The sequence below is a fragment of the Drosophila pseudoobscura genome, chromosome X, assembly GCF_009870125.1.
Source record: "Drosophila pseudoobscura strain MV-25-SWS-2005 chromosome X, UCI_Dpse_MV25, whole genome shotgun sequence".
Lineage (NCBI taxonomy): Eukaryota > Metazoa > Arthropoda > Insecta > Diptera > Drosophilidae > Drosophila > Drosophila pseudoobscura.
Window position 1 is genome coordinate 45,729,408 of NC_046683.1, and position 109,664 is coordinate 45,839,071.

Consider the following 109,664-nt stretch of genomic DNA (forward strand, 5'->3'; position numbering starts at 1 on the left):
CCCAATCCCAGACCAAAAACCAAGCCCTGTGCCTGGGCCTGTGCCGTTGCCGTGCATATTTGTGGTAGCCACGCTTCCTGTTTTTGTTTGTTTGCCCCTCTGCTGTCCGTTTGTCCGTCTGCTGTGTCCGCTGTCCGGCTGAAAATATTCCAAACAATGTAGACAAGAAGTGCCCCAGGGCGGAGTTTTTGTGCCTACAGTTAGCGACGCGGTGGTGTTTACCCACATGTAGGCATATGCATATGCTGATTTCCACCGCGGAGTAGGAGGCCTTCCCATTGCCATGGGAGTGGGATTGGGATTGGGACTGGGACTGGGATTGCGATTGGGAGTGGGCATAGGCCGACCTACCACTTGGTGAACCGTAAAAAATAAACGTCGGAGCAGTAATGGCCCCAACCCCCACCCCACCACACCCCCGCGCCGAAACCCACAAAAGAGAAGAGCGGCCATCGGAATTTCTGAATGCCAGTAAACAAATAGAAAATAGCTTTCTGGCACGGCCCTCTTCATGGCGCTTCCTCCAGGAGACATTCGTACGAGTGTGTAGCCCCTTGGTGTCCCCCCGCTTGGGTCTTGGCCGGACGGCGGAAATACGCTCTAGTTTCTGTTTTTGTAGATCGGAAATGTTTAGCGCTTGCCCAGAATGATTAAGGTGTCGCTTTTTGTCTGGCGGCTCCAGCAACATGTTCCATTTGCATACAAATAGATACTCGTATTCTCCAGATTTTGCAGAGTAATGCCGGAAGCCTCCTCTGAGTCGCGCTCCGACACATTGCGAACGGAGCAGATCGATTATTCCATTACTCCACTCCATTGTAGCCTCAGTTGAAGCTATTCTATTGTATCGCATGGCACTTCCCTCACAGCTACTTTTAAAGTACACCAGATCTCGAAATGTATATGATTCCGCCTCTGCAGTAGGAAGAATGGTATAGCATCTAAACCATGAAAGATAACAAATTAACTGCAGCTCCAAGTCAACCTCGTATTCAAGAATTATATGTTACTAACTAATAGTATTTAGATGTACCCAGCGGAATCTGTTTTGTAATCGGTAATCCACGATGTACCTTACCTAAGTTTGTAATCAGCTTATCAGAATATTTAATACATATGAATAATAGCATTCAAACATTTTAAGAAGAATTTGTGTGTTTTTGTGGGTTATTTATACGGATAAAACTATGGAAAAGTATGGTAGAGTCCTACCTTTGTTCCATAGATTGGCTTAGAATATATTTTCCCTTTAGGTCCATATCTGTAGAGAGATAGAAAGTCAATATCTCAGAGACTATAAGAGCTAGAGCAACCAAATTTGGTATCCACACTCCTGTGATATCGGACCTTGACAAGTTAGTTTCAAAATTTCGACGCACCCCCTTCCGCCCCCGCAAAGGACGAAAATCTGGGGCATCCACAAATCTCAGAGAATATTAAGGCTAGAGTAACCAAATTTGGTATCCACACTCCTGTTAGATCTCACTATAAAATGTATATTTCAAAATTTCGTTCAAATCAAAAATAATAATTAAACAATAAGAATCCAAAATAATAATTACTCATTAAAAAAAAAAAATAATCATTATTCAATAAAAATCAAAAATAATAATTATAATGACAATTATTCAATAAAAATCAAAAATAACAATTATTCAATAAAAATGAAAAATAATAATTATTCAATAAAAATCAAGAATAATAATTATAATAATAATAATTTAATAAAAATCAAAAATAATAATTATACAATAAAAATCAAGAATAATAATTATTCAATAAAAATAAAAAAAAATAATAATTATTATTATTCCCTCAGTATTCGTACAAATTTATAAAACCTTAAATTTTTTAATTTATTTTAAGTTTATTTGGTATGTTTCTCACACCCAAACGTACATTCATATGAATGTGTCCAAAGTAACTCCAGAGTCTTTTATACCTGCTGCCAATCTTTGACAAATGCAGTCGGACAGGCACAACTTCACGACTACTTATAGTCACTTTCTAATCGATCAGTATTCATCTGTCATTCGAGTGAAGCTACCGAAAGTGGGGTTATGTTTGCGCATACCTGGATCGAGAATCAGATCAAGAGACGGACAGGGAGAGGGAGCGAGAGCGAGAGGGTGAGCTCATGTCCATCAATATCGCAGCGAGCACGCACTCATCAGAGGACCCCAACCAGTCCCCTCCGCCTCCGCCTCCTTTGGGCGAAATGCAATGATTAACTTCTCGCCGCAGCTAAATTAAGTAAGTTTTTACTGGTCTGCCGATGGGGCACTGAGGAGTGTCAACCGTCGCCGTAGCGGCTCCTACTGCTGCTGCTGCTGCTGCACGCTGCACCGCCGACAAGAGCAAATTTGCAGCTGAACAGGGGACGCTACCAGAGATCGGAGCAGGGAGGTGGCTGGGGCTGAGGCTGGAGCTGGGGCTGGAGCTGGGGACGGGGACGGGCCATTGCGTGTCTGGGACTGGGGCCAGAAATGATTTCCACATACCACAGCAGTTAAAGCCCTTAAGTCAGGGAGAAAATCCAATTAAATTCGGTAGCGAAAGAAATAAGTCCGAACTGTCGGCAAAATGATTCTACATACACGTATTTGCGTCAACATTGATTTTGCAGAAGCAGCAACAGAAACACATCCAAGAGGCCACGACGGGGCCCGATCTTCGCCAGACGGACAGCAATGTAGTCCATGTGCATGGCGATGGCGTGATTGAGGACGAAGTTGAGGACAGCACAGCACTGGCTGCAGTGCAGCAGCAGCAGCGGCGGCAGAGGCAGAATCAGGAGTTGCATTCGGGCGATGCAGAAGAAGTAGCAGTTTGCTGAGGCGTGATGCGGGTTTAAGCGTCTGCTTGGATTTGGTCTCTGAGTGAGGCAGGGCCGGGCCTGGGCCTGGTCTTTGGGCCGCAGAACCGTCCAAAAGTTGCGTGCCCATAGGTCTTCTGTGTAATTGCGCAACAATTGTCAGGAGCGGTGCCCGGATCCACTCCACTCCTGCTGACCCTCTTTAAGTAGCAGTTGGCGCTGGCTGCGCAGTTGCTGCACTGCTTCTGCTTCTGCCACTGCCACCACTGCTGCCACTCTAAGGGCGCACTGCAGTGGCAGAAAAAACCGCAATCAAGACACGGACACGTCATGGGGCACAACAAAAACTCCTCCAGCCAAGGCAACGACTGACTACCTTCGTGTCTGCGTCAAACTTGCGGAAATCTGATTTTAAAATTATTAACAACATGCAACGACTAAATAGTTTTGCATTCGATAACAAAGCCGCTCCTGCTCCACTGTCCCTCCACTCCACTCCACTCCTCTTCACTTCAGTCCAGTCCAGTCCACCGATTGACTGCCGCCGTCTCTCTACTCAGAAACATGTCCCCGGGAACGGAACGGAACGGGAACGGGAATGGGGGCAACCATTATTTGGATGTCCATTTTCTTGAAAGCAACTCCGATTCCGTGGTGTTCTGTGGTCCTCTGGAGCGGCCGCGCAGCGCCATGTCCAGTGACCGCAACGTATAATTCACAAATTCAAATTCAAACGATCGAATGGCACTTTTGGCTAGCGAACCGTTATAGGGTTAATTAAATGCAGTTCCAGTAGCTATCGGGGCCTCTGCCTCTGCCTCCAACTCTGCCCCCAACTCTGCCTCTTGTGCTACTCGTCGTTGCATGGCAGCTACGCTTTCATTTCCACGCCAGTTTCTCCAAGCAGCCAGCTCCAAGCCCCACAACTCCATCGCCAACTACATCCAGCCATCGCCATCGTCATAGCCATCTCCATCTCCAACTCCATCTGCAACTTCAGCTCCCGCGCTCCACTGCAGCTGCAATTAGAAGTTGCACAAAAAGCGCAGCAAGAAAAACGAGCCAAGCTCCCGTAAAAACATGAAAAACAAAATGGCGATAACTACCGCAATTTGCATATAAATGGACGTAGAAACGTCTTTAGTCACCCGAATCTTGAGCAAACCATAGGAGCGATTAACATTGTTGTCGACTGCCTGACGAGCCGCGGCGCGGCACAGTGCACAGTGCACAGTGCAACGTGCAGCGTGGGCGAGCGAGGGCCTGGCGGGGGCGAGTGCACTTGCCACCGTCAGGCCAGCGTCAGCCCACGGAAAGCGCAACAAAATGGCGGCACAGCCGTCAGAGCGTGGCACCAACACCGCGGCCCCAGTCAGCTCGAGTCGCAGCACCAACCTCAACACCAGCCTAAAGCCAACCAACACCCCACGCCGCCTGGTAGCGTCCGTCCGTCCGTCCGTCCGTCGCGTCGGCAGGGCAATGGAGAGGCGATGCCATCAAGCGTGTTGGGTCGGTGGGCAACGGTAGCGGCAACAGCAGGCACAGCCACAGGGACAGGCACAGGGACAGGGACAGGGACAACGAAGCGGTTGGCCTCCCAGTACACTGCGCGACATTTCGAAGCGTAGTATCGTATTTATGTGCACATGAGTAGAAGAAGGTCGACATTTTAGAGAAGGCCAAGATGTGCCCGAGGCTGAGACCATGCATTGTGGAGGCAATAGGATGAAAGCTTTGCTGACGAAATATATCCCTGAGGACTGTGCAATATATCTCAAAGAACATGACACCCTAATCTACCTATCTTCTAGTTCTCTTATCGGCCTTGTTGAAAAACTTTCGAGTAATTGATACAAAATTTGATAATAGGTATGTTTACTTTTACTTTAGCGAATGCAGAAATAAAGCTACTTTAAAAAACTATGATGACTTCAAAATTAATGAAAATCATCACAGCCAAGTGTCCTTGTTATGTAATATGTCTCCCACTTTTTGGGTCTTCCAGCTTTAGGTTTTACCTGCCTTACCGCAACGTACATACATGGGATCATGCTCCGGTTATCACAAATCATAAAAAGCTTCGAATTAACTCTCAAATCGCAAAAGTGCGTGCTCCGGTTTTGCAAATCGTAAAATTCGTACGATTTAGGACCGGTTGCTAATTAGCACGTAGCACACATTTGGTAAAAATTGCTATTATTTGGTATTGCTTTAATTTAATATTTATATAATTCCTATGTTCAAACGCTTACGTTTCGTTTCTCATTGTATATTAATATCGTAGTGTATGCAGCCCTTAGAATTCTTGATGAGTGGAGCCACCTAATGGTGCGACGCGCAGTGTACTTCTCGACCCCCTCTGTGGCTTGTAGCCTGGTAATTGCGATTGTTTTTGCTCGAGTGGCGGGGCATTTGCCTGCAGAAACGCGACCGTTGCAGCCACCCGCGTCCACTCCCCAATCCCCAATCGCACTCCTACCCCCCCATTGATATCGCCCATTGTACCGGCGGTACGGCTGTTATTATGCAAATGCCATTCACAGGTAATTACCACGCTGCACCGTTATAATTGCACTCGAAGCCCAGCTAGGAGTCGCGGCCGCAGTTCGCGGCTGTGGCAGCGACGGCGGCGGTGGCTGGCTCCCATCTCGGCTTTTTGCGCGGCCAAAAACGGCCACGGAGCTGGAAAATCGAAACTGGCAACAAGATGTGGCTGCCATTAATTACCGTAGCGGCAACACTGAGCTTCTCCAGCCCGTAAGTGGGGGATTCCCACTCGGGCATTGTTTGAGTCTGTTGAAAATTTACCAAACAAAATGTAGAAATAACCAACGCAATAATTGCAAAAGTTCTACTTTTGTAATTGTGATTTGGAGAAACAAATATTCGTAAAATCAGAACTATTTTCGTAAGAATTCTGCCCGGACGATAATATATTTCCTGTCTTGTTTTTAGGCTGCTCGTTCCTATGGATCGTATGATATGTGCCCGGGATAGGAAAGAAGACTATATCTGTTACATAGATGTTTAATCCATTCAAGTATTTCCCATCAGGACGATTTGTGACTTCTTATACATATGTCCCAAAGAAACCCGAATCTGGCGTTCCTACAAAGTAATTATATGTCGGTTCTTCCAATAAATACTCTCACAACTAATTCCAATCCAATATAACAGTGCCTGTCGCATTGTAGCGCCGATCCCGAGATCTTTATCTGGACCTTGACCTGTGGCTGTGGTGGAAGCCCTTATCCGACATTGGCGGCGACAATGCGACATTCGTGAGCAGCAGAAGCGGAGCATCTCCGCTGATGCTGATGCCGATGCTGACACCTTTGCTGCTCTCGGGAAGAGGAGTCATGAGAACGCAGACGCAGACGCGGGCAAATTAGAATAACTTAAATACACGGCGGCACGCATTAAGCGGCACCGGGTTCCGGGGCAGCGATATTATCATCTGAATCGGCATCGCCAGCGAGCCGCTGCGAATCCTTTTTCACTCTTCTCTCGCCCGCTATCAAAAAGTAATAAATCTGCCGCTGATCCATCGTAAATCTTTGCGTTCCCTTCATGATTTACCCACATAAATCAAAATTATCGACCCGTCGCTCCGCGTTCTGGCTTCTCAGAGTGTGACTCGGCGGACCTCAGCTTTGGCATGGGGATGGGGATCTGGACCTGAAGCTGGAGCTGGAGCTGGACTTGCAGTCAGGCAAGGGAGGGCAGTACAGGAAAGGAAACGACAGGACCGGACAGGACAGGCGTCAGAACTGGCCCTGTTAACTGCTCGAAAGTGTTAAATGCATTCAATCTGCAGACTTGTCCCGACCGATTGGGATTGGGATTGGGCAGACTGAATTAAGTCTGCGTTGCCGCTCATCTCTCCATTAGCCCTATCGCCAATGGGATATTGGGAAATTCAAACTTCGGACTGTTCGGAATCTGTCGCAAATGGTTTGGGTTCGTTACTCCATTCGGTACCATTCGAACGTTTTGGTTAGTTCATTTAGCGCTCCAATTATCGCCTGCAGCTATAGGAAGGGGCAGGGCCCGGGCTAAGGCCAGGGGAAGAACGGCCAGGAAGTGAGTGGCAGTTCCAGCTGTCGGTTCAATCAAACGGATCACCCACCAGCAACCCGTCAACCTGGCAACCCGGCAACCCGGCAATCAGCAGCAGCCTAAGAACTACGTTACCACAAGTCAGTCAGTGGCTTGGGATCTGCTCACGCACCTTTTCCTCCACGTCGACTTGGGAGATTGGGAAAATTCGTCACATGCAAAGTGAAATTACCTGGTCGGCTAATTTCATTTAATTTTCGGGCACTGTCAGCCACTCAGCCAAGAAGAAGCGACCGCTACAATTACGGAATATTTTCCCCAATTAATAATTAATAATTTGTTTGGGTCACGGAACGCTCTATCCCGCCGCTTTCCCGCCGCTGTCCATGGCCTGTGTTTTGTTTGTGTGTGTGAATTGGAGGGCAACAATTTGTAGATACAGCGACAGTTTTTGTTTTTTGCTTTTCGTTTTTGGGGGATAGAAGCTAGAGAGAAAGGCGCTGTGTGACCCTTATCTGCTCCCTTCCACCCTGGCCCAACCGGCTGACTGAGACGGTTAATTGCTGTCACAAAGTCGAGGTCGAGATGGAGAGATGGAAATGGAAGTAGAAGTCAGGAGTGGAGAGGAGAGGAGGAGTGTGGAGGATGGAGGTGCCTCTGCAAGTGAAAATCTTTTGTACGCCACCACAAAGACACGCAAAGGCAGTCAGAGGTGCAGAACACATTTTGTGTGTTCCTTCCTGCCCTGCCTCTTCCTTTTGTCCGACAACCAGTTGGCTGATGCCCAACCAACCTGATGGACTTCAAGCCATACTCATACGAGTATCTACTACGAGTACTATGCCCAGATTTCCGACTTCTGTCATCTGTTCGAAGGCACAGAAATGGGGATAGGCCATGGCCATAGCCTTAGCCATAGCCATAGCCATAGCCTTCCATCCAGCTGGAGTTTGCTCTAATTCAGCCTCAATTTGTGCTCGAAATGGGACGATAAATTAATTGAGAGCCCCGGACAGAATCACACTTGATACCCTGGCAAGCTAGCTGAGGCCGAGGCTGAGGCTGAGTGATAACCATCGCTCCACACTCTGCCGCTGCCTCTGCCTCTGCCTCTGCCTTGCAACAGTCCCATTTCCATTCCCGATCCTGTTCGGGGCTCGCATTCCCTATCCATCCCATCCCATCCCAGTTCGCACTTCTCCTGGGGGCAACAGCGAAAATTGTGCCCAGCTTTTCTCTCCTCTCTTATATTTTGCAGCCAATAGAGACATCAAGATCGGCCTAAGCCAAGCCCTGCCCGTGCCAGTGCCCGTGCCACTGCCTTGTGCCCCACTCTCTGTCCAGAGTAGAGTCGATGCAACAACTTGAATTATGTATGTCTGGGGCTGTGAATGAAGCGATGTGCGACCAGGATTGGCTAATGTACGGGCTATGTCCGCTCCGTGGCTGCCACTGCCCACTCATTCCGCGCCAGTCCCCGCCTGCACCCGCGACGCAGGTCCGGTGCCGTATCATCAAAATTGTCGTTGGCTCGCAGTTAAATTAAGTCATAAATTCAGTATTTATCTGCTGAATGTAGTTTGTTGTCCGGTCATCACTTCAGCGTCAGCCTTTGTCACCGCAGCCCAGCCGAGCCGGTCGCCCCTCAAAACAGTGGGCAAAAAACGGCTTTTCAGCATCAAAATGCATCCGATTTTTGGGATAAATAATAAATTGTATAGTAGAACCTTGAACTGAAGAGAACAGACATCCTGTAGATCTCCCCAATAGTCTTTAGAGCTCTCAGTTTTTTCCCAACTGCGTTTCTAGATGTCATCTATGGATTGACTATCATTAGCCTTCTATAGATATAAGACATGGAATGACAGATATTTAGAAATGAAAAATGAGTGATTTTTAACCACTTTAATGTCGCATCTTTCCACGGTTGGAGTTCCGTGAAAGCTGCTTTTATCCGCGTTGCTGTGGCTGCTTTTATGGCAACAGATAGCCAGCATGTGTCACCCGGCACGGCGCCCCCTTAGCCCCATCCTCATTCTCATTCTCGGACGGGACGGGACGAGACGGGACGGGATGGGCCGAGATGCGACGGGACGGGATGGGAAGGCAACATCCTCGAACGTGTTGGATGTGGTGGAGTTGGTTCCGGGGCTGCTGCGGATTAGCCCCACTTAACCAGGCTCTTGGGGCGGTGCAAGTAATTGGAGTGTGAGTGTTGGCTCCTTCGCGGCTCCATTCGCACTGACTGCCAAAATACTGTTCTCGAATTCTGCTCCACCGCAAGGCAGAGTCCCACACAGTCTGTACGACTCTCACTTGCCAACTTTCAGATTCAGATTTATTGGTGCACATCAATTAGCTGCCATTGAGGAGGGTACTCAGATGCCAGATCCATGGCATCATTGATATAGCAATGCAGATCAATACAAGAGCCCGTAGTGCTCTGAGCGTTGGCCAATTAGTCACTCTTTGTCATCCCGACGCACTGCACTGCTCACGAAATCTTTATCAGTATTCCGAGCCCTAGGACCAAGACACCTCGGGCCAGTGCAGAGACTGTTTACTATTTCGGCTTTGTCCTCCCGACCATTTATTGAAATATCGCATAACGCGCCATGGGTATTTTTTAATGTCAACTGCGGCCGTGACCAATGCTAGATTAGATCTGGATCTGTGCTCTCACCTGACTGGGAGTCGCACAGTGGCAGGTAACCGAGTGGCCAGCAATTGTCATTGTCGCAGTGGCTGTTCCCGTCGGTATCGCTCTTCTGTCGAGCTGCTGCTGCTGCTGCTGCCGCTGCTGCCGTGTGACAGACAATCTGACGACGCTGATGGCGATGATGACACTAAGTGTCCCCACCTCTCGATCACGTGCGCCTGGCCCTGTCCCAGTCCCAGTCCCAGTCCCAGTCCCTGGGTCTTGGTCTCGGTCTCAGTCTCAGTCTCGTTCGTTGTTCTTGTCAGTTCGACGGCGTGAAATATTTTGACAAATCGCAGCCACTTAATCAAAAATCATCATCAAAAAGGGATCGATGTTTTGTATTGAGGTATCAGCGCGCATAAAGGACGAGCCGCGTTCCCTGTGCTGTGCCACTGGCTGCTGTGTGCCTGTCCCTGTCCCTGTGGCTGTGTGGGTTGAACAAGAGATTTCCGCCGAAGCCGATAAAAGGTTATAAGAGACGGCCCGCTGGGGCTGGCCGACTGGGTGGGGAAGGCAAAGGGAAAGGGACGGGGAAGGGGAAGGGCTAATCGCCTCATAGAGCCTGTCGCACTTGTCGCCCTGCCAAGAATGGGAGGAAGAATTATGGAAGATGCATATGTGTATAGTAATGACACGTTATTAGGCCTCATATCAATCTTTATAATGACTTTGCCTATGAACAACGTGACAAACAGGTGACTGCCGGTACGGGAGGGAATCGGTGTGTTAACTAACCGATTGCCGCGTTGATTGCCGCGTTGGGTCGCGCGACTCCGAGTGCCCTGCCCCAGTCCCCCTTTGCCTCTGCCTGTGCCGCTTCTCGATCAGCCTAATAAATCGCCCAACATTTATCACCCGCTTAGGACGTGACGAATTAGCAGTTTCTCGAGTCAATAAGAGTCAATAAAATGCATTATCCGAATGCTTGCAGACAAGATAAGTCTTCACACAAACACGACGCAACACATGTGCCACCAATCATCCAATAAACTCCAAGTGTGGAGACAATCCCAGTGCAAATAGTGTTTCAAACAGCTTTTATACTCGAAAATAGTTGACAAATAAACTCGTCATATCGTGGGAAATATGAGAGGAAGCTGCACATGTTTTCAAAACATTCAAGCAGATCCTTAGAACCATATTTTTATGAACAAAACGATCTCAAGATCTAGGTCTGTTTACAGGTTCTACGATAGATCACCTTAAGATCACAATAAAGGGAAAATTGAAATGATATTCTATTTAGTTCCCAAATTAATAATAATTTTCTGTATATCAAAAGCAACCTTCGAATAATGTAAAAGAGAAGCAAAAGGAAGAAGAGCGGATCGGATCCCTATTCATTGAACCCGATTCGGAAGGCATACAGCCAGATGCTGGGGCGATCGGCAGGGAGCGAGTGAGTCCGTAATTAAAGTTCATCAGGAAACAAATGCTAAAATCACGCAACCAACCAACTCCGCCGACTGAACTAAATGATGTGCAGAGACAGCAGGAGAAGAGCGGGATGGAGCACCAGCAAAGGTCGATTGCGATTCGATTGCTTCATCCGACAGGCAGGTGATGAGCCGTCATGCAAGCCCAGAAAGATCATGGCAGAGAGGCTGGATAGATTGCTTATTAGAGCATTGATGAGAACTCCGTTTTCAAGCTGGAACTGGAGCTGAAACTGAGGCTGAGGCCGGAGCTGGTGTGCGCGCACGCGATTGATTACGAGCCACCGCGGAGTCCGAGTTGGAGTTGGAGTTGGAGTCCGTCGGGTCGAAGTGTGGACTAATCTTCATAGACAGCGCATGCTGGACACGCGCACGATACGCATCTCAAGAGCCACCGCCACTCTACCTCCGCTACTCTATCTGGGCTCCTCCTGAAAGTCACCTGTCCGTCGAGGTATTTCCGCCGGCTACCAAAAAAGACGAACACACAAAAAACCTCAAATGTTGCGTCATTATCGAGAACATTGCCCATTTTTTTGTGGCTGCTGTCCAGGCGTGCTCCAAAATTTATTCCATATTCACCTCGTCCTTGTCCACATTGCTCTAATTTTTTCCACTGGTTATCGTCCTTTTTGTTTTAATCAGCAGAGGTCCGAAGTAGCCGCAGCCGCAGCTACAGCCCCCATCCCCAGAACCTGCCCCTGCCCCGATCGCCTTCACCGTCGCCTTCGCCTTCGCTATCCCATTCCAATGTGGATGTGGATGTGGAGCGCGCATGTGTTTTGATGAATTGATGATGGGGTCTGCTCCGATGGGTCTCCGATGGAAAAACGCCTGCCTGGTGAACCCTTTGCCCCTAGTCGGTTTTCAGTTTTTCTTAATTTGGAATTTATTTAAATCCACAATGCGAGCAAGGGTAAGGGTGCCGTCAGTCAGTCAGTCACATCGAGGCGGTTCGTCGCCCCCGTTTTGGCAGGTGCAGTTCCTCTTCTTCCATCTTCCATCCAGTAGCATCGCATATGACCCTTCCACGCCGCCGCTAATGCATAAATAACACGTTTGGGTTCGCAGCCCTTTCGCTCTGTGTTCTGTTCTGCTCTGTTCTGTCCATGTCCGTGTCGGTATCCGTGTCTGTGGGGAAACATTACAGCCGCGGCAGCCACTCACCGAATTTTAAAAGGCGTTTAGCTTGTTACCTTTTAATAATACCATTTAATTCCCCGTTGCGTTGCCCGGCGTAGGCGCGGAACCATCAATCAGCGTGCAGATAGCGCCGCAACACACCAGAACACACTCACACACACACACACACACAGAATGCTCCAAAGTGCAATTCATAATTTATTTGAGTTTTTGTCGATCACCCTGGCTTCATTTTTTATACTCGTACCAGCACTTCCACGGACAGGGACATGGACATGGACATGTCCAGCTGGAGATGGCACCGCATCCTGATGATCTGTTGTCAGAGTTCCTAGTCCCTCCGCTCAACGACTGTGTGGCAGTGGCAGTGGCTGTGTCCACTTGCCAGAGATCACAATCTGTTGAAGACTTTATCAAGCACATTTCTTTCTGCAGATACAGTCGTATATTGAAGTATTTTTGTGGGTATCCGACTACTTATTTGAACAAATGTATCCCAAATAATAATGTTATATATTATAATTTATTAGGCAAAGATTCGGTTTTTATGGTTCATTTGGTTAGACTTTTATCTGATCAACAGATTTGTGTTTTTTAACAGAACCTCGACTTTTCCTCTTTTATGCCAGGCCTTCTTCATTAAAACCAACATCGATTCATCCATACTCAGTCGAGTGTCATATGGAACTGGTCAAAATAATACTTATGTCGGTATCATGCTAATTTCCTAGAGGGTTTTCCAATACATGGCTGCCAATTGTTATTATTTGAAGAGATTAAAGTCCTGCAAAACATTTCAATCAAACAAGAAAGTGGGGAGCCCGTTTTATTAATTTCTTAGTTAACATTCCTACTGGATATGGCTTTCTTTAAGTACACTGGGGTTATTTATAAATTTTAAAAGATTTGATCAGGATTAGGTCAAAGGTTTGTTGGTTCTTATAGGCTCATTGCATAAAAAAATGTTTCAAGACGTTATAGATCTTCAAAAAGTAGTGAAAAGTCTTCGACGCGAGGTATGTTTTGCCTGGAAATCGAGGACGGAAGATGAGACTTCACAGTCTAGCAATAAGGGAGCCATTTCCGCTTAAATTGGCTCAAATATCATCTTGGATGGTTCGTCGCATGCTTCGATGTACAGTATGTCCCGAAAATAGGTTTCCAACAGCAGTCAAATCCGATCTTCTTTTCAGATCTTTCTAGATTAAAAACTGAATAATACATCGCATAACATAGTTTATTGTACGCACTTTTCATTAGCTTGCATTGAGATTGTTTCACATTGAAGCCGCCACCCTTAAATGTTGGTAAAAGGTAATCATTAGTTTTTTAAGAGTGAACAGCATAAACATTATGCATAAAGTATGAAACTTTGGAGGAGTTGGCTCTAACTTTGGACTGCGTTCAGCCCTTTATGGGCTGGTGGCAGACATTCCAGCGGATAATGCAACGGCAACATGAACATGGCCGACGCACGCTAATGGGCGGCACCCCAGACCGCCCCGCACCGCACCCACTCCCCATGCGTCCGAGACCGAGTGCGAGTCCTCATCCGCACCCCGACGACCAGAGCAGACCAGGCCAGGCCAGACCAGACCACTGTGGGGTGAGTGGGTGCTAAGTGGCTACTGGCTAGGCCAGTGGGGGTGTTCGTGCCTGGCCTCTGCTGTTGTGACGTGGCTGGCAGGCCAGCTGGTCGACTAGTCGACTGGTCGGCTAATTTACGAATAAATAATGTGGCACACTCTCCTCCAGAGCTAAGGGAGGGCGAGGGATGGCAATCGCCGGGGCGGGGATCAGTGCTGTGCTGCCGCCATTAAAAGTTGACGGCGCCGGTAGTCGATGCCGCAATTTGTGGCCCGAAATCGCAGTTGCAGCCCAGTTGCAGCCCGCAGAGGCGGTGAAAGGCGGCGGCTGAGCATCGCCGAGGAACAACGGATCGAAAAGTGAGTAATGCTTGGAGCTTGCAGGAAACCGGAGACGCAAATTGCAGGGTAGCGTCATTTCGGGGGAAAGATCAACTCTGACCGACTACGATCTGGTACAGCAGGGGCATAGCAGGGGGCTACCGACAATTGTCTTTCGATCGTATGACTGCAGACTGGGAGCTGTTCCTGTGACTGTGAATGTGCCTGTGCCTGTGCCAGGGCCCGGGCTCTCCAGAGGCTGGGTTTATGAAGTTGTGGATTTTTCGCCGGTTTAATTTTCGATCTGACTGCAATTACAAGCCGTAAATTTGTCATGGCGCGATAAATGTGTAGCGACGGTGGCAGGAGCAGCCTCCATCTCGGGGGAGGAGGGCGCCGGGGCACAGCCTAATGCATGTAATCTGCCACTCAACACCCTGCCAGGTCGTCCGGCTCTCGAGTCTGAGTCGAGGATCGAGCTGGGTTTTTGTTTTGGCTTTGGCTCTGGTTTTGGTTTTGGGGCTTGTTAAGCAATTTGGCACGCCTGCGCAATGCAGGATCGGATCCCCGTTGGGAGTCAGAGACAGAGTCAGAGACCGGCCATTTTACGGGCCATAATCAGCAACAAACTAAATAGGATTCCGGCGCGGATGGCATCGAAGGATGTAATCGCCGCTGGCCAATTCATGCTCACATTTTGGGCTGGTTAATTAAATACGGATCTCGTTTTAATGGTCGGTAAAACTTGATGAGGAACTTTAATGGCCAGGGCACCTCGCATCACATCAGTCACTGGGTGAGGAGCAGCCTCAGCAGCCCCAGCAGCGGCAGCAGCAGCCGGCGGGGCCAACTGCGGATCGCTAAATCACCGTTAAAGCGATAAGATGGCCACTAACCGACGTTGCAGCCATGCAGCCATGGGGCAGGCAGCAATAGTCAAAACAGCAACAGCGAGCAAAATCCACATTTTACGAGCCAATTGGCAACGCAATCCCAATCGGACTCCTCCAACTCCTTTGGGGCATACATTGTTGCCGGCTCTGATGAGTGGCCCCGGGCACCTCGACCGACCCTCGGTCGTCGCAGTAGATGGCTCGGATGCAGACGACAAGGCAACTGGAGCTCTGGTTCAAAGTCACCGAGTCACTGACAAAAATGTTGTAAGCCTCGGCTCTCGTCTCTGGCCAGTCATTGCCGCCCGCTGGCGACTTTTAGTGCCTCCACCCGCTCTTGCTTGCGGCTTACAAGCTGCCTCCTCGGGCCTACCCTGCAACCAATCCGGCGGACGGGGCATAAAATTAAAATGTTGCACGAGGCAGCCCCCGTCCGCACACCCCCTTGGATTGGGTATTCTTCGACCCCCCCCCCCCCCCCCCTGCCACTGCCACAGCCACAGCCGCAGCCCCAGTTCGAGGCGCGCTCATTAAAAACGCCATAAATGCAATAAAACGTAGAGCAAACATCGATTAAACAATATTTATGGGGCTTCACTTGCACATTGTTCGCTGGGTTCTGCGCCTGGGGCTGGGTTCTGGGTTCTGGGTTCTAGCCGGGGCCCCAGGCCTGGCCGCAATTCCGCACCACCCGCCACTGCCACAACCTCGGGGGCCAGGCCACCAAATCCGCCCCAAGTTGGTCGTGTTCTCGGCATGTTTCTCTGTCTTTTCATTTGTCCACCCATATCATATTGGTCGCCACACTTGTCTCCATGGCAGCATTTGCCACTCGACTCGTACATTGCTGACAAATTTCCGCACACTGCCAATTATATCCGATTAGCTGACAGACCCAGATCTCTGGGTTCTGAGTGGGATATCTGCTAAAATGATTGCTGATGTTATAGATTCCGATCCTGGAACGATAAACATCCATAATATTGTCTCCTCAGAGCTATTAAGTCGCAGATGTGTCATTGACAGCTTCATTTCGAGCATCCAGGGTGCGGGATTATAGAAATTATCGCAAATTAAATAAACATTGGGGAACATATTAATTGCGGATCGGAAATGGGAACGGAGAGGCTGGCAAAAAGCGTTTTGCAGGCCGTTTTGCAGGGTCTTGCGGTCAAAGGCTGGAGTGCAGCTGTTGGGACCCCGTTCAAGTGTTGAGACAATGGCAGTGCACGGCGCTCAATGAATAACAATTACAGCTATTAATCTTGGCCCAAACTGCTGGTCCGATCCGATCCGATCCGTCCTGGAGTGTGGTTAGACGCTTCGCTCTGCTCCGTTTTTTGCCCGGCAATTTGCGGCCCATTTATATATTTGTTAAGTGGCCGTAAAAGCGGTCACGGCACCAGAAACAGCACGAGCACCAGCACCAGTACCAGCCCCGGCAATGGCAATGGCAACTGCAAACTGCAATGGCCTTTTCTTTTTATTAATTTATACATTTTGTATAAGTAATAATTGTGCGGAAAACGGAAACAATGGAGGTTGTGTAATGCGGCCAGACAAGGCGGCAGCGGCAGCGGCCAGGCGACGGCAAGCGGCAGGCGGCAGGACAGTGCCACACGGATAGGCCATCTGGTGCTGCACAAGTCAGTCAGCCATCCAGTCAGCTATCCAGTCAGCCTGTGGCTGTATCTGTGTGAATGGAAAGGAGTGAAAATTGCAGGTAATTACCCAGTCGCACACACACACTCACACACAGACAGGGAGCACTCTGTGAATGCAAATGGTAAGTACGGTCATTATCTGCTCCAAATTCGAGCGCCAAGCAACCACTAACCGCCGCGAAACGCCTTCATAGTGGAGCTGCAGCCAATGCTCGACTCCACACACACTGGGACTGCGTCCGAATCCGCCATTCTAGTTGTCTGTCAGACTGTCTGATGTCTGTCCAATGGTGGCCCTCTCTGGAGCCCGGGAGCTCTGAAGCTCTGAAGCCCTGAAGCCCTGGAGCCCTCCTGCAGTGCACACAGGAAGCAGTCGCGATGGCGATCAGCGCACTTACGAACACTGCTTACGGCCATAACCATCCGGAGTCGATTCAAGCTCTCAGCCACTGCAGAAGCCACTGCCGCCGTGCCACTGTGGGTAGTCATGCGGCGGCTTATGGACAGAACGGCTCGACTATCTTTATTTATTGGGGTATTTTACCATTCAAAGAGTGGCCAGAGTCCGCGAGGATTGTCTGCGAGAGCGAAGCTCCCGACTTTCTACTGTGACTAATGATTGGTAATTTGGCCAGCAATTCGGTTGGATATTGGCTGTACTTCTAGATTAAAATATAAACAGAATAAGTACTGTATACAGGTATGTATATTTCATGGGTGTGATGGCTGGCAATTAGTTGTTGGAGTTGGAGCTGAGAGAATTTCAGGAGGTGTAGCCCAGGACAGAAACAGAAAGGGTCGACGTCGACCAACATCTGACCGAGTTCCGGCCAGCCTAACCTTCGGGGACTCTGCTGGGAGTCCCAGCCAACCCCTTCCGAATTCAAGCGTATAATTGAGGTAATGTCGATGGCGATGGCGGTGATGAGAGTGAGAAATGGACTCCAAAGGTAGCCACAGCCACAGGCCACAGGCCGCAGGGCAGGGGGTGACCGCAGAACGAAACATTTCTGTGTTTGGTCTTTCGGATTCGATCAATGGTAATGCTAGAGAACTTACCACAACTCAAATGTTACGATAATTTGCATTTTGAATTCAATAATTTGCATTCTGGAAATCAGACCTGCGTGGCATAGCACGATAGGGTGCATTAAATATTCAGAGAGCTCCCCCGATTCCACTATTTTGAGTGTGGTTTTTTCGGAAGAGGGACAATGACCCAGTGGCGTTTTGGGCAAGACCAAATAATACAAATTATACGTATATGTACCTATCATATTATGAAGAAGTCGTGGACGTAACTGTCTACGCGGCCTCAAATTGCGGGTTACCTTCTTGGGAGGGACGGGACGGGACACACTCAGGTGGGTTTCGTATTTGTCTGTGTGGAGGGGCTCTGCACTTGCCTTCCGACTTCTCCACTACATCATAATTATCATTAAATGGTTTCAAGTGCCATTTGAATTTGACTAGAACCATAACTACCATGGAATCGAAGATGAGTCAGAGCCAGCCGCCCAAAAAAAAGATATCAAATATATACCAACCGATCCGATCCGATCCCATCCAGTAGGGCGCGCATTTTCCCATGGATATCAGCATTACGAGGACGTCATAGATTTCGACATCGTTGATCCGCTCAAATGAACAATTTCATGCTTCCAAGTAAAACCCATGGGTGCCCCATGGATGTCCCATGGATGGTCCAGCAACCAGCGACTGGGAAACGACAAACATGATTCGCATATACTCAAAAGACAGAGCTTTGATTTTGTTTTCGATTCCATTGGAGTCGCCTAATCCAATTAGGATAGCCAGCCGCCAGGCTGTTGGGCGCTCCAGTGGATAAAGACCTAATAATTCCCAAATTATGGGAAGGCTTTGTTCGGTGATCTTCCCCTTCCCACCTCCCCTTTCCAGCACGGTGAGCCTATCAAGGGCGAACCGCCGACCGCTGCACATATTTAATAAGCGTCGCTCATCATCATTCCCAATCCCAATCCCGATTCCGATCCCCTTTCCCATTCCCATTGACTCCCGTCCCTGTACTGTACTGTCCTGTCTGTCGGAGTCACTCGGACGCACATATATCAGTCGCATGAAGACATCAGAAAGCGGATCTGGGGGTCAGCTGGGTCAGCTGCTGCTGTCTTCCAACTGGTTGATTGCTGGGGCAACAACTGGCAGGTCACTTGAGGAATTGCACCACAGTACGCATTTAATTGAATTAAATTCCGAATCGATTCCGTTCTCCATCTCCACTGTCGCCACCGTCTTTCACCGTCTCTCACCGCCGCGACTCTACCCGAACTATCGCTTTGATCAGTCAATCCAATTATTTGCAGAATTTTGTCACATAAATAACTAGGCTGCGGCCTGGAGGGGGGCCGGGCAGAGGAAGCCGCGCACTCGTACTTCCTTTCGCATATCACCTGTCCTCGGAGCAGAGCGATCGCAGCCACTGGGCGCCCGCCTTCGTGGTGGTTCGCAGCGCTCTTGGCCGGCCATTGGTACCCGTTGGCGTGGCGATTACCACAAATTCTGGGCCAGCAATGGGCTCACCCGCTGAGCCTCGCTCGCCGGCTCTCCCTGTGGTCACATGTGGTCCCTGCTTCCGACAGGGGTGACGAAAGGAGGGTAACGAGTCCTGCGTGCCCTGCTACCGTGCACAGCAGCAGCAGCAGCGACAGCAGCAATCGGCAGAGTCCAATGTTTTGTGCTGAGGTGTTAATTGAATTCGTTTTGCATAAGTGGCTAGTGGCAGGGGAGCAGCAGCAGCAGCAGCAGGACCACCTGCGCACACCATCTCAGCTCAGTGTCGAGGGTAGACAGGGACGGAGACAGAGACAGAGACGGAGACAGAGACGGACGGAACCCTGTCCTGGCAGGCATTGTGTGTTAATTGTTGCAACAATACTCGAACTGTCGTACTGTCGTACAGTCGCAAAACAAAGCGAGCAACCAATTGTCAACATGACAGCAACAACGATCGTTATAGTAGTACTAGTTGCTGTTTCTGTAATACCCTTTGCAGAGGGTATTATGATTTCGACAAAAATCTATCTAAAAGAACTTTTTATAACTGAATTTTTTCGTGGACTGTTGTATAAGTTGCTTCAAAAGTAACAGTAACCAATATATTGAATTTTTTTCCTTGTCTGTGATCATTTATTCTAAAATACATGTATCTAAAAGAGCATTACCTTTTGATCAGTATATCATGGATATATGTAGCTGATATGTAAGTCTGTAAGAAAACCTTTTCGTTTTAAAGATACTAATAGAAGGAATATGGCATGCAGATGGCTTCGCTAAACCATACATCAATCTCATCTTCAATAAAAGAAACTTTCCATATTACTTCTTCAAATAAAAATAAAAAATTTATAAAATAATTATAGTTAATCATGATCCAGTAACAATTCTTGATAATAAAGAAACTCCACCTAAATATCGTACAAAATCGACTATATCATAGTTTATGATTTAAGTTTAGAAACTTTTAGTCTGCAAGTGTATCCCGTGCTTCGACTTAAGAAGCTTGGTTTTCTTTCTGGTTTTTTGTTTGTGTTGCAGTTGCAGTTGCATTTGATGTTGCCACTTGGCGCTTTCCGCTGTGCCTCAGTGTTTCTCGATTGTTTGGCATGATCTTTATCGGCGAACAGTATTTGCATATTCCACTGTCGTGGGTCCCTGACGCATCTGCATTGTTGTCGTTGTCGTTGCTCCGTTGTCGTTGCCCCGTTGTCGTTGTCGGCTTTATTATGTCATTGCGTCATTATCATCATGCATGTTTATGGGGCATGTTTATCGCCATCCGTCATGCACATTGTGTAGAAATTAGCACATAGCCCAAATGTGTAAAATAGCGGCGTGTAAATTAATTGCCAGCAATTAGCGGTGCGGGGAGAGCGGCAACCCCATACCACCGCCACCTAATCAGCATTGGCGCCTTGGCTTTGAGCACGCCGCTAATAGAGCCATCCGATCAGGAGAGCAGCAGTCCAGGAGAGGAGTAGAGATGGAGCTGGATCGCTGGATGGCTGGATGGCTGAATGGCTGGAGCCTGAGCCTCCTCACAGGTGTCAACTCCCCGACAGCTGAGGCTGGGAATGCGCAACGGTGCTGACAGCAGAATGCCCTTTAATGTCGCAAGTGGCGACCCATGCAAATGTCACGTTATCCGTGTCGCGCATTGTCACGCTGCAAATAAAACATAAAACGGGCCGTCACGGCGATAAATCATCAGGATGCGAATTGGAATTGGAGCTGGAATCGGATTCGGATTCGCGATTCGCGATTGAAATTGGGAAAATCGGAAGAGCCTGGAGTTGCAGACCTGCCAGCAGCTGTCGCAACAGATTGCTCCTCACCGTTAGCTCTGACTCTGACTCTGACTGGACTCGTACTCCGGTTCCAACTGGGACTGGGACTTGGACTCGCCGCCGGGCAAGGCTGATCGCATAAATTAGCAATCTAATTACGTCTCCGACGACGATCGGTCGCTCGCCAATCCCGCGAAATCTCGCCGGAATCACGAAGCGCAACCGGCACTGAGCACAACCACGAGCATTCAGCATTTGTATGCAAATTTCCCCGATCCGTACCCCCATCAGCATCCAGTATCCAGCATCTCCATCTTCGAAGCTCCGAAGTCGATGCCGATGCCAATGCCGATGCCGATGCGTCGCTGCCATCGCTTAGGTGCAATCATAATCGCCGTCATATAGTGGATGGGCGCTATCGTTATCACCTGGCCGCTGCGAGAGAGCTATCGGCGGACAGTGGGCAACGGCAGAAACAAATTTGCATATAAATTGCCGCACAGCCTCCGCTCCAAGACCCGCTCGGTCGTGGGGGCGGGCGGGGGGCGCGCGGACGGACCCATTTAAATCGATGCGCACCGCAAGCAATTTTGGAATTTATGTAAGCATTTCGTTCGCAGGTTTAATTGACAGACTCTTGGTCTTGGCCAGTCTTGGCCAGTCTCTGCTCCCACTGCAGCGTACAGCCGGCCAGTAATCCAATTAGCCCAGCAGACATTTCGTACAAGAAAAAGCACTTGTCGCTGGCCAGAGAATTCCATACCAGAGTACCAGCCAGCCACAGAGTTCCGTTCCTAATGAAGATGTCTTCGCGTGGCCCACGGCCAGGGCCAGGGCCAGGCCTGCTCAGGCGCAGGCGCAGGCGCAGCCGCAATCTGGTTAACATTGACGTCACTGCTGATCGAGCGAGCAATAAAAAATCTATAAATTACGGGGACATAAATAAGGACTTCATACACACCCATCCAGAGGGATCCCATCGAGGGGATCCATTAACTAGTAAAGCGAAAAGAGCTTCGTCTCGCATCCAATTGTGTCTCCGTCCCATTTGCGGCTATTCTCATATTCTATTTAATTCACTTTGTTCGATGAGCATTATCAGCAGATAGCAGATAAATCGGGGATCACTTCACGCTCCTAATGGGAACAGTAGAAGGAGTAGCCGGCCAGGCATTGACTCGGCTACAGGTGATGCTGATGCCCTGATGCCCCTGATGCCCCTGATGAAGATGGTGATGGAGATGCTGGTGGGTTCGACTCCAAACTGTCACGGGAACGAATGAGCGGTCAAAGAGGTGAGCACAAACAACATCGCATGGGCACAATCTAAGCCAGGGCCAGAGAGGGCGAGGGAGAGGGAGAGCAGCTGGTCGATCCCCAAGGTGTCGACAGGGGGACAACAACAAGACAACATCCCATCCAGGGACCAGAGGCCCAGTGACTGAGGATGAGAATGGGACTGATTCCGATTCTGCTTCTGCTGCTGCTGCTTCTGCCGATGCCGATGCCCGTTTGCCCAAAGAGATATCACAATAAATTAGGAAACGAAATCTTTACTAAATAAAGACATAAATTACACCCCGAATCGCTCTATGGGCACAACCGTGCCCCGGAGACCCAGCCAGAGCGAGCCTCGCGATCAAACTCGAACTCGATATCGAACGACCCCAACCAAGCCGCATCCCCAGCTCCATCCCCAGCTCCAGCTCCAGCTACAGCCCGAGGTCTGACTCCAAATAAAAAGCAGCCATCTATGTTGAATGAAATAAAACGTTGGCGCACAAAAGCCGGCGATGAGCCACAATGGTGACAACAGAGCCACAGAGCATTGGCGGCACACCGGCAACAAGGCAACAAGGCAACAGAGCGACATGGACGGCAACGACAACAGCAACAGAGCCACAGAGCCACAGAGCAAAAGCCGCAACGGGAACCAGATCGAAGTGGACGCGGACGGCAGTGGAAGGCTGTGGAAGGGCTTATAAAAAGCGAGAGAAATACAAATAATCAAACGAAATGTATTTTATAGGGTGATAAGAATCAATGAAGCCACTGAAATCCTATAGAGACATATTGTTTGCATTATGGGGCACCATCGCATCGCATCGCTCTCTATCCCATCGCTGCAACCCTTTTCCCACATTAAATGGATATGTTCGGTCGGTAGGTGCACGGCTCATCAGACCAGAGACCAGAGACCAGAGGGACCTAAGCCCAAACCCAAACCCAAACCCAAACCGATGCCCACTTATCAGTGGAGTCGGTGTCGCTGGCTCAATTAGTGGGCGATGTAGGCGCATTAATACGTTAATGTTGAATTAATGCGTGCGACATACGGTGACTTCATTTATGCGTGATTTGCTCGAATGTGATCCGCCGAATCAAAACAGGGTTCCATCTGTTTCTCCGCCTCCCTCTACGACTCGGTCTCCGTTTCGATCTCTGGCTCGGTCGCTATCTCGACCGACTCGGGGCCCCGGTCTCTAAGCAGCAACGGGTATTCTGTATTCTGTGATTTTGGGACAAGCAATAAATCTTGTGGCGAGCCAAACGAAAGAGCCGTTTAACATTTTTGTAGTAGTCACCGTCAGCCGGGCCCGAAAGAACAATAGGCGTAGTTTAGAGATCATTTGAGTTTGGGCCAGTGCCGGTGCCAGAGCCACTGCCAGAGCCAGTGCCAGTGCCGGTGCAGGGGATGCATTTTAATAAGGTGCAGCGTCATAAGTTTCGGTTAATTGTTCCTCTCAGCCTCCCATTGGAATGCCGAGATTTATGCGCGAGCTAAGTGGTCTGCGCTCGGGCGATTGCTGCCGTGGCTGTAACACTGGCTGTAACTCTGACATTTCGTGTATCTTTAACACTCTGATTCTTCCAAGATAGAGCAGTGAATATAAAACACACTTCTTTATAGTTTTGCTAGGGTTTCTTTCCCACCCCTTTCAGTGGGTACCCTATACCATGAGCTTGCAATGAAATGTAGGTAGTATTTTCACCCCAAACAAGGGTACTTATATGTAACATATATTCTAGATCAGTATATATTAAACAATATACCCATCACTAATTAACATATGGGTATTCCCGCCAAAATTGCCACCATGCCAAAAATCATTGAAAGTCAGTAATAACAGATTTACATATACTTTTGCCTTTAACTAATTTATTTTTTTTTATTGAAAGTTAACTAATTTAACCAATTGGCAATTCGGAACACCTATTAAAATAAGCAAAATTTCGGTATTTCGGTATTTTTCGTATGTTTATAGTCTGGTTTTCCTTTACTATTTTCTCCTATAAGAAAAATGATTTGTAAAACAATACTCTCTAACATATTAAACTAAAAGAAAACTACGCATATTTGTTATCTCACTTTCTAGCACGGATTTTGTAACGATAGCAAAATATATAGCAAAAAAACAAAAGAAAAATTGTAATATTTTTTGTATTTTGGAAAATGAAAGCTAAATATTTCATGTACTAGCATAACAAAATATTATACAGAAAGTCTGATCCGATTCGCAGAGCTTGGCAATTTTGTAGCCCATCCTCGGAAGCCACTTCTGTGTTTGGTAACGTAACGTTATGTCATATTTTGGCTTATACGTATGTATCTGTAAAAGCCAGCATTCGACTCTTGCCATTTTGCTTGGTATAGCCCTATACCCTATATATCCCATATACTAACTACTATACAAACCAAACAAATCTATTTTCAATGATATTTTCACCATACTTTTTTACAATTTTGTCGTACAAATGAATCTTAACTCCAGAATAGAGACGCCCATATGAATGATCGGTAATGAAAGGTATTAAAGGCACAACAATTTTACTCAATTAAATGTAAGTACTTATCATTGTCATGGGAACTATTGATGTGCAAGATACATATGTAGAAATAAAATGAGTACTATCACGCTATACATAGGTCTTCCAGACAGTCATCTGCGGGGTCTTTTGTTCTCGGTCTTATATGTTTTTATAGAAAAATCAGAGGCTCAGAAAAGTTTACGACAATAATGCGAAATGAGAAACAGTTTCAGATCCAGAATCAGAAGCAGAATCAGAATCGGAGTTGGAATTGGAATCAGAATCGAAGACAGTGACAACGGGAGTTTCCGAGCCACTCATTATGGCTCGCAATCAATCAATAATTATAATTGGTCATAATTCGGTAGCCGGCCACTAATTAGATGTTTTACAATACAACCAATTTACCACGCGCCAATGCTCTGGCCCAGCCAATAAGAACAAAAAATGCGATAGCCAGAGAGCAGCAATTTAACAAAATATGAAAGCTGATTTATCATATGCAAATTGGTCAAACAGAACAATGGCCATAACCAGAGTCAGAGCCAGAGCCAGAGAAAGAATCGGAATCAGAGTCGAATTCAGAGTCAGAGTCAGGAATCAGGAATCAGAATCAGATTCCAGAGACAATACATTGTAAAAGAAAGATCTGAAAGACTTCAAAGGTTAGGGGATCCATCGATGTCGCCGTTTAACCTCGCCCCGACAGCGGCAGTTCCAGAGCCAGAGCCACATTCATTTGAGACATAAGAGACCCTCAATTATCGTTGGGACATACTAGAACAGGGCCAGAACTTCTGTGGATGCTGTGGCTCTGGCTGGCATTGTTCCTAATTAATCCACGGGAATGCATAAAGCGTCTTTCGCTTTCGGGCACTATCAACACCTCATTACTCTTTTGATCACACTCCTCGTTAAGAGAGATGTCAACCAGCGGCAGCTGCCGCCGCAGTCCGACAAATAAAAAACAAAGACATTCGAATTCAAAATTCAAATCAAAAGGCCACAATTCCACTTTGTTGTGCTGCGAACGGGCACTGTTCTGTCTCGGCCCTGTCTCTGTCTCTGGCTCTGGCTCGAACTGAGTCCCGACCTGCGAGGCGACAAAGATTAAATATAACTCTATTCCCCCGATCGCTCGTTGGGCTGCCAGCGAATCGCGTATGCCCTATCCCAGATGCAAGGCCCCGGCCAGCGACAGTTCGAATATGCCCGGCCGGGGAGTGGATTGGAAACCGAAACCTGTATCTGCATAAACTTATAAACAAAGAAAACAAATTTGTCTTATCGCCCAATTCCAAATGAGATGACAACGAGACAAAATCACTCGGTCCCCCTTCCCGCCCTGGGACCCGTTCCCGTCCCCGTCCCCGTCCCCAGCCCGTCCGCCTAGAGCTGCGCGCTAAAAGCTCGAGCTCATTTAAGGAGCGGACAAGCACAAATGCACATCTCTTAATCGCTCCGCTCATTAACAGAGGCTCTGCCGCAGCCGCAGCCCCAGCCTCAGCCCCATCGCTGCCCTGCCCTGCCCTGCCCTACCATCGTTCTGGCGGTGCCTTCAGTGCTGTGGGGATAGGGTCTTGGCCGCAGTCGCAGTCGCGGTCGTAGGGTCGGGTCATCCGAATCGCCATTGTGGACATTTCAGTTTGGGCATAAATCACTGATTTGGATGGCGACACTCACACGTTGAGACTGTACATCTATGTATACATATATGTACATATGTGCATCTGTTGTATAACACACGAATTTTATATGTTAACAAAAAAAAGCATTTAAATAATTTAAATAAGATGTTACCATAATTTCCTGTACTTTTTCTATATTTGCATTGATCTTTGTGATATCCTGACAGACTGCGCTTTACAAGGGATATATAGACTACCGATTGGATATTGGAACTTTTGAATATAACAAATCATGGATTTAGTGATCCTTATTCAGTCCTTATTTACTCAGATCACTCGAAAATTACGTTCTTTCAGAATTTGTGATTCTTCGCCCTTGGGAATAACATTTACAGGGATGCGAAAACATCCGAAAATATTGAAATATTCTTCACCTTTTTCTAGTTGAAGTGCTCCTGAGAGGAATAGTAGGTAAAATCCATCACGACCAGTGACCCTAGATACAAGTTTCGAACAACGCCGAAGGGGCAGGCAGGGTGCTGTTCCTGTTGCTGATGCTGGAACCGACAACATTGTTGTCATATTAGTAAACGTAACTAACTTTAGTTATTGCTAGTGTTGCGACTTCGCACGTTTATGGTCCATTTAGAAGGATACGATGGAAATGTTGTGTCGGGTTTGCCAACAGATTTATCACCGGCCCCTTGCTGGTGGCGCTGGCTGCCAGGAGGGCGGGCGCATGGGTATGTGTTGGAGCTGGAGTTTGAGTTGGGGATATGGGATACGGGATACCGACGCCGTCAGAGCCGTACTAAAGTTCATCGATTTCCGCCAACCCAAACAATAAAAACTGCGCAAAGCCACAAACATTTGCCAACAATGTTGCGGAAACAATCTCTGCGAGAGTCCTGAGAGTCATCAAGTGGCCAACTGATCAGCACTGCATGATGGGTCGATCGTAAAAGTGTTTGACTGTGATTATATGGCGCTCATGAGAGCGCCACTTTGCCCTGGTCCATCAAGCAGATGGTCCCTGGGGCTGCTCCTGTCCCTCCCCCGGTCCCTGTTCCCAGCATCACTCCATGCGATCCGAGATACGAGATCGGAGATCCCCAACATGCATATCACATCTTGGTATTCTAAATGAAACCACTGAATATTTTTCGAATTGTATCGGAGAGCGTGAAACCAAAGCCAAAAGCCGAATATCTCTGGATTTAGTCGAAAGGCCTGACCCAGAGCCGTAGCCGTAGCCGCAGCCGTAGCCGTGGCCGCAGCCGTGTGCCGCAGACTGTATAAATATCGTATAATGTATAATTTATGGGGCCCGAGGTGAAAATATTTTCAATAGAAGGTGATTTAAATTTATTAAAGGAATGCTCACGAGCAGCTCCGCACTAAATTAGAATAAGTCATGACTGGAGAAGGAGAAGGCCAAGGCAAAGGCAAAGGGCCAGAGAGAGGACGGACGGGATGATACGGGACCGGACCATTTGCTCATAAAAACTCAAGCAAATTGAATTTGTGTGCTCTCGGCCTCACCGAGTGCTCGCGCGCGTGGTAATGCTGATGACCGTCACCCGATCCCGATCCCGAATCCGCTCCCGATCCCGATCCCAATCCCGATCAGGCTTGTAAGTATCGACACGAACGACCGCGGAGCGCGCTCTCTCTCTCTCACACTTTCTTATCAGATGCGAATGCACAACATACGCGCTCAGCTCATTTAAATCTCGGCCAGGCACAGTCCCCAGTCAGCAGTCAGCAGTCCCCAGCTTCTAAAAAGAGTCAACGATCGAGTCTCTCCGGTGCCTGCGATTTGAGCGCGCTCAGATCGCCTTTTGTTAACACCATAATTTACATTGATTTATGTGCTTAGTTGACTCGGCATTTTTAATCGGTCAGTCGAAACCATCCAATCCCATTCCATGCCATGCCATGCCATACCATTCCACTCCATCCTATCCCATATCCATACCCATCCGCACATCTCTGCATCTCCACATCTCTGCCTGCCTGTGCATGTCCCCGCGGAGTGTGCGCGCGGCGCGGCTTCATTTGGTTATAATTAAAATGTCGATGTTATCTACCAGATTTGGACATATTGGCCATTATGTTTGAAATTTAAGCGATTTCTATGCGCGTATTTTGATTCTGATTTCGATTTCGTTTGACTTTTACCTACCATTCCATACCCATACCCATAGCCATCTCCATCCCCATCCCCATCCCCATCTAAATCCCCTTCCCTCCTCTCTTCGACAGTTGGCCACACAATGAATATTGATTATATTAATATTTAATAACGTTTTTAAGAAGCCTTTTGAGTGTTAAATGCTTATTTATGCTCGTTGCCAGAGTTTTCGGTTGTGTGTTTCGGTTTCTGGTTGTTTTTACCCGTCACTGAGTGTGTTTTGTTGATGGAATTGATTATTATGCGTGAAATCGGACGAATAAATTCTACTGTTGTCACATCGGGCATTGGAGACCCATTGAAGACCTATTGGGTTACCGATTTCAGGTTGTTCCTTAAAAGATCTTCCTAGATCTCTCAATTCCCATCCCATCCACCATCCACTATCCACCATACATATTCACTTATGTATCTTTTTCGAATGATTAATAATTCAATCCGCACCAAAAAACGAAACTTCTTGTATTTCTTGCACTTTTATTTGATACTCCCCATTTTTGGGAGACACTGCTCACACACTTATCATACAATATAGATATCAGTTCAAAAAAAAAGGTTTAAAAAAAAAATAGTGTGCTCCGAATGGGCATGCATTGTATTGTTGGAGTTTAGAGCCTAGGTTAGGACTAAGTTATAGTTATAGTTACGGCTACAGTTACGTACATACATTCATACTATATGTGTAGATATTGCATACTCTATAGCCTTAAATGGTGATGAGGTAAGTCGGCAGCCAGCGGCCAACGGCCGGCGATGAATAATATACTCGTACTAGTACACGTACTCGTAATAATTATACGTACTACATACTTGGAAGGTACGTACTTGCATTCGGATTCGGATTCGGATTCGCATTCGTAACTATCTATTATGCAGATGATGGAAATGTGCATTAAATGGGACAAGCGTGCACATACTCGTACGAGCATGTACCAGTAAGTATTAGTTACAATTTCAGTTAATCTAAAGCGTGTCCACACACAAATGCCGCCTACTATTGTTGCTCTTGCTCTTGCTCTTGCTGCTACTGCTGCTGCTGCTGCTGCTGTTTCAGTTGCAACCTAGTGTCCGGACCGGGGCAAAAGCAAGACCCCGAACCGCAGCCAAGTAGGTGAGCAGCATTTTAACTTTGGTTTTCGATTTGTTTCGTCTACGAATGTAGTCGCGTCTCATGTTTCTGTCCGCGACACGCACGGATCCGCCTGCGACCGCCCTGCGGGACCCACCATTCCACGTAGTTACATACCTACGTCGCTGTCAATCACAAACGCGCACACAACTCAGGTTTTCAATTAGACTCTGCCGCCGGATCACGGGTTTGTCCCGCTAACGGTCATGCTTTAGGAACTGCAGCGTCGCCGACCCATCGGAGGATGACAGGCGGGCCACCTTTGCCGCCGGCGATTCGATTTCAGCATCGGAATCGTCGTGCACGTTGATCTCTTCATCCGAGTCGGACGATGAGTTGTCCACGGTCATGGTTGAGCCGCCCGTCCCAGTCCCACTCCCACTGCCAGGGCCACTGCCCTCCGGCCCGGATCCCACCCCGGTGGAGTAATGCATTCGCGAGCGCTGCTCCTCGGCCACCGTCAGAGATGCTGCCACCGCATACTGCCGGGCAAGGCCCAGAAAGGCTGCCGCAGAAGGAGAGCTTACCAGACTCCGGAAGGCGCTGCGTTCTCCTCCCATCGACAGGTGGCTGGCGGCCGATCCACAGCCTCCAACTCCAGAGGGAGAAAGCTGCTGCTGCTGCTGCTGTTGTTGCTGCTGTTGTTGCTGCTGCTGCTGCTGATGGTAGTGGCTGAGCAGCTGCAGCGCCGCAGGATGCGTCGGCAAGTGCAGTGGATGGTGGTGATGGTGGCCCCCAGGTGGCCCGTGCAGTGGGTGCAGTATCACGGATGGGGGTGGTGCCTGCGGAGAGTGCTCTGAGCAGAGGGGAAGCGACTGCTGGGGCGGAGCAGGAGCTCCTCCCACAGAAGCCGCCGAGGCTGAGGCGCTGCTGTGATTACTGGGCGTGGGAGAGCTGGCCGGAGCGTCGTTTGATTGCTGCGAGTGCAGCGGATTCGCGGGACTGGACCGCTGCCGCTTGAGCAGGTTCATGCGCTGATGGCGACGCCACTTGGCCCGGCGGTTCGAGAACCAGACCTGTCAATGTACGAGAAACAAAAGTCAAGAAGGTGTATCCCTCAGGGGGCAATCCCTCCACTCACCTGAACTCGCGCCTCGCTCAGACTCGTGCGACTGGACAGCCTCTCGCGGGTGCTCACGCACGGATAGTGGCTCTTGTCGAACTCCTTCTCCAGCTCCTCCAGCTGCTCGGGGCTGAAGGTTGTCCGATTGCGTCGGAACTTGGGCTCATCGTCGTCGTCCAAATAGTCGGAGTCGATGTGGCGGTTCTCGTCCGCGGACTCGAGAGTGTCGTGGCTGCCCGAGCCCGGCGAAATGGCTCTGTTCGGGGGGGCAGCGCTGGCCATCAGGTGAGCAGAGCTCAGGGATCCACAGTTCGGGGCAGAGACCGAGCTGCCGGCACTGGGCGGCAGATTGGCCAATGTGGGAGCCGCCACAGACCAGAGAGCCGACGGCGGCGGCGGACCGGGCACCGATTGTCCACCTCCCACATTGCCGGCCGGATGCCAGGTGAAGCTGCCGTACGGATGCGGGTGGGGCGGGTACAGGCCATAGGCGGCGGTGCGAGCGAACTCGGTGGCCACCCGCTCGGCGGCCCGGTTTCGCAGGATGCGATTGATGCTGCTCACCGACGGGGCGGTGGCATTCGTACAGACACCTGCATGGCGGGAGGGCACAATTAGCGGGAAGTCGGGATAGAGATTCGAGATTGCAGATTCGAGATTGAAGATTGTGAGAGGCGGGGAGACTCAAAAGCGGCCGCCGATCAATCAGTGATCAATCAGAGCAGCTCCACTCGGATTATCGGGGGGACTTTGCCGCCAATTATCTTCGCTTCGCTCCTACTTACCTTCGGAGATCAGGCGCTCGCGTATCTCCCAGGCGAAGATCGTGGGGTTCTCCCGCTTGTATTGCTCGATTTTGGAGACGACCGTTGGCGTGGCTACCTTCGGCTTTGAGCCACCAATTAGGCCCGGTGGTCGCAGGGAGCCTGGAAAAGCGAACACGAGCAGAAAAACGCATGAGACAATGGATTTATGGATTGCAAGCGCGGATCTGATGACTTATGTGTCCTGAGTGATGCCCGGGCCCCTGGCTTATCCCTCGGTTTAATAGCTTTATCAACCATCGCCATCGACATTAACAATTGCGGAACAAGTGAGGGGAGAACATTTCTACGTACATACTGTTACTCTCCAGCAGCACGCACGTACCCCGAGCCCTGAGCCCCGAGCCGAGTCGAGTCGAGTCGAGCCGAGCCCGTACCCAAAACCAGAAATACGCCGCATTTTGATTAATGAGCCTGCGGTCTTTAGCCACCACCAGCCAGGGTTTATGCAATTTTAAGTGGCTAAATTACACACACACGGCGCGCTCTCGACTCTCGAGTCTCGCGGTAGGGGACTCGCCTCGGAATGGTAGGGCAGTGCAGGGCTGGTAGGGACATTGGATAGGGACAAGGATAATAACATGTTTATCATCAAAATTAGCAAACAAATCGAAAACAAAGTGCCTATTAGTTATCCGATTGAAAGGGGCTCGTAGAGGACGTTTAGTGAGTAGTGTCAGAGGATCTCCCAGTATTACTTACCCAACAGCTTGGAGACTGCGCCCTGCTGCGTCAGCATGTGCTGGGCGATGTCGTAGCCACGCAGGCCACCAAAGCGGGAGAACTCCAGGAGGCGGTGTTGCGACATCAATGTACCAAGCGTGCTACCCGGCCCAGCCGTTGGACCGCCACTGCTGCCGGCTGTGCCCCCGCCAGCGCCAAAGCCCGGCGGTATTTGCACAGATGGAGGCGACGTGGTCGTCGCTGCTGCTGCTGCCGCTGCTGCCGCCGCCGCCGCTGCTGCTGCCGCTACTGCAATTGAACGAATGGAATCGAGTGATAATTGGCCATTGTCATCATTATTCCGGGGCTGTTGTTGGTTGTTGTGGCCGCTGTGCTGTCTCCCGACCACAATGGTTAATTATGATAAATTAGCCGTTAATTGTGTTGACTGATCTGAACTGAACTAAACTGAAGCCGATGGATGGTGACTGACTGACTGACGGACGGATGGCAGTGCCAGTTCTAGTGCCGGTGCCAGTGCCAAGCCAATGGCGATGGCGATGGCGATGGCGATTCTCCATCGAACTAATGCCAAAATGGAGTCCACATCCCACGCAATCGCAGGGCAGGGCGGATTTATCAATTTAATTGAAATGTGCCTCGCGCGTACAATTTGCGGCCAAGACAAAGGGGAAATTAAAAATTTGGCATGTACACAGCTGCTTCAAAGTCTGTGAATTACGCTAATTCGACAGAACAGTAAGTATATAAATATTTACTGGCATACACATACCCGTAGAGCAGTCACAATACGTATCGTACCTTTCGGCTTGAGCGGCACTCCGTCCGTCAGTACTCAGGCCGGCCTATCCCCCATAATATGTATAATTGTCAATTAGCGGTTAAATGCGCGTTTCACTCTGCTTGTTTTCCGAGTAAATATTTTCAAGATACAATATGTATCGCCAGTACATACATACATTGTACATGTACATATATGCTCGCCATCAATTGTGCCGCAAATCAAATGAAACGAGTTATTTTCTCGAACAGAGATCATCCACAGGAGTGAGAGAGGATCAATAGTGAAACTAATTTCGAGCCAAATTTGGAAACCAGTACGGGAGATACGCATCTGGATTAGCCGTCGGCTAATCGTCGGACAACACTTACCACTGGAGGCATGCGGGGCCAGCGATGTCATTCGTTGGGGATGGGGCTCCATTTTCCAGTGCGCGGCTGAGAGGCCAGAATTTGCAACAGTAAGCGAGCCAAGGTCACGGTTCAATGTCGGCTCTATCAACATTTCTAAGAATCGGTCTATTCGCTTAGGTTTTTATTTGGTTTTATATTTATTGTAGTTCCGTTTCGTTCCGTTCCGTTCTGCGAATCACGTTTCACAACACAGTCACAATGTAGTCACAATCAAAAACATACATAGAAGAGGACGCGGATATCGATTATGGGACTGGATGGAGTTGGATTTGGATATGGATATGAATCCCACGGATAATGGGAGTAACGGAAAGTGCCAAGCGGAAGTGCCAATGCAGTGGGCTCTCTCTCCTGCTACTCACTTCCTTTTCGTCGTCTCACTCTTAAGTATAACCGATTTCCAATATAAATATAGAATTTAATTTAAGGAAAAAAACAACAAAAAAAAAACGTCGTCTCACTGACTCTGAAGACGGAACCCCGCACGGAACATTATTTCACTGCAAATCCGACTGTCCATGAAACAGTTAGAAATCTTGGCCTTAAAGCTTGTGTATGTCCAAACGGAACTTTTACTGAACCCAAATTTTTTTTGTTGTTTCGTTGTGCGCGGCCGAGAGCAAACTGTCGGTTCGGTAGTCTCGCTTTGGCCGCTAGACTCGGATCGTTTCGTTTTCTCTCGGCTCGAATTTCACCTGGCTGTGTTCCCCTGGCAGCCAGTTTTCCATCTCACTCAAAGTTTGAGTGGAATATCCAGCGCAGCGCCGACCGGTTTTCCGCACTGGACTTTCATAATGGCGGCCGTTGAGGCCGTCCGTCGCTAGCGTGCGAGCGGGACAACTCTACCCTGCCAATGGGTGTAGTGCTCGCTCACAAATCAAACGATTACCGACTCGTTGCCGACGCCGACACATCAGAGTGTACCGAAGGGAGCGGAGCGGGGTGCGGTGCGGTGCAGTACGTTGGGGAGGAAGGGAGGCAGCCGCGTACTTCAGCTTCAGCTTCAGTTCCCCTAATTAGCTGCATTCATGCATTGGGCGTTAGACAATTACGAGCCATTGGAACCATTTTCTAAATCTCTTGAGCTGTTGAGCAGAGTCAAAGATGTAGTTCCCCATCTTCTAACATCTAAATCCCATATCGATCGGTGTTTACATATGTATAGTCAATTTGGCATTAAATTAGCTAAATTCAACGTTTGGACAGCCCAAGTGGGATAATATAATCTGTATTGCCTTTAATAAATCACATTTTTTAAGTAATTATTCAGTATTTCTAGCGTGCGAAAACAAACCGTAGATAAGATGGTCGACGAAGTTTATACCCCGATACCATTTTAAAACGGAAGAAACTGTGTTCCAGAAGATCTCCTACTATATTTACTTTAACTTATTATACGCCAAAATAATTTTAAGTTTCCAAAATCATTTTAAGGCACTTGCAACTTGCTTCTATGTTTTTCTGGATTAATCTGACGATTTTCTAAAACACCCCCAGTTTTATGCAGCCCTAGGGCCGCCACCTCTGGAACATTTATTTACGAGCTAATAATATTATATGGAAAACAAACATATACAAAAATAATAATACAAGTATAAGTCAACGAAAAAGTCTTGATTCAGATTTTTAGCGTTTTCCGAATAGTATTTTCAAATATTTTTTTTGTAGTGCTTTAATTCAACATGGAGGGCTGTTTTTTAAGTCACATTCAGAAAAAGGGGTTGTTTATGTAACGTATATAATTAGTTTAATGTATTTATATGGAACAATTCAGTAATATGTTATCTTACCAAAAATTGATATTGCGTAAAAAAAGTTAAATTCAAATATATGTATATTCATTGATTATACGAATTTCCATCTTGGCGAAAGCTTAAAGAAAAGTTTTCCAATTTTCAATATTTACCCAGCATTTTCAGTGGAAGAATGTACTCTGTTTCACTTGGGATTCCTCTACAGGTATGCACGTATGTATATCTGAATAAAAACCCTTACATCTTCAAGTCCGTCTCTCTATGTACACAGACATCACGACTTTAGCTTTGATAAATGAAAATATGTACATGTACATATGTACATATGTACAGGTATACAAGTTTTGCAAAGATAGGTCGTTGTCTTGGGTGCGTGATGGATGATTGATGCGCTGCCTGGGCAAAGCAATCCGATGTGAATCGAAACTGCAACTAAACTACACATGGCGTGATCAGATCAACGAGCCACACAGAACACACAGTCGAGGAGGCTGCACAGAAGCCAAATCGCATCAAAGCTTACGAATTGAGTGGCTCCCGGCGGAGTGGCTAGTGGATGGGAGACGGAAGACGGAAGACGGCAGACGGGCGACCGGACTGAATGCCGATTTAAAAAGCAATTACCTGCCCGATTCCTGGACCAGCAGCAAAAGCAGAACCATCAGAAGATGGAAATAAATCTGCAAGTGAAACGGGATGCATGTACGTATAAGTGGAGAATGCATCGTCTTGAGAGAACCGTCGATAATGAGATGTCTCACTAAGCTGATCAGAACTGCTGAATACTACGAGTATTTGCTGGTACATATGAATGTACATATGTTCGGATGCAAAGTGCACATTATGGCACACATCGATTCGTATATATTGTAGTACAAATCAAATTTGTGAAAGGCGAATCATGAATGAACCAACGACGACAACGACAACAACAACGACAATGACAACGATGGGGCTGACGATGACGTTCGAGGGCTTTTGTGCCAGAGATCCAGAGCAAACGCAAACAATCGAACAGGAATAATTTACTAAGTAAATAAGACGCGAGCCCGGAGACGCTGGAGAGTAGCGTGCGCCCTCGCCCCATCGAGTGGCACTTCAACAATCAAGCATTCACACAAGCAGATGGCTCGCAGCCGTTGGCGACCACCTAAACGAAAATTTCATTTGGTTTCGGTTCGGTTTCGGCCCCGTCATCACCACCGGCGCAATCGCTGGCCGTCGTTCCTGCCGTCTTGTCCGTCTTGTCCGTCTTGTCCGTCTTGTCCGTCTTGTCCGTCTCCTATTTGCTTATGCACACATTATCAACGTACGCCCGCCTTATGGAGTGTTTGTTTACCTAATTCGATTACCGATCGCGTCCGTTCGCTCCATAGTCCACAAGACACTTGACCAGTTGGGTGGCACACATGCTGGGGTCTTTACGAGGATTGCTTAGGGCGAGTGCAATCACACCACAGATGCAGCAGATGCAGGTGAGGCACTAATTTGAGGACTTCCCTCAAGGGGGATTCAACTTATGTTGAGTTTTTAATAAATTCTGTAATTTTTAGGTACCACAAAAGTGCATACAAATCAAATTTGTACCTCCAAAGTATATTTCATTGATGTGGCAACGCCATCACTCCCATTTGAAATATAACCGACGGGTGCTAGAGATGGCACATCTTACGGATAACAGGCTCTAGAGGTGCGCAATTACCGATAGACGTATATAACTATTTGAATGTTTAACCACTAACCTAACCATACTGTATATAGATGTGCCAGATCATACACCGAACATGTCGCGAACGAACTTTCTGGATTAGATAATTGGATTGGATTGGTTATATTAATACATGCAGAACTTTGCTGGGGCTGGCTGGCTGGCATGATGACGCGCCGGTGGCTGGACGCCTCAGCCGAAAAGCGTGGGAACCCTGTTGAAAGTAATTGAAAACCGATGATCCCAGCTCCCAACAGAGATTACGAGTTGTTTATTTCTTCTGAGAGCCTATTTTATGATACCTTCTGAGCCGCTTCGGTGATATTCCCACTTTAAATCAGCGTCCTCTTTTTGAACCGGACGCCCTCCGGCGGACTTCCCCTTTTAGTTGATGCCAGATCGATACTGCATCCACTATCGCGTGCATCGCGCCAGCAACTAATATATTGTTGATTTACTTGTTTTTTGTGATCTACAACGTAGCTCTTTAAGAGAACAGCTGTCTTGAGACGGTATACCATCACATATCCATTGAAACAATAGTTCCGTAGTATTTACATCAGTAGTTCCCCACGAATGAATTACAGATATTTACTGTTCGTTTGATAGAGTTTATTTCAGTGATTCATTGCAGGATAGGATTCATGCGACTTCCGTTCAGGTTACAGGTGGGCGGGTGGCACTTCCGGTGTGATCTCTACTTCTTCAGCAGCAGGGGGGCTGTGTAAGCGGCAGCAGCGGCATAAGGGGCTGTGTAGGCGGCTGCGTAGGGGGCGGCGTAGGCAGCAGCGGTGTAGGCAGCGGTGTACGGAGAAGCGTAGGCGGCAGTGTACGGGGAGGCAACGTAGGGAGATGCCACATACGGAGACGCCACATAGGGAGACGCCGCCACGTAGGGAGAGGCAGCAACGTAGGGGGCGGAGTAGGCCAGGGGAGACACGATTCCGGGCTTGGCGGCAACGCAGGCAATCATAGCGAGGACAACGGCGGCGACGAACTTGAACATCTTGGAAGGATTGGGGTTTTTTATTGTTTTACTTGTTGAATGGAACAAATGCAACTGATGCCCAAACAGGCGGTGGGCCGTAGCTTATATAGCTATTGCCCCACACACAGTGGAGGTTGAGTGCTTGCCAAATGGCCTTGCAAGGTCTCGCGCCAGCCCAACAACCGAATTCTGAGGCCCCTCTTTGGGCACGCCAGTCACGTATGTAGTAGCCCCGTAGTGGTTCGGCACTAGCGACACAAGCGTCGTGTGCTGTGGGGAAGTCTCTTTTAACTAAGCAGCATTAAGCAGGCCAAAAATTAATACCAACTACCAGCCTTTGGTTTTTCGAACGGTCGAAGGTTGCCCTGCCGGCAGACCTGCTGTGGGATTGGTGGCTATAAAACACGTCGTTCATTCAGCAATTGTCATCAGTTCAGTTTGAAACACTCGACCGTACAACAATCCATTCAAGATGTTCAAGTTCTTCGCCCTCGCCTTCATCGCTCTGATTGCCTGCGTCTCGGCCAAGCCCGGAATTGTGGCTCCTTTCGCCTACTCTGCGCCTCTGGTGGCTGCTGGCCCAGCGGCTGCTGTCTACAGCCGGGAATATCACGGAAACTTTGCGGCACCCTACGTGGCAGCAGCATCTCCTTATGTGGCATCCCCATACCTGGCATCTCCTTACGTCGCCTCTCCGTATGTCGCTTCCCCTTATGTGGCATCTCCATATACTGCTGCCTTCAGCGCAGCTCCTGTTCTGCTGAGGAAGTGAATGCAGGATGAATGGAACCAATGAAATGAATTTTAAAAAAATATGCAAAATATAAAGCCTATATCAGAAATTAATGAATCTCGTTCGTTCTTACTATCGGCAATGATTATTTGCTTTAAGGTGTTTGGCAAAAAACAAAGTCTACAGCCCACGGGAAGTTCTCCCCCGACGTCACTGTCTTGTAAGAAGAATGCTGCAACGTTTATAAAATTGTTCTTCGGTTTTAAATTTTATTCAGAAGTTCTTTGAGAGTTCAGTTTGAGGCTGGGGCTGGAGTTTGGGCCGTCATTACGGCGGTTCAATTTTTTCGCGCAATACTGATAGTGTGTAGAAGCTTTCAATGTTCGGCTAAATTTTCAACCATCGATAAGCTTGATGGATTTTTCCAGCCCTAGTAGCAATTTCAACCGATAGACGTAAAAATATGTCCATCAGGGTGACCGTTTAAACCTAACGCGAATGCCACAGAGAGCGAATTTTGCTCTTTTTGCAGTGATACTTGTATTATTGTTTGTTTTTATTATTGTTTTTAGTTATGTCTATGCCTAATGATAAATTTATTTCATTGCTGAAAACATATGATTACTAACGATCAATACTTTTTATTAACTACACACACATCCACACAAAGATCATAAGAAACCAAATCTAAATGAAAATGGAAAAAACACAGTTAAAAATTATCGCTATCGATATCAAATACAAATCTACAAAGACAATAATTTTCATAGTAGCACCATTCCCATCACTAACATTAAAAGCTTTTGTTTTGGTGCGAGCTTTTGCTTGCGAAATAATTTTGTTGCTTTCGAGCTCCCACTAAACAATCCGTCCAGTTAAAAGGCCGTCAGTGCTTAATGCTTAGTTGTTGCATAGATATTCGTAACGATAGCATATATTGTAGAGAGAATCAAACCAACAGCAATGGAATTCGAAACAAACAATAGTGCCAGTAGTACCACCATCGACAAAATTGAGCCATCCCAAGCTCCAGTGCTGAATATATCTGGAAGACGTGAAGACACTCCTCGCATTTGGGAGATAAAGAAGACGGCTGATGCTACAGATCGACGGCAGGCACACCCCAAAATCAACGCTATGACATTTCCAGCAATCCTACGTGGAATTCTGTTGAAATGTAGCTCTCCACCACCTCCAATCGATCCGTACAATGTCGACTACACACAGAGTCTGTGTTTCCTGTGTCTAAAAAAACCACTCGAACGGAAGCGTTTATACCATATGTTCCTGTCGACGCCTACGGCCCTAGGGAAGGACTACAATCAAGTGAATTCCATGTACAGTAATAGAGCAGACTTCAAAATTGTAAACCAAATAACCGTGAACACATTCTGTGCACGATCACTGTACCGCAGAGTTCAAAAACACTTTTCCGATGCTGTGTGGAACAAGAAAGGGAATGTTTTTGAGATGGAAATGATTGCAGACACAGACGTCTGGGCGATTTCACATGATGTGTATGAGATGCACAATAAGGAAATGGAAAAACTAGTTAATTACATAAAGTACTTGAGAATTACAAAGAACTGAACCAAAACTGATTTACATTTTTATTAAAACTCTTCTTTAAACATAGCAACTAACTATGTTGGACGGCATCGATTTACTACCCAATAAATGGTGCCGTATGGATGTTGTGATGGAGACAATCTTTGTCGTTCATATTAGTGAGATTGAGCATGGTCTTCTGGACTAAACTAGAGGGTGCTATCGACATGCGTCTTCGACACATCACTGAGCACTCGTTTATTTTTTTTGGAGATGATCACCGGGATGATCTCCCAAGCCACCCATCAGTAGTGCGGACTCTACAACTTCGTATTCCGTGCTTGCGTCTTTCGGTAATTGTGTTAAACTGTTGAAAGCCACTGAATAGCCTAAAGCTCTATCAGTAAAAAAAGGCCACAAGAGGAATTTTGAAGAATTCAAAGTATTAAGGAAAATTCTTAAGGCCTTTGTTTATTTACATTTTTCAATATCCGTACACACTAAAGTAAAAACCTCGCGGTCAATGTAAACTGTTTTAATGTTTAATGCAGAATAAAATAACTTATATATATGTGTTTTGAAGTCGAATTAGCGCACAGGTGTTCTTTGTTAGTCTTCAAAGTTGCTGCCAGATCGATTTGCACAACCACAAAGAATAAACGCCATTTAACTGATCGATCAAATTATTATCTCTAGCTATTCAAAATGAGCAAAATATATCATACCCTTGGAAGAAGGATATTATAGAATTGAGGACTTGCTTGTCATTTCAACAGGTCATTCTGAGAAAACGTCATTATTAATGTATCAAATCAGCTTGGAAAGCAAAATTTTAACATGAATTAAAGGAAATAGGGTATACAATTGCCCCACTTCATAAATATGTAGTTGATATGTAACCAATGTGTAGTTACCATGTAGCTAACATGTACAAAATGTAAATTTTTCATTACCTTTTTTGTTTAAACCTTATTCTATAAACAATCCAACCGACATGAGTTCTTTTAAATAGCCAGTCTTGTACAAAAGTATTTCGTCAATCAGATAAAATTATTTGTTCAGAGCTGAAAGTCTAGCCAGTAATATCAAATCGAATATCAAAATCGGGGAATATGGTTTCCAGCCCTCGACGGAGAACGATTAACCCATTGTAGACCAATGGGTATATTAATATGCCACCGAAAATAATGAAAATTTAATCATTTTAGCGTAGTTCAGGTAAAAGATATGGTTTTTTTTAAGCTCAGATGGCATGGATCTACAAGAAGAATTTACAATTAGTAATATTTTCCGCCATATACCTCAAGTCATTGAACTGTTTTAATAAAGGGGGCTTAAGTGGGCTCTGTTCTCCAGGCTCATCTAAACGAACACTGACAACAAGATTTTAAATTCTAAATAGAAATTTAATTTAATTTATCAAGATACATTTTTACAATGCGCACACTGCTCCTAAGCAAAGCGGACGAGCACTACTTGGAGAAGTGCGCACGAGAACACCGGTTCTCGTACGGCATCATCATCGGCCATGTAAGTAACACCGCCACGTAGATTTGTTTGTTGTCCACGGCCCCGCTCGCTCAACTCTCTACCCCTCGCGCAATGCAATGGACGACGACGACAGCAAGCCGATCTGACCAAAACGTTTGTGGTCCATTTGGCCAGGAATAACGAAGAGGATGTCGACCTGGAGGACTTGACGGAAGTCGGACTGACCATAAGCTCACAGGCGTTGGCCTCCCAATGGCTGAGCGCAAGCAAAATGTGTCCCGGCTCATTTGACGTCATCGGTATGTATGCTTGCGCGCCCACTGAGGGGAGGAAGTACCATATAATGTGTTTGCTTTGCTTTGCAGGAATCTTTGTTTCCTCAGTCGATGACCAGAGTGCCGAAATAAAGACGGCCAAAAAGATATTCTCTGAAGTCTTCGAGTGAGTGTCTATTATGGAATCCAAAAAGAAAAGCGGCTGAATTTTACCCTTTCCTGCAGCATTCTATTGAAAAACAATAATTCTCTCGGCATATATACCACCGATTTGGCACAGAGCGACTACGCATTCCTCTCGTACTCCCTGGCCAACAAGCAAGTGGTGTGCAAGAGTTACACCTACGGCAAGTAAGTAACCAGCTCCGCTCCCCCCTTGAGCCCCAATCGCGGGTCAGTCGTTGAGCTACTCTGAATATTCATTGTGTATCTTTTCTTTTACCAAACGAATTGCTTACACACTATACGTATTCAAATAGACATTGCAAGAAAACGTATTTTACGGCAAACATAAAATGCATCATATGGTAAATAACATGAGAACAACTACTCGAATTTGCATCAGTCCAATCAATTTTCATATCCTTAGCAGATTATTATAAATCGTTTTCGCATCTAGTCGTGATATATGATGATTTAGTTTTCTTTCCCCTGTTCGTACAATTCTGATTTCTCTGAATGCATTTTATGTATTAGTACACCCCATAATATCGTTATATTGTATGTGTTGTATTTAGCTTTCAATTGTGCCTCGCTTGACGGACTAATGCGAACTCTATTTATCTTGTCCCTTGACAGCGGAGGTACCTTCTCCAACATGGAGTTCAAGTTTGTGGACAGGCCGTTCGAGTGGATACAGATTGAATGCTCATACGACTTGGAGGACATCTTGCCCATAGTGGAAACGGTGCGTCGGATCAACATAGAGGACCAGCTTAAAAATGTTATACTTGCATTTCGCAAAACAATTCTTGTCAGCGAGGTGTTTCTTCAGAACGAGTTCGTCGGGGACACCATCGACCTGCAGACCTACATCAAGAAGAGTAAAAGCAAAGAAGAAGAACTCAAAGCCGCAGCGGCTAACTCTGCGACAACATCAGATAGCGATGTATCCGATGCTCTGCGCCTCATGGGCTCACAAGGATTCGTTGGCGGATCTGAGATCATTCGTGCCAGCATTCTACTCCCGGTAAAGTGTCAGCTTGCCAAGCCAACAGATATTAAGGTGCGCGAGTTCAACGGCTGTCTGCGTATGAGCGGTATCATCTCTACGCGCATCTACTGCAGTGCGCGGAACAGCATCGCGGACGTGAAGCGCTACCTGCGCGATGACGTTCTGCGCTCATTGACAACGCGCATCCAAGTCTACTGCGATGGCCTTACGGACCCATATGTCACCAACGAAGCCACCTTTATAAGCGAGCCGCCACGTCGAGTATTCTTTAGCCTACCATCAGAAGGCCCGAGCACATCTACCGCCGTCGCTGTGCAGTTCTCTGAATACCTATTCCGTGGTGAGGCTCCCACCGTTGTCGTGGCACAGGCAAAGCAAATCCTTGACGTGGAACTGGACCCAGAAGCAATTACCATGGATGCCGAGGGACAGCCGGACGATATTAACTTTGCGAACGTCCTTGCAAGCGGAGACCAAGAAGACGACATACGCAGCACGACCAGCTCGATGCCAAACCCGGAGCTGTCGCGCAGCCTCTATATGCTGGGCATTGCCGTCGCCCTCCTGGTGCTGATGACGTCGGTGGCCCTTCACTACATATTGACTGACAAATAGGCAGCTGGGATGCCAATCGGATGCTCTCCTCCCCCTATATGTAGATCTTTGTACGGAATTTTTTTATATACAGATATACTATTATTTGCAAGTGTGCGCGTGTGCACACTCACCTCTCTCTTGTGATCGTTTGTTTTTATAATCCATTGTGTACTCGTAGAGGTAAAAAAATGTGTATAGGGGTCACGTTAAATAATTTTATTGTGGATAAAAAGCGTGCGCGGCATTTAACACCAATAAATATAAACTAATGCGTAATGTACATTTCTTTCGATCTTTGGTATTTCCCTTCCTGCGTTCATCTGTTTTACATCTCAGGAAATGATTTATCAGCAGAGCAGCAGAATTTGGAATTGTTGGAATTTTGATTACATATGTATGTGAATTCTGCTCAATTCTGTAGATCTCTTGAATTCCACAGCAATTCCAATAGCGCCATAAATCGTATACCCATCCGGGTATTTCGATTCAAAATAGCTCTAAACTGATCTAAACGGGTTTCGTTTCTGCCATCAGACCTGACTTAATTGACTTAATTTGCTATTCTACTCATTTTCGTTAATTGATCATTAAAATACTTATTAGACAGGGTATAAAGTCAAATACTTGCATTATTTACACATTGATTTGATTGTTGAATCTCTTAAAAATGTATAAAAATGTTCATTAAATATGTGCCGCCAACTAAACTGTGGTTAAGTACATTGGTGAATCTCAGATTTCTGCATGTTCTTAACTTAGCTTACGGGAATACGAGATATACATACATATATAACTTTTTAACATATAACATAAAGTTGGGTCGAGTAAAAAAAATTATTTACGAGTTTCTATGTACATAAGGGAGCCCAGCTAGAACGAGATTTGGAGTCGAAACATCGTTTGAATGGTTTTTTTTAAACCCTTTTCGAATAGACTTAATTACATGCATGGACTTATTTAGGGAACTTCTAGCTTTCATAAGTTTGGGCTCGTAATCTGAGGATTTACCTCACGGATCTTAAGGCACTTAAGGTATACATTAATCTTTCACAGCCTCTGCAACAGATCGGACTCAAGTCCCCAGCATCAATAAATCAATCAATCAGCAATGACTACTGCATCTTGCAGTTTCCATTGCAGTTAACCACGGACCACACCCAGTCGACGTAGTTCGGCACCCGGGCATATATTCCGAATTTGTTGCGCTTGGCGCAGCCATCGCCGAACGAAGTTATGCCAAAGATGGTCCACGGATGGTTGGGCTTGGTGGTGTCACGGCACAGTAAAGGGCCGCCCGAGTCCCCGGCACAGGTGTCGATGAGTCCACGGCGGTGACCAGCGCAAAACATGTTCTGCAATAAAGAATTCCCATATAGGATCCCGATAGAGTCTTGTATAGTGATAAGTACCTTTGTGATGGTGTAGTCGTGGTAAACGTTTCGGCAGTTATCCATTGGGATGATGGGCACATTCGCTTTGTGCAGCACGCTCGTGCCCGCCGCATCGTGGTTGCGACGCTTTCCCCATCCGATCACCGTGCAGTCCACATTTTTGGGCAGTGCCTGAAAGGGTCGTGGCAGACAAGAGTAGCCAATCCAGGTGGTGGCATTGGCTGGCTTAGGGAGCCTTTGGAGAGAGGAAGAGACTGGCAGATTGAGGAGGAGTTTCCAGGTTAGTTAGACGCATTTCTACCCACCTTAGAAGTGCCACATCGCTGTCGACCGTACGCCTATCGAAGTTCGGGTGTTTAAAGCTCTTCAGCACCCGCAGCTGCACCTCGGATCCGTCCTCGTAGTCGAGATTGTGCTCCCCTGTGGGTCATATCATATAGCTAGCTGTCCCAGGACTAATTTTTCTTGAAATACCCACCTAGGCGTACGTAGAGCACCTTCCGAACACAGTGGGCGGCTGTTAGGACCCAGCTGGGTGCAACGAGCGTGCCTCCGCAGAAGGCCTCCTTGAAGCGGTTCAGGATGGCCACCTGCCACGGCCACTCCCCCTTTCTAGCCGCCTTGCCACCAATAATCTTCAGCATGTTGTTCATGTTGCGTCGTCCGCTCCCGCTGCGCGCGATGCCGCAGTGGAGCTTGATCGGCGTGTATTCTGGCCCACGATAGCCCTTGCTGGTCATGATTACCCCAAGTTCGTTGTTCGTAAGCCTGTTCATTGCGGCGTCCGACTGCCTGCGCTGCATGGCAGGAGCTGAGCCGGGACCAGGCCTCGTCTCATAGGCGGGCGTCTTCTGAAACTGGGTCTGCAGCCACTGCTGGCAGAAGCTTCCCTCCGTGTAGCAGTAGGCGATCTCGCGGAGCACCTCGCGACCGCACTGCTCGTTGATCCGACACTTTCTGAGAGAAGGATAAAAGGAATAGCTGGGGGTTAGGGACGACTTCGTCAGGAGTGGCTCAATCTTACTTGTAGCGTCGCGTGGTGCATTTCGGAGTGCACCTGCTCCACCGGCTCCACTTGGAGTAAATACGTCTGCGGCGTGGAATGAGTCCGTCTGGCGTGTATCGTTCCTTCGGCGACTGTGGCCAGCTGTCGTTTCGGAAGTCGAGGTACTCCTCCGACTCCGGTTCGAGGTTCTCCTGCTCGAGATCAAAGTCCTCGTACTGGAAAATGTCGCCCTCTAGGCCGCTGCTGCTGTCCACGATCATGTTCCGTGGCCGCAGGGACTTTGGCTGCAAATAGTCGTCAAAATCATCATCTTCGTAGGAGTAGCTCGGCTTTTTAATCCTTTGCGGACGCTTCCTGGGGCGTTGTCGTCGCCTGTGGCGATTGTGTTTGAGCACAAAGAAGTCGCCGCGCTCTCCGGAGTACCCCGAGTCATCAGATTCCTGTTCCTGCTCCTGCTCCTCATCCTCCTCGCTGTACACCACTTTGGGACGATGCGGTGGCACCCTGTGCACGACCTCCACCGATTCGTGGGGAGGACTTGGCGGCCAATAACTGGTGGGGGGCTCTGGCGGGTGTGCTGTGGCGTAGGTAGAAGAGGGACCACTTGAAGCAGCAGCCGCTGCATTGATGATTATCGACGGCTGGCTGTGATGCTCCTGCTGGATGTGCACCGGCTCTCTGGCTATTGTCTGATGCCACTTCATAGGTGGATGTGGTGCCGGATGGCAGCTGCAATGCATAGCACACATACCGTACATAGATATATTGAACACCATAGATATTTGAATCAAGACCTAAAACTCCTCGCCACTCACCGTCGACACTTGCTCTGCTCCACGTGCTTGGTGTGACCACAACGGCGCTTCGCCTTGCAGTATCGCTCCCGTCGCTTGACGCACTCCTCGTCACAGGGCGTCCACTGGGTCCAGCGGCTGAAGGGCTGGTGATGGTTGATCGACCGTCGCCGGCCACTCCAGCGCTGGTGGGGCATACGCATCCGGTGGACCCGCTTTCCGTCGATCCAGTGGGAGCCATGGTACGACCGATGGTGGCCCAGTGCGTCTCGTATCTCTGCATTTATGGACCTTTTCGCCTCTTGGACGTGCCCACTCTGACGGGGAAAAGCATTTCAATTACCAACAGAGAAGGCTTCGGTTTCCTGTTTTATGGGACGGGACGTGTAATGCGATCTGCGACCCACAGTTTCGGACTCCCATTTCAGCAGCCGCCTTAGGCCGGTCGGAGGCCCTAAGGAGGCAGCCCCTCGACATTTGCTTCACCCAGCTTCACCCATCTGCCATAAATCAGACAATGGCACAGGCGAGATGTCGCCGCTTTTTATTTGAAGTGTCATTGCTCTCGACAGTTTCGGTGTCTGCGTTCGCATTGGGATCTCGTCTCCGAGAAAAGTACTTCGGTCCCAGCTCCAGTTCCCAATGCGACGCGCCGTCGGGCGCTATAAATAACATACGCTTTTTGCCGACACGGCAGAGCTGGCGATTGTCGTATCCCTACATCCACAGCCATAGCCACAGCCACATCCATCCCAAGTCTAAAATAGGCTTCGATGGCAGCCGCGTATCCCTATATAAATCCCCATATAACTGTTGCTTACAGAGGTAGTAATTGCATTTTGTTTGCTTTGGGATCTTTGTCGTTTCGGGATACGGCTCTCCCCAAAAGTATGCCATAAATATTTAGTAGTTATTGAAGAATAAATGAACCCAAGTATCGAACAGGGTATATTGCTCTATAACTATCGTCATATCAACTAAATTCCCACACTGAGATCCACGTTTAGTAAAATCCCCCGTAGGTCATGGCCGTCTGTCTATCAAATTTTGGGGAACACTGGAGCCGCGAAATTCTCATGAAATCATGCGGAAATACGAACCGAACCGAGCCGCATGCAATGCCCCCGGCACCACCTCAAGCTCAAGGAGACTCTGACATCGTTCCGGACCCGATTTTCAACCTACATATACATAAGTTTCGTTTCCCAATCAGCAATGACAAAAAACAAAAAAAAAAAACGAGAGTGCGACTAATTTGGACGCGGTAATTGACCTTGCAATTGTTAGTAGTACACACCACACCGTTCCGTTCCCCATGGAATGGAATTGTTTCGAGTTGACGTAATATTCAAATAGCTAGGTCAAGTGGGTGGGCGATCGGTATTTTATGTCAGCATCGATATCGGTATGGGTACCGGCATCCGAGCATTCAATAGACTCACCTGAGTTTCGACCAGCAGTTGAACAACTGACAGGAATTCAAAAATATAGCACATTACTTTCATGCTTAGTTGCTAATGATCTCGTTGTCGTTGTGTTGGATAATAGACCGTCCACCCGGGGACGTGATAAATGCACTGTACGTCTAATAGAGAAAAGAAAGAATAGTACAATACTGTATTAATGATTCGGAAAAGTATTGCCAAAATGTTCTGTATTTTAGAGTAAGAAAGAGATCCTCCTATGGCGACAGTTGCGCAACAGAAGCCAAAGAAAGGCTACTGGTTTTTGCAATAGTCCAATTATCTTATATAATGTATTGTATCTTTCATCTTGGCTGCACAAGCACAAGCACTTGTACTTGAACCTGTACTTGTACGTGTGGTTCGGTTCGGTAGGGTACTCTCAAAGGGGACTCATCCCATCCTCATGCTCATCTGACATGCTTTTAAGTGCCAATTCATTTGCCTAATTTACCCGAACTAAGCGACTCATTTGCGTCAAAGTAAAACAATCCAAGAAGTCTGCTCCGCTCCTTGTGGCACTGCACAATTAAACGATGCCAATGCCGATGTGATCCCGCTCCCGCTCCGCTCCGATCCCGCTCCCACTCCCACTACAAAGCAAAAACATTTGAACTTGTATAAGACCTTAGCCCAAAGCGATCAAAAGCGTGGGCCAGAAAGTGAAAATTAATTAGCTACATACTCATACATGTACTAATTACAAGCAGACTGGGGAATGGGGAAGGGAAAATTGAAAAAAAAAGCACAAAAACATAAAGATAAACTATGTACATACATTTTTTCAAAGGCACAGCATTGGGATGATGCTGATGCTGGTGCTGATGCTGATGCTGGGGATTGTGGGATGCGAGTGCCTTTGTCGGTTTGGGGTACGAGTGTTTGTAAGGGGGGGGTCTGGCAAACTAATACTCTCGTACTGGTACTCGTACTCGCATCCCCACCCCCACCCCCACCTCTCACCGCTTTCGAATCCCAACTGCACCGAGGAATTTTAAGTAGTCCCAGAAGCAGCAGAAGCAACCAGCAATGAGCACAGCCTGTTGGTTCACGCGTATGTACAGTACATCGATCTTACGTCAACACTGAATGTTGACCATATTCAGATGGCGACCCAAGTATCTCGTATCTGCTGCTCATACATATAAGGTCAGATGCGCTGAAACCAGCTCCCACCATTAAGGACAGCCGCAAGGCGGCAGGGCTGCTCTGGCGCTCGCTCTGGCTATGGCTATGGCTCTGGCTCTGGCTCTGTCACGATGCAGATGCAGATGCATCTCTCCAGTTAGCGGATTCTGGTTCTTCCCGCAATGACCAAAACATACCAGAAATGTATACAACAAATACATATGTTTATCAGGTTTCCATTTAAGAAAACTAAACCGATATTTGCCTTGTTTATCAATCAATCTTAGGTGTACAATTTCCACAAATAATAAACACTATTGTACTCGTACTACAAGCCTGAAATACACTCGAGAAATGTCTATGGATGTTGTGTCAGCGCTTCCATCTAATAAGCAATCCAATAAGATGATATTGGGTAACGCTTCCCGCCTGCCCGACCGGCTGTCCGCTCTCCTGCCTGCTGTGCTGTGAAGTGAAGAATGTTTTCGCCGGTTGGAAATAAAATTCCACAACAAATAAAGCGCTAGAGAACTATTCATACACCTGACGATATATGGGTATGCATTAAGGTGGACATTTCCCGCTGGAATATACATATAATAATATTATTTCGAAAAGTCTTACCATATCTTTTAAGGCTGTACTATAGCTACACTTTCTAGCAATAAAGCGACTGGTATTATAGCACAAGAACTATGTTACTCCCAGTATCAAGTGGAAGAGTCCACCCTAATTGTCATATAGTAGACGGAAATAGTACATTTGTGTGTGCGTGGAGCGACGCGGATTCTTAAATTAGAACACGATGCGTCCGCATAGCAAACAGAGCAGCAAACAGAGAAGCCGTCTCCGTCTCCGTCTCCGGCAGTCTCAGGCAGTCAGTCTCCCGAGATCTGCCTCCCTCCCGATCTGCGATCTGCGATCTGTGATCTGTCCGGGTAAACAAACCGCTAGCTGCCACTGGCGACCCGCAGCCGCCACTGGCACCGCCTCCGCCTCCACCTCCACCTCCACCTCCGCCTTCGGCAGCATCGGCAACCACAGCGCTTTGCCTTACCTTGACAAAGTGCGATTAAAAATCAACTATGACGGGGTCGACGCGTCGACTTGGCGTCATAAATACTCGCACCATAAAATTATCGCATATTACCCAGATGTTGGATTTGGAATATAAATGCCTGTGGCGGTGGCTCGGAAGCCAAATGTCCGTTTATCAAATTATCCCACCTTTTGCATACTTGCGAGTATATCTAATGGGCGAAAGAGCTCATAAATAAATATGTTTACTTGATCCCACCCAACGCCCAGCACAAACCAAACATGATCTTGCAACCCATCTTCAGGCCCTCCCACACCCACACCTTCTCGGCATGTGGTCGGTCAATAGGTTGTGTAGCTGTGGCTGTAGCTGTGGCTGTGGCGTATTTTGTTTGGAAACAGTACGCTCTGCTCTGCTCTGCTCGGCTCTTCGCTTTTTATGAATGAAATGTACAAATTTGGATCTCTGGCCAGAGATCAACAACTTCCACAGATGCGTTGGCTAAGCGGCCACTGGTGGGTCCACTAGTGGGTTGGGATGTGTGCTTATTTGCACCCAATCTCTAGCCGGCCAGCCAGCCTGCCAGCCAGCCACAGTGTCTGGTTGGACCGAGCAGCTGTCGCGCTGCGTTGCAGTGGCAGGTTCGCGGGCGCCCCCGTTTAACGAAATGCAATTTTAATGACGCACCGCACCGATTACCGAAAGATCGAGCTTCGTTAGCTTTTGTCTATCTGGTGGGCAGCGGTGGGAAGCGGTGGGCAGGCAGCCCGTGGGCAGTGGCTGTGGTGGCCGAAATCGCGTCACAGATTCGGGTTCTCTTAATTTATTAGTCGGCGGGACCCGTAGTCCGGCCGCTTGTATCGGAAACCGTTTTCGATTTCTTTTGTATTAGGCTACGCATTACACTATGTAAATGTGGTTCTGCGGCGACTAAGTTGTTGGCGGAAGTTGTTGAAAATAAATCATGCTTCGACTGGCGCACGCACACTGCCGCAGCAGATACGTCGGCAAAGATGCCTCTCCCTCGGCCTCCTCCCCCCTCCACCTCCACCTCCCCCTACTCCACCAAACACCCCAGAACAGTGCCGCCCATTTTCAACAGATGAATTAAACGCATTTTAAACACAGATGAGAGCACATATGTGCATATATGCTCATGTGCATGTACATGGATGTACATATGTATGTATGTATCAGAGTTCGCATGAATGCAGATCCGCATATAGCATAGTATATTCGAACACAGATTGTTGTCATGAATGAAACTTATATGTCGTACATACTCGTATATCAGGCGGCAACTGCACTTCGATTCGCAACTTTTCCGAATCATAGGAGATGCATTTTGAAGGTAATTTCAATTCAAGCCGATTCGATACGATTCGATTCGATTCGATTCGAGTCGAATGTCAACGTTTGCCCAATGTTTACCTGCTTTTCAATATTCTCAAAAGGCAGCTTCGCGCACTAGACAGGCACTTTATGTATTTCGTATTTGAGCAATTTTATTTTTACACAGACAAAAAATCAGCGGCACAGAGGCATAAGCCACACCACAAGAACTGCGATCCGTAGTGCGTTGCCTCTCCTCATAACTCCACACCACAGTGGCACAGTAGCACAGTAGCGAAGTAGCAGAGCACACAACGATCCGATCCGATCCAACCGACGGCTTCTCGAGAACTGAGCGGACGCCAATCCAACGTTCGCTCGGAGCTGAAAAAAACGTCCCATATGCGACGACTTTTTCCACACACATTTCGGCCGTGCACAGTGCGTTGGAATAGTGGGATAGTGGGAAAAATTTACGTATTATTTCGTATATGTAGCTTCCTCCAAGCGAAAAACCCAGGCCAGGGCACGCACATATGTCTGTCTGTCCATCCGTCCGTCTGTTTCTTTGCTGATCCAGACGCCGCCGAATCATGAGAAGGTGCCGCTGCTGGTTGTAAACCAAGTGTTACACGCCGTCGACGATGAGAAATGAACCAACTTTCCCGATGAAATACTTTACTGTTTACAATTAAATTTAATAATTTTATGATCGAAAAGTACACATATGCGTACGTAGAAACCTACACTTTGATTTGGATATTAAATGGCTAAAACGTATGCTATTTACATTGGCATGGAATTGCTTGGCTTTCATCTTGGGCTGGAGCTGGAGCTGTAGCTGGAGCGTCACTATTGATAGCAGTGCCATGCAGCCACCCGCTCGCCGGGTGGAGTCTCCCGGATAAGACGCATCTGCTCCGAGCCCGTGTCCCCAGCACGATCGCCCCCGATCAGAACTGTGCCCAGAACCAGTTTCTTGCCCATCTTCTTGGTGGCCAGCGTTACCCGTACGACAATGTTGTCCAGCTGCTCCAGACTGCGGAGCGGGATGGTTATTGTTCCCTCATTGGCGTCCGTACCATCGTCCCATTTGGTAGAGAGCGACGGGAAGAAGTTGGGCGACTTCCAGGCATCTATGTAGATGCCATGCTCAAAGGCAGTGGTCTTCACGTAGACTCCAGCACTGGCCGTGGCCTCCAGCTCATCCTTGACTTTGTTGGAGCAGCGCATGCGCGTGGTCGTCACGCGCAGAACGTATCTGCCGGACTCGATATGGCTGGCATTGCTCATGCCCATCTTCCGCTTCACCTCGGCGGTCATTCGTTGCCAATTGTTCGATGCAGGTCCTGGTGCAGGAGTTGGCGTCGGAGTCGTCTCGGGAATGCCGCCGCCTTCTGTTGGCTCCCCCTCGCCGAGATCGCGCACCTCAAGGGCCAGCTCGACAACGCCTTTGGGAGAGTTATTAAGCTGGAAATAAAGTGCGACAATTAATTTAGCTGTTGGGATTGCCATTCCAAATAATTTGTTTTCTTGTGTTGTTGTGGTTTCCCAACTGCAATCGGCGGAGTCAGCTTTCACTCTGGACAATTAAGGTACATCTCCATTACGTTGAAAAACATACACTGGGCCGCTGGGACGCTTGGGCGCCATGTCAACACAAGTTCGGGTCAGGTTATTTGGTAACAGTCATATACATATGTACGCACAAGCAGTAGTTATGTCTTTCTTTATTTCTAACTTACAGTGTTATTGTTGTTGTTGCTGCTGGACGTTGTTTTGGAGACCGTCGTCGTTATATCTTTGATGGGAAGCCATAGCTCTTCCGAGGAATAGCACCCAGTTCGTGCATTCCGCTTAAAAAGTTTGGGCTCCAGGTAGCAAGTGACGGAACCTGAGAGAACCGATCAGCGAAGTTTCGAAGAATGTGTGTGTCCCCACTTGACACTCACCTATGTTCCTCCGGGACTCGCTGATGGTCAACGGTGGCATGGCATCCCTTGGGTTCTCCGATTTTTTCTTCGTCTTTCCGTCGTTCGGCTTGCCGAGAGCTTCGGGCTTTGATTCGTTGGGAGTACCCGGCGATGAGTCAACCAAGCGCTGCACAAAATTGGAGCTCCTTTCCTTCAGCGAGCGGTATGTCTTGTTAAAGCGATTAAAACTCTGTTAAAACAGGGATGTTAGCCAACAAAGGGGCGGGCGGATCACTCACTGACTGACTCACTGCGGCAGGTAGTTCCAGGAGAGCGTACACGGTGAAGACCACAAATTGGCCGGCAAAAAGTTCGTCTGGCTCTGGGACGTGAATCGTTTGGCTTGTCTGCTGGTGGTTATTGGTGGAACGGCGGGACAGCATGTCCCGTGCGGAGCCATGTTTCAGTGAAGATCTGATTAATGAAACTTTTAATTTCACTGACAGCGGAAAAGCGGGCCATAGTTCTTACTTAATGTCTGGAACCAGTGGAAACTTGAAGTTTTCATTGAACTTTGGCCACGTGTTGGTTTGAATGCTGCTGTCCAAGCGCTTCGTTCCGGGAAATAACTTCACCTGAATAGCAGTACAAAGAGAGAGTCATTCAAACGATATGGAAAGCGAAATAAATCATCATTACCTTTATCAAATACCCCTGAACGATCTTGAACCCGAACAGGGAGGGAAGATGTCGGGCGGCTATGAGATGGACATTGAGTTCTGGCACTGACGCTGTGTTCTTGGTAGCACTCTCGCCGCCAGCGGTGTCGATGGTGATCTGAAAGCCAATCTCCGGCTCTAGTGCCACCGAGTGGCGGGAGGAGGCCTGTGAGGGCGTCTGTTGGCCCGGCAGCAGGGATCGTAGCTTATTCATGATTGTTGCTCGGAGGGGGGTTCGACTCGACTACGCACTGCATTACGCGTCGCGTTCTCCCTTCCCATTCGATTGCGCAAAGTAACGAAGCGATAATTTTTGAAAATGACTTAACACCCGCCGGCTTCTCCTTATCTGTGTGACTCGTACTTCGTGCTGATAAAAATTGGAGCTACCTTTGATGGGTGGGGGTGGCGGTGGTGGAGAGATAGAGAAATATCTCTCCGGCTGGAAAGTGCAGCCAGTGGCGGCTGTCACATGCTCAGAGAGCAATAAACCCCAAAGCTTAGTTCGTACACTGGAACAGCTGTTCGCCCAAAGCTTTCTGTTTGATTTCTTTGTGTGGGAAAGCTCGCTCTTGCTTCTCTCATTCACTTGCTAAGTAAACTGCTCATGTCAATAAATCGTGACCGTTGGAATTACACATAGATACCCGATGATTCTCCCCAATAGACAACAACACTTATAAACATTTCATAGATTTTCATCGGCTCAAATTATTGCACTCCAGGGATACATATGTATATGTATTAGGTACTAGAATACTCCGCCGTTCCAGAGACTGATCGCGTTACTACTGGAATTACTCAGCTCGTGGGTTTCTACGTACAGGTAGGTCGAGAATCACTTAAGGTCATTTAGCACAGACACAGAGCGCGAAAATTAACAACTTAAATTAAGATTGGAGCCGCGGTGCCCTCTCTCTGGATGATGCTCATGCTCGCGCGCTCCGATTCAACTGAAATGTTAACTTGAGAATTACTTCGTATTGCGGCCATATAATAAAGAGTACAATCATAATGCCGACACTCATTCTCACGTCCGCAAGTATGGATACACACAGACACACACACAGACACACAGCCAAGCACAGGCAAAAGAACTTTCGTACGGAGAGCTCTGTTCTCTTGCCGCTATAGAATGCACTAAGATTCTCTCGAGGCCGGGCCGGGGGCCGACGACTGTGTCACCGTTATCGCGCTACAAAAGAGCAACTACTTCTTCAGACACGAACTAATTACGATCGCTGGCACGGCACGCCTCGTTGTTCCCTGCCATCCCATCCGGCTTTGAGTGTGGTGTGCCCCAGAATAACCCTCCTCGTGCCGTCTGTAAATGTATTGTACCCATAATTGGATCTGTTTAACAGGGATTGCGTTCAACAACCGAATCAGTATGTCTCCAATGACACCATACACCATACACCGCACTCACGACCTCTCAACCGTTCTGTTCGGTTCGGATAAGCTGTGATACGAAATACTAGCTTATTAATTTAAAATTTACTGGTATACATTATGGTAGTGCCATGTATTAACCATTTTATGGATACACTCTCCGGTAATATCCATAAGGAAATCTATAAAGTGTCTGAATTTAAGGGCCTGATCGCAATCGTATTTTAACGTTTTTTCCAGACCCGTTTTAGGTACATTTGCGGAACTATTTTCTGAGTCCCGCCCATATGTAAAATATATAGAAACCACTCAAAGGAAATACAACGAATAAATGAAATACCTAGGATGTTTCAAATAATTCAAATTCACAAGAATATATACATATATTTAAATAGACATTTTTTTGTAACAGTACATAACGCATTGATCGAAGATACAACTCGAAAACTCAACCGCAACTTCGTCCTCTGGCGATACCCCTGTACCGCCTGGCATCGGTGTGTCCTGAGAGCGGAGGGAAGGACGAGGGAGAGAGGGAGAGATGCAGAGAGTTCCCAATTGCATTGTAGTTACAAATATAATTTAGTGTTAATGCTTTAAATAGGTACGAAAAGTGTGCATGCCCGCGCGTATTTGTCAGTTGTCTCAATGGTAATGTGACCTAATCCTAGCTTAGTCTACGATCAAGGTCCTCCGGCGGGGTTCCTAGTCCACTTCCAGCTTCCTAAAACTACCGACTACTCCGGCGTCGAGGTCTCCGATATCGTTGCCCGCGAAATTGGCCGCATCCTTGGTGATCTCGATGCGCATGTCGTCCAGGGCGAGAATGGCAGCACGGCGCTGCACCAATTTCTGTTTGAACTGGGCAATCATATCCGCCATGGGCACAGTGCCGCCATATTCCTTTGGTAAGATGGCGGGATCTATCTTCGACTTGGACAGAGCATCGACATTTTTATGGACCTAAGGAAACGAGGGAAAAACCAGAGCTTAGCGCGTCTAGGGACTGTGTAACTGAATTGAGTGTTCGTCTTACAATTATGCGCTTCTTCAGCTTGTCGCTGAGCATAGACACGCCCAGTTCTATGATTCTGTTGGCGTAGTGGGGTATATTGACGAAGTGGGTCTCCTTGTGCCGCATGGGTGTCGAGTTCTGGATGCACTTGACAATGCTGCGTAGGTCGGTCAGCGACCAGAGGCTGACAAATCCCATATTCATGCCACTCTCGTCGTTGATGTAAACGTATCCTGCCACCTGCGAGTCCTCATCGTCCAGAAGGGCCTCGCAAATGAGGCTGTGCACACGAGCCATTTGCACAGAAGTAAACTGAATCGAAAGTAAAATTATTTAACGTTATTGCATATGTTTTTGTAGTATACAATGATCGATGGTCTCGTACCTTGTAAGGATCGAACTTTGCGGCCACCGAGAAGATGACCTGGCGCCCGATGGCATCCCGCTGAGGCAGCGGCACCAGGTAACCATTCTCGAATATCTCATTTATGGCCGGATCATTGATGTCCAGATGCTGGAACCACTGCGGGAACAGCTGGCGAATGGTCAGGTAACGCTCGAGCATCTCGCAGGCCGACGGAACGGAGAACTTTTTTGTGCGTAGGAAGCGCAGCAGGAAGACGGCATCGGTGCGGCATTTCTTGATATGCGGATGCTTGTCGATCCACTCCCGGAACTGGGCGAGCGCCTGCCGACGTATATTCTCGTCCTCGTGCAGCTCCTCCTTGGCCACCACCTTCATGTCGGCACTGAGGCCGCACACATACGGGTAGTCATAGTCGCCACCGCTGGCCATGGGACCATTGAGTTTTGGTTGTTGCAGCACCTCTGTTTCGAGCACTAAGCGAAGCAAAGCAAATCAAAAAGTTGACCGGTTAAAATCGCATTGGCTATTAATTTTCTTGATCACTAATTGGCTGGTCGGCCTTGAACACACACACAGACCAAGGCACAGCCAAAGACACCGTTGCGGTGTCCGCTGAGTGCGCTTGCTCAACCCCGAAACACGCTAAAAATCATCGAACTCTCAAGGGTCACCACAGTTTAGTAGCCCACATCATCAGCGCATACCTATGCAAACACATATATCTATGACTACTACTATTGTGCAGCCAAGTCTTAGGTGTCATGGTGGCTGGTGGATGGAGGAGTGCAATGGCTCTCCAGCTGTAGATGATGCCCACATCGATTTGAATATGCATGATATCTCTTTGTTGGCTAATCTGTAGGCGGAGGCGGCGACCGCGGCTGTGGCTGTGGCGCTATCATTTCCGTAACTTTCCAGCTGTTTTGGAAGCTGGTTCCATTGACCGTGACCCAAAAACGGCCGCCAGTTTAGTTTTGCATATGAAAGCGGTATCGTCCGATCTCCGCTGTCTGCTGCTGTCCGTCGTTGGTGTTGTCATTTAATCGGTATTTAAATTTCTATCCATCCGAAACCCATCCCATCCAAAATAAAGCGAAGGTCAAAAGAGAGATGGTCGGGACTGGACTGGATTGGATTGGCTGGGTAACTGCCCTATAATTACGTGTTTGACTTGCCTTAATGAAAGCCCTCCTCGCCTGCTGCGGCTGTTGCGGCTGCTGCTTAAGTCCACAGCCACTAAATAAACACCGAAGAGACCGACTATGTATGTATTTTTGGTCAACAAACTGTTTACGAGCGAGCAACCAGACCGCCACATAGGCCATGCCATGCCATGCCATGCCATATCTAGTCGATTCCAAAATCAAGTTTTTTCCACTTTCATGGCCTTCACACAGTTTTCAACGTACAACAAACGAACTGTCCGTCAGTCCATCAGTCCGTCAGGTTAATCAGTTAAGGCTCTGTTGTAAAATTAAACGTGTAACATGCCCTGCTTTGAATACGCTCAATTTATTGCACATATCGAAATATACAATATTGTATGCATGGTACATAAGGCCATACATACATACATATGAACATATGTACATAAGTAGCCCATAGCCCATTCAGCATTCAGGGGAATGGCAATGGATTGTGGCAACTCGATCATTTATGGGGACAGCAGACCCGACCAGATGAACATGAAGATGAAGATGCGGCGATGGCTGGAAACATGCGATTCGTAACAATTCAGTTTCTTCTTTCTTTTCTTTTTTTTTGCTCTTCGGGCATCCGCTCTGCCAATTAGCCCGATGGTTACATCACAGCATAAAAGCTAGCCACAGTTATAGCCACAGCCACAGCCGAAGTACGTTTATACGCCGTCTTATAAGTCCAGCATTAAGCTTGGAGTGGAGTAGAGTGGAGTGGAGTGGAGGAGAAGAGGGGAGAGGAGTGGAAAGTGCAGGCCCCAAAAATACGCTCAAAACTGGTTTCTGACTGCTCCAGGCTTGTGCTCCCCAACCAGCACTACTATCCACACTGCTATCCATCCGTACACTCCTCCAAAGTAAGGTATTACTTGCTCAATCCCACCCCATGACCGTGCCCCATTGGCAGGCAATTCGTTCGTTGCTTTGGCTCAATTTCGATTTTACGACTCGACAAATTTGCATTTTCATTTTCCTTTCCGTATTATCGTATAGATTGCATTTGCCTCAATTACGGGGCATCAGCGACTGGACTGGTGCATTGTACAATTCGGTTCGTCTGGGCCAGAACCTTAATGTTCGGCGCATGAGTAGCGATTTGTATTCATGTGTCAAAATGATCTGACAGAATCTATTATTCGAAGTTCGAACTGTAATCAGCGGGCTTCATTAACGCATCTGGAATTACAAGCACGTTCCAAGGCTGACTATTGGATGGCCTACGACTACGACTCCATTAGATGTCTAGATAGTATCTATGGGAATCGATTCCATTCCTCGCAGATTTCTAGTCGAGGTTGACCAAAGGAAATCACGTCCATGGACATTGCACAATAAAAGTACTTGCCATGAATATTTATACGAGTACTAAGCCAACCCACGGACAGACAGCACACAACTTGCATTTTTACTATAAACCACCGCCACCACCACTACCACCACGTACATTTTCCATCCAATCCACTTTGCGCTTTATGGCGTTGGCCAACTTCGGGGGACAAGACCTTGCAGGCCTTTGGTGTTGGTTTCACAATTAAGACAGCGAACAAAGCTACAAAAGTTGGCTACACTCGTAATATAGTAATTGACTCATACTCATCGCTTGGGAAAACATCAACATCAACAGCAACAGCAACAGCAATGGGTCAATAGTTAGTTGTGCTTGTTAATGCTTCAGTGATAAGTACTCGCTTACTCGCTTTCCGTACACACTGAGTGAGTTGTCAAGGCATAACGACTTTTTTAGGGACCCAGACCATGTTTCGTAGGTCAAAGCCTCGATCTCGAACTTAATGGGATGGGCTCCCGCTCCCGCCTCCCCCTACACGCCCAAACGAATCCTAAGAGGTAGTAGGTTAAGCCAAGCAAACGACGCATGCCGCAATAGCATTGGCGCATGCGCAACTGCTGTGCCAAGAGCCAAGACCCGAGAGCCGAGAGCCCAGAGTGAAAGCGAAAGTTTTTCTTTGCAGCGCAAGTAAGCTTTTCTTTTCCCGAGCATGTGTACCTCTCAATCCTTTTACCAACTGTCTGCCCATATATGTGTCCTATGTATGGCATAATTCTGATCCCCTCAACTCACTTTTTGATTCGATTTACGCACTGGCACTGGTACTGGGTACTGGGTACTGGGGGTTCGGTACGCGAAAATGACCGAAGTTTCACAAGTAAAAAAATTGAAAAATGTAAGAAATTATATAACACTTTCTGTGTGTTATGGGATGTGTGATAGCGCGCGTTGCTTGGGGATCGGTTCAGTCAATCTCCTCCGCTTTTGGTGCGAGCTCCGCAACTGGCGTCGAGACGATGTGAACGTGGGGACGCTTTGAGCGAAACTGACGATTTTTGGTTAACTGAAAATTTATTTAAGCCACGCTCTCGGCCGTTGGTGTTTCCACTCAATTGACGCTTGAGTCGGAGTTTGAGTGGGGATTCCGAGCCGAGCCGATCCAAGCCGAACCGTTGCCGCGACGCAACGCAACGCGGCAGCATATTGCGCTTTTGGTGGAAGCAACGTCCCGTCCCGTCCTATGTAAGACCTCTTTAAAAAGCCTTTGGATGATTTTGTGCCTGAAAAACAAGACACGTTTCTATTATGGCAGAGATCTGTAAACCAAAGCTACAAAAAAAAATCAAACTTTACTACGAAATTGGGGCCAAGAACCTATCCTATCCTATGATCATCATCTTCCCCTAAAACCAAAGCCAGCCGCGAATTACCATCCAAGGGTTCAAAGGCGAAGTACCAAAAATATTCATTCAGCGCGTGTTGTTTTTCATTATCTTTTAACATCTGCGGGGTGCTGATGCGATGAGGTGACGTCACCCTAAGGTACCCCTAGGAAGTAAGTAGATTATACAGTGTACTGAATAATCCACAAATAATTAGTCATCCGTAATGGTAATGGGTGTAATAACATTTTCATGCATCATTTCGGATCTTGGCGCATCTAATAACGTGCACATGCCCATTGCCGAATATTTGGAATTTAGTTCGATCCAGCGATAACCGAAAATATCCACAATTCTAACCAAAAAAATTATAATCATTATCATATTTTCTAGCTATATCATTTCCGGTTCTACAAAGTATACATACATATATGAAAATATGTGTTCCTGGAACATCAGCCACAGATCCACAATCCGATATAGACTTGTCCCTCTCCCTGTTAATATTGTATGTAGTATGGATAGAAAGAGTATTTAGAGACACTATCTCTCCCAAGATTCAAGTTTATAGCCAACAATGAAATCTCTTCGGGACAGAGGCTATCATTTTTGTTTTTTAATATTTGTTTAAAGCAGCTTTACAACTCTATAACTTTATTTGTAACCAGTCCAAGGCTAGACTTTATCCAATCCAGCTCTTCTTTTTCGGATTACAATTATTTATAGGCTTGGATGTCGAAGGTGCTATGGCAAAGGTCTATGCTCCCATTTGGCCAATTGTCGCTGGAGAGGGGAGATGTTACTTGGGTTCTCTACACTCTAAACACCTATCGCGAGGGGTGAGTAAAGATCAGTGCAATGGTCTTAATGAATCAAGAGGGCGCGTTGATCTCTCGGATGACCTTGACAATTACGATCAGCTACAAACATACATGTAATAAAAGTAGTTGTGCCTTCAGAAAATTGTCAGTAAAACGTGAGTAAAACCAAATAATGTTTTTATAATCGTTTGTAGTTTATTTGTATTAGTTTGGCACTTGGTTTAAAACTCAATGGAAAAAGGATAGTACTTATGATTCTGGGCCTTAATTAAATTAAGTGGCACCAAACGCTCGCCGCAGTTGAATCTATCGAGCACAGCGATCTCCTCGGGAGTCAGCTCAAAATCGAAGATGTCGAAGTTCTCAGTTACGCGGTTAATATTGGACGACTTTGGGATAGGTATGGTACCCAAATCAATCTGTCACAAATGAAAATTTAATTAGTGGAAGCCGCAAGACTAAGATTCGTGAAAAGTATTACCAAGTAACGAAGAACTATCTGAGGCGTAGTCTTGCCGTACTTTTTCGCTATGGCCACAACATCTGGCGAATAGATATAGTTCGGCTTCTGAGCGTCAGGCTTCGGACGGCCCAAAGGAGAATAAGCCGTGACGGTGATGCCGTGCTGCTTGCAGAAGGCCGTCAAAGGCTTCTGGTTTAGCCCTGGGGAGCACTCCACCTGATTCGTGACAGGCTTTATCTCGCAGTTGGCCAGAATACGCGCCAACTGTTCGCTGTTGAAGTTGGACACGCCGATGCTGCGCACCAGTCCCTGCTTTACAAGCTTCTCCATGGCCTTGTACGTGTCCAAGTAGTCGACGTCGCTTAGCTGGAGATTTCCTTCGTCATCCTTGGGCAGCAGAGTCTCCTCGTTCACATACTTGTAGCCAACGGGCATGTGCATTAGGTAGAGATCGATATAGTCCAGGCCTAAGGTTCTCAGCTGCTTGCGACAAATAGGCTCAACGTACCCCGGATCATGGTGTACGTTCCATAGCTGCAACATCATTCGACGTACATATAATGCGATGATTTTCGAGTTATTTTGACTCTTTCACTACATACCTTTGTGACCAGGAAAATGTCCTCGCGCTTGACAACTCCTTCAGCAATTCTGTCCCGTATAGCTCGGCCCACTTCGACCTCGTTTTGGTAAAAGTATGCGGTATCTATATGCCGGTAGCCAATATCAATCGCATGTTTAATGGCAGCCGTCCCATCCCCGTCAATTGACTGCAAGTAAACAGCACAGATTCTTCATTTAATCAACAGGTAGCTGAAATGTGTTATGTGCGGCGCATCTGGTATGCAATAGTGGGCTTCTTTAGAAGAGGACGCGTACGTTTCAGCGTAAATACAGTGGAGCGAGCAGAGTCGCGCGAAGAGACCCATCGGGACAACATTCGAGCATATGCAGAGGAGCAAAAGCGTTTGGCCAGAGAAAGGTACAAGCAACTTTGAACAGATCGGCCATTTATTAAAAAATGAAGGTGAACCCTAGTTTTTCCCATACTTAAATTCTAAGCCTCATATGGATAGTGCTGATGATCTTTTGCTTTCGAAAACTTCCAGATTCGCAGGCCTCGATTGAGTTTCCCCAGTTGCTGGAGTTCCAGCGGCGTGAGGCAGAAATCAAAGATATCCAGGTTCTCGGAAATGTGAAACTCCTGAGCCGCCTTTGGTATGGGTATCGTGCCAATATCCAGCTGGGTACAATTATACTATTTAGCGATTAATGATCTTTTTGTAAGTTATCTGCTAATTATACCAAATATCTGAGTGCCAATTGTGCAGGCGTCTTGCCATATTTTCGTGCTAGTGCCAGCACCTCAGCATCTGCGTAGAACGAGGGCAGGGCTCTGCAGGACTTGGGACGACCCAAAGGCGAGTATGCGATAACAGCGATGTCGCGAGTCTTGCAAAACTCCATCAATGGCGTTTGAATCAATTCCGGGTGACACTCTATCTGAAGCGCCGCTGGCTTGACACGGCTGTTCTGCCACAGTCTTTCCAATTGGAGAGTATTAAAGTTGGACACGCCAAGGCTGCGGACTAGCCCCAGGTCAACAAGCTGCTCCATGCTCTTGTATGTGTCCACAAAGTCCACGGCACTACGAGGGGGAGCATCTACCAGATTAGATCAGCTCGAGGGATGAAGGGATGTAGGGCAGCAGCCTAGAACTCACTTCGTGCACAGCTTGTCGCCATCATGTGGCATCAGATCGTCGTCCGAGACATATTTTACTCCCACGGGCGAGTGCATCAGGTACAGATCGATGTAATCGACGCCGAGCAGCTTCAATTGCAGATCACAGGCGTAGCGCACCCGCTCGGGTTCGTGGTAGATGTCCCAAAGCTATGATGTAGCCATGTATACAGAGACACACATCTTCGACTGCATCCCAGACTCACTTACCTTGGTAACCAGAAACACCTCACTCCGCTTTATTTTCCTCTCACTTATCAGACCTCTTAGAACTTTTCCGATCAGCCCTTCATTGCGATAAAGGTAGGCGGTGTCTATATGCCGGTATCCCGACTCTAGAGCATAGCGCACCGCATTCTCACAACGTGCTTTCTTTAACTAAATATATGTACATACATATGTATGTAGTACATATGTACATAGGTACATATAAGAGTACAATGTCCAAGATGCATCAATAAAGATATTGTCCGCTGTACTATACGTAAAGTCCCTTCCGATTTCACAACTAGAAAAGTTAATAATTATAAGTCGGTAGCTTACCTCGTAGGTTCCCAGGCCCAATATAGGCATTTCGTAGCCATTGTTTAACTTTACAGTTGGAGCGAGCTTCATTTTAATTTTTAAAATAAAAATAAAAAAATTCCAAAAAAATATCGCGGTCGAAAAAAAAAATGTGGCAGCAAACTGCCGGCGGTAAAATACCATACTATTTCACATCCAATAAAAGTTTTGAATAAAGGTTTTTATATTGAAATCATATTAAAAATGGACGATGCGCTTATATATTTATTATTTTAGGCCATTTTTTGTTACATTATGTCATGTTTATACGCTGTTTTAATATCCAACAAAATAATGTTATGTCTGTTGCATATCACAACACTGTAAAATACATCATATGTACGTTTTATGTATGTTTTACATAAATACATAAGAAATAAACAAAGAATTATAAACAATTTGAAACTGATCAAATCTATATTGATGTGATGGACAAACTACCGAATACTTCACCCAGCAGATAATCGGAATTGAAGCTATCAATATTGCCACAGTCTACACAGCTGCAGGTGAAAAAAATCCGAAGAATCGTAATAGCACAAAGGTGATTACTACTTTAGGAGTAAATAAAATCGAATTTATTAATGTAAGCCAACAAGTAGGAAACATGAGCCACATTTACATCCAGGATCCAAACCAATCAGAAGATGCAACACCGGATCTGGAGTCCTACACGGGCTTTGGCAACTCCGCTGCCGAGGCCTTCATTCAGAACTTGGCTGGAATGGTTAATCAGGGGGATGTGGAGACGATGATACGAGCGCAGAAGCAAATGTAAGTATTGTACAATATTGATTATTAAGAGACTGTATTATCTTGAACACCCCCCTTTCAGGCTACAGCGTTTCGAGAAAACCAATGAGATGCTGCTCAATTGCAATGCCCTGTCCCAGAGCCGTTTGAAAAACGCCAATGACGATTTCAAGCGTCACGTAAAGTGTCTCAACGAAATGAAAAAGGATCTGGACCATATATTTCGGAAGATCAGAGTTATTAAACAGAAGCTGCAGCAGCAGTATCCCGCCATATACGCAGACGTCCAGCCACAACGGAGCAGTCTTGCTGAGGAGGCTGAAGACGATACCGACTCGTGCGCCAAGAATTCTGTGGAAACGGTGGCGCCGACTGTGAAGGCCTCGACATCCACCAGTGCCACGGGGCCCAAGAAAAGCGAAGCGACTATTGAGTATGTTCAGATGGAGGAGGCTGTAGACAACGGGACCGTAGAGATTGAAAACGAACTCATTAAGCGGGTCTGTTCCGTGGAGACTGCGAATCCGAATGACTCTTCCGATTGTACTTCAGAGGACACAGGCTAAACACTTTATTTTTAATAATACAATTTGAATAATACAACTTAAAATATAATCTGATACTTATACTGCTTTGGTACCTTTGAGATTATTACCCGACCATCGTAGCTCAAAGATGCAAAAATCCACGGGTCTACGTTGCTCCATTCGGCGCAGTACACCGAGTCCTCGTGTTGGTCAAAGGTCTGAAGTAGACCATCCGACAGCACTTTGTGCCGCTCCTCAGTTTCCCCGCCGCCAAAGTGCGCCCCATCTAGGCCAGCCTGGGCTTGTGTCTCTGAGCTAACAGAGCCCGCGCACGTCAGGAGGACCTTGCAATCACTGGAACTGGATAGTACCAGTTGGTCGTGGAATGTATTAAAGCGAACCGACCACACCCAGTGGGAGTGATCGCTTCGCTCAAAAACTGGCGCCTTGGGCATACGGCAGTCCCATATCCTGAGGTAGCCATCGTCCCCGCCGGTCACTAGATGGCACTGCTTGTTCGGATTGCAGTCCAAGTCACGCACCATCTGACTGTGGGCATCGCTTATGCTCCACGCGCAATGCTGTGTGTCGCGCACATCGTATGCACTTAGGCTACAGTCATGCAAGGCGAGGAACTGGTGGCCCTGGTGATGATGCGACCATTTGCCGGTGGTAAAGGGCACCGTGTGCTTGGCACTTCCTGTGCTGGTCACTGGCACATCGGCTACCACGCGGGTCGAGGCTTCTGCGCGCTGCATAACCGCCACTTTGTTGTCCACCACGCAGGCCAATGTCTGCTCCTGGCTGGGATGAAATTCGATGGTTTTGACGCGTTCGCCAAAGGCTTCGGTGTCTAAAACTTCTACTTGCCCCCAAGGAAGGTATTCCGATTTCAGTTCCTGGCCGTCTGGCAGGCTCAAATCCTCCGGTAGCGTTAAAAGTGCTGCATGAGCCTGCACCTGTGCTCCCTTTTGGACATTATAGACAGATGCCAGTAGGCGGGAGTTATGTGGGCAACTGTTTAGCTTCCAAACCTCGCCGAGTGCATGCTCAAACACCTGTGGAGTAAACATTGTTTGGATTGGTTAAATGAGATTTAAGTATGTATTTGGTTACCTTGGACTGTATGGAACCCTGCTCCTCGTCGTAGGAGATCAAATGCAACTGATTGGTGGGCTTCAAGGAGTTTGTGGCAATAAAAAAGCAAACCTCATTGCTTTCGCCGTACTGGGGCGTGAGGGCACGAGCCTGCAACTCCAGCCCGTAGATCAGGCTGTTTTCATCCATAGCCAGCAGCTAATTTTGCTGATTTGATTATATGTAAATAATACACATTGCATCTACATATGTACATATAATACGTATGTAAGCAACGAGTAGTATGTGTTGTCACAGCTGTCACTCGTCCGATTGACTGATAATACAACCCTGTGCACGCCCAAACCAACACTGTCATCTACTGTACTGTTTTAAAGTCATCTATCGCACACATATAAAAGTGAAAAAAAGGGAAAAAATATAAACTGAAATTGAAAAAAAAGCGTATACTGGGCCTGTTACTAAATTGATTTTGAAGTATAATCTGTAGAGCAAATTATTAAATACACATTGCAACGTGATGGCACAGAACATCAGCCCCGAACAGAGCGGAGGAGCTGGAGGCACCAAACACACCGATGACTCGATGCCAGTGAAAGACAATCATGCCGTGAGCAAAAGGTAAGGCGCCAACTCTTTCTATGAAAATGCAGTGATGCCACTGACCAGGCGATCTTCTCCTATGCTTCGTATAGACTGCAGAAGGAACTTATGAACCTGATGTTGGCCAGCGAGAGGGGAATTTCCGCCTTTCCGGACGGCGAGAACATCTTCAAGTGGGTCGGCACCATTGATGGACCCTCGAACACTGTCTACGCCGGACAGACGTATCGACTGTCTCTGGACTTTCCCAACTCGTATCCGTATGCGGCGCCAGTGGTGAAATTCCTGACATCGTGCTTTCATCCCAACGTCGATTTGCAAGGATCCATTTGTCTGGACATTCTGAAAGATAAGTGGTCAGCCCTGTATGATGTACGCACTATACTGTTGTCCATACAGTCGCTGCTAGGAGAGCCAAACAACGAGAGTCCACTGAATGCGCAGGCCGCGATGATGTGGAACGACCAGAAGGAGTACAAAAAATACTTGGACGGCTTCTACGAGAAACACAAGGACACCTAAACAGATATCCGTCACAATGGTTGTGGCGCCACGTAGCGGTCCAGCACTGGGCTCGCTACCTCTCATCCTATGCTCATATTGCGGCGTATTTATTTACATATAGTGCAAGCGACTCCTCCATTCATCTCCCACTCTGACCAAACGAAAATCCCAACCCCACCCCACCCCACCCCCACATCACCAAACCGCCACGCACCACACCACCTCCACATAGTTTATGATGATTTTTGGCAAATGTGCATTGTCATTGTAAGAGACAGACAGAACAAAACAGATAATCGGATAATCTTTATTATACTTTTTTTTGAAACAAATTACTGAATTATGAATGTAATGGTAATCACGTATTTTAAATCTGTCCGTTTTTTAAGCTTAAGCATAAATTTTAGTTAATTGTTTTTATACATGATTTTGAGATATGCCAGCATCATAGCAGATCAATCGATGCCACCCGACTTACATATTGTATTCGATTTGGTCTATGCGACATTGCTGCGCCGGCCATGAAGTGAATGTTAGCTAATTTTAAAGAACGACTCTCCCGAAAACACCTACTCACTCATCGAGCAAGTATTTCTCACTAATATTCTATGCAGCAGGCCTTTATATCCCATCTACCTAAATGTAATAATAAATTTATAGTAATTCGAAACATTGTAACTACTAGTTGAGTTGGCTTGAAAGATATTGAGAACCACCATAAATAAAACAACAAAATACTAACTACTTATTCCTTAGCGATCCGAGCTGAGGATTGATCCTGTTTGCGCTGTGCTGGTAGTCGTGTGCTTTTTTTGGTGTACCGCCAGGGCCGCTCGAGTACGGAAGATGCGGCCGCATTTATTGCACCGCAATAGACTCTTGCTGCTGGTATGCCGTCGCTGCAGGTGATCCACCATGTTTTGCTTCGTGTAGAAGCGTTGGCCACAGAACTGGCATACATGACGGCGCTCATCCATGCTCCTGTGCACCCATTCGTGGCGTGCAAGGTGCGCCTTTCGCGCATACGATTTCCCACACCTGTCGCACATGTGCATTGAGGCTGTCGTCGCCTGCTTCTGTACACTTTTGTGCTCCCTCTTGAAGTGGTAGTTCAGACTGCGCGAAGCACTGTATACCTTATCGCACATGGGACACGGATAGGTTATACTCTGAGCGGAGTGCTTCTCGCGGAGGTGTGATTCTAGGAGATTTGCTCGTGCGAAGCTCTTGCCGCAGTGTACGCACGTGTGAGGACTTATCCCGTCGTGCTTCTTCATGTGGGCCTCGAGCGATGAGATTTTGTAGAATCCCCGATTGCATTTACTGCAGTTGAGCGTGTATCTCAGTCCCTGCTTGCGTTGCCCGGGCACATTTTGTCGTGACGATATGGGAATCCTCTCCTTTCCCAGTGTTTTCTTTGCAGCTTCATCCTCAATAATATACACTTCCTCCTGAAATTAAAGAGATATTGTATGTATGAGTTCATTTATCCGATTCATTGAAATCTAAGTTCTTTCTTTCGCTTTCAATGACCATGACATGTCTGATGATTGTACCACTATTGTGTGCGTGCCCCCATATCGGACTTAATTAACAATTTTCACGCACTGACCCCCCTAACGGTGTGTTATCAGCAATCTTGCCTAATCTTATCATTTTTGGTGGATCGATAAAGAGACTGGGACGGAGATTTACTCATCTTAAAACCTACATACATACATATGTACAAGCTGTTCATTGCCATTTCCTTATGTAAATGATAAGCCCAAAGGTTGGTTTGGCAATAATTACAACTATCGATGTATTTAATATCACGCTCTTGAGTACCTTAACTTGTGGGAGCACATTGAACTCGGGATACAACAAGAGGTAAAGCTGTGCTTAATATTGCAGTTTCTGCTGAAGAAGTCTTTCCAAATCCAGATCTTATAGACTCCAAAACCAGGGTGCTCGATGTGTGTAGCTATTTTTGTGAAGCCTAAGTGAAAAACCTGCCCTCTTTTTGATAGTAAGTTATCTCATAGCTGATTCGCTTTCACCTACAATCAAAAATATAGTCCCTCACACGCCAGCGTTTGGATGGTGTGGTTTACGAATGCCTTCCCTGGCACTAAGCAACCAATCTACTAAGCAGTGATTGTGATTAGATTGGAGCACACGAACCCTTTAATATCGAGCACCATACATGCACATATATGCATGTCTGAATATGTATAGCCATTGATGTATACAAAACTCACAATATCTTCGATTGATTCTGTGGCTGTCAGCGTTTCCGGACCCCTAAAGACCTCGTCATTGCACGGAATGCCTTCCGAAAGGGTCTCATATTCTGGCAGAACCGAGCTGGTGTTGGCTACAGCGTGCTCCTCGATGGAGTTATGGACGGAATCCTGTGAGTTTACCACCGCCAGAAGCTTCTCAAAGTTCCTGGAGGACTCTTCGCACATGCGTTGAAAGTCGTGGAATTTCTGCACCAACTGGTAGCAACATTCACAGATACTTTTCAGCACCAGCTGCTGCGGTACCAGTTGTTCCTCTTCCTTCATCTGAAGGTCTATGTCTGGGTCGCCTCCGGTGCAGGAGAAGTATTTGGTCGCCAAGCCTTTCTCGCTGCATAGGTCGTAGGACACATCCTCGGGTCGAAGTAGCACCAGGCAGGCCCGGCATAGCTGCATCTTGCTCGAATCCGTTCCAGTTCCTGCGGCGGTAGTGGAGTCCGCAACTGCACGACGCGCGCGAAGTTTTTCTTTTGATTCAAACATCGTCGACTACGGCGCACACACGGTGCCGACGGCATGGAATAAATTGAAATCAATTATCACAATTTACAGTAATGCTGCAGTTTCGTATCCAGAGAGCGGACGGACCCACACAATAACATGACTGCCAGAGACGCAAAGACACAGACAGAGACGGAGACAGAGCCCCCACCACCACCACCTGAGCCCACGCTCTGGGGCTTTGACTATGCGGGACATTGAAAGCTGCCAGAAAAAGCTGGCTGATAGATAAGCTCTGTTCAATCTCAGTCAGTCGCGGAAGCTTCCTGCCTTTACGGTTATTTAAGAAGGCGTTGGGCGCGCTTTTTGAATTTGAGAGCAATCCACCTATCAAAACAACCAAAGACAAAACTTATCAGCGAAAAGGCTCATCATGCACACGGCATGCATATTGTTTTAGCATTCTAAGGCATTCTATTTTTCAGCTGTCGCTTGGTTGACAGCTGCCCGGGCTAAACTTTCCTATCACCTATTAGTCGAGAATGCTTTTATTTGTGTATTATCCGCACAAAATTGTTACAAATATTTAAATAAAAAAAATATTTTAAATTAAATTACGGGCAAGTCGTCCTTTCTGCAAAGTTGCCATCAAATCATGGACAGGCGTGGACCGATCATAAATGGTACTTAAAAGTATGTATGTAAGTATATTTCTGTGTGTGAGGCCCTCTTCTCTCGATTTAGATAAATAATTTTGAGTTATCCGTAAGCGTATTTATATACTATCCATTGTCATTGCCGATCCCAGTGTCACGGATGTGGCCACCGACGAAATTGTCTCCATGGACACATTCAACTTGTCTTTGAACGCCTGCAGTGTATCCAAGTGGTAGATCCTTTGTGAGCCAGTAGTACACGACTTAGCGTCAAGAGCCAGTGTGTACAGGTTTATGTCGCCACTGTTTGCCAGCAACGTAGACATGTAGTGGGGCAAGTAGACGCGCTGCAGGTCCGGTGATTCGGAGAGCTCAGAGTTAATGTCGGTGTCGGCAAGTTCCTTGCTGAAGGATCGATGGAGGCGCACAATCTGCACGCACTGGTAGTGGGATATGAAGAGAAAGGGTTCGCGGTACACAAATCCCGTCGGGGCGTAGACCCAGCTCAAGTCGTAGGGGCGCGAGCGACAGCCGAACTCATCCACGAACACGCCGCACTCGGCGAAACACAGGAGGTATTCCTGCCGTGAAATGCGCACAGCCATGAGGGGCTGGCATTTGGCGGTGTTCTGCATTGACTTATCCGCCAGGTCGACAAACTCATCGGCCGAGTAATTGTCCAGATCGATCTCGTAGAACATGTCCGAGCTGACAATGGCAGAGTGGCGCGTAAAGAAGATCGAGGTGACCGCATTGGCCGTGTCGAGAGCACGCACGGGGTTGAATTTGTGCAAATTATGTTCGTACTTCAAGATGACAATGCGAGTGGAGGTGGCCGCTATGGCCACAGAGTCCAGGGCATTCTCCGCCTCGTTGGAAATCAGAACTAGCTTCCACTTCTCATCGGCCGTTCGGTTGGCAAGCGGCAGCTCTATGGCCGAGGTTTCGAGCACGGGCCTGTGATACGCACTGGAACTCTGGCAGCGCGACTCCAGCTGTCGATAGTCGCACTGAATCATCTTCTCCGCGACCGTTCCCACTATGATGGCCTTGGCCAGGCGTTTGCAGATCGACATGCAGCTCACGGACTCGATGCCAGCAATGTGGAGCAGTCGCTGCGTGTCCACATGGTAGGCATACAGACCGGTGCTGCAGCCCAGCAGCAGTAGTTGCTGTTCCGCCACCTCAAAGGCGCAGTTTACTTCCAGATCTTTCCCGTGCTCTTGATCCCCTTGGGCATCCGAGCTGTACACTAGCGTGCCAATGTACTCCCCGCTGCCGACGTTGTTTGAACTGGTGCTATCCACGCTCTCGAGGCTGCTGCTGCCCACAGATGGGGCAACACTGATTGCGTCAGCCCCAGACGGGGCACTAGGCTTCGCGGCTCCGCATTCGCCTTGTACGTTCGTGCGGCACTTGCGATGGGCCGAGTCCTTGCACTCCTTGCAGCGCCAGTAAGGCGAGCTGGCGATAATGCTCTGCTTGCACACCACACAGTCCGGAGAACCTGTCTTTGATTCCTGTAGTGCCAGCTCGAAGCGGTGATGGGACTGCTGCTGCTGCTGCTGACCCACAGTCTGTTTTTGGTGCGAATCCTTCTCTGTCGGGGTGGTGATCTCTATCTGGCTTTTGGTACGTTTCAGGGACGACACCTGCTTGCGGGGGGAGCTTGGAGTGACGGCGATGCTGACAGGCCTCTGCTTGAGCTGATGTCCCGACGACTTGAGTGGCGAGCGAAGCGTGGCAGTTCCTACAGCGTCATCAAAAAGTAATGATTATAAGAATAAAGACTTAAGAAAGGATATAGGACCCACCATTGAACTGCTCAAGTTGCTCCTTCAACAAGGCCGAGTTCTTTTGTTCGCGGCGTAGTTCTTCGCGCAGGGCGCGATAGAGAATGGAAGATTCCACATCATTGGAGGAGATGTTCTCCTTGTTGCCATGACTCGTGCCAAACAGCTTGTCCGCCAGGGTTTTCTTCTTCTTGTTGGACAGGTCTTCTACTTTGAGCTGCAATTCAATTCAGAGATTTAGTTAGGGAAGGGTCTTTCCAGGAAGATCATACTGGGGACCCACCTGCAAGTAATCGATCAACTTCTTGTGCTGGGCCAACGTGGCCAGTGCCTTGATGTCACGCTGCACATAAAACTGTTCCTTTTCGGCCATCGTGTCCTGCAGCTCATCGATCTCCGTATGCAGCTCCGCCTGAGCGGTCTGCAGCTCGGCTATCTCGGCCTGTAGGTTGCGCACCTCCTCCTTCTTGTGGAAGAGCTCGCTGAGGATGCGTGTGTTTTCCTCCTTCAAGTTAAGCAATTCGCGCTCGCAGTCGGCGCTCTGTGCCAGGTAGTTCGAGTTCTGGCTATCCAAAATGTTCACCCGCTCTTGTGTGGCAAACAGAACGTTTGTCTGCTCGACCAGTTGGCCCTGTTGGGCGACCATCTTCTTGTGCTGCTCCATTAGATTCTGCTTCAGTTCCTCCAACTCCGAGGAGAGCACCTGGGCTCGCTGCTCGGCCAGCCGCTTGTCGGCCTCTATTCCCGACAGCTCTTGGCGCAGCTTCGTCAGCTGGTCGTTTCGCTCCCGCAGTTTCACGTGGCAAGCGTCCAGCTGGGTCTGCTGCGACTTGTTGCGATCCTGCTCGGTCTTCAGCATGGTCTCCACCTCGGTCAACTGGTTATCCGTCACGCTGCAGGCATACTTCAGCCCCTGGAAGTTGTTCGTCATCGCCTTCAGCTCTCGCTGCAGGCTGTGGCTCGATTCAGTCGCAGCAGTGCTGTTTTCACGCTCCTCTTGCAGCTGACGCTGCATGCTCTTGTGCTCCAACATGACGCCGTCGAAGCGCAGCTGCATTTGCTGTAGCTTCTGCCGCAGGCCAGTCTCCTGCTGCTCGAGTTTGTGCACGTTAGCCAGGTGCTCGATTATTTCCGACTTGCACTTCATGCGCTCCTGCTCGGCCTTCTCCCACAGGCGATGTTCCTTCATGACATCCCGCTTGGCAGCAGCCAGTTCCTGCTTCAACTCCTCGATGCGTGACTCTCGCTGGCGCGTCTCTTCCTGTGAGGATTTGAGCATGCGCTGCGACTCCTCTTGGCCACTCTGGGCCTTCTTGATGCGATCCTCTGTCAGCTCCATGCGGCGCGCCAATAGTTTCTTCTCCGCCAGGGCTTCCTCAAGCTGCTTTTCCACTTTCCACAGTGAGAGATTAGCCGCTCGCGCTGCCTGACGTTCAACAATCATATGCTCTCGTACGGCCGCCAGCTTGTCTTCAAGTTTTTCATTCTGACGTTCCAGCATGTCGCCTACTGAGCTATTTCCTATTCCCTGAGACTTTGTGGGGGAAAGGCTTTGGTTCTGCTCGTTGAAGCGCTCCAGCATCTGCTCCAGTTTGGTGACGAGAGTTTGGAGTTGATCGGCACGGACCTTCTGCTGGCTTTCGCCCTCTTTGGCGGCCACCAAGTCGGCACGCAGCTGGTCTTCAATGGCATTCAGTTCGGTTAAAGACCCAGGCGCTGTGTTATAAGGGGAAGCATTAGAGGCCAGAGAGGATTCGGCCATGTGGCAGCGGCATTCGGCGACCTGTAGTTCGCGCTCCAAGCGCTGGCACTCGGCCTTCGCTTCATGAGTTTCGTTCTCCTTCTGCCTCAGCTGCGACTCGAGTTTTGCCTTCGTCGCATGCAGCTCATTATTCGAGGCTATCTCGTGGTTGAGACGTCTCAATATGTCCTCGATGTTGCGCTCTGTGGCGTGCTTGGCCTCTTGGGTCGATTTTCCAGAGCTAATCGATTCGTCCAGCTCCGAGCGAATTCCCTGCATCTCCAATGTCAAGCGGCGGTGCGAGTCCTGCGACTCGCGTATCTTGTTGCGCAGATCCAACAGCTTCTGCTCGTAGGACTCGGCCATCTGGCTCTTTTGCTGCTCGTGCCCGGCATCGGCCTTGATGGTCTGCTCCTTCAGCTGCTTAAGCACATCCTTATAGTTCTGCAGCTTGGCGGTCAGATGCTTGCATTCGTCGCTCTTGGCAACAAACTCGAGCTCACGGGCATCCATTTTCTGCAGTGTGGAGGCCAACTCCTGGTTTTTCTCGGCCAGTTGCTTTTCGTAGCGCTGCTCCGAGGATATCTTTGCCTCTTCGTACTTTTGCCGATTCAGACGCAGCAGGTCCGTGATTGTGGACTCCTTTTTGGACCACATTTCCTCATCCACTTTGGCCGAGCTCTGGAGGGTCTTGATTTGTGTCTTGCAATTGGCCAACTCCATAGTCTTGTCCTTGATTATTTGCTGTAGCTTCTTGATTTCCATTTTGGCGTCCAGCACAACCTGCGACTTGTTGTCTGTTTTCTTGAGCGACTGCTGGGCCCGCAAGAGATCCTGCTTCAGCATTGAGATTTCAGTCTCTCGCGACTTGAGCCTTTGCTGCAGGTCCTTGAGCTTTTCCTGCAATTTGATGGCACGCGCCTCGTCGACGGAATCGCAATTTGGCGGCTTGTCCATATGCACAAAGCTGTAGCCCAAAAACGGCAGATCCTTGCCACTAAAATCATGCGATTTCATGTTCGTAGTGAGGGACTTTTTGCCTAGCTGATCCCTGCGGGACTTGTGTCGCGTGCCATCCTTAAAATTGGATGTATCATCGTCCGACTTGATGTTTGGGATAATGGGCGGCACCTGAGAGCGCATACAATTCCATTGAATATCGTCAAAGAAGGCATGTGTTTTGATGCGATCGTAGGACAGACGCTTCGATGGGTTCGTGACCAACGACTCGATCAGATCCCTGTAGTTCTTCGAGACCTTTAGCTCGCTGGGAAAGTTAATCAGCTCCTTCAGGTGGCTCTCCTCGCAGTGGGAGAGTATCTTTGAGTAGGTCTCGTGCACATTGTCCTCGTGGAACGGTGTCGTTTCGCAAAGCAACTCATAGCCAATGATGCCCATGGACCAGTAATCGCAGCTGACCTAAGGGGGGAATGGAATAGAATGTTCAAGTATGAATATCTTTGGCCAAACACTGAACACTGAAGAGCACTCTTCAGGTCTGCGAACATACAGCCGCACTCACATCATGCATCGACTTTGATAGTTTGTAAGTGGAGATGGTCTGCAGCAGCTCCGGAGCTATGTAATCCGGCGTACCCACGGGCGAAAGGCTGAGCACATGCCCGTCTCGGTCTAGGGCAGCCGCATTGCCGAAATCAGCCAGCTTAATGTGCCCAAAGCGATCAATCAGTATATTTTCCGGCTTAATATCGCGATGCACATATCCCATTTCGTGGAGTGTGTGCAGGGCCAGAGTCAGTTCAGCCAGATAGAAGCGCGCAAGGTGCTCGTCAAAGGGTCCGTGGCGAGACATCAGGCTGAGTAAATCTCCGCCAGGCATATATTCCATGATCAGATACAAATTATCGTTGTCCTGTGAATTTTTCCAGCTCGATCAAGTAATAGTTGAAGTAAAAACCAAGCAAAACTCACCTGGAAAGCGTACTGCAAATTTATCAGCCACTCAGAGTTGCGCGCCGACATAATGTCGCGCTCCTCCTTCACCTGGGAAGTGGTCACAACAGACTTTTTAATCTTCTTCATGGCGTAGATGTCGGACGTCTGACGTTCCACCACAAGATGCACATTCCCGAAATATCCCTGGCCAATAAGCGCCTTGATGGTGAAGTCGTCCGCATTGACGCGCAGTTTGCGAGTCTCTTCGACAATGGGGCGGACTAAATGTGGAATAGTAATATATATGTAGTGGAACGGCCTGCACAGCGACTCATGCAGTAGCATACGTACACTTATTAACAAACTCGGATATGTTGCGGTCGCGCTTCTTCAGGGCATCCTTGTCGCATTCATTGTATAGCAAGCAGAATGCGTCGAGCAAGCCTTCGCGGGATACCGCCTCGGCAACAGCTGCACTTGTGGTGCTCACAGGCAAAATACTTCTTCGGGAACCGCCGCTAGAGCCTGCTGGCTTCTGGGTGACGCCAACTCCTTTGCCCAGTATTAAATTATTTAGGCGCGTCGTGCGGACGCTAATGGGATCGCGCTGGGGTGGCATATTGACATAAGACACTTCACTGATTCTACACAAACTAATTGATATATTTTCACATAAATACGAAAAGAAATATCTATTTTCTTAGCATTTCCTGTGAATTTTCAGTTTGAGAAGTTTTGAATGAAAAAATGCTGTAGCGCCGCGCAGTGTGTCCGACCCTCAAAAATATACCGAAATATACCGTCTCATTTAAAAAATATACCGTAAATATACTGACGAATTCAAGTTATATTTTGCATATTCCTCGTTTTTGATATTCCGTGGAATATTCTCAGCTATATAGCACATTTAACCATGCCCACATAGTTTAATTCGATTAATTAATCAATTTTCTACTTGACCGGCACATTAAATACTTGGCTTTGCTTGTTTTTGCCTCAATTTTGGTTTCTCAACAACAATATAGCGTCTCGTATGATGAAAAAATGAACTTATCAAACGTAAGCCAGCTCTATTTAAATTGTTGAACTACTTGAGGTAAATGGCGGAAATATTAACGATTGTAAAGTTTGAATCAAAAGTAGCGCCGAGGGAAGCCAAACTCAGGGCTGCATAGCCACTCGCAGTGTTGCCTTGAAACCGATAAAAAAATTGTCCGCAGGAAATGTATACAGAAATAAATTCTAAGGGAAAAATGTTGCTATTTATTATTTGATTAGTTGTTTTGTGAATGAAATTATAAACAAAAAACTTAAATATATTTACTCGTTGATAACTAGCACACACTTTCCAACACTGGACATTGCATGCGAGTTGTGCAGCTCGCCCGACTTCTTTCCACTTTCGACGGGTAGGTTTTTGCAGACGGAAGGTGAAAAGATTTTCTGCGTAGAAAATTGCAAATTCTAACATCTACAACCGTGTGTGCTGCACAAAAGACATTTAAAAGTAGTTTGCACAATAGTGCACAAGCGCAGGCACGTATTGCAATTGTGGATAGACAGTTTTTAGCCGCAAAATCAGCGCTGGAACTGGAAAGTAATTGTGTGCTTGCCAACGTCGAAGGCTGTGGGAGCAGGAAAGGTTGGAACCGTCGAGAAATCGTTGTCGTCGCGCTCGCTATAATTGTTTGCTTTTGCCCGATATTCGTGGAAATAGAGATACGCGCGCTGTTGGCAAACATTTATATATACACACAGCTTTATTATTTTCTCGAAAAGTTTGGAGTCTTTTTTTTTTGATCATTTTGTAACGTGAGTGTGGGTGACTAAGTAGAGCAAAATGAGTGGGGGATTGCCGGAGTTGGGCTCGAAAATCAGCCTAATTTCGAAGGCGGACATCAGGTATGAGGGCCGCTTGTACACGGTGGATCCGCAGGAGTGCACCATTGCTCTCTCAAGTGGTAAGTAGTGCACAAATCTCCCATCCTTTTAATTCCATAATTTTAGTTATAATTCATATTCTATACGCCATAATGTGCACCGAAATTCCTTATAAAAAAAAACGGTTCTTCGAAGTAGTGGCCGAGGAACGAAAAGAAAATGGTTTCTTTCAATTTCCTCTTTCTTTTCCACACTTTTTCGTTATGTGGTGTTGCTTTTGTTATTTTTTTTACAGTAATTTCCTTCCCTTACCGTCTCTCAGAGAGTGTTGTAGGCGGCGGACTATTACTCTGGATTCTTTCTCTCTCTCGCTGGCACTCTCTCACTTATGCTTTTTGTTTGTCATGTTGGCGCTCAGATGCTGTCGCCTGCACAGAGAAACGAAACGGCTGTTTGGCCTCTTTTTCGTCTCGCCTGTTGTTGTACAGTGTTGCTTTTGCATTTTACATGAGAACGAGCGGGCACATAGACACACACACACACAAGTCCATATGCAAGCTCTTTGTGGCGAACCGAACGAACCGAACCGAACTTTGTTTGCAAAAACAAATTCAATGTGTATATGTACATGTGTATGTATGCACCTATGTGTGTCTGCTTATTTCCATTCCTTCGCAGAACATTTTGGCGCCAGTTAACGGGACTCCTGCAGCTCCCGTTATTAATGTCAGTGACACTGCACTGAAACGAAGAAGAACGGGAAAGCATACATAAACGCACACACACACACACACACACCCACAATGTAATAGCATGCGTTTTTATGCTTCCTTTTGTTGAGGTTAAATAGGAAATAATGAGGTTTAACCTTAAACAATCTTGATTCTTTAATTTATGTATACTTTCCCTTTTTTGTTTAGTGCGATCCTTCGGAACAGAAGACCGTGACACACAGTTCCAGATCGCGCCGCAGTCTCAGATCTACGACTACATTCTCTTTCGGGGCTCGGACATTAAGGATATTCGCGTCGTCAACAATCACACGCTGCCGCACCACAATGATCCGGCGATTATGCAAGCCCACCTGCAGAATGGCCCGCCCCAAGTCATGCCGCAGCACTTTCCCATGCCGAATTCCATGAACGCACCGCCTCAGCAGCAGCAACAGCAACATGGCGCCCCGTCCATGGGTGGATCCAGCGGAGGTCCGGCTCCTGGTGCCCCAGGTGCCAGCTATGGCAACGGCAATCCATTTGGCAATCTGGGTGCTTCCAACCTAGGAATGGTGGGCAATTCAGGCGGCGGCTCTTTGGCGCCCGGTGCTGGAGCACCAGGCGGAGGACCCTTCATGCACATTGGCGGCAATCAGCAACAGCAGCAGTCAAAGCCCCAGCAGCAGCAGAAGCAATCAAGTAAGTTATCGGTTTTAAACGTTCGGAATGCCTTTTGGCCATTTGGCCTTTCTGCATGCATGCCCAATGTTTATTAAATGCGGAATTCAGATTGTGGATAGCTTCAAGCGGGTATCCACTTGTGCTGTTCGCTTCCCATGTAAAATTCAAACATCAACTAACACACACTGCCTGCACATGTACTCGTCTCGGTGGTCTATATGTGAAGTTTCCGTTTTAGACATGCTTGCCGGCGCCTCACGATCGACGACGCCCATTAGCCTGATCGTCAGTCCTACGGCGGAGCTGACCCAACAGCAGCAGTTGCATCAGCAGCAGCAGAGCGCCGCCCAGGGAATGAGGGATGGTATGGCGCGCGATGCTGGTCATAAGCGTCAGAACCATCAGCAACAACAGCAGCAGCAACAGTCCCAGCAGCAGCAGCGTGGCGGACCCAACAATATGCAGCCCCAGCAGCAGCAGCAGCGGAACACCAACGACTTCTACCACCAGCAGCGTGATCGTCGCGATTCTGGCCGTCAATTGGACAACAACTACAGTAACAATTACAATAACAATCAACGAAACAATCGCGGCGGCGGAAACGGCATGCAGCAACAGCGTGGTGGCGGCGGCGGTGGAGCTGGCGGTGGAGGAGGTAACGGCGGCGGTGGCCAAAACGCGTGGAATATGCATCGCGGCGGTCCACAGAGCTCTAACAATATGAACAATATGTCGCGTAACCGTGGTATGGGATCCCGAGGCCCAATGCGACCAAATCAGGTATGGATATAGCATGGCATGGCCATCCTCCCCCCCAAACAGACAAGGGAGTAACATTTCTCCTTGGTATCATGCAGGGCTATCGTCCGAACTCGGCCAACCAGAACAAACCTCGTAACAAGATCAAGTTTGAGGGCGACTTTGATTTCGAGCAGGCCAACAATAAATTCGAAGAGCTGCGCACCCAACTGGCCAAGCTCAAGGTGGCCGATGAGGCAGCCAACAAGACGGCAACAGCAACTACTGATCCAACAACAGCAGGAGCAGCAGCAGCAACAGCAACAACAGTAGCTCCAACCAATGAACCACAGGTATGAATGCACTCTTAAATCGTATGGGTTTATGTGACGTGTCATGTATTCCTTGTTTCTCTTTAGTTGAATGGTGAGACCGACAAGAAGGACGATTCTGGCAATGAGACCGGCGCTGGTGAGCATGAGCCCGAGGATGAGGATGTTCATGTGGGCTACGACAAAACCAAGTCATTCTTCGACAACATCTCTTGCGAGGCTGCTCAGGATCGCAAGGGCAAGAAGAATGATTGGCGCCAGGAGCGCAAATTGAATACCGAGACATTTGGGGTTGGATCCACACGTCGCGGCAGGTAAGTGCCACCCAACCACCACAAAGATGCTACTTTTGCATGTCGCTGACTGCTCACTTTCTTTGTTTCTTGCTTGGACTATAGCTATCGCGGACGCAACCATTACTACAACAACAACAATGGAATGGGCGGAGGCGCTGGTGCTGGTAGTGGCATGAACACGGGCTACGGCGGTGCGCCCGGCTATAATCGCAACAACTATCGCATGGGAGGTGGCGGAAACTACCGGAACCGTAGCAACAACCGGAACAGCAACAACAACGGCAACCGGGGCCAGCCGCAGCAACAGCTAAACCCAATGCCCAATGGCAACGTGAGCGCAGCCGCAGCGATCAAGGCAGCCAACAATGCAGCAGCAGCAGCAGCAGGAGGCGCTGGTGCCAATAATGTGGATGCCCCTGCAACAGCCGCAGCGACGAAGTCAGCAGCGTCCCTCATGCCGGAGCAAAAGCAACAGGTGGCGGCAGTCTGTAAGTGATACACTTGTAAGGAATCTGTAAGGATCAATTGGAAAACATGAAATCCCCCTCTTTTGCAGCACAATAATGTCGCAAATCGCAGAATCGCAAGAACAGTGGGCGGCGTCGTCCACTTTAAATACGAAAAACGAAAGCAACTATCCTACTCATTGAAAAGGCTACAAAAAAAAGCAAAAACTATTCGAAAGCAACCCAATCAACCGAAACCGACCGATCGATGACACACACACACACACACACACACACACAGGCTCTTATAATCAGGAATTTCGAGATACGGATCTAACGGAATAAATATATATTGTATAATTTTACTTAGTGTTAAAATCTTCTCACGACGTCCTGCGCGCACTATGCCCGCCAACCACCGTGCTGCAGCACATTGCGCGATGTAATGCTTGAATAATTGAAGGCGCGAAGGAAGAGGAAGGCGTGCCAACCGGCCATGTTAGGTTTTTTGTGTAAATGGCAGGTTGTTGTAACACTCTGAACACCCTAACCTAATCCTTTTTAGCCAAGCGGAGAAACAGGATCCACGGCACAGAGTGATCCTCCGATAACAAGCGCATGCACACACCTCCGTATAATTAGTAATAGATGTGAAAGATAATGTAGACTTAAGTTATGAGAGGATCTGCAAAACGAAACACAAACAACAAAAGAAAACACACACACACACACACAAGAAAAATACTAATTAGAACACACTGCGAGTCGAAATAATGAAATAAATGGAAAATAAACATACAAGATACAAGTAATCCATGGAATTCCCAGCTTAAGTAAAAGCTAAGTTCACATTTTTCAATTGGATACGAAAAAGAGAAAACAAAAAAAACCAAAACCCTTAACCCTTAAATCGTAACCCTTATTGTAATGCTGTATTCTTTGTGGGGCGTAAAACAGAAAACAGCGACAGACTTGAAACGTTTTACTAGCATTTAATCTATGATTTAAGACCATTTTAAAGATGAAAATGAAAAATAAAATCAGCAATGCGTATTGCAAATTGTATTAAAAGCACAATTTCCGAAATGTTGTCAGCAGCAGAATTCTGTACAAGTTTCAAATTATTTCAAAAATCATTCAAAGAGAAACCGAAAACCAGTGGTAGAGAAGAAACGAAACGATACGATACGATACGTAGGATCTCGGGTTGCAAGCTTGCATTGGAATTTATGTAACTTAATATTTGAAAACAGTCTCAGTAGTGTTTCGTTCTTGGTGTAGAAGTAGCAGAGCAGCCAAGATTACTTTGTGATTTGCTGACGGTTTTGGGCTTAATGCAGAGAAACCGTTCAAGTGAAATAACATTCTGCATGCTTCATCGTTTAAGAGACCCATGATATACATACATACACACGAATATGTATAAGGTATGCCTTCCCACAGCTCCCTGGAGCCCTGGAATTACATGTAATCAGATATATATATATATATATTTGTACTAAATTCAGCACAAAAAACGTTTCCCAACAATAGTGAGGTGTGGTGAGGTGCACGGAGTACACACATTTGCACACAAACACATTTCAACATAATGTAATCATAAAAACAAAACAAAATATGTATGTAATTGTATCTAATATATGTATATCTCTCCTCTCCACATATGCTCACCCCTGATTAGCTCTACATATTATGTATATATACGATATAAATATGCAATTATCGAGTTAGCCAGATAAACATATACTAATAGTACGTTTCGCAAGTAACATCAAAATTGTAAAGACTACCTTATTGAACTTAAATTACTTAAACATTTGATAACGTGTAATAGAAATAAATGAATTCAACAATAAGTAACTGCAGTTAACACTTTTCATTGTACTATCTACTATCTACTACCCCATTCCCCGTTACCCATCCTCATAAGTACGTACATACATATGTATACACTCGAACACGTCTGTTTCCATAAATGCCTTTGCAAGCTGCCTTCCACGTGTCGCTGCGCCTGCGCATGAACAACAAACATATTCAGAAACTTACATACATACATAATAAAAAACACTCGGATGTGCATTAGCCTTTGTACAATGACCGCTCTCTCAAGTCCGATCCCAGTTCAACTCCAGTCCCACGTAATATTGTATAAGCTATCATTTTATAACTGATAATAACATTATTGAACAAATGTTTATTAAACCAAACGAAAACAAAGAAATCCTAAATATTAAAGCATGCAAACAATGAATGTAGGAAATTAAATGAGAATTAATAAAAACGAAAAGACAAAAACACTCGCACAAGTCCAAAAATTATTCTAGAATAGAAAGAGACAAAAATGAAAGAGACAAAAAGATGTACAAATCACACCACTACACTACACGGTCTGTAATTCCTGATATCATAGTTAGTATAACGTTGACGTGTCGTGGCCCAAGCCGAAGACTACAACGCGACGCTCCTTGCCAGAAAGGAGCAACCGAGGTGCGCTGCCGCATGCCGCGCGACACTTGCGGACGTGCAGGAAATATAGTTTTGAATTGAAAGAGCTAAGCATACATCTAAATGACAAATATTAGTAGTATTCGTATTATTAAATTAAGAATGGGACGACAAATTGGAATGGCTCGTGCACGGAATAATTCAATCTGAAACCCGGCAGGCATAATTGTGTAGTGTCTTTTGGTTGGATCTAATGGGAACTGATCCTGGTGATCAAGTTACGCATAAAAATCGCACCAAGCCTAGCTCTAATGTTTTTCTCCCTAAAATGTATGTGAAATTGAGAGTTTTCTGCCCAAGATTTTAGTTTTCAAAATGTTTCATTTATTTGGAAGTTCTAAATTAATGAGACAAGGTTCGAGCACTATTCCCAAAAAGTTACCCGTAATATCAGTTTCGCAGATTATAATTTGTTAAAAAAAATAATAATTCATATGTATTTCTGCAGATAAACCTAGAATAAATATATGAAGTAATGATCGTACTCTGTTTATATAGTTAGTATATATATATATATATACATATATATCATTAGACATCAATCATTCAAATCATTTGTCCCACAGTCCCAGTTCGCGCATTTTCGTTTGAAAATAGCGCTCCAACGAATTGGCACAGCGATAGTACTCGGTTTCGGGGGAGTTGTAAAAGCGACAGTTTGAGAAAATGCGTGCCATGTCTGCCATGAACAGGCGACGTGTTTGATAGTAACCCTTCTTTAAACGTTCGCCCATCGTCTTCAAGTCCATGGGATACTTGATGTGGTCGTAATAGTCGGGCACTTCCGCAGCAGTCACTGGACGCAAAAAGGGCCATGCCGTGGTATGCTGGCGGACTGATTGAAGGACAGACGCGAATGATGTGGCCAGTTTCTCTGGATCCGACGATTCCTCCAAGGGTCGGGCCGATCGAGCTGGGCGCATTTGTGGCTTCCAACCGATTTCCATGAGGCCAGGAATGGACTCGACCGGTATAGACCGAACCCCTTCCTTAAAGCAAGTTAAACCAGCTCTAACTTTCTGCACTTCATTGTGTCGCTGAGCAATGAGCTCTTTCAGAATTTCGCTTTGATTTCTGATCACTGAAAACAAAACAGTTTGAAAATATTCAAGGTTAGACAATTCTTTTTACATACCCGCAATAAATTGCGTGTTTACAATGGTTGGATGCAGCTCGCAGTGCATCAAAGTGGCGCTATCGTATTCCTTTATATAGCCGGCATAGACGGGACGAGCCAGCTTAATGTCCTTGGAGAATCCTTGCTTCTTAAAATATCCGATGGCATCGCAATCGGCAAATGTGAGCAGATGCTTAATACCGCGCTGAATACTGTAATCCTTCAGATGGTTCATCAAATGGGTGCCATAACCCTTAACCTGCTCCGCCATGGTGACGGCACAGAACACGATTTCTGTGAATCCCTGCGATGGAAACGGACGGAAGCATATGCCCCCGATTGGCTGGCTTTCCTTGATGAGGGCAAGGGTTTTGTGCTTTGTGTCAAACACTAGCTGGCTTATATACTCGCGGGGCATTTCGGGGAGTTGGTAGGCAAAGACAAGCTGCAGACCGAAGAGCCACAGGATTGTCTGCTTATCCACTGGCTTCGTTAGGGAGTTGCCCACCACATGGAACTCAATGGCGCGCTTCTGCTCCTCGGCCTTGACGTTCTCATCCCGTGACACATTGACCGGGAAGAGAATTTCCGACTTGTTTGTTGTTTTCGACTCGGACACCGATTTCATGGCACGCATTACCACATCTGTAGGAAGATCGTCCAAGTTCTCACTGGCAGAAATTGGTCAGAATTAGGATTACCAGGACAAGATGAATGTAACAAACCTGATGGGGCGCTCGAGCGTTTCCTTTTTGGGTCTCTTGTGAAGTGGTTCCCCCACGCTTGAGCGTTTATTGCTGCCAATGGCAGCTGCACCGCCACCAGGTGCTGGTGGTGCCGCCGCTTCCTGATTGCGCTTCCGTTGCTGGATGACAAATGAATTGGGTGGACGATAGTTGGGATCCCATATGGGGGAGTCATCTTTCAAAAGCTCTGCTCGCAGCGCCTCAAGAAACTTTGGCATTTGCGTTATAATGGACCGCTTGTCTTCCGGAAAGCGATCTCGTTCCGAAATGCACTTCTTCTTTAGCTGCTGCGACATGTACTGGAACACGGTGCGCAGAAGGGTGCGTCCGAACACCAGCGAGGTCTCGAACTGGCGCAAAGAATTGCAAAAAGCAGGAACATGACAGAAGACAAGCCAGCGGGTATAGTTGATCTTATAGTTGGACGCATCCTCATGGGCTAGTTCGCCGCGCCTCGTTGAAGGCGACTCGAAATTGTAGTGGTTGAGAAAGTTTAAAAACGTTTTTGCCACCTCAGTCATTGTTTGTAGCTCAGTCGGGTTAAGGTGCTGGTATTTGTAGAAGACCAGGGACAAAACTGCCTTTGTAATGCATGGCGACTCGAACGGGGGATCACCCAAAGGGCCACGAATGACAGCTTGCTGGCGCGTCAGGACGCACTGACGCAACAGGCGGAACAGATACAAATATACCTTTTTGGTATCCTCATCTTCCACTCGCTGCATGGACATGAACAGATTTTCCATATCAATAATGGCACCCAGAAGCTCGTCCATGCTGGAGCTGGTTATATTGTCCAAGTGGGCGATGTGCGTTCGCAGGGAATGACGGCAGCTGGAGTTGCGACATTCCTCGTTGAATTCTGGACAGTAAGACGACTCCACATCACGATGCCTGTTCTCCTGAGGTGTTTTCCATCCGGTGCAACGGCAGCCTTCAGCCTGGCAGGCCGAGTACATCGACAGCTTGGCCACCTTCTGGGGCAGGGGCAGGTTGAATACCTTTTGCTTTCGCTGCTGGATGCGCTGCAAGCTGTTCTGGCGGGTGCCCTCTTGTGCGGGCGCACCGCCGCTTACCCCAGCGCTACCATTGGTGTTGCCGCCTTGGCCCTGGTTCGCTGAAGACGCTGCGCCATTCGCAGATTGCTGCTGCTGTTGCGCTGCAGCATTTCCGCTGTTACTCCCATCAATTGGTTGACTTTTTAGCGTTACTGAGGGACCACCAGACATTCCACTTGATCAGAAAACTGAAAATTGCAAATTGCAATTGAATTCTATTTTTAATTTCACAAGCTGTGAAAATTGTTACGAGGGATGGCGTTTTCTTCGGCCCTAGATTTACTCAGGGATGGAGAAAACACAATTCATTTTAAAAGTCCGTATATAAATAGTGCGACTGAATTGAGCACTGTGTTAAACTAAAGTATGTGTGTTTTAGTAAATATACTAAAATAGTCAAAATAAAATAATAAATAAGTAAAATAATAAAGTCTCGATTTCCAAGTTGGACTCAAAAAATGCACTATCGATAGTATCGATTATTTAAGAGATTTTTTGATTTTATTTATTTATGAAATTGTCGCTCGAATGGCCGCAAACTTAAGTATATCTGATATCGAGGACCAGGTTGATAATTTCATTATTCGAAAGCCCACACATGGGCCAAAGTCAAAGGACGATTCAAAGGAGGGGCCGTTAATCCACGAGAACATTCCGCTGGTATTAAAGGACATACTACGGGTATCAAGAGACGGGGAACGAGAAGCCGTGTTCACCGTTTCCATTAACAAGGCCCCATGCCACTTTCGTACTTGCATTGTGTACGCGTTTGTAGCCGGAGAATGCCCGCACCATAAATTATATCGCAGATACATTCTCGACGACAGTACTGCATCGCTGGAAGCAAGCATTGCTACCAAGCCATGGAAGAGGACGACGATTGCAGCTCTCCATAATGAGGCGGCACTGCTCTCAAATGAGGAAAGCTACAAGCAAATATCTGAAAGCATGATGCGGCTTCTGTCTGCATCCTTGGAATATGTAGACCCCTCTGCCATACGGAGAGGACATAGTGTTTTGCTGCATTGTCGTCCAAATTTCTTTAGAGGGAACATAAGCTTGGAGGCCTCTTCCTTTTTCATAGACAAAGGTAAACCACGCAAGCTTGAAATTGCTTTTGCGGATCATTACATTGATTGGCACAAAAGCTACAAAATTTAAAAATAGTGTGATAGCTCCTTTTGTATTGAATTTTTACTCAATAAAAAAAGCATGTATTAAATATAGAGAAATATAAAATATTTATGTTGTTTTTGCTCGAATGGCGGCACGTTTGCCGGTGACAGCCTGGAAACCTGATTTGATGCTGGCCACAGAGCATCTAGAACCGCAGGATTCGCACTGGAGGAAGAACAGGCGTGTGTCTTTCTGCAATATTGTCTCGGGGGAACGGCAGGTATGACACGTCACGTATTCCTTAATGTAGCGACGCAGTACGTTTTCGATCTGTTTGGGCTGGAAGCGACCCTTTATAATGAGCTGCTGGTTACCGTCCATAGAGCCGCTTGTACCCAACTCGGCCAGTAAGAAGTCAAGCAGATGCTTGGGCATACGATGCAGCGTCTTTGCAATGTCCATGAAATTGGCGAAAGAGGTTTTCTTTGTGCCCACGCGCAACACCTGAGGAGGTCGCATGACAAATTTAGGCTTACGTCCAGCAGCCATGTCGGGATTTTTGTCAAGGATTATTTCGAACACACGCTTTAGCAATTCGTCATAAGTATAGTCTCGATCGGAACCTGCCCAGGTCGAACTGTTGTCTTCCGCTATTGAAATGTAAAGTTCAACTTTAGTCCGTGATCAAAATGGGACTAAAAAACTGATGACATACCATTTTCCTTGTCGTCGCCCTTATCATCATCCATTTTGTCGGCGAACAACTCATCCAAGTCCTTCTTCTTGCTCTTTTTCTTCTTTTTAGCCATGGAGAAGTCCATGTCCAAATTGATTTCCTCTTCCTCGGGCTCCTCCGTGAGCACAACATCGTCGGAGCCAAACGTTGGCACAGCGGCCTCGATTTCATCCATATTGAATGGCTTCTTCTTCTTTTTCTTCTTTTTACCAAAGCTTTCCAGATCTAAATTATCTTCCAGCTCGGGCTCCCCGGCCTCGATCGAGCCATCATCCTGGGGCTCCTCTTTCTTTCCTTCATCATCGAGACCCAATGCCGCATCTAAGTCGAAGGTGGTCTTCTTCTTCTTCTTCTTTTTCAACAAAGTGGGATCAAAACCCTAAATAAAATGAAATAATTCCATTAATAATTATTTATTAACATAACCTCAACCATTGTTCGCAGAATTCACACGCAAATATGTACATAAATATGTGTGCATCGGGTGTGCACATGTATACATCACACATATGCCTGTGCGTTTACCCAAGAATCGTTAGTACAATGCATCTTTCTACTGCATTAACAATACTTACGTCTTCCGCATCCATTGTTCTTATAGTTGTAGGTTAAACTTAGCTTTAAACTTTTATATACTTTTAATTCACTTAATAAATGGTAATTGCATCAGAAAATTTGACAGCACGGCAAATTTAGGGATGCTAAATAGACTATATCGATATATAATTTTGGTTTGATAGTATATTTGTGGGCGATAGTTTGGCGTGCCAAAAGTATATATATGGAGATTTTAGTTTTATTTGGTATAGGTATATTTGAAAACCGGAATAACTTTTCTGAATTTGGAACAAATGTATACAGGTTTTATTTTTTTTCAAGTCCTTAGATTATAAACGGGCTACTTTTGTTTCTTTTTATCGATCTACAGGGATCTCAAACAAAATATCGGTACATTTGTGCGATAAGCAGAACTACTTGACGTTTCATTTTAAAAATAACAATGTTATAAATGTTTTTAAATAACAATCACAACTATGGTTAAAAATACCATTTTTTGGGGCATAATTTTAAAAATAAGCGTAGAGACCCGAAAATTTATGTCTTCCTCCAATACACCTCGCACTGTATCTGGTCCGTCTCGTTCAAGTTCACTCATTGACTTGGATCATGCCATTATTTATACCCTATCTTTAAGTATACAATTATTTGTTCTTTGATTTTTTGACATCCAAATGATTTTTAATGCCTCTAAGATATCCATGTCCCAAAGAAATTTCAAGCTCCTCAAATGTGACACCAGTAACAACAAAACAAATATTGCCAAAATAAATAGATTTTTATATTAATCGGGTATATAGCTCTTTAGTATAAAAAAAGACAGTGAAAGGTTACACATATAGTACCATATATAAATGCACTTGAAAGTTATTGTCAGACAACTTTTACAACTGAACGTACAAAAGTAGAGATTGGACAATTTAAAAAGAAGCACGGAAAAATATTGCTTTTTATTCGGCGTGATCAATTCGTTTATAGGTGTGCACTGCCTGGTTTTGTCAGCTCCGGTCCGACTCCACCTGCCAGTCTTTGAACGAGTACTCCCACTTCGTAGGCCAAGTTCTCTGTGTCCTGGAATTAAAGTGAAATATGTGGGTAATATACTAAAAAAAGAATGATTTGATTGTTTAATATGTACCTCTTTAGTTGCAGCCTCTGCATATACTCGTACTATGTCCTCTGTGCCGGAAGGCCGCACAAAGGCGCGTCCACGTTTGTAGTTCGATACCACATTTTCTATCTCCGTTTGCAGACCCTCTGGCTTGACACAAACTCTTTCCGCATTTGTGGTTTCGATGACATTTCTATCCTGGACTTTAATTTTCAACTGTCGGTTTGGCAGGTCATTGTAGGTAGATATCCAGTCTTTAACATCCCAGCCTTTGTGGTTCAGAATCGTCTCCACAAGCAACATATCTGAGATGGCATCCCCAACAGTTTCGTTAATGAGATCAATCAGGAGCAGCAAGGTCTTGGCACTAGCCTTCGTTTCAGAAGCTGTCGCAATCGTGGCCTTCGCGTGGTCGCTGAACACAATTGTTCCGTGGCCATTTGCCTCAAAGTATACGCCGATGTCGTATTCAAGGGCTTTGTGGTGCAGGTGCTTAACACCAGTTGGGACACAAGAAACAGGGAATTTCAATTCGTTGACTATGTAATCGGTGGACGCCCCATTTGCGTACGCAGTTTGGACCAGGCCCAAACGCAGATCTATCTCGCTCCGCGTTACCAAGTCCATTAGGTATCCGGCGACTAGCGTGGCAATGCGGTCCCCGTCCAGCAGTTGGAACTCTCCCTTTTCGTTGGTGAAGAAGTAAACCACTCGGTCGGCATCGCCATCCACGCTGACACAACGCGTGAAAGGTTCCACAACCGGCATGGATATGGGCGGCCGCTGTAGTACTTTGACGTAGTCGGCTCCACACTCGTCGTTGATCTTGCCAGGTCCTATGCCTTGGTTTATAACAGATATGTTTAACGACTTATTCATACGCTTAATAAACTGCAACATTTTTCTAGCACCGACTCCATTTGCACCATCGAAGACCACGTTGTTCTTATAGTTTCCGTTCTCTAGCTGACCGTTTCGTAGCAGCTCGAAGGCCTTAATAAGTTTCTCATAGTATCCTTCTTCCGTGGGCTTTCCGTACGTCTCCTTAGTGTTTGCGGCCACCACAAAGAAATGGAGCATGGGTGTGGTCACTATTCCGAATTCCCTAACGTTGCCTTTCAGGGCTATCACTCCGTCTGCCACCGCCTTCAATAAGCGCGGGCTGTGGTACCGATTGTCCATGCCGACGAACACATGGGAGCTCGACGTGATGTCGATGCTATTGTCCTTAATAATTTTCGCTACATGCTGCTCCAAGTCCTGGTCGCTTACATTGACCAGATCCGTCGCTATGGACTCCCAGCTGGCATCTAACATTTCCCCTTTGGGGTCGACTAGCTTCACTCCATTATCCGGTTCCGGATTGTGCGAGGCAGTGATCATTACGCCGATGACTGCACCGCCGCGAAATCGAGAACGTAACGTGGCAAGCACTCCCATCCGGAACATGACGCTATCTAAGAATTCGGCCCTGCAATGTAAATAAAAGATAAATCAGTATACTTTTATGAACTTTCGCGGCGTTGATGGTTATCATTTTCATTGAAGTGTATCTGCCTGGGACTCCTTATAAAACAATACACTCACGGTGATTAAGATATCTTGCTTTCCTTGAAGTGACAGCTCATACAAGCCCCTATCTTGAATCCTTAGTTCAATGCCTAAATATATCTATTAATATAGTACTTTTGTACAAAGGAAAGGTAATGAGTGTACATGCCAGAAAGGGCATGTCCATTGATAAAAGGTGGAAAGCATCTAAAAATAAATAGGAATTTCAACAACATGGTGCAAGCGCATTACTTATCTTCCGCCAGTCAGACACGACCATCTGCGTACATATTTACTCGAATCTACGTATATGTATGCATACAAATACATTCATTGCTTAATTAATACATAAGATGTATGCATTTCATTTGGGTTTTGTGGTTTTGGTAGTCTGTTAATCATATCATACATAATATAACTTACTTGCCGCGAAACCCAGCTGTTCCATACTGAATGTACTCCGTGGAAAGTTTGGGGTACATTTCCCTGGCAAAGGCGTACACAGTTCGCAGATTGATCGACATTCTCTAGCCTTGAGCGAGTTCCAAATGGTCCAAAGTAGGGTGGCACCCAAAATCTCTTTAAATACTTATACACAGATTACGCTAACCGGTCGAGAAACAGCTTTCGAGTTTCACTTTTCGAGGAACACAAACGCGTGCCACCCAGTGTAACCGCGGTTTTATCTATTTAACCAAATATGGAATACCGTCATATTCATCGATTTTGGTATTCGGTTGAATACTGTTAGCTAGCTGGAAACCTGAGCACTACAAATATAATTTTATCCGACAATATAATTAATTTTATACATTAATGCTTTATTCTAAGAATTCGTCTTCATTGGATTGTTCATAAAATAAGGTTTAAGCTAAAAAGGTCAATACAAATTTCCACTAAATTAGATTGTTTGCATGCTTGCTACACGTTAACTACACTCTTACTACACACTTGATACATGTTAACTACAAATTTATGTAATTATCAACAGCGACACCTGAAGGGAAAATGTTGAAGTTCGCTTAAAATACCACAAAATACTAGAAAGTATTACAAAATACTCACAAATGGAATAAAATGTATAAAAGAATCCTTTAGAACCATTGAAAAAATACTGGAAAATACTAGAAGAAGTAATGGTATAAAAAATCCGTCGACCCTAAGAAATACGCCATCTATTTACATAAACTTGCCATAACATCATGCCGACACCCAAATGACGTCACCATTGACTCGTCGTTAATTTGAATTCTGGTGCCGTGCTAATACGAAATTGGGACACTAAGACGCTTGGGATAAATGATTTTGTTATGTATACTTTGGGTTTAATTGTGGAGTTTAATTCGATGAATAGATATATAGAAAACCAAGGAAGATGGTTGGTTTATTTATTTATTAAATATACTAATTTGTAAAACTTTGTAAAATCTTGTTGTTCCTTCGTTAATAATTTTTTTGGAACAGTTTGTCATAGGTACAAAAAAATGGACGGACTTAGTTGCTATGTACAAATGCTATGTACATTAAACGTACTGCATTTTCAGTATAGTTCGAGGCACTTTGTAAAAATAATATGACCTTTGTGGACTACAAAAGCGATCTCATAGTGGTCTACTATCTATAATTGGGAATGTAAAAATGTTGATATGTTGCCTTGTCTGTTTGTGCTAGAGATTATTGTACTTCGAGTCTACGTAGATGTTTAGACTGGCAGTGTGTCGCATTTAGAGCATTATAGCTATTGCACTCGAAATTAGCAGACCTATGGAAAGGGCCACTTGAGAGGCACCCGCATAACAGTCGGTTATGCGACGAGCCCTCATATAGTCACTGCCCAAATAGGAATCGTAGGTTCGTTTGTTCCGCGGAATGACCTGTAGTTGCCGAGTGGCATCCTGAAAGATCAGGTCGTAGTGTCCGATCGGAGATGAGAACATGCTGAAACTGAAAGCATCCACATCCTTTCTGCCATAAAGTTGCTGGGCATAGGTCAACAGGTTGATGTACGCATTTAACTGGGTTTCGTTGTAGTTGACTCCACCGCGCGTTACCACGGCATTGGCCTTTACCTTGCCCAAATTACAGCGCTTGTACTCCTGTATTTCTGCGCGGGTGCCATCCGTACACAAGAGCTCGAAGTCGTCGTTCAGCGCATTGCGTGCCCACCACTCCTTCCGTTTGCCGCCCGTGCTCTCCATCACAGTGGTGTGCTTCATGAAGGCCACATGACCGCCGCCTTCCACCAGGCATCGGAATGCACCGGTATGGCCATAATAGTCCTCTGACGCATCACGTCGGCAGTATCTGTAGCTAGTTCCGTGGCACAGGTCACACATGCTGTCATACGGCACTCCGGTGTTATATTCGCTGCTAATGGCACCGGGGACGCAGGACTTTGTGAAGTACTCCGCAGCAGCGCGTACAGAGTCACAGCCGTATGGCCGAATCCAGCCGTTTGAGATGAACAGGGCCATGGGATACGTCCAGCCGGCGGCTGTGTTAATGCCCGTGTGGCAAGTATTCTTGCCTTTCAGGTAAGTGAGCTCCGTATCTGGATCCTCCTCCTTGGCGACAGCCACCACGTAGTAGTACGGCTCCCCCAGATTGTAGACCTCCGACATGAATGGTATCAAATCGTAGTTCAGGCCTCCAGTGTAAACATCTCCGGCATCGAACACAGCAATGTCAGCCTTGCCAGACTGAATGAACTGCATGCAATTGATGTGCGAGTGCATTTTCTTGCAAATGAGCTCGGGCTTCAAGATCTGGGCTTTAAGGGCAGTCTGTAAAGGTTTAATTTAATTAGAAATAGATTGTTGCATCGCTGTTCAGGGATCTCTCTATTACTCACCCTCATTTTAATGCACTTTTCAAGCTCTTGTTCGGAAGTCACGCAAAGGGTCATCGCTGGAATGGGGCATTCCCTTATGCCATATATATAATTGATGGAGCTCTGCAGATACTTTGTGAAGGACTGATCATCTTCGGGTATAAGCGTAAGAGCCCGGCTTGAGTCCTGGAACAGCAGATTGGTTTTCCCGTATCTTTTGGAATCGAAAATGCGGAACTTTTCATAGAGAATCGACCCGTTGTTGCGGTCTGGGGTGTTTCCATCCGAAGAGAAGCTGCTATCCAGACGTTCGTTGCGGAAATTCGAGTTATCAAAACGATCGTAGGGATTCTGATTTCTGCTATAGGCATTGCTTGGGTCATATTGATTGCCGAACTGATCATAGGCGTTGCTGCGACCTTGCTCATTATTGAACTTGTTCTGCTCATAGTTGGTAAACCCGGCTCCTCCCTGGTTGTTGGGAGTTGTTTCACGAAGCCCGTCCGAGTACAGCTCAGAAATGCGTTTCAAAAACAACTGATACTGCTTTCTGTCACTGAAGCTGCGCGCCGAAGATGTTACAATGGCATCGGCTGGCACTTGGCCCCAATTGCATTGGCGGTAGTCGTTAATGGGAACGCGACGACCATCCCGGCAAAGCAGTTCGAAACTGTCCGGGGACAAGTTTTCTGAAAATAAATATAGTATGCTAACGAGGCATCCCTTTTCATGGCAAATAAAACTACTCACTGAATTCTGGCGTCTGCAGCATTTCACCAACTGTCGAGTGACGCAAAAAGGCAACGTCACCGGCTTCCAGGAGACATCTAAATGCTCCTTCGTATCCGAAATAGGGATCTGCCGACGAACAGCGGCCACCGGGGATCTTGCCAGTGCAAAGGGTACAAAGTCTGCAAAGAATTTTTGTTGTTTTCTCTAAAAATCTCTACAAATTCCTTTAATTGCACTTACTTGTCGGAGTTGTCTCCAATGGGATTGTATTTGTCAGTCAGAGAGTAGACGGCACACGACCTGTTGAAGTAGTTGGCAGCAGTTTTTACTTGATTGTTGCAATCCACAACTTCCATTCCACCTTCTTTTTGGAGCTACAAATAAATCCATCATGAGAGTCCACCCAAGAAAGGCAAGACAAGTAATTTAGTTCCTACCGTGTGTATTGGCACAATCCATCCGGCCAAGCTTCCAACCCACGGAAAGCATGCCCGCTTATTGCGAAGACCGTGCAGACTAGTAACATCGGAAAGTGCACCCTTCTTGATCACCGCCACGGACTGATACTCTTGAAAGCCGCCCTCCAATTTTTCCTGCATTATGGGAATCAGGGAGTTGTAGCGACCAGCTGTGAAGACATCGCCGGCGTCCAGTGAAGTAATGTGGGCCTTCTCACGATCGATGTGGTGGATACACTCGTCTGCGCTATATGCCTTGAAGCATGTTAAATTCAGAAACGCTTCATCAAAGAGTGCGCGGTCACGTTCTATGGCAACAGTTAGGTTTAGGCACTTGTACTGCTCCTCCATACTTTTCGTGCACCAAATAACTTGGCTTGTTCTATGCTCATTGTAGTGATGTTGTGCTGACAGAAAATAAATAATAGTTTTATTGGATAGTAATGTTTGAGTGATACGCTGGTGACGAACGAGCAACGCCCAAAGGTATCACGGCCTTAATCTCCATCCTAAACCTTTCTTACCGTAAGTGACGGTGAAACAAAGAACGCTGACTAGAGCCACACAAACTGGGGCTCTAACCATCTTAATTATATTTAAGCAAACAAATTAAACACACAATCTAAAACAGATATTACAAAATTGACACACCCAAGCCTAGCTCCAACAAAAAATATACCAGTGTGACCGTCAGAAATGTACCGAAGCATACCGTCTCATTTGAAAAATATACCGCCATAGGTCCGCGGTCCCACTGCAACCCAGTTGCGTTTGGCATTTTTTAGCATCTTTCGGCACAACACAGGTGTTTTTTGTTTTGTAACAAATTTCTCGATTTTATTTTAACGTATTAATTGTTTAAGATAAAATGGCAGCTCTACGTGGATGGAAATTCGTTGGCTTCGTATCCTGCATTGTGGGAGCCATTGGACTAGCGGTGTATCCTGTTATACTGGACCCAATGCTCAATACGGAGAAGTACAAGTCGCTCCAGGAGTACAGCAAAATAAAAAGAGATGAGCTGCAATATACTATCAAAAGAAAGGACTGAAAGGGAAAGATGTATTTAAAAATGCTGTGCCATGTAATTGGCATGCGGATTAGGCATAAAACAAGATGTACATTTTGTAGTTTCCAAACAACCAAAAACACAAAAACTATTTGTTATCGATAAATATAATTTACCTATTGTTCGTATAATTTATGCAATTAAGGTACTCAGATATTATTTGATAATGTACAATAATAACCCGGATAACTTCCCCCCAAATTTAAAATATATTATAACTTTAAATATTTGGCGCAATCCTTGCTTTATATGGAAAAATATCGGCGTGTAGATGCACCAAGCTTTTGCCTTTGGAAATCTGGAAAAGCTTTAGGGTATTTCTCATAGATTCGTTGCCGCGTACAAGTTGTTTTTGTTATTCTTTATCAGCGTCATACGTGGTGTTTGCATTTTAGATATTATATGGTAAAATTAGCCGAGCAACCAAGATGAGCACGGAAACCCTCAGCCGCGATGAAATTCTTCTACTGTTCGATGTGGATGGTACGCTTACAATGCCCCGGTCAGTGGTACAGCCGGAATTTGAAGAGTTCCTCTACGCAGAGGTTAAACCTCGGGCGACGATTGGAATTGTTGGCGGGTCTGATCTGGAGAAAATGTTCGAGCAGCTTAGCGGCCAGAAGATTCTTACGAAATTCGATTTCATATTCCCCGAGAACGGGCTGGTGCAAATCGAAGGTGGCGCCGAAGTTGGAAAGCAAAATATAATCCAGCATTTGGGAGAGCCAGCGCTAAAGCGGTTCATAAACTATGTTCTTCGATACCTATCCGAGCTAGATGTTCCCATTAAACGTGGTACGTTCATTGAATTCCGCAATGGAATGATGAACGTCTGCCCAATCGGTCGGCAGTGCACTCGAGAGGAGAGGAACATGTTTGCCCTATATGACATCGAACATAAGATCCGGGAGAAGATGATCGCCGCGCTTAAAAAGGAGTTCGCCGATGTGGACCTCACCTACAGCATAGGCGGACAAATCAGTTTCGATGTCTTTCCCCATGGCTGGGACAAAACGTATTGCCTTCGACACATTGAAGCCCATTATAAATATAAGGAAATACATTTCTTCGGTGACAAGACGGAACCGGGTGGCAACGACTATGAAATTTATACCGATCCACGAATTATTGGGCACAAGGTGAACACTCCACACGATACAAAGCGTATACTGACAGAGATTCTGAAACTATAAACACATCTGCAGATCGCTTATAAGTTACGCAAATATTGATCAATATTCCATTGTATATATGTATGATTAAAGCAAAAGTTGAAATATAGTGGTGACACTATGGGTATATTTATTTAGTCAGTGTCCATGTCAGAGCTGCTGGAGCTATCCTCATCACTCCCGCTGGTCTCCTCATCGGAGCTGCTGCTATCGCTGTCGACCCAATCGTGTGCCTTAAAATTATTTGGGATTAAGACTTTCCACTCCAGCTTGTGCAGGTCTAGGGCATAGAAGTCGTTGAATGTCATCTGCTTGGCGTCTTCTTCAAACAGTCCACCAAAGACGTACAATGTGCCCTTGCACACACAAAGTCCAGGATTCATCCGCGGCGATGGCACAGATGTGGCACGCTGTGGCTTGTTACCAAAGAGGCTGGGTATGGCAGATATGTAGGGTGTTGTACCACTGGTACTGGGTCCACCAACTGTGACGGTGAATATGCCATCGGTTGTGGTCACAGGCCCTGCCGGAGCGGCCTTGCTTTCACCCATTTCGACATCAGTCGAGTCCTTTGCGTTCTTTTTGGCAGCAGGACTGCTTTTTTCCAGGATTTCGAGCAAACGCCATGTTTGTGCAGTCAAGTCAAAGGCCAGTAAGTCGTCACTAAACTGTCCATGCACATCTTCGTCATCCTCATTGACATCCATTACGCCGCCAAAGCAATACGCTTTGCCATTTGCAGCGACAGTGCAGCCAACACTACTCCGCGGCTTGGGTCGATAGCCTCCGGGTTTGACGGCGATCCATTTGTATTTATTTTCACCATCTCCGCTGTTTTCTAGGACCACGAAAGGTTAAGATGGGTGTACATGATTAAGTAGGGTTTAATATCTTACTATCTTGAGTCAGGGCAAACATATCGGTGTGAGTGACGCCCCGATCGATGTCCTTCTTCATTGACGCTCTCGAGTAGCCACCCCAGACGAAAACTTTACCATCCGGAGCCGCAGCAATGCAGCATCCGGATCTAACGTGCGGAATGGTGGGGCCGCCTATTTCTACCTTTAACCATTGGTAGGTCTCAAGGGAGAAAACGTGGACATCGTTGAAGTAATTGTATGACTGGTTGTTATCGTGAAAGCCACCGAAAATAAACAAACGCTTCTTTGAAGCCGTCATTCGATGGCCACTCCTGGCACTTGGTCCATTGGGTGCTGAAAGTTTTTCCCATTTTCGCGACTTGAGACTGAATTTCCATAGGTCTCTATAGTGATGGAACTGCAGCTGGGATGGACTTGCGTGCTCCCCACCAAACATCTATAAATATTTGTATTACGATCAACTGTTTTGGATTAATTAAAGGCTGTGGACATACCCACAATTCTCCACCGTTGCTTGCCAGAGAAACCATTTGATGGCCGCTTCGTGGGGTCGGTCCGCCAGGAGAGCGCAGTGCCTTCCACTCGTTTGCTTTTATGTTGTAGAAAAACAAGTCATTATACACACTGATGTTGGCTCCATTATAGAGCTCTCCTCCAAACATAATTAATTCCTCCTTCTCGGGATGCGCCACCAAGGTAAAGTTGGACCGAGGACTGGGCGGCGGACAGACTTCTTCAGTAATGCCATCTAGCCGGCCTTCCTTCACCTCCAGCATATGGATGATATCAGTAATGTTGGCCTGAAGGAAAATGTGAACAGGCATTAAAGGCTTCTTTCAGATTTAGTTAGTTCATACTTCTCCGAGTTTTTCCAGCATTTTCTTCTGCTTGGCAGCATTTTTCTTGTCCGTTTTCATTGCAGTTTTCTCGGCACCCTTGCCTTTCTTCTTATTTTTGTCCTTTTTACCCATTTTATTTAGTTTAAACTTTAAAGAATTGAATAAAAACAACTTTGGCCGCACGTGTAAATTGATAGAAATTATCGGTATATCGATCAAATTTGTGCGAAATACCTTAACGCGTTTTTAAAAGTAATCGTTCACGCCAGAACGATACTTTTAAAAATATATAATCAAATTTGAAATCTATATAAATTTATAAGAAAATTCCAGCGCCTATGTAGGTTACATTACAAAGAGTGTAAAATAGATAAGTTTATTGATTTTATCGTCAATTTTGCATTAATTTTACAAGATTATACAAAAAAAAAAATACATCATAATTGTTATGTACTTATGATTGTGTTGGATTGTTGCCCACAGCAGCTAGATGGCTAACGGACCAGCTTGAATCGAATCCACAGGCAGAATCTGAATCGGAATCGGCTGTGAAGGACGTGTGATCCATGCCTTTAGGAGCACGAACTTGATTCGGAGTGGTGGGCATGCTGCTGTAGCCGCTGTTCAGATTCGAGCTTGAGTTGGATGAGCAAATGGAGTCCCGAGGCGAGTTCGTTGCATTGGACGCATACGATGACCTTTTCGAGGACTTATTCCGCTTGGTTTCTACTGACTTCGGTGGTGGCATTAGGTCTTCTGTACGTTGTGTTATATTGTCAGCAGAGCCCCACGACTTGTGCACAACGTCATAGATGTTTCGGTTATTTGGAACACTCGCCCTCGAACCCGGTATCGAGTTCGTGCCGTACGGTGTGGTCGCTACTCTCTGATTCGGATGGCGACTCCGTGTCGTACCAACGTGGTGATGATGACGCTGATGAGGGTGTTGGTGAGATCGCTGGTGATGGCGATTTGCTGTTGTGGCCCCGCCACTGCCATATCCCGTCGGAGCTACCCCACTGCCATTGCCCACTCCCAAGAAATTGCTGAAAGCCTCTGTTGTCTTCTTTACCCGGACATTCAGTGAACCAATCCGAAGGAATCCCAAATCTTTTTCGACTGTAAATCAAGCAAAACAATTTTAATTATTTGCGACCATCGAATAATCATAATTATAATAGACCTACTTGTATGCTTTTTTCGTGCTTTGATTTCTGAAAATTAACCAAAAAGAAATACTTTAAATGATTGCTTGATTTCGAATTCGAAGAATCAAATGAACAATATGCTGAAACATTTACATATAAAACAAATGCCATATAACTCTTATGGATGTATGTATGTATGGAGGTACATGTTGGATCAGGCGATGAGGAATAACATGGAAGAAATAATAAGGAAGAAAGGAAAACTTACCAATAGAAATGCAATCAGGCTTTGCAACTCAAAATGCTTTCGAAAATACAATTAAAATTAAGAAATAAAAAGATTTCAGCTACCAATCGGAAAAGGAGTATGCATATATATATTTACAGGCCGATAGTTAAAAGCGGATTTATGCAAAGGCTTATAGCAAAAGCAATGGATATTTAATCAACATTAATAGTTGGATAATACTCAAGATCGTTAAAACTTTCAACCTGCCTCCAGGTACCGTTGAGTCCGCCGTTGAATCGCATCGCTTGAATCTCTACATACAGCAAAATTGAAAATAAAATAGAGGTTCCCATTGCATATTAATTACTAGCAGAAGAAGTCGAATATTCGAATATACGCTACGTCTCGAGGTGTTTGTCAGTGATGTTTGGAATCAGTGTTTTTGTTTTTAACAAATAAGAAACTGTTAATCCGTTAAAAAGCGCATTCTCGTTGTGAATTAGTGTATGTTCAAGGATTAAACTATAGCTATCATTCAGATATAGTAAATTTTGATGTAGTTTATACAATCTCTTAATGTGCAATTGAGATTTCTAGCAGAATTATAATTTTAAATGCAGCTACTCAATTTGTGTATATTTTATTATAATAAATAAACATGCGATTATTTATAAATGTGTATAAAAATTGATTACTTATGTTTAGTTACTCGGCACACCATTGCGATAGATTAGATTGGGCTTAAGTTTAAGGCTAAGCCTAAGGCTTGTGGGAGTTTTATACATGGAGAAAATAATACAAACAAATAGATACAGTCATGCTGTGGCATTAATACACTGGTGTTGGCATGAGCTATACATACATACATACATATCAACGAATTTTGCTATTCAATAGGCAAGCCTTCGTATTGGAAAGAGTAGAAAATAATACAATAGTGTGAACCACAATGGGTCATCCTTTGCCACCAATTGTTTAGAAGCATATTTGTGGCATATGTAAAATAAAAATTCAAATACAAGCAATACTTAATTGCAATACCCTTTAGCTGGGCTGTTCTGGGTTAGTAACAATATCTTTGGCTTTGGTGGCGGACCGAAAGGTTTTACGGAGAAAGCTCTCTTTGCGCCGAGTGGAGGTGCCGGCCCGCACAAATCCAGGATTCTTTTCACCCTGCACAACCTCACAGGGCACCAAATCGTCCTCAGGATTCGATTTGAACAAGATCGATTGCACTGATGGCTTCTTTGGGCGACGCTGTGACTGACGCACCATCAGCGACTGGGAGCGCGCCACAGCGCCTCCACTCGCACCGCCTCCGCCACTGACGGTGGCATAAAGCAGCTGAGAGCGTTTCTTGCCGCGGGTTAGAACACTGCCCAGTGTACCGCCGGTGAGATCCCCAGCACCGTATGGAAACGTGTCAAAGTATTGGGCTCCGAGGCGGTAATTGTTGTTCACCTCCGTATTGAGGAAATACTTTTGATACTCACTGCTGCACGTGGAGGCCGATACACTCGGTCGCTGGCGGCTATAGTCCAATGGCTTGTTGCCACTCCAATCCATAATGTCACGGTTGGCCTCTGCAATGGCATCGAATTGAATTAACCATTAAAAGATACAGTGAAAGATCATCGTATGAGAAGCATCTTATATCTTATGGTCGTTGATTTACGGTTCATCAAATACGAATACTTACTGTAGACATTCCACAGTAATTCAAAGATATTATCTCTTCCAAACTGAGTTGCCAAATGAAGCGGTGTGTATCCCTACAAAGAAATAAATAAATTTAATTGCCCAAAATTCTATATATTTAATTATTGATTCAGTGTATTTTCCAACATTTTCTGGCTTGGGTTGAGAGAAGGAACTGGCTTTGTAGTAGGGTCTCCTACTGGGGAAAAATCCACTGGGAAACACAGGATATTGCCATTTGCGGTGAGTGTGTGTCTGTTGTTGTTGTTGTTGTAAAGAGCGTATCGAATCTTTTAAAATTGTGATTGACAATTCACTTTGTTTCTAGACGTGGATGTGACATTTTAATACATTCGAGTGAATTTAATTTCGCTGGAACAAAGCAGCGTTCAATTTAAAATTTTGTAAACTCGAATGCACACCAAAACACAGAGGAGAGCAGAGCAGAGCAGCGCGGAGTCGTGATGGAAGGAAGGAAGTGAAGGATTCGGAGGTGACAGAACGGTGTGGCACAATTGGATGTGCTCGTCATGATTTGTCACAGATTGCCTGGGGAAGGGTTACGTTACGTTGCTACGATACGTTGCACGAAAGCACAGCTCTGTGACGCTGTGACATGTGACGCACATTCACGCGCAACCGGGGGGTGGGGGGAGTCGGGGGGACAAGCCAATAAGTCGCAATCGGTTCGTACACATACTCGTATATTATTAAAATTGCTTCATCAGATTTACATTTCACTTACCCCATTCTAAAGTGTCAACAGTTTGGCGAACAGGGACCACATCAAATGAAATGAAATAAAAGAAAGAGTTGGCATAGATGAAGGGAATTGGGATGTCCGGATTGGGAATAGGATAAGTACTCACCGTCTTGGCGTTTACGTCCGCTTTATAGGTGCCGGCAATTAGTTTAACAACATCTTCGTTTCCATGCTTGGCAGCCCAGTGTAGAGCAGTCTAAGAAATATGTATATAATATCACATTTAGTAGGGGTATTAGGAGCTCAAGGAATCGATCCCCCACCCCCAAGACACACACACACACAGTAGCAGAAGTAACTGTCGGTGTCGATGGCGGTGTCCCCAAACGCTACTCATATGCCCCACTTCTGGAACTATTTGTTCCGCCATCAATTTACTTTGCAGGGCATCAGAGGACGAGGACCGTGGACTGAGGACTGAGGACCCTACCCGACCCGACCCAACAGCAGCCGCCGCCGCATCCCGAGATTAACCGATATAAATAAATTGGCCAGCCACCGCTGAATGCCTCTTGCCTCAATTATTTTCATGTTAACATAATAATTTAGTATGGCAAAACGATTTGGTTGGACGCGATAAGCCCCGTCCTGAACTGGAAGATCGCCACCACCACCACCACCACTACCACCAACCACTGGGGCAGTGGCAGTGGCTGTGGCAGTGCAGCATGGAAGCAGAGTGCATGTTGATTTTCTATAGAATTGTTTGCCGCCGCGCCGCATTGCAGCCCACGTACATATCTCCCATGTGTTGACAATGAAGACGGTCACTTTTGAACAGCTACGACAAACGAGAGAGAAGAGAGCTACAGCTACCCGATCGGGCCGAACAAATAGAGTTTAAGTCAATTCCCATAGTCTGTGCTGTGCTCTGCTCTGCTCTTCTCTGCTCTGCTGTGCTGCGATCGGTATGTAATTCTTTTCAAGGGAAATTTGTTTCGTGTCTCCCGTTTAAGATGCGGCTGCGATGTGCAGCCCCAGCCCCAGCCCCAGCCCCAGACCCAGTCCCGGACCCTGACGTAGTTATTGCTGTCGATGCATCTTAATCTGCCCGGCCTGGCATTTAATCTCGTCCATTGTCTTTTGCGAACCAATGATCACGGCCAGGAGCTGAAAGCTGGGAAGCTCGAAGTCCGAGGCCCGATGCTCGAAGATGGGAGATGGGAGCTGGGAGCTCCGATCTGGGATCTGGGCAAGGTGAACGGCGGAATGTTGAATATAATTTGGTTATAGCCGATACCGAGGCTTCTTTCTAATCAATTAGCGAATGTTTTTTTATGTTAGCCCAGAGATAAGGGATTGCTTCAATTTGAACGGTTTGAATCGATTCCGTCCTTATTTTATGACTGATTTTTGCACAGCCAGATCTATTACAATCAATTAGATATAAGTATGGACAAGAGTTCATTTAATTATTAAAGCAGCAACGATTTGAGATCTGAGACGGGCATTGTCCGTTCAGTTCATTGGCGGATTATCGCCTTGTCGACAGGCAGATGTTAAAAATCTTGCGACCGGTTTGGATTTACAAATCGTCTCACGCGCAGAGTTGCGCGGAGCGCGATTTTAGCCATTTCGGGAAGTTGGCCAGGCCGATACACACTCTCTGTCTGTCTGTCTCGAGCCCCTTTTTACATATGGCACGTTGTCCGTCTGCACGTTTAAATTTATTGTCCATTCCATTAATGGTGGCAAGGGACAGGAATTTTGTGTCTTTGAAAGTGAAATGCCATAAATTCTTGTGTCTCGTTCGGTTGTGGCATTGTATTGGCACCACCATAAGCAAACAGCACAGCACAGAACAGAACAGAACTGCACAGAACAGGACAGAGCGATCTGCTCTGGTCTGCTCTGCTCTCTGGAGGAGCAGTGCAAGTCCAAGATGAAGCTGGGGCTGTCGTGGAATCCCTACTCAGCAGTGGCTCTCGCACCCAGGGAGCGGTGGTGGAGGCCAGCAGCAATGGCAACAGCAACATCAACAGCCCCATGGCTCACAAATTCCAGGAGCAGAGATTCCAATACTTAGTCGTGCGACATTTAGCCGTGTTCCCCGATCCGTTATTGCTTCATGATAATAAAAGGATGTCAGGAATACTTGAGACAGGCGGCTCAGGCTTGGCTCCAAAAGGTGTTTAAAGGGTCCGAATAACATCGGAACCCAACTAAACGACTACAACGACAGTAAGAGTATCGGATATCAGAGGATATTCTAATTTGGCAAGCGATAAAAGGTGACATTTTCGATTAAATAAGGTATTTGCTTGCTCATCGTCTACAGTCGCTATTTTACTTTTTCTATGAAAACTAGTTCTTTAGTTTGGAAATATATTTTGCACTGAATTGAAACATCTTCGAATTTTGAGAGCAGTAAAAAGCGCAGCTAAGGCCGCGACTCTACATTTATACCCTTTACTCAGTCAGTATGGCTCCTCTCCGCCAGAGGGCGCACATAATGCACGGCAAAGAGTGTGTGAGAGAGAGATAGCAAAGGTGTAAGCGGCGTGGCCACGCCTTCTGGCTATAATAATAATCCGATCTCATCTAGATTCTAGAATCTGGTAAACATAGTCATTTTCTATAGTTCTGCGTTTTTAGTTATTACGTATTTTCAAAATTGTGGATGCCACAGATTATCGTTTTTTTGTGGGGGCGGAAGAGGGCGTGTTGGAATTTTGAAATAAACTTGATTCAGTGTGATATCACAGGAGTCTGGATACAAACTTTCGTTGCTCTAGCTCTTAATGATTCCGAGAACTAATCGACTTGTTGCTGATCAAGAATATATATCCTTAATGGGGTCGACAATGCTTCCTTCTGGGTATTACACACATCCATTTTCGGCACAAATCTAATATACCCCCAACTCTTTTTGAGTATTTGATCGGCAAGACTCGAGACGAGCAGCAATGTGCCAATGTCATGCACACGACATGTATTTTGGGCATTTACTTTTGCACTTGTCGCTGATCAAGTGATGTCCGACAACGTTTAGAGATTACATAGATAGATGGCTGTCCCTTTTCATTTAATGATATGTAAAGTACGTATAGATATATTTAGATTTGTTGCAATAATAGTCAATACTTACATACTGAGATCCGATACGATCCAGTGGACAGACATATAAAGAAAAGAACAGCAAAAGAAATAATAAGGATAAATAGGTGCAAATTTAGTACAATCTTTGGTGATAAATTGGCACACAAATTGGCAAAAGCAACACAAATTGGAGGCTGCTACTAATTTGCCTTGTAAACGGGGACAGGGCAATGTAATGCGGGAAAATTAAAGAATAAATATATACATATGTCTATAGTACGCATGGATCTGTTTGCGAGTATATGCCCCGTTTTTTTTTCCTTTAACAAGTTAATAACACATTGGCCAGCTTCAACGGCAATTACATCGTTCTTTTCTGGCAGATGGACACCGGGGCTCACGCCCTTACAGCAGCGGGCAAGGCTGGGAGTCGTGTGTATTGCCAGCGTCTCAAAAGTTGAGACCGCTTTCTGTGCGAAAATGTATGGCCCTAATGGTGCAAACTATGTATGATAATGAGGGTCCTGCGCGAGTCCTGCGCGAGTCCTGGAATGCGGGCTGGCTAGTGCGGATGCACGTACGTTTAGCGCCAAAAGTCGAGCGCGCCTGCAAGAGAGCAAGAGAGAGAGCGAGGTCTTCGGACATGACGGCCCTCGAAGGCGTTTTGATCGAAATTCGATATTGTGTTGATAAGCCAAGAATTGCCAGACCTGACAGACAGGACAGGGCTGGACAGGACAGGACAGGATAGGACAGTGGGACAGACAGATAGACGGACCCTACCAACAAGGAAGGCTGTTTTAGCACGTTCAGGCGCTGTAACCCAGAAGCTGTCATTTTGATGAATCGCCAGGACACGAAAACTGTCATGTTGAACATGTCCGCTTTGGTTATAATTAAGACTCGCACTCGCATGTTCCTCTCCCGACTTGGCAGGCGTAATTGCAGTTGGATCAGAGCCACTGATCGGCGTGTAGGTAGGTCGTACCCGCGTACCCGTAAAGGCACAATAAAGCCACCTTTGCGCCCATTTAATTTCACTGAAGATCGCTGGCCAAATTAATTTATCATTATGGTGCCGCTTTCCTGACTCTTGTCAAGGCTGTCCACCGATACTGGAATAATGACGACAGCAGCAGCAGTACTCCACTCCACTCCAGTAGAACCCCAGATACTAGTACTATATACATTAATATATTACATTAATGAGAGTTTAATTTGTGTTTGTTTTCCCAAGTGCTGCCATTAGAATGTTCACGTATACTTACGCCCTGTTTCCGATTGTAGAACATCGTCGAAAATGCCAGTACATGAAAGAAAAGAATAATTAAAAAATGGTAAAAGTCGGTAAAGTGGGACTACTCGTACGGAATCGAATTAATCTTGGCAAGAAATTTGTCTATTTCTGGCATTTGCTGGAATCGGAATAATAAATATTCTTAGATCTGTATCGTGCCATATTTAACGCAAACGAGAACTTACTTAAGTATGAGTATTTTTTGGGGGGGCTATTAGGCCCGAAAGGTGCGTGTGTTCCCAGAGCGATCAGGGATACAATCTCATTCGGGGACATGCATGTGAAACAGAAACAGTTATTTTCTATTTATCATGCTGTGTGTGCTGTGTAATGGGGCTTCAAAATCAATACCAAATCGACAACAGAACAGGCGGCTAATTTCGAAAACAGTAGGCACACAATAAACTGGAAATGGACACCCGTACACCCATGCACCCATACACCCATATACACTTGGTACTCGGCACTCGGTAATGACGGCCCAAAGTCTTTTCGTTCACAGCGCGGCCTTATCTGTCGCAAACAATCTAAATGATATATTAGGCGCAAAGCAAATAATGCTCTTTTTGTCGTCACCATGTCCTTTCTCTGTCGCTCCCGAGTTAAGTTCTCCAATTATGCGGATTATTAATTTAACTGGGTCGCTGCTGGCTGCTCGCTGCTGGCTGCTGCCTGGGACACCCCTCCGATCGGGGGCTAAGTGATGTTGTCGAACAGCCGCTGACCACTTGTCGTTTCACAAGTTGTCAAAACTTGTCATTTAACCGACAATGAGCCTCGTTGGCTTTAATCGTGGTTATTATGCGTGCGGCTGACTTGGGTCTCTCTGCCCCGCTCTCCCTGTCTCCCTGTGCCCCTGTGGCAGGCTCAAGGAATT

General features: G+C 46.5%; 24 protein-coding genes and 3 long non-coding RNA genes across 37 annotated transcripts; 12 read left to right on the forward strand and 15 right to left on the reverse strand.

Moving 5' to 3' along the window:
- The first annotated feature begins 5,244 nt into the window (after positions 1-5,244).
- On the forward strand, positions 5,245-6,364 carry LOC26532455 (uncharacterized). 3 transcript variants are annotated; one of them, XR_004470438.1, is made up of 3 exons: positions 5,245-5,358; positions 5,771-5,930; positions 5,993-6,364. It is a non-coding gene; the product is annotated as an uncharacterized lncRNA (long non-coding RNA). The 3 variants fall into 3 exon arrangements; XR_004470437.1 differs by lacking the exon at positions 5,245-5,358 and adding an exon at positions 5,428-5,572; XR_001453118.2 differs by lacking the exon at positions 5,245-5,358 and adding an exon at positions 5,440-5,703.
- Positions 6,365-29,032: 22,668 nt separating this feature from the next.
- Positions 29,033-34,137, reverse strand: eyg (eyegone). Its single transcript, XM_001353358.4, has 5 exons — positions 33,428-34,137; positions 32,294-32,563; positions 31,553-31,693; positions 30,786-31,360; positions 29,033-30,720 (listed from the first exon to the last, which is right to left on the reverse strand). The coding sequence occupies exons 1-5, from the start codon at positions 33,558-33,560 to the stop codon at positions 29,902-29,904; spliced, it is 1,938 nt and encodes a 645-aa protein (XP_001353394.3). The 5' UTR covers positions 33,561-34,137; the 3' UTR covers positions 29,033-29,901.
- Positions 34,138-37,598: 3,461 nt separating this feature from the next.
- Positions 37,599-38,021, reverse strand: LOC6900475 (cuticle protein 38-like). The gene has a single exon (XM_002134829.3). The coding sequence runs from the start codon at positions 37,935-37,937 to the stop codon at positions 37,629-37,631; it is 309 nt and encodes a 102-aa protein (XP_002134865.2). The 5' UTR covers positions 37,938-38,021; the 3' UTR covers positions 37,599-37,628.
- A 294-nt stretch (positions 38,022-38,315) lies between these two features.
- LOC6900476 (uncharacterized) lies at positions 38,316-38,765 on the forward strand. Its single transcript, XM_002134830.3, has one exon. It carries the CDS (start codon positions 38,392-38,394, stop codon positions 38,689-38,691), a length of 300 nt encoding a protein of 99 aa, XP_002134866.2. The 5' UTR covers positions 38,316-38,391; the 3' UTR covers positions 38,692-38,765.
- A 685-nt stretch (positions 38,766-39,450) lies between these two features.
- Positions 39,451-40,494, forward strand: LOC117184869 (uncharacterized). The gene is made up of 2 exons (XM_033383962.1): positions 39,451-40,217; positions 40,289-40,494. Exons 1-2 carry the CDS (start codon positions 39,616-39,618, stop codon positions 40,293-40,295), a joined length of 609 nt encoding a protein of 202 aa, XP_033239853.1. The 5' UTR covers positions 39,451-39,615; the 3' UTR covers positions 40,296-40,494.
- A 1,042-nt stretch (positions 40,495-41,536) lies between these two features.
- On the forward strand, positions 41,537-44,017 carry LOC4813200 (protein odr-4 homolog). The gene is made up of 5 exons (XM_001353359.4): positions 41,537-41,730; positions 41,825-41,990; positions 42,057-42,132; positions 42,192-42,317; positions 42,765-44,017. Exons 1-5 carry the CDS (start codon positions 41,638-41,640, stop codon positions 43,753-43,755), a joined length of 1,452 nt encoding a protein of 483 aa, XP_001353395.2. The 5' UTR covers positions 41,537-41,637; the 3' UTR covers positions 43,756-44,017.
- Positions 43,933-52,344, reverse strand: LOC4813525 (uncharacterized). Of its 2 annotated transcripts, none has more exons than XM_015187329.2 (8): positions 51,990-52,344; positions 48,371-48,513; positions 46,950-47,245; positions 46,153-46,863; positions 45,607-46,085; positions 45,434-45,548; positions 45,147-45,363; positions 43,933-45,089 (listed from the first exon to the last, which is right to left on the reverse strand). In XM_015187329.2, exons 2-8 carry the CDS (start codon positions 48,431-48,433, stop codon positions 44,850-44,852), a joined length of 2,121 nt encoding a protein of 706 aa, XP_015042815.2. In that variant the 5' UTR covers positions 48,434-48,513; positions 51,990-52,344; the 3' UTR covers positions 43,933-44,849. The 2 variants fall into 2 exon arrangements, with proteins under 2 accessions (XP_015042815.2, XP_001353396.3); XM_001353360.4 differs by lacking the exon at positions 51,990-52,344 and adding an exon at positions 51,842-51,974.
- Positions 52,345-52,710: 366 nt separating this feature from the next.
- LOC4812767 (uncharacterized) lies at positions 52,711-55,493 on the reverse strand. 2 transcript variants are annotated; one of them, XM_001353361.4, is made up of 6 exons: positions 54,503-55,493; positions 54,335-54,438; positions 54,115-54,277; positions 53,843-54,053; positions 53,636-53,784; positions 52,711-53,360 (listed from the first exon to the last, which is right to left on the reverse strand). In XM_001353361.4, the coding sequence occupies exons 1-6, from the start codon at positions 54,734-54,736 to the stop codon at positions 52,743-52,745; spliced, it is 1,479 nt and encodes a 492-aa protein (XP_001353397.3). In that variant the 5' UTR covers positions 54,737-55,493; the 3' UTR covers positions 52,711-52,742. The 2 variants fall into 2 exon arrangements, with proteins under 2 accessions (XP_001353397.3, XP_033239848.1); XM_033383957.1 differs by having other exon boundaries at positions 53,843-54,032; positions 54,103-54,277.
- A 54-nt stretch (positions 55,494-55,547) lies between these two features.
- On the forward strand, positions 55,548-56,278 carry LOC117184870 (uncharacterized). The gene is made up of 2 exons (XR_004470338.1): positions 55,548-56,077; positions 56,155-56,278. It is a non-coding gene; the product is annotated as an uncharacterized lncRNA (long non-coding RNA).
- LOC6900478 (clavesin-1) lies at positions 56,273-60,858 on the reverse strand. Its single transcript, XM_002134832.3, has 4 exons — positions 60,573-60,858; positions 57,315-57,769; positions 56,951-57,241; positions 56,273-56,877 (listed from the first exon to the last, which is right to left on the reverse strand). Coding segments are annotated over exons 1-4 (1,005 nt in total). The 5' UTR covers positions 60,574-60,858; the 3' UTR covers positions 56,273-56,619.
- Positions 60,859-62,156: 1,298 nt separating this feature from the next.
- LOC6900480 (1,5-anhydro-D-fructose reductase) lies at positions 62,157-65,027 on the reverse strand. Of its 2 annotated transcripts, XM_002134834.3 has the most exons (5): positions 64,733-65,027; positions 64,400-64,567; positions 64,170-64,339; positions 63,752-64,094; positions 63,437-63,689 (listed from the first exon to the last, which is right to left on the reverse strand). In XM_002134834.3, exons 1-5 carry the CDS (start codon positions 64,895-64,897, stop codon positions 63,504-63,506), a joined length of 1,032 nt encoding a protein of 343 aa, XP_002134870.3. In that variant the 5' UTR covers positions 64,898-65,027; the 3' UTR covers positions 63,437-63,503. The 2 variants fall into 2 exon arrangements, with proteins under 2 accessions (XP_015042817.2, XP_002134870.3); XM_015187331.2 differs by lacking the exons at positions 63,437-63,689; positions 63,752-64,094; positions 64,170-64,339; positions 64,400-64,567 and adding exons at positions 62,157-62,402; positions 62,465-62,980; positions 63,049-63,216 and having other exon boundaries at positions 64,733-64,889.
- LOC26532797 (uncharacterized) lies at positions 62,248-63,769 on the forward strand. The gene is made up of 3 exons (XR_001453120.2): positions 62,248-62,383; positions 63,256-63,473; positions 63,556-63,769. It is a non-coding gene; the product is annotated as an uncharacterized lncRNA (long non-coding RNA).
- A 41-nt stretch (positions 65,028-65,068) lies between the features above and the next one.
- Positions 65,069-66,132, forward strand: LOC4813195 (kxDL motif-containing protein CG10681). Its single transcript, XM_001353364.4, has 3 exons — positions 65,069-65,297; positions 65,356-65,527; positions 65,589-66,132. Exons 2-3 carry the CDS (start codon positions 65,361-65,363, stop codon positions 66,070-66,072), a joined length of 651 nt encoding a protein of 216 aa, XP_001353400.2. The 5' UTR covers positions 65,069-65,297; positions 65,356-65,360; the 3' UTR covers positions 66,073-66,132.
- On the reverse strand, positions 66,054-67,428 carry LOC4812754 (EARP-interacting protein homolog). 2 transcript variants are annotated; one of them, XM_015187332.2, is made up of 3 exons: positions 67,150-67,428; positions 66,904-67,091; positions 66,054-66,837 (listed from the first exon to the last, which is right to left on the reverse strand). In XM_015187332.2, the coding sequence occupies exons 1-3, from the start codon at positions 67,318-67,320 to the stop codon at positions 66,111-66,113; spliced, it is 1,086 nt and encodes a 361-aa protein (XP_015042818.1). In that variant the 5' UTR covers positions 67,321-67,428; the 3' UTR covers positions 66,054-66,110. The 2 variants fall into 2 exon arrangements, with proteins under 2 accessions (XP_015042818.1, XP_001353401.2); XM_001353365.4 differs by having other exon boundaries at positions 66,054-67,091; positions 67,150-67,427.
- A 43-nt stretch (positions 67,429-67,471) lies between these two features.
- vih (ubiquitin conjugating enzyme vih) lies at positions 67,472-68,916 on the forward strand. The gene is made up of 2 exons (XM_001353366.4): positions 67,472-67,752; positions 67,827-68,916. The coding sequence occupies exons 1-2, from the start codon at positions 67,652-67,654 to the stop codon at positions 68,254-68,256; spliced, it is 531 nt and encodes a 176-aa protein (XP_001353402.1). The 5' UTR covers positions 67,472-67,651; the 3' UTR covers positions 68,257-68,916.
- Positions 68,532-71,185, reverse strand: LOC6900481 (zinc finger protein 771). Its single transcript, XM_002134835.3, has 2 exons — positions 70,479-71,185; positions 68,532-69,689 (listed from the first exon to the last, which is right to left on the reverse strand). Exons 1-2 carry the CDS (start codon positions 71,001-71,003, stop codon positions 68,991-68,993), a joined length of 1,224 nt encoding a protein of 407 aa, XP_002134871.3. The 5' UTR covers positions 71,004-71,185; the 3' UTR covers positions 68,532-68,990.
- A 306-nt stretch (positions 71,186-71,491) lies between these two features.
- sti (citron rho-interacting kinase sticky) lies at positions 71,492-77,842 on the reverse strand. Of its 2 annotated transcripts, none has more exons than XM_001353367.4 (6): positions 77,399-77,842; positions 77,084-77,328; positions 76,674-77,024; positions 73,694-76,570; positions 73,432-73,627; positions 71,492-73,367 (listed from the first exon to the last, which is right to left on the reverse strand). In XM_001353367.4, the coding sequence occupies exons 1-6, from the start codon at positions 77,664-77,666 to the stop codon at positions 71,737-71,739; spliced, it is 5,568 nt and encodes a 1,855-aa protein (XP_001353403.2). In that variant the 5' UTR covers positions 77,667-77,842; the 3' UTR covers positions 71,492-71,736. The 2 variants fall into 2 exon arrangements, with proteins under 2 accessions (XP_001353403.2, XP_033239844.1); XM_033383953.1 differs by having other exon boundaries at positions 76,662-77,024.
- A 564-nt stretch (positions 77,843-78,406) lies between these two features.
- On the forward strand, positions 78,407-83,237 carry tral (trailer hitch). Of its 4 annotated transcripts, none has more exons than XM_002134836.3 (7): positions 78,407-79,008; positions 79,849-80,340; positions 80,561-81,102; positions 81,180-81,413; positions 81,480-81,706; positions 81,791-82,176; positions 82,245-83,237. In XM_002134836.3, the coding sequence occupies exons 1-7, from the start codon at positions 78,888-78,890 to the stop codon at positions 82,250-82,252; spliced, it is 2,010 nt and encodes a 669-aa protein (XP_002134872.1). In that variant the 5' UTR covers positions 78,407-78,887; the 3' UTR covers positions 82,253-83,237. The 4 variants fall into 4 exon arrangements, with proteins under 4 accessions (XP_002134872.1, XP_033239846.1, XP_015042819.1 ...); XM_015187333.2 differs by having other exon boundaries at positions 78,888-79,008; positions 80,549-81,102; XM_033383955.1 differs by lacking the exon at positions 82,245-83,237 and having other exon boundaries at positions 80,549-81,102; positions 81,791-82,184.
- A 1,709-nt stretch (positions 83,238-84,946) lies between these two features.
- Positions 84,947-87,867, reverse strand: Gcn5 (Gcn5 acetyltransferase). The gene is made up of 3 exons (XM_001353368.4): positions 86,482-87,867; positions 85,775-86,427; positions 84,947-85,720 (listed from the first exon to the last, which is right to left on the reverse strand). The coding sequence occupies exons 1-3, from the start codon at positions 87,729-87,731 to the stop codon at positions 85,191-85,193; spliced, it is 2,433 nt and encodes an 810-aa protein (XP_001353404.2). The 5' UTR covers positions 87,732-87,867; the 3' UTR covers positions 84,947-85,190.
- Positions 87,868-87,977: 110 nt separating this feature from the next.
- On the forward strand, positions 87,978-88,801 carry ver (verrocchio). The gene has a single exon (XM_001353369.4). It carries the CDS (start codon positions 88,089-88,091, stop codon positions 88,719-88,721), a length of 633 nt encoding a protein of 210 aa, XP_001353405.3. The 5' UTR covers positions 87,978-88,088; the 3' UTR covers positions 88,722-88,801.
- Positions 88,783-90,148, reverse strand: eIF2beta (eukaryotic translation initiation factor 2 subunit beta). Its single transcript, XM_002134837.3, has 3 exons — positions 89,988-90,148; positions 89,392-89,791; positions 88,783-89,326 (listed from the first exon to the last, which is right to left on the reverse strand). The coding sequence occupies exons 1-3, from the start codon at positions 90,000-90,002 to the stop codon at positions 88,803-88,805; spliced, it is 939 nt and encodes a 312-aa protein (XP_002134873.1). The 5' UTR covers positions 90,003-90,148; the 3' UTR covers positions 88,783-88,802.
- Positions 90,149-90,742: 594 nt separating this feature from the next.
- nst (phosphoglucomutase 3-like protein nst) lies at positions 90,743-93,334 on the reverse strand. Its single transcript, XM_001353370.4, has 3 exons — positions 93,056-93,334; positions 91,109-92,552; positions 90,743-91,041 (listed from the first exon to the last, which is right to left on the reverse strand). Exons 1-3 carry the CDS (start codon positions 93,154-93,156, stop codon positions 90,943-90,945), a joined length of 1,644 nt encoding a protein of 547 aa, XP_001353406.1. The 5' UTR covers positions 93,157-93,334; the 3' UTR covers positions 90,743-90,942.
- Positions 93,335-94,006: 672 nt separating this feature from the next.
- Positions 94,007-97,237, reverse strand: Tsf2 (transferrin 2). The gene is made up of 6 exons (XM_001353371.4): positions 97,177-97,237; positions 96,632-97,059; positions 96,435-96,568; positions 96,213-96,373; positions 95,484-96,151; positions 94,007-95,415 (listed from the first exon to the last, which is right to left on the reverse strand). Exons 1-6 carry the CDS (start codon positions 97,235-97,237, stop codon positions 94,357-94,359), a joined length of 2,511 nt encoding a protein of 836 aa, XP_001353407.1. The 3' UTR covers positions 94,007-94,356.
- Positions 97,236-97,856, forward strand: LOC6900484 (uncharacterized). Its single transcript, XM_002134838.3, has 2 exons — positions 97,236-97,457; positions 97,516-97,856. Exon 2 carries the CDS (start codon positions 97,521-97,523, stop codon positions 97,701-97,703), a length of 183 nt encoding a protein of 60 aa, XP_002134874.2. The 5' UTR covers positions 97,236-97,457; positions 97,516-97,520; the 3' UTR covers positions 97,704-97,856.
- Positions 97,857-98,041: 185 nt separating this feature from the next.
- On the forward strand, positions 98,042-99,006 carry Pmm2 (phosphomannomutase). The gene has a single exon (XM_001353372.4). The coding sequence runs from the start codon at positions 98,150-98,152 to the stop codon at positions 98,912-98,914; it is 765 nt and encodes a 254-aa protein (XP_001353408.1). The 5' UTR covers positions 98,042-98,149; the 3' UTR covers positions 98,915-99,006.
- Positions 98,999-100,874, reverse strand: LOC4813873 (kelch domain-containing protein 4). The gene is made up of 4 exons (XM_001353373.4): positions 100,632-100,874; positions 100,269-100,574; positions 99,790-100,210; positions 98,999-99,731 (listed from the first exon to the last, which is right to left on the reverse strand). Exons 1-4 carry the CDS (start codon positions 100,743-100,745, stop codon positions 99,028-99,030), a joined length of 1,545 nt encoding a protein of 514 aa, XP_001353409.2. The 5' UTR covers positions 100,746-100,874; the 3' UTR covers positions 98,999-99,027.
- Positions 100,875-100,975: 101 nt separating this feature from the next.
- On the reverse strand, positions 100,976-108,797 carry LOC4812958 (uncharacterized). Its single transcript, XM_033383960.1, has 8 exons — positions 108,759-108,797; positions 107,540-107,542; positions 104,558-104,647; positions 104,434-104,439; positions 103,690-103,762; positions 103,484-103,573; positions 101,801-101,827; positions 100,976-101,732 (listed from the first exon to the last, which is right to left on the reverse strand). The coding sequence occupies exons 1-8, from the start codon at positions 108,780-108,782 to the stop codon at positions 101,068-101,070; spliced, it is 978 nt and encodes a 325-aa protein (XP_033239851.1). The 5' UTR covers positions 108,783-108,797; the 3' UTR covers positions 100,976-101,067.
- Between the last annotated feature and the right edge of the window lie 867 nt (positions 108,798-109,664).

Excerpts from the sequence above, each read along its gene's own strand:
- eyg (XM_001353358.4), bottom strand. The coding sequence starts at position 33,560 with ATGTTGATAGAGCCGACATTGAACCGTGACCTTGGCTCGCTTACTGTT. Across the intron at positions 31,694-32,293 it reads CGCAGTCTCCAAGCTGTTGG|GCTCCCTGCGACCACCGGGC; the intron begins GTAAGTAATACT and ends TCGCTTTTCCAG. Across the intron at positions 31,361-31,552 it reads CGAGCGCCTGATCTCCGAAG|GTGTCTGTACGAATGCCACC; the intron begins GTAAGTAGGAGC and ends CCCGCCATGCAG.
- LOC6900475 (XM_002134829.3), bottom strand. The coding sequence starts at position 37,937 with ATGTTCAAGTTCGTCGCCGCCGTTGTCCTCGCTATGATTGCCTGCGTT.
- LOC6900476 (XM_002134830.3), top strand. The coding sequence starts at position 38,392 with ATGTTCAAGTTCTTCGCCCTCGCCTTCATCGCTCTGATTGCCTGCGTC.
- LOC117184869 (XM_033383962.1), top strand. The coding sequence starts at position 39,616 with ATGGAATTCGAAACAAACAATAGTGCCAGTAGTACCACCATCGACAAA.
- LOC4813200 (XM_001353359.4), top strand. The coding sequence starts at position 41,638 with ATGCGCACACTGCTCCTAAGCAAAGCGGACGAGCACTACTTGGAGAAG. Across the intron at positions 42,133-42,191 it reads ATATTCTCTGAAGTCTTCGA|CATTCTATTGAAAAACAATA; the intron begins GTGAGTGTCTAT and ends CCTTTCCTGCAG. Across the intron at positions 42,318-42,764 it reads AAGAGTTACACCTACGGCAA|CGGAGGTACCTTCTCCAACA; the intron begins GTAAGTAACCAG and ends GTCCCTTGACAG.
- LOC4813525 (XM_015187329.2), bottom strand. The coding sequence starts at position 48,433 with ATGAAAGTAATGTGCTATATTTTTGAATTCCTGTCAGTTGTTCAACTG. Across the intron at positions 46,086-46,152 it reads TGCACCACGCGACGCTACAA|AAAGTGTCGGATCAACGAGC; the intron begins GTAAGATTGAGC and ends TCCTTCTCTCAG. Across the intron at positions 45,364-45,433 it reads AGCGATGTGGCACTTCTAAG|GCTCCCTAAGCCAGCCAATG; the intron begins GTGGGTAGAAAT and ends CTCTCTCCAAAG.
- LOC4812767 (XM_001353361.4), bottom strand. The coding sequence starts at position 54,736 with ATGAATAAGCTACGATCCCTGCTGCCGGGCCAACAGACGCCCTCACAG. Across the intron at positions 53,785-53,842 it reads CGAGTCCCGGAGGAACATAG|GTTCCGTCACTTGCTACCTG; the intron begins GTGAGTGTCAAG and ends CGGTTCTCTCAG. Across the intron at positions 53,361-53,635 it reads GCAACAACAACAATAACACT|CTTAATAACTCTCCCAAAGG; the intron begins GTAAGTTAGAAA and ends CTTTATTTCCAG.
- LOC6900478 (XM_002134832.3), bottom strand. Across the intron at positions 57,242-57,314 it reads CAAAGTTCGATCCTTACAAG|TTTACTTCTGTGCAAATGGC; the intron begins GTACGAGACCAT and ends CTTTCGATTCAG. Across the intron at positions 56,878-56,950 it reads AGCTGAAGAAGCGCATAATT|GTCCATAAAAATGTCGATGC; the intron begins GTAAGACGAACA and ends TCGTTTCCTTAG.
- LOC6900480 (XM_002134834.3), bottom strand. The coding sequence starts at position 64,897 with ATGGTATTTTACCGCCGGCAGTTTGCTGCCACATTTTTTTTTTCGACC. Across the intron at positions 64,568-64,732 it reads TGGGCCTGGGAACCTACGAG|TTAAAGAAAGCACGTTGTGA; the intron begins GTAAGCTACCGA and ends ACATATATTTAG. Across the intron at positions 63,690-63,751 it reads AATTGGCACTCAGATATTTG|CTGGATATTGGCACGATACC; the intron begins GTATAATTAGCA and ends AATTGTACCCAG.
- LOC4813195 (XM_001353364.4), top strand. The coding sequence starts at position 65,361 with ATGAGCCACATTTACATCCAGGATCCAAACCAATCAGAAGATGCAACA. Across the intron at positions 65,528-65,588 it reads ATACGAGCGCAGAAGCAAAT|GCTACAGCGTTTCGAGAAAA; the intron begins GTAAGTATTGTA and ends CCCCCCTTTCAG.
- LOC4812754 (XM_001353365.4), bottom strand. The coding sequence starts at position 67,320 with ATGGATGAAAACAGCCTGATCTACGGGCTGGAGTTGCAGGCTCGTGCC. Across the intron at positions 67,092-67,149 it reads AGGGTTCCATACAGTCCAAG|GTGTTTGAGCATGCACTCGG; the intron begins GTAACCAAATAC and ends TTTACTCCACAG.
- vih (XM_001353366.4), top strand. The coding sequence starts at position 67,652 with ATGGCACAGAACATCAGCCCCGAACAGAGCGGAGGAGCTGGAGGCACC. Across the intron at positions 67,753-67,826 it reads AATCATGCCGTGAGCAAAAG|ACTGCAGAAGGAACTTATGA; the intron begins GTAAGGCGCCAA and ends TGCTTCGTATAG.
- LOC6900481 (XM_002134835.3), bottom strand. The coding sequence starts at position 71,003 with ATGTTTGAATCAAAAGAAAAACTTCGCGCGCGTCGTGCAGTTGCGGAC. Across the intron at positions 69,690-70,478 it reads CAGAATCAATCGAAGATATT|GAGGAAGTGTATATTATTGA; the intron begins GTGAGTTTTGTA and ends CTTTAATTTCAG.
- sti (XM_033383953.1), bottom strand. The coding sequence starts at position 77,666 with ATGCCACCCCAGCGCGATCCCATTAGCGTCCGCACGACGCGCCTAAAT. Across the intron at positions 76,571-76,661 it reads TGCATGATGTGAGTGCGGCT|GTCAGCTGCGATTACTGGTC; the intron begins GTATGTTCGCAG and ends TTCCCCCCTTAG. Across the intron at positions 73,628-73,693 it reads AGTTGATCGATTACTTGCAG|CTCAAAGTAGAAGACCTGTC; the intron begins GTGGGTCCCCAG and ends ATTGAATTGCAG.
- tral (XM_033383955.1), top strand. The coding sequence starts at position 78,888 with ATGAGTGGGGGATTGCCGGAGTTGGGCTCGAAAATCAGCCTAATTTCG. Across the intron at positions 81,103-81,179 it reads GCCCAATGCGACCAAATCAG|GGCTATCGTCCGAACTCGGC; the intron begins GTATGGATATAG and ends GGTATCATGCAG. Across the intron at positions 81,707-81,790 it reads GGATCCACACGTCGCGGCAG|CTATCGCGGACGCAACCATT; the intron begins GTAAGTGCCACC and ends CTTGGACTATAG.
- Gcn5 (XM_001353368.4), bottom strand. The coding sequence starts at position 87,731 with ATGTCTGGTGGTCCCTCAGTAACGCTAAAAAGTCAACCAATTGATGGG. Across the intron at positions 86,428-86,481 it reads ACGCTCGAGCGCCCCATCAG|TGAGAACTTGGACGATCTTC; the intron begins GTTTGTTACATT and ends AATTTCTGCCAG. Across the intron at positions 85,721-85,774 it reads AAACACGCAATTTATTGCGG|TGATCAGAAATCAAAGCGAA; the intron begins GTATGTAAAAAG and ends TTTTGTTTTCAG.
- ver (XM_001353369.4), top strand. The coding sequence starts at position 88,089 with ATGGCCGCAAACTTAAGTATATCTGATATCGAGGACCAGGTTGATAAT.
- eIF2beta (XM_002134837.3), bottom strand. Across the intron at positions 89,327-89,391 it reads GGGCGACGACAAGGAAAATG|CGGAAGACAACAGTTCGACC; the intron begins GTATGTCATCAG and ends ACATTTCAATAG.
- nst (XM_001353370.4), bottom strand. The coding sequence starts at position 93,156 with ATGTCGATCAATCTGCGAACTGTGTACGCCTTTGCCAGGGAAATGTAC. Across the intron at positions 92,553-93,055 it reads ACAGCTGGGTTTCGCGGCAA|GGCCGAATTCTTAGATAGCG; the intron begins GTAAGTTATATT and ends TTTACATTGCAG. Across the intron at positions 91,042-91,108 it reads CAGAGGCTGCAACTAAAGAG|GACACAGAGAACTTGGCCTA; the intron begins GTACATATTAAA and ends CTTTAATTCCAG.
- Tsf2 (XM_001353371.4), bottom strand. The coding sequence starts at position 97,237 with ATGGTTAGAGCCCCAGTTTGTGTGGCTCTAGTCAGCGTTCTTTGTTTC. Across the intron at positions 96,152-96,212 it reads GCTGCAGACGCCAGAATTCA|AAAACTTGTCCCCGGACAGT; the intron begins GTGAGTAGTTTT and ends ATTTATTTTCAG. Across the intron at positions 95,416-95,483 it reads AAAAGTGCATTAAAATGAGG|ACTGCCCTTAAAGCCCAGAT; the intron begins GTGAGTAATAGA and ends AAACCTTTACAG.
- LOC6900484 (XM_002134838.3), top strand. The coding sequence starts at position 97,521 with ATGGCAGCTCTACGTGGATGGAAATTCGTTGGCTTCGTATCCTGCATT.
- Pmm2 (XM_001353372.4), top strand. The coding sequence starts at position 98,150 with ATGAGCACGGAAACCCTCAGCCGCGATGAAATTCTTCTACTGTTCGAT.
- LOC4813873 (XM_001353373.4), bottom strand. The coding sequence starts at position 100,745 with ATGGGTAAAAAGGACAAAAATAAGAAGAAAGGCAAGGGTGCCGAGAAA. Across the intron at positions 100,575-100,631 it reads TGCTGGAAAAACTCGGAGAA|GCCAACATTACTGATATCAT; the intron begins GTATGAACTAAC and ends ATTTTCCTTCAG. Across the intron at positions 99,732-99,789 it reads GTTTGCCCTGACTCAAGATA|AAAACAGCGGAGATGGTGAA; the intron begins GTAAGATATTAA and ends TCGTGGTCCTAG.
- LOC4812958 (XM_033383960.1), bottom strand. The coding sequence starts at position 108,782 with ATGTTCTACAATCGGAAACAGGGC. Across the intron at positions 103,574-103,689 it reads ATTACTGTGGAATGTCTACA|AGGCCAACCGTGACATTATG; the intron begins GTAAGTATTCGT and ends ATGCCATTGCAG. Across the intron at positions 101,733-101,800 it reads AGCACGAAAAAAGCATACAA|TCGAAAAAGATTTGGGATTC; the intron begins GTAGGTCTATTA and ends CTTGATTTACAG.